The sequence below is a fragment of the Arvicanthis niloticus genome, chromosome 21 (genome assembly GCF_011762505.2).
Source record: "Arvicanthis niloticus isolate mArvNil1 chromosome 21, mArvNil1.pat.X, whole genome shotgun sequence".
Taxonomy (NCBI): Eukaryota; Metazoa; Chordata; class Mammalia; order Rodentia; family Muridae; genus Arvicanthis; species Arvicanthis niloticus.
This window is the reverse complement of record NC_047678.1, coordinates 26056750-26168313: the sequence shown is the minus strand read 5'-3', so window position 1 is coordinate 26168313 and position 111564 is coordinate 26056750. Positions and strand designations below refer to the sequence as shown.

The window sequence follows — 111564 nt, the reverse complement described above, 5'->3', positions numbered from 1 at the left end:
ATAAGGCAAGATTTTATAGTAAGCAGCAATGGAAGTGAGGGTGGGGTGTGGGGTGTGGGGTGTGTGTGTGCTAAGTAAGCAAGTATCTAATTGGGAAGTTACCGTGGCCTTTAACATAATTGGCCGGTGCTGGGAGTCATATTACAAACCTAATTTCTGCTCCCCTCTGCATTGGTGGTTGTTAGGCAGGGGGTGGACTTGTAACCTGGGGGTGCAGGTTTGTTGGGGGAATAACCTGGAGATGCTGGTCTTGTTGGGGATTAGCCTAGAAACTGGAGCTAGGCTCGTGTTTTGTTGTGGGGGGCAAGTTAGATACTGTTAGGTACCGCCCATTAGTTTACCAGAGTTCAAACTTAGGTCAGGTTCTCTAAAATGGGAGTCTGAACTTAAAAGATTTGGCCTCTCAGAACAAACTTGGGCAAGGCCGATCCCTAGACCAAGAACTGTGGCTAATGATGTGGGGCCCCCCACCCCCACTTCCGCCAAATGGCATCTCTTTTTACAGTAATACAGTTAGAAAGACGTTTCCTAAGATAGAGAAAGGAAGATTCAGGAATCCAAAGCAAAACCGAAGCTCAGTATGGAAATGAGAGGAACTTGCTATAATTGTATCCGTGTGTGCTTATGTGAAGATGCATTTTTTCATAGTGTCATGGACAGTTACAATTCTCATGTGTACAATGAGAGTTAAAATAAAGTTATATTATGATGCAATTTGATGTGGTGTAGTGTGTGTGTGGAAGAGAAAGGAGAAGACAGAAAGGAAGAGGGAGAAGGAAAGAGAGAGGGCTGGAAAGAACTGGAGTGACTATTGGCTGAATGGGGGTGATGATGGATACAGAACTCTTAGGGGAACGTTTGAGTGAGTTTTAAAGGCTCGGCATGTTAGCAGGCACACATATGTATACAGCTTTGCGAAAGAGTGAAGGTGCGTGTGAGCGTGGACTGTGAGGGCTATTTCAGTCTAAATTGGGAAAGTAGGCTTGCGTCTACATTTCTTTTCTTTCTTTCTTTTTTTAATCTAAACTACTCCCATTTACTTCCCTGGCTGGAAGTTGAACTCCATCCTATTGTTATTTAGATCTGTGTTTTGGGCTGGTGTGATGGCTGAAAGGGCTTACTGCCATGCCTGAGGTCCTGAGTTCAATCCCCGGGACCCTCACTGTGGAAGGAGAGAACCTACTCCCTCAAATTGTCTTCGGGCCACTACACACATGTGTGGTGGCCCCTGCACACCCACACACATAGCCGCCGTGCCCACACACAACTAAATATGTGAGTTTAAAGTAAAGTCAGACTGCCTTTAGAGGTAGACTGTTGGGCATCTTTAAAGTTCAGCCCTCCATCTGGAAGCTGAAACCGGCCAGCTGCTCTGCACTCACTGTAGCTTAGCACACCCCCTCAAGCTCTCCATTCACCACTGCGCTGCGCTTCTGAAAGGTATGGTCTATACTACAGGAGGGGCACACTTCAGCCTCATGAAGTTTCCCCCCGCCACCCGACCCCTGTCTGACTGTTCCCTGAAGGCCAGCGGGACTTCTCTCTATAGTACTATGGTGGGGACAGGATCATAGTTGACTTTGGGTATCTAGTAAGAAAACACATTTTAAAGATTTAAAATGCTGGTTAAGGCACATCAGTTAGGGGACACTGTGTGCTCCAAAGTCATCACCCTGAGTCCTTCAAGCTGCCTCCTCTTTCCTGTATTGTTTCCCCCTCCAGGGTGGCTTCTCTCATTCACGAGCCAGCAAGTAGGATTCAGAAGGTTTGTGGCCCATGAGCTCTTCTTACAGAAACGGAGACTTGCTGGGGTTTGTCCAGGCTAGCTAAGGAGGCCACCTCGACAGTGAGGATCTGGTTTCTTTACCTTGACAGCAAATTCATACTTCTTTTTGCTTATGATACCATGAGTTTCACAGGCAAAAGGAATGACCACCTGGCCAGTGAAAACAGACGCTCAAACTGAAAGCAGATTCTCCATCTGTGGAGATGGGATATAACCAATTAGCCTCTGAATCTAATTAGTAAGGTGAGCACATTTTTTTTTAATTGAGAGCATGCAAATATTACAACGAAAAATGCCTGGAATTATGGGTAAATGTGAAATTGGTTCTGCTAGCGTATTGTTTAGTTTGAGGCTCAGTTTAGAGATAAAGGGAAACAAAGCTATGAATGAAGAGAGGTAAAAGTTCAACTGTCTAGGAAAAACACCTATGAGCTGATCCGGCTGACGAGTTTCATCTTGCAGCCAGCAGCTTCCAGGAACCTGGGGATTCTGGGCAACATGAGGCTGCGTCCCTGGGACGCCCAGAGGCACTATCAAAGGATGGATGGATATGGGGAAACTAGCCAACATGGCCTCATGGTGACAGGCTGCATACTGCCAGCTGTTCCTCTGCAGAAGACAGAGGGAAGCAAGGATCAGTCTAAAGCAGTGTCACTAAATCATGACACTGAAGGCATTCATCTTGGCTCTCGTCATGTATTGGATACCCAACACACTGATAACTAGTGCTCTGACATTTACACTGTCCTCCTTTCCCCGGCCCAGTGTCCCACAGAGGCTCCATAAGCTTTCCCATCATCCATCAGGCCATGCTCTCCCCCCCAACCCCCGCAACCCCTCTCTGGCAATACTTCGAACAAATTCTTTAATAAGCCCCCACCAAAATTCTTATAAAACCCACATTTTTATTATAATTGGCAAAGCCCCACTGGATGCAGCCCTAATCACTTTTTTTTCTTTCTGTGTGCTGATTTCTCACCCACGCTGTCCCAGTGATCCTGGGCTCTGTCAGTTCCTAGGAAATGCTGAGGTCTGTCCTGTTCCACTGCCTTTGTACTAGGAGATCTGGAGCCCAGCAAAGAGAAGGAAAAGATGGGGCTACTTTAGCCAAACTTCCCAGTTCACTTCTCCTCAGAGGCGCTCTTATCCCCAGAGCTTCTCCTCACCCGGATGCCTCCTGTGTTTGAGAATCCTGTGCTTTTATGGCTTCTTCAGCTGGCACAGGGCTCCAAACTCCTTCAGCTGCTTCTTATCTCAATTCTCCAAGCTCAGGAATCTACTTTGTCACTCAACCCGGTGTCTCTAGTATGTAAAGCAGAGACCGGAACATGGTAGGTTTTTAATAAATATTTTTTTGAATAAATGAACTGGCAGTCAGAGAGAAAAGCATTGGGGGTTTATATAAAAATATAAGGGTATAGAGATATATGGGACTGGTGATGGATTTATTAAAAATTGTACAAGTGATAGGTATGGTGGTGGGTGCCTTTAATCCCCAGCAACTGGGAGGCAGAGGCAGGGGGATCTCTTTGAGTTCTAGGCCTGTCAGGGCTATACAGCGAGACCCTGTCTTAAACAGAAACAAAATAAAAAACAAACCCCTAACCAACCAAACAACAGTAACAACAACAACAACACAAACCCAAAAAATCAAAACCAACCAACGAAGAAACATCCATATCATATAAGGGGTATTTATAAAGCTTGGGCGCTCGCTCCAGGCATTAAGCTGGGGAGTAATCACTAAACACAAGCCACATATGTTTAGCATTGTCCAAGCTTCTGTTCCACTGATTTGCTTCCATGTTATCTCCGCCTTTTTCTGTTCTCTGCACCTTTTTTTTTGAGGTGCTGGTATTGAACCCAGGGTCTTGTGCATGCTAGGGGTGCACTCTAACACTGAGCCACATACTCAGCCCCTGTTCTCTGCATCTTAAAATTACATGCACATATTTTTGGGGGTCGGCCTTTGGCCTTTCTTGATGAAGCTCATTTCCCTGTCTAGAATACGGGGTCCTAATTTCACTGTCACATCTGGTGAACTGTGAAACCTGTGAGACCCAACTCTTGCTGCTCATGTTGGGGTCAGCAGCAGAAATCCAGAATGTAAGTTGTGCCTGGATCTTCTGCATGCTAGTTTCCCCTTTGCTTGCCATATTCTTCCTCCACTGTGGTGCTGAGTGAGACGTATCTAGAACCAATCCTGTTTTCTTGTGTGCCGTTGGGGAATAAAGACCTGTGGTCATGAAGACCCCCATACTCGGGAGACCCTTCCTCAAGCCTCCGGAATCGCGACCACCCAAAAATCACAAGAAACCATACCTGGATGCAATCAGCAGAGGTTTATTAGGGGAGGAGCCGGCGGTCAAAAACGACATGCTCTTTAGCTCCAAGAGCAGGGTTTTTGGCCACGTGTGGTGGGATAAAGGGTCTTTTATAGCATGGGGTGGGGGGAGGAAGGCATTTTCGCGCGCTTACACATGATTGGTTGTTTTACAAATTTTGAACATAGCACTGGGAAGACCAAGGGAGGGGTAACCAAGAACAGTGGAACATTTCAGAGAATCTAGCCCAAACGATCTAGAGTCACTTTTTCCTTCCGGCTATAGGGCTATGGCCCCACCTAGGTGATAACATCTTTATCTGTAGTCAGGAATGCCTTCCTGCCTTGGGTGAGGCTTGGGGAATGTAATCCAGCAAGTGTCCTTCACCTGGAATGTGAAGGCCTGAAATCTTATTTTCAGTTCCGAGTTCTGTAAGGCGGAAAAATCTACACATATTTCATAAAATGGCCTTTATAATTTTTCACTCTACAGTCACAGGTTCTAGGGAGTAACAGGATGGCCTGCCAGTCAGTGGGCACAGCACAAGTGATGGGCTAGCTCTGCCACTGGTGTGCCTTTCCTGTGTTTGGTCACTTGTGGCTCCATCCCTGGATCAGGAAGTGGGACACTTTGCCCTTTCCTTCCTGCAAGGCCACCGTCTCTGCCCTTGCAGTTTGTTTTAGAATAAGCTTTTGGCAAATGTAAACAGAGCCATCCCTGGATTCTGCTATGTCTAAAATATCCCCACATAAGGAATGCTTTTCTAAAATAACAGTGTCTGGTTTTTTGGTGTGAAATCGCTAATTACAGGTTACATCCTGTGCCTTCTGTGAAATGCGCCATCCTAACAGACACGGGGATGTGTGGTTCAGCATCGATTTTAGGACAAGGCATCAGGTGAACAAATGAGAAGAAAGCAGCGTTGGTCACACATTAAATACGTGATGCACACCAGGCTCTCAGAGGTGACAGATCTACATAAGGAACAACAAGATAAATATGTTGTAGACTTAACAATTCGGGGAACTGAAGTCTAGAGGAGAAACAAAATCAAGTAACGTGTTCCAAATTAGACAGCCAGAAAAGTAAGACACATAACAGAAGACACGCTTTACAGGTACATCATTTTGTCTCATTCTGAGGTATTGTGTGGCAAATATTATTACGTTCGTTTTGCCAGCAGAACAGATTGGCTTGCCCAGAGTCATCTTCATCTTGAATCCTCATCTCGCCGTTTGTGAACTGAGAGTTGTTGTCTCCCCAAATTCACATTCTAGTTTGGAAGATGTTGCGTGAATATAATTGTGCATGTGCATCTCCCGACAGCTTAGCAGTATATAACGGAGTTGTTATTCTTATTCTGTAAGAGCTAAAAGAAATATTGTTTTATTAGTTTTAACATCAAAATGAGGACACACACCTGCAATGGGGCTCGAGGTGTTTAGTGAGGCTTGTGGCTGTTATTCTTTCTGGCTGACTCATGGAGACTTGGGGTTTGCAGTCTTAGGGGGGCACTTTTAGTCACCTTCCCCTGCAGGGCAAGACAGGTTCTCTTCAGGTTTCTCACATTTTAGAGATTTTTTTCGGCACCGAGGGAGGTTGGAGTTTGCTGTTCAGTTAGAAATCCATGAACTTTCTATTTCTGACGGTTCTTGGGGGAAGAGGGTTTCTCTTAATGACATAATTTCCAGTCTTGCAGCATTTGGACTCAAGACTCTTGAAGACCTAGCTGGTGTCACCCTTTCATTGAGCTTCTATTGACTGCACTGTGCCAAGTCATCCTCATGGTTGCCTTGTCCCTTCTCTGTGCTTCTCTAACACAGAATAACACACATGGATAACAGTGTGCTGCCAACAGCTAGATTCCCTAGAACACCAACATGTAACCCAGTCCAGCCTCAAATTCTACGCATTCACATTCAGCTGATAGCTGAAGATGATACCAACCTTCTGACTCTTCTGCATTCATTTTCTAGGTGCTGAGATTACAGGGTTGTGTCACTACAATCAATTTGGGCAGTGCCAGGGATCAAACCCATGGCTTTGTGCTTGCTAGGCAAGCACCCTAGCAACTAAGCTAGGCCCTGCTGATTAGACAAAGGTGATTAGTAAAGGTGAAATCTGCAGAGACAGAGCTTTCAGGGTCCTGCTGAAAGGGAGTGGCAGGGGCGGTCTGCAGGAATAAGGCCCTGGACTGGAGGGTGGAGTTTACAAGTTAGAGAAAGGGTTGCATTTGGGTAGAGTTCATGGCATGTTGGCTTTGGGTTGTTGGAAATGGAAAGATGAAGGAGTTGAAGCAAGTCTTTTGGGTAAGCTGGTCACTATTGCTAAGCCAGATGTTTGGGTAGGCTGGTCACTATTGCTAAGCCAGATGTTTTGCCTAGTTACAGCCTTGTCTTCCAGGAGCAAGCATTTCCTGGAGGAAGCAGCTAAGTCACCTATACCTGTTTTCAGTGTACCTTAAACAGAGAGAAAGGAGAGCAAATTATATTCTAATATTATTTAATAATTAGAGGAGAGTGGGTTGGCTCCAGTTATGAGTAAACATATGTTATTATTTCTAAAAGTGTGTGTGTATGTGAGTGTGTGTATGAGTGTGTGTGTATGAGTGTGTGTGTGAGTGTGTGTGTGTGTGTGTGTGTGTGTGAGAGAGAGAGAGAGAGAGAGAGAGAGAGAGAGAGAGAGAGAGAGAGTTTATGTGTGTTGGGGTGGGAAGTCAAAGAATAATCTTGGGTTTGGTCTTTTCCTACCACCATGTTTGAATCTGCGTTCTTTCCTCACTTACTGGAGTCTTTGCCAGAGTAGCTGGCCTGCGAGGTCTGGGAGATTCTTTTGCATTTACTTCTCATCTCTCAATAGGTTTGCTCAGATTAAAGACACATGCAGTCTGTTTTCTTGTGGGTTCCGGGGATCTGAACTCAGGTGGTCAGTTTTATATGACAGATGCTTTACAAATGAAGCCATATTCCTGCCCGTTATTAATTCATCTGATTCATCGCAGGCTTGACCAAGTGACACTAAGAAAGCATTTCCTGTTCTTTTTGTTTTCTTTTAAGAGTTCAGATTGCATCATAGAGAAAGTCAAGCCATCTGCATCCAAAATCATCTTGCATATTTCTGATAATATGGATTTTAAACCTCACCAATGTTTCCCAGTGGGGACCAAGAAGCACAGAGCAGAGTTTAGCACCTAACACTGTGATGTAGTTCTCAATTTAAAACATTTGCAGAAGATAGGCACTATTCAGGCTGGGTTAACGAACAGCAAATATATGTAATGATAATATCTGGGGAAAAAATTTAAAAGCCTTTTTAAACTTGAAGAATTTGTGTTTCTTTCCCTTTATTTAACACCCCTTTCGTTTCCAGAGAAAAGAAAATGTGCAACCCAGTTTGGCAAAGTAACTTAGGTTCATCAGCGTCGCTCCCCTGTGTTAGGAATCCAGGCTGAGCCTTCTTCCAGCCTGGACGCCTTCATTTGCTCAGCTCCAGACTCCACTGTTTTGGTCTGAATTCAGCTAGTACATCTTTACTAGAATGAATACAATTCTCGAGAGGGGATGTGTTTGACATGACAGTTTCTTTGGGGGAAGTTTGTTTCAGTTTTAGAAGAAGAAAAAGGAAGCAGGAAATGTTGATTTCTCCAGAAAAGCCAATCCCCAAAGACACTTGATTTCATACAGTGATTGTAAAACTTAAATCACAATTGTATCGCTTCCATTGCAAATAAACCTCCCATAATAATACTTAGAGAATTTTCTGATCCAGGTGGGCTTCTTTTCTCCCTTGAGTAACTTTTGCTTGGAAAGATGGATCCCAATGAGCAAGTCTTTGCTCCCAGGGAATATGGACACAACAGCGGGAGAGCTTCCATTTGGGCCTGGCGTGAGTGTGAATTAGAAGCTGATTCTGCCCTCCAGCTCTGGCTTCCCAATATTCTCTGTGTTTCACTGTGTGGTCAACAACTGCTAAAGCCTGGACAGAATTTGAGACTCCTCTGGAGAGCAAGCTGTGATATATTCAGGATCCGGGGACACCCTGTGCAGGTCACTTGGAACTCTGTAGTGAGTGGATTCAGAGCAGAGGGGATACATTCTTTAGGGACAAACCATTTTACTCTCACATAATAATTTTTTCTTATTAATGCAAACCAAAACAGGTATTGGTTTACAGAATTTTGTGTTCTCTCTGTAAAAAAGCAAACATAATAAAAGCATAATAAAAGAAAAAAAATCTTAGTCATCCGGTTTCCGATCTCATTTCCCTTCCCCGTCTCATTCTTTGTGGGGACACACATGGAAACTTTGTAACATCAGAAGCAATGGCAATATTGGGCAGCGGTGGGGGTGGGTGTTCTGGAGGCGTTTAGCGAGGGGGAGCCCTAGTCTCTCATGATAGAATTAATCATTGCAAGTAACTCCAGCAGGAGTCTGATATTTGTGAGTGTTAAGGTGAAATCTCAAGCACAAATACATGTCATGAAAGACAAACAAAACCCAATGTTAACTCTAAGTAAGGATAGCCCATGCTTTCAGATCTGCTATGCACATCCTCGCTCCTGCCGCCCCTCGCTCCCTTCCCCTTCCAGAAATCCCAGGATAAAACTGGCTGCTGCTTCTGAGGTTAGCTTTTTTTCTCTTCATCCTGCTCTCCTTAAGGTATGGCCCTCCTAGGTGATTTTCTCTGGTTCCCTGCTGGCTAGCTCTGAGGAATTGCAAACCCGAGGAGGAGTCTTCAGCCTCAGTAGCCAAAGTGACCTCTCAGCCAGCTGAGATGGTTGTGGATTTCTGAGAAACTCTGCCTTGCCAAGTTCAGGCGGCTTCCCTAAGACCCGTGCAGTGGGCCAAGCCAAAAGACAGCTGGAGGCCTCTGACCGCTGGAGTTCAAGTTTGCCAAGCTTTAGAGAGTCCCTGGGGGAGCCGGGCCAAGGGCCGGAGTCAGTGCTGACTTAAAAGAGCTCACTCAGCACCTGCCCCGGAGCAGCCAGAACCCAGCGAGGCACATGCTTCACGGGGGACACACGGCTGCAGTGTGGGCTGCCCCAGGATCCTCTGGGACCCCAAGAAGCCTTGGTGAGTGTGGGGTACAAGGCTTCTAGCCTGAGACCCAGGATGTAAGGAAACTCTCTTCCTCTGCAGATTTTGCTTGGGTTCCAGGATAGAGGCTCAGAGAATATTGCCACTAGAGGAAACGTAGGTCCCTAGAGTAGCAGTTCTCAACCTGTGGGTCGTGACCCCCTGGGGTGGTGTCCAATGACCCTTTCACTGGGGTTGCATATCCGATATCCCGCATATCATCTATTTACATTGCAGTTCATAACAGTAGCAAAATCATTTTATGATTGGGGGGTCTTATCACAACATGACTGTATTAAAGGGTCTCAGAGTCAGGAAAGTTGAGAACCACTGCCCTAGAGGCATTCTCTTAGAACGGAAGAGAAAGAACCTCAATTCAGTGTGGTTTCCAGGTTTTAGAAGCTTCTTTGAAATGCCTGCTCGCCGGTGTGTGTGTGTGTGTGTGTGTGTGTGTGTGTGTGTGTGTGTGTGTGTGTGAGGTGGGTGGGGGCCTACAATCTAGACCTGATGAAGATGAATCCGAGGAACTGCGGAAGGGAAGGTGGGTGTGCCCGACTGCTCTATCATTCAGTCAGCCCGTTTGTGTCTAAGGCCCACGTAGAGAGCCCTCAGATACAGCAGTGGGTGTACTGTGGGTGGGTTTTCCACAACGGTCTGATACTGGTACTGAGGGAATTGGCTTCAAACTCTAAATCGCCTTGTAAGATGTCCTCAGAGCAGCACCCACAGCTTCCACAAACACTGCTGAGTTTCTAGTGTGTGTCGAACTCCAGCGAAGACTCTGAGTTAGCTGCTCTCAGAATCTCCACACTGAGGCCTGCTTCGGCTTCAGTGGTTGGAGCCTGTTAATTAGGAACAGGGTTTCCTAGCCCATGTGGGTGTTGGTTTTCAACACCCAGCTGCACTTCAGAAGTTAATTTTCATTGTTGCTGCTGCTGTTGTCCATCTAGCCAGGTTGGTTAGAAATTTTGGAAGAGATATATTTTATGAATTCTGAACAACATCTCTAAGAAAAACCCACATCTGTAAGATAGACTTTTGGACGTGTATACTTTGGTTTGTTGTGCTACAGTTTATAAGTAGAATAAATGGGTATACTGTTAGTTCTTAATTTGTATGTGTTTGTATGTGTTTGTGTGTGTATGTGTGTGTGTGTCCACACATGCCACTGGTGTACTTTCAGAGGTCAGAGGACAAGTTGTGGGATTTGGTTATCTCTTTCCACTAAGCAGATTCTGTAGCTTGAACTTGAATCTTCAGATTTGGAAGCAAGCCATTTTGTTATCTGAAACATCTTAGTGGTTCCTTAGGGCGTCCTGAGACTTCTAAGGAATTGACTTAAAAACACAATTAGCCAAGGTTCTGAATCATCCCTTCAGATGAGCTGGTTCTCCATCTTTGCCCAGAACCCCCCTCATTAATGTTTGATAATGAAGGCACACATATAGTTTGTGGCCAAATACTGATTTCATACTTTTTCTTTTAGTGGTTTAATTAAATTAAGCCTACATCTTTTGGGTACCAATTTCTTTGCAGGTCTTTCCCAGATTCCCCTCTCTTTGGATGCAGTACATGTGTGGTGTTCTGGTTCAGTACTTGCCAATTTTATTTCAAAATGTCCTTTCCAATATTCCCTACCAGCCACAGGCGTATGACACTGAATGACTATCACTGTCTCCAATAAAACAGAGTTGTACTCAACACAAGATCAGATACTGATCAGGGTTGCTTGAAAAACAGGTTTAGTGATGTCAGTAAAGCCAGGAGGCTTCTCTGAGAGTATTAGAAGCCTGCAAAGATGGTTTGTGTCTTAGTTAGGGTTTTATTGCTGTGAAGAGACACCATGACAACTCTCATAAAAGAAAACATTCAATTGGGGCTGGCTTACAATTTCAGAGGTTTAATCCATTATCATCATAGCAGGAAGCATGGCAGCAGGCAGATAAACATGGTACTGGAGGACACAAAGAGTTCTACATCTTGATCCTCAGGCAGCAGAAGGGGATTATTTCACACTGGGCAGAGCTGGGGCACTAGGAGACCTCAAAGCCCACCCTCATAGTGACCCACTTACTCCAACAAGGCCACACCTCCTGATAGTGTCAGTCCCTGTGGACCAAGCATTCAAACACATGAGTCTATGGGAGCCATTCCTATTCAAACCACCACAGTTTGCAACTTAATTTTCAGACATAGGCTGTACATGGTTTGTTCTGAAGATTTCAACGTGTATGTGCTCATTTGATGGTCCCAGGTAGTACCTCAAGCCCATTCTCTTAGCATGGAATGATGTGTTAGGCTAATGACTATTCTCTTGGAAGGTAGCAGGGTCATGAAGAGAGCAGAATGAGAGAATTTTAGGATGAAGTAGTGTATTGAAAAAATATCTTTGTAGTCAAGAGACTGAAAGTCTTTGGGCAAGCTATAAGTACTTGATCCACTGTCTTGTTGTAAAATGGATGTAATTATAGTTACTTTACACAACTAAGGGAAGAATTGAGCTGAAATAGACAGTACATAAATGTTTTCCATATAGTGGATATATTGAATATGTGCCAATGTTTATTAACATTATGGTTGTATAGCTAATTTTAGGCTAATTTTTTTTAAAAAGATTTATTTTTTCACATATGAGAACACTGTAGCTGTCTTCAGACACACCAGAAGAGGACATTGGATCCCATTACAGATGGTTGTGACCCACCATGTGGTTGTTGGGACTTGAACTCAGGACCTCTGGAAGAGCAGTCAGTGCTCTTAACTGCTGAGCCATCATTTCAGTCCAGGCTAATTGTTTTTAACAACTAGGAAATTAAACATAAGTTGGAGCAAATTGTAATGCATATTGTCAAAGGTCTTGCCAGAATTCTTGATTAATAATCTATCATTTATGTGCCAATTATTTGTATATGAGTATTGCTAAAAGCTTAACTATGTCTTCATGTGCATGCTCACAATATTTTTTTTCACAGAGACCAGAGAACTAAGACACAGAAAAGTTCTACTTTCTTGCTGAATTATAGACCTTCTTCACCTACCTATAAGATAACCGTAGCTTCCAGGGAGTTTGCAATGTGTTTTCATAACATAGCACATTGTTTTGTCTATCTATATAAGGTTTTCTTTCTTTTGCCTTTTTAAAAAAGATTTGTTTATTTATTTATTATGTATACAATATTGTGTCTGTATGTATGCCTGCATGCCAGAAGAGGGCACCAGATCTCATTATAGATGGTTGTGAGCCACCATGTAGTTATTGGGGCTTGAACTCATGACCTCTGGAAGAGCAGTCAGTGCTCTTAACCTCTGAGACATGTCTTCAGTCTTCTTTTTTCCCAAAGATAAATTTATTTATTTATTTATTTATTTATTTATTTATCTATCTACTTATTTGTTTATATTTTATGTGCATGAGCATTTTGTCTATATGTGTGCAAATGCATTGTGTGTGCTCAGTGCTTACTGAGGTTAGAAGAGGGTGTCACATCCCTTGGAGCTGGAGTTACAAATGGGTATGAATAGCCATGTGTGTAGTGACAATTTTGGAGTTTTGATTTCTTTAAAAAACAAGTATTATATGTGTGAGATATGGGGTTGCCTCAGACTGTCCACAGCAGCTGACTATGATTTGCCTCTTGCTTTAGAAAAGATGTGATTTTTGCCAGCTGCAGATAGTTTCTGCAATTGTGATGTTTGGAATTTTTTGGGACTTTTGAGAGGGTATTTAAATGCTAGGTCCCTAACAGGTGGGATTGTTTTTGTTGTTGGGTTGTTAGTTGCTCGCTGTTTATTTGTTGGTTATGGTTTGTCCAGTGGTCATGAGCAAAGAAGAAACAACAAGAAAAAGAAATGAGATATCCTGATGGCGAAGATCAAACTTGACCCAAAGAATTCCACACCACTAATCAGCAGGAAGTAGTCTAATGATGACATCACCCCTTTCCCCTTTATCCTTCTTTCTCTCCTATCTAGTGTTAGGAGGTTGAAAGGGTAGAAAAATGATGGAGAATGGTGGAAGAAAGAAGAACTCACGAAGTGGAAAAGGCTGGCTGTATACGTGGGCATCCTTGCAGGAAGAACAAGGACTCCTAACTGCTCAACCATCACTCTGGCCTCTATAGGTTTTTTCCTAATAGAGAAAAAAAACCTGAGAATGTTGGAATATTGGACAAGTCTGTAATACTAATACAAGATGAGAATAGTTCTTAGTTCTTTGGAGAATATAGCATGTATGTGTGTGCTTGAGGGTGTATGTGTGTGTATACCCACATGCACATGAATATGTATATTAATGAATAGGGGATGTTGGAGAGGATGTCTTCATACCAGCCTTCTAGGTAACTGGGTGGTTTAAGGGCATTCAAGTAAAACAGATGATCCTCCCCCATTTGAAGTACTTCAGGCATGAAATAGAGTAGTAGTGATATTTTTGCCTAGGCCTTGATGGAGGCTTTATAACTTGCTATCTTTAAACCCCATAGTAATTCTGGGAGGTAAAAAAAAGACAGGCACTTGGCTAAGATGACGCGCTCAGTCAGCTGACAGTGGTTCTAAACTTCTGGTCCCTAGTCCATTTCCTTAATGGGTAGACAGGGTTATGCTGTAGAAGAAATGAGAGAGTAAAGATGACTTCACATGTTTAGTTTTGCATTGTGATGAGATTTAAAAAAAGATATTTGCAAAGAGCGAGATATAATCAAATTCAGCAGCCATCATCTGAATTTGATTATCCAGAGATTCATGTCTGTCTACTCAGGTTAACATCACAGATCGTGCTAGCTGTGGGCCATGTGGGTAAGACACCTAACATTAGTTCATTCTTCTGTGGTTTTGGTAAAAAAGTCCACACCTAGGAGGAGCTGTAAAGACAAAGAGTGAAGAGTGTTGATGGCCACACAATAAGAGATGTGTAAGTACTCCTGTCCTGATCTCTCACAACTAAGAAAATCAAAGGGAAGACGAAGCCAAAACTAAGTTAGTCAAGACAGCTGACTAGAAAATAAATCTAGAAAAAATATATATATATATTCATTTGAGTAAAATAGCAACAAGCACTTAAAAGCACAGTGAGGGGAAACCTTTGATTCTCGGTAGTAATGAACTATATAATTTAGCTAACAATTATGAATGCTGAACACGCAGAACCAAATCTTGTTGGATACTTTATTCCTCAGCCTACTACCTCCCACAAGTATATCCAGAGGTTTCACAGAAAACTCAAGGGACCAGAATAAGCCTCATCCAAAAAATGTCCCATAATTTTTTTTCAAAAAAAAAAAAAAAAAAAGTAAAACATTTGTAGGATTCTGGCTCTTTCTTTCTTTCTTTCTTTCTTTCTTTCTTTCTTTCTTTCTTTCTTCCTTCCTTCCTTCCTACAAAGCAGATTCCTTAGTTTGTGGTTTGGCATTTGGGACTCCTGTACTTTATCTCTTTGCGAATTATTCTGACTCCTTAAGTGGCTCATCTGATCTTGGAAGGAGGCTTTTTAATGTACGCTACTCTTTGTGGCTGAGAGCCTATAATAGTTTCATGAATTATCTATACACCATGGGCTAGCTGGCTAGCAAGTGACAGATGGCAGAGTTGTTAACTTACCTATAGCAGAGTTTTTCTTAAGCCTTAATTGTCTTGGCCTTAAAAGACAGCAACATACCCAGAGCTAATCTACTCTGTTCTGATGAGTATATCTTTAGAAAGAAATATCAAATATTGTCTCCTCCTTCTGCAGAGAGGAGAGAAGCTTGTGGGGCAGCTTCCTTGTGCTAACTAATGGGCTGTGTTGTCTCATTCTTGGCTCCTCTCTGACCTCCATCCTTGATCTCCTCCTTTTTGTGCATAAGACGACTTCAGTATTGGAAAGTGAACTCAAAGGCTCCTTTAAGGTCTGTGTGATGCAGAAAGTCATCCTTTCCATGCACCCCATGCATCTGAGTACAACTCTTCTCCCAGACAAAGCCCATCATTGGCTCACAGTTGCCAAGAGGATAAAGTTAAGTTCTTCCAAAGCTCCCTAGGGTATCTAAAGCCTTCCGCTACCTAGTCCTCAACCTCTGCCTTTCCTACATTGTCTTCCAAGTTTCCCCTTCCCCCCAATATCCTGGACACTGTTGATGTAGAAGTCTCTAGTCTCTGATTGATCTCTCTCTCTTTTTTCTCTCTCTCTCTGTTTCTTACAGACACACACACACACACACACACACACACACACGCACGCGTGCGCACGTGCGCGATCATACATGCATGAATGAATATACACACATGCATACATACACACACATGCACATATACACTCAAGTGCACATACACATATTCTAGTGTACACACACATGCACACACATGCATGCACACACTTGAGTGCACATACACATTCAAGTGCACACACATACACACGCATACCTCTACTGCTTATTTCTACCCACAGGACTCACTGTCATTCTGGTCTTGGTCACTTTTGCCTTTTATACTCTAGGAGCCTTTCAAATCCTCTCCAGATGCCACCTCTTCCTTGAAGACTTTCCCAAATTCTATGCTGTTTTTTGAGTGTTTTGCTGATGCCCTCGTTTGAGATGATGCCTCATTCTGTCTTCTTACATAGCTATTCACTGTCTACCTTTCTCATTTACTTCCTTTGTAGCTTAGTGATCTGCACCAAGCACTGGAGTCAGAGAGACTTGGTCTCTGCTCTGGAAAAGTTTGCCACTCAGAGAGTAAACAAAGAGAACAGAAATCTTGCAAGCTTTTAGTCTGTTTTCTCCTGCTAAGTCTAATCCACCTCCAACAGCGGCAAGAGTCTAGTTGATTCTCAGGAAAAGTGTGCTGAGTGAGTAATGTATCAGAAGTATGTGTGTGGTCTGTGTGAGCATATATGTACATATGTGTGTATGCTTGTGTTTATTAATATTTTTGAACTATATAGAGTCCAGTGACACCATGGAGAAGGAAGGATGCCCTCGTCTAAAGCAGGAGTTGAACTTGGCTTGGGAAATACATGGCTCTTGCTTCATATAAAGACTGGGTGGTCATTTTCATTACCCTATGTTGCAGGCAAAACTTCCTTTTTATTTCTCCTACCCTGAGCCAGCCATGGGGTCTCCATTTATTGCAAAGGTGAAGCTAGGACTGTCTCTGTACCCCTGTACCCTGCTGGGGTCACCCTATCCTCCAGGGACATTTCAAGAATGATCCAATACGGTAGAATGATGTATTAGTTATTTATTGGTGTGGCAAGACACCTGACTAGACTCAACTTAAGGAAGGAGGGGGTTATTCTCCTTCACTGTTTTGGGTTGTAGTTCATCATGGTGAGAGATGCATGGTGACAGAAGAGTGAGGCCACTGGTATGTTGCATCATCTGGAGTTAGGCTGGAGAGATGAAGGTTGGTGCTCAGACCACATCGTGGGTTTTTTTTTTTTTTTTTTTTTTTTCATAGCTCTGGTTGTCCTGGGACTCACAATATAGCCCAGGCTGGCCTTGAACACACAGAGATCCACCTGTCTCTTTCCCCCAACTGCTGAGGTTAAAGGCATGCACTGCCATACTTGTCTATATAGTACTATTTTTAAATGTGTGTGTGTGTGTGTGTGTGTGTGTGTGTATTTGTGGAGGCTGGAGGATAACCTCTGGTGTTATCTTCAGCAATATTGCCCACAGCAACATTTCCCACTTCCTTTGAGACTGGATCTCTCATTGGCCTGGAGCTTACCAATGAGGCTAGGCTTCCTGGCCAGTGAATGCCAGGCATCTTCCTGTCTCTGCCTCCCCAGTACTGGGATTACAGGTGCTGGGAATTGAACTCAGGTCCTCACGCTTGCAAAGTTACCACTTTAGCAACTGAGCGGTTCCTCCAGCTGCTTAGTTTTTCCTTTTTATTTAGCCTGAGACCCCAGCCCACAGAGTAGTGCCACCTATATCCAGGTGGTCTTCCCCTCTTATTTAAACCTTTCAGAAACCCCCTCAAAGGCAAGCCCAGAGATGTGTTCTTAGGTGGCTCTAATGCAGTCAGGTTGACAATAAAGATGAAGCACCGCACACAGTCTTGGTGTAGGACATTTAAACTGTAGAGTTGACTTTTCATGTATAGAGCATTCCTTTGTCATCCTCGAGACATTCAAGACATGGCCTTTTGTCTTAGAAGTGCCTGGCTTTGCTGCAATGGGAGGTTTGATAGGCTGTTGAGTGGCAACGGCTGCATAGATGGAGCCTCTTATCGTTTCCCGATTAACCCAGTTCAACAGCTCTTTCTGGAAGATCTGGTTTTGAGCAGACACTGAGCTAGACAGTTAGGGCTTTCAGTGGTGAGACAGGAAGTGTCCAGTCCTGCTATCGGCAGCTGTTCAAACTGGGAAGAAAAGATGGGTTAAGAAAAGCCTGTCCAGAGTTGCAGGACTGGCGAAATACGCTAAGTGTCCAATAGAGGTGCTGGGAAGCTGGGTGTGCTGATAGACTTGGGGATACGGAGGAGAAGCTGGGTGTGCTGATAGACTTGGGGATATGGAGGAGAAGCTGGGTGTGCTGATAGACTTGGGGATACAGAGGAGAAGCTGGGTGTGCTGATAGACTTGGGGATATGCACGAGATCACACATTCTCTGAGGAATGGAGCCAGGAAAGAAACAAGAAAACCATGAAAACCAAAGACCTCGGAACCATGTAGCACAAACAGAAAGACAAGACAATCAGGCTGGGGCCCTCATTGCCCCTACTGATGGGAAAACCAAATATGCATTCCAGATGTCTCCAGAAATGGGCCAAAGCACCAGAGGCCACCTGACTTTGGATCTGCTGTTCAGCTTCAGTAGGACCTCAGCTCTCCAGCTTTCTGGAAAGGCAAGCATGTGTGGTCTGGGGCCTTCACAGCTGGAGCTTGTGGTTCCTAAAGTTGTGACCTTTGACCTTTTGCTTGAGCTCCTTATTCTGGTCCATGCTGGGCCCTGGTTTGTATGTGGGGGTTACTTATCCTGAATGATGGATGACAAACCAGGAGGACAGGAGGGTAGATCCTGGGAGAAAGCAGACAGTGACTGATGTGGGAGGAGTACCCTCACTTTTTTTTCTACTCTCATTCATTTCTTCTTGTTCCTTTAGCTGCAAAAGGAGAGGAAGGAAAAAAAAAAGTAAGCATGGTGGTTCCAAGACGCTATTTAATAAGCTGTTTTAGAGTTGGGGATTTAGCTGTGTAAACTTCCAATAAACGGTTTACGTAAAGCAGTTGCAAGCCAGAGGACTCAAGACCCCAATGCCTCTGTTGTGTTAATAACTTATTAAATAATTTCTGGTTTCTTTTAGTGCCTGACGCTGCCAGAATATCACAAGCCTTACCATGAGCTTAAAACAAAACAAAACAAACACAAAAAAAACTTTGTTAAGATTCTCTTTTTTCCGATTTACCAAATCGACTCAAGACCCCAAACTGCACGTTTCAAAACAGACCATCTAATAGTGTGACAGGAGAATAGGAGTTGGAGAAGGAACCGTCAAGATTAACACATGAACAAGCCAGTTGGTAGGGAATGGGCTGGAGACCTTTTCCTACCCGGGCTTCATGAGTCAAACTGAGCATGCTCAGTCAGTATGCTCCGTGAGGCTGGAAGCCTGTCCTCGCCTGGGTTTCATCTAATGAACAGAGTATGCTTGAAGAATGCCCTCTGAGTACAAACTAGAGAGATGAGTACTGTGTAAAGGTTCTATAAATACAGCCCACCTTGTGATCCAATCTGTTCTGGGCTCCTTCCTCACCTCACCAGCCCACTTCCGTTCTTTCGAGTGTTTTTCCTTTCCCAATCAAGCCATCTCTGTTTCTAATGCTGTGTTCCTGGTGCGGTTCCTGGAACACAAGTTCCCAGAACCTGGTGCCCTCTGAACTTATCTATCTGCCCAGCTCTAAGCACGGTTTTCTTTTTCTTCTCTTTATACCTTTTTCAGACACTGACCACAATTCTAAGCATGCTTTCCTCGGGCTTTCCCGCACTTTGTCCAAAGCTTTCTCACCCTTTGGCCCTTGGTTTTCTCTCTGTCCCTTCTCTATCCTCCAGGAAGCTGCTATGATTTGTGGTTTGCGTCCTGTTGTGTTTCTCCTGAACTTCGGTCGAACTGTCCTTATGCTTCCTTCTGTGTGGTTTCTGAATTCCCTTTTTAATAAGATGGAGAACGCAAAAGGAAACCTTCATTTCCTTGGTAACGATAGGAAGTGCAGTTACCCAGTCAGAATGAGCCCAGTATCAAATATGTGGACAGCTCTCTCCTTATGTGCAGTTTAACTATTCCTCCACAAGTGACGTGAGGTTCCCTCCTCCCAGAGGCCATGCTAGTTTGAATTCCCATCAGGCTCTCAGAATTAGGAAGCACGTGGATTGAGCTGGTTCTCTTGGAAGCTTTTCAAACCCCGAATTTCTTTGAGTCCCTAGTCTGGTTTGGGCCATCTCTACTCCAGACAGACATTAAAATCGCCAAAATAAAATTTGTTTACATTACTAAATTCTTTCTAACCTAGCATTAAAGGATCATAGAATTTTACGGGGAGGGTCTTAGAAATGTATGAGATTGACCCACGCCCTAAGAACTGAGATAACCTATAGCCAACCAGCTGGCTCTACACAGATGCTCACCCCCTTTCATTGCTGGCAAGGGTGATTTGAGTGCTGAGGCTTGATTGGTGACCTAGAGGCTCATATCTCCAAACTCTGAAAGCCAGGGGCCTATAGCTCCATTCTTTAGAAGCCAAAGAGATAGGTCCCCAGACACTCAAAAGTGGTTTAAAGTTGTAGCAGCAGGTAACAGCAAGCATCCCAGGGAGCACCTTCTTATAGCGCTTAAAAGGGCTTGGCTGTTGGGCCCCTTAGTCCCACAATGCCAAGTTTCTTAGGCCTGGAGTATTGGGCTCTTTAGGCCTAGGCAGTGGCTATTGGCAGTGACTAGTCCTTTCAGCTCTCTGGCCTTGTGTGTCTCACACCCTTGGCAGGTCTCTGGGACTTTCCCAGCCTCCCAAGGTCTTCTGCCTAAGCTCGCCACTCTCCCTCACATCCCCATCCCCCAATGCTCCTGGAACCCCCACCCCCACCCTGAGCACTCTCTGGACCATCATAGCTGCTAGTGTTGCTATTACTGCAACTGCTGTCTTCTCCACCGCTGCTGCCTTTGTGGCCACTACTGCTCAACGCCAATTCCACTGCTGTCTCCCCTCCCTGTTTCCAGTTCAGCCTGCTCTACAAACAACAAAGACCCATTAGCTGTGCACACCTCCAGGGAACAGGGCAAACATCCATCAGACACCGGGAAAGAAGCCTTACAGTGTTGCAGTACCAAGAGGCAAAACTCTAGTCTGCTTAGAAGAAAGCATTTGGGATATTCTTCATTACAGTGGAGTGTACCACGATGCATTGGATACTATACTAAATGCTTAAGCAATGAGGCTGGAGAGATGGCTCAGCAGCCTTTTCCAGAGGATCAGGGTTCAAGTCATAGAACCCACATGGCAGCTTGCAACCATCCATAACTCCAGTTCTGGGAAATCTCATCTCCTCTTCTGATCTCTGAGGTTACTGCATACTTGTGGCATACAGACATGTGTCCAGACAAACCACTTATATGCATAAAAAAAACCCTAATTCTTAAAAGCATAAGCAACAAAATAAAACTCAGACAAATTGGGCTTTGTAAAATTTGAAACTGCTTGTCTTAAAGTGTGTCCTAAGAAGGTGAAAATATAATCCACAGAGTGGGAGGAGTCTCTTTGCAAGTCATTTATCTGCTAGATGTCTGGTATCAGGATATATAAGCAATTCCTGCCACACGGTAACAAAAGCCTGCCTAAAAGTAGGCATCGTATAAATGTTTCTGCAAGAAAGATATAAATGCCCAACACGTATGGGAGAAGATATGGTCAGCTTTCATAAGGAAATGCAAATCAGCACCACAACGAGACAGCGTTTGTACTAACTAGAATGGAGGACTTGTGCAGCTGAGGCTGGCTTGGAGTCATGTTGTAGCTGAGACTGAAGGTGAACACTGGGTTCCACTGCCTTCCACTCCTAAATTATGGGATTGCAGGCATTGCCACCATACCCAGCCACATCCAAGACTCAACTCACATCAACATCTATTTTCAGCAAATACTCTACCTGCTTGACTGATGCCTGCCTTTTTTTTTTTTTTTTTTTTTTTTTTTAACTTCTTTTCAGGACACCATCCTGTAAGTAGTTCCTGGTATTCGATATTGCATATAATTCATATTGTATTTTTTTTTTCAGAATAAAAATAAGAAACCCTGCTAACAGAATGAAGCTCCAACTAATTGTGTTTGTCCTAATCCTCTGGACTGAAACCCTGGCTGACCAGAGCCCAGGTACCAGTATATTTTTTGTTCATTATTTTTTGGCAAAAATAAACATTTTTATGCTTTATCAAACTTTAATATAAAGGAATCCTTTATTAACAGATCAAGTATATATCATTTAATAATAATAATAATAATAGCCATAGGACATAACATTCAACAGATGCCATCCCTTAAACGTAGAGAAAGCTATGGGTAAAAACATCATATAGCCCTGGCTAGAAAATCTTTATTCATTGATTTGTATAACTCTCAGTGTCTCATATCTCTGGGAATACAGTAAGCCTACTTGTGACTAGAATAATTTGAGCCTTATCTTTAGAAATGTTGCAGAAATGCTGACCAGCGGACGACTGAGCAGGCATTTGGAGGCAAGCAGAATTCTGCTTTATTTGCACGGCATGCTTTGTAAAGTCCAGCCCTAGCCCACGGTTCTTTATAGCTTTTATAGGTTGAATAAGTGAGTGGAAGTCCCTGCTGATGTGAGCATCCAAGGTGTCCTTGAGTCCCATTTCTATCCAGGGGACTTTCCATCACAGTTAAACATGATCACCGGAACAAACTCTGTAGGTAGAGGCTAAAGCATTCCTTCCTCTGCAGGCTGGGTCGCGGAGTGAGCAGGCAGCTGTGGTAATTACCTCTTACTGCGATTTCCAGCGAGTGTTTGCTTTCTTAAGAGGAAGGGCTTCGTCAAACTTGCAGAGCTCAGCATACTAAAGTATTTCAGAAGCAAAACTTTATTTTTTTGTATTCCTACATTTTCCTATAGTTTCTAGGTGTCTTCACTAGGGTTTCTATCCCTATCATAAAACCCCATTGGCCAACATCATCTTGGAGAGTAAAAGATTTGGCTTATAATTCCATAGCATGGGGCTGGTGAGATGGCTCAGTGGTTAAGAGCACTGACTGCTCTTCCGGAGGTCATGAGTTCAAATCCCAGCAACCACATGGTGGCTCACAACCATCTGTAATGAGATCTGATGCCCTCTTATGGGGTGTCTGAAGACAGCGACAGTGTACTTACATATAATAAATAAATAGTTTAAAAAAAAAATAATTCCACAGCATGGCCTGCCACACAGGGAAATCAGGGAAGAGATGCAGAGTGAGAGCCTGGATATAGGAACTGATGTAGAGTTCATGGAACAGAGCTGCTTAGGGCTTTCCCGTGGCCTGCCCAGCCTGCTTTCTTACAGCACCCAGGACGGCCGGCCCGAGGGTGACATTCGTTGCCTACAGTGAGCTGGGCCCTCCTGCATCAATCATCAATCAAGAGAATGCGTTGCAGGCTTGCCCACGGGCTATTCTGGTGGAGGTATTTCTCAGTTGAGACTCCTTATTCTCAGTTCACTCTGGCTTGGGTGATGTTGACATAAAAGTAGTCAGTTGATCTGTCAATGATTGTTATGAGGCTATCATAGCATAGAGTTGATTTTGTTAGGTGCAAAGTAAAGGTCCAATCTGTCCATCTATCTCTTTTACACACACCACACACACACACACACACACACACACACACACACACACACGCACACACTCTTATCTGTCGGCTAACTTTACTAATGTCCCCTTGACATGTCAGGCAGAAGAAGTGGTTTCTGCTGTTCAACTTCCAGGAAAAACAGTCCTTGGAATTATAATTAAACTGCAATGGTGGAAATAAGATTGTGTGTGTGCTTGTCTTTTTATTGTGCAGGACCAGGCCCCAAGTATGCAGATGTGGTATTTCTGGTGGACAGCTCCGATGACCTGGGAGTCAAGTCCTTCCCATTTGTGAGAACTTTTCTCAACAAGATGATCAGCAGCCTCCCCATAGAGGCCAACAAGTACCGCGTGGCCCTGGCCCAGTACAGTGATGCTCTCCACAATGAGTTCCAGCTGGGCACCTTCAGGAACAGGAACCCCATGCTGAACCACCTGAAGAAGAACTTCCAGTTCATCGGTGGGTCCCTGAAGATAGGGAATGCCCTGCAGGAGGCACACAGGACCTATTTCTCTGCCCCCACAAATGGAAGAGACAAGAAACAGTTCCCCCCAGTCCTGGTGGTGCTGGCTTCAGCAGAGTCTGAGGATGATGTGGAAGAGGCTTCGAAGGCCCTGAGGGAAGATGGGGTGAGAATCATCTCCGTGGGGGTGCAGAAGGCTTCTGAGGAAAACCTGAAGGCCATGGCCACCTCTCAGTTCCATTTCAACCTCAGGACTGCCAGAGACCTCAGCATGTTTGCCCCAGACATGACACAGATCATCAAGGATGTGACTCAGTACAGGGAAGGAACAACTGTGGTCCCAATCACAGAGGTAGCCCCAACCACACCGGCAGCTATAATCACACCTGAAGCTCTAACCACAGCTGCAAACAGTGTTGATCAGACAGGTAGGAAGGCCTACAAAAGGCACCCAATCCCCATGGGCTCCGTATCTATCCACGCTTACCCATGGGCTCCGTATCTATCCACGCTTACCCATGGGCTCCGTATCTATCCACGCTTACCCATGGGCTCCGTATCTATCCACGCTTACCCATGGGCTCCGTATCTACCCACGCTTACCCATGGCAGCTCTCATCTGTGTTGTCTCAGTGTGTTAGCCGTATTGAGCTGTTGGGGGTTTCCACACACCAGCCTTTTCTTTGCCTCTGCCTGTGCCACTTCTCCGTCATCAACCCTGTTGGCTTCCTTTGCCTTCTTTTGGCAGAAGAGAGCCATCATTTAAGTCTCAACCCCACATTCTTCCTCTCTTGGGATGCCTTCATTTTGGGTCCCAGCATTCCTTGGGCACATCTTATGACAGCAACCTCTGTCATGATTTTCCATCTTTCTTGGCGCCTGTCCTGTATCATGAGTGGGCAGTGCTGTAAGGGCAGAATTGGCAGCTTGTGTTTTTCTCTGTCTTCTTTGAGCCTAGACAGTGAGCTGGTGTCCGGTTTCTTGATATGAGTAAGTGAATGCTAGCTGTCAGATTTCAGAAACCCATCTAGATGGTTCCTTTTTCTTCATATTCCTGGTGATTCAAAGAGTGCCAGTCAGCGAGCGTACTGCAGCTCTTGGTTAGGAACAAGGACTGTGGGATGAGAGGCTTGTCTGCGCATGCTCATACTTTGTGTCACACAGGCAGTATAGAGGTGACTTGTCTGCTCAGCAGTGTGCTGGGCTGCAGTCGTGGGCTTGCGTATGCCTAGAGGTGTGGCCCCTCCTGCACCATTTCTTCTAAGCTTGTGTCTAATGAGTACCAACCAGTACCTGTTCCAGAAAGAAGGCACTTGTTACCGCTCCAGCTATGTAGCCAGTCATTCTACAGTGATAGCTTTTACATTTATAACTAGATATTTCACATTTCCATATATTTAACATTAGGATGTATTTTTTTTTTTTTTTGTGATGTGTTACTAGCGTTTTTTAGGGAGACTCGGAAGCACTGCTATTAAGGAACAGTTTCTCCCCCAGCAGAGTTTATCTTTAAACTGAAGAAATACAGGTAATATTTCTCAAAGGCTTATGGATAAAAATGAGAGCAATTGGAAGCATCTCAAATTGAATTGGCTCAGTATCTCCCTCACGTTCATAATTCAAGACCTCAGCTGTTACCTTGCCTATGTGACATTTTCTTTTCTGAGGATCCCCAAGCACATCTCTGGGGACCCCATCATCCATGCTGATGTCTGTGTATTCAGAGCAACTCAGGATCAGCATTGACCCCCAGCTATCAAAGTGTGTCCTTTTAGGGCTTATGACCCCAGCCACTGCAGCATGTGCTTAGGTAAGTTCTGATTCCATTCCAGAAGCCATCTCTGTTACCTTCCAGCTTCCGTCCAGCAGGTGCCTGAACCACCCTCCCTTCAGCTCCCAGGAAACCCTGGCATTTCATGTAGAAACACACAGGGCCTTCTCTTCATTGACTTTGATTCTTGACTCCCTTGGCCCCAAGGAGGAATGTTAATGCTTCATTCACTCACATCTTCTTACTGAAGGATGCTGTAGTTGTGTCTTAAATGGGTTTTCTATGATGACTTCAAAGCAGAATACCCTTGAGTCCAGTAGTCACTGGGGACATGGGCCTAGGAAGCATCAGTAAAAAACAGGGAAAACAAAATAGGAGGTTGCCCACACCGTCCTGGTGATGAAGCAAACAGGCCAGGCCCAGTTTGCAGTAAGACTGCTGCTCTGGTGGGAAGCCCAGCCAAGCCTCTGGAGTACAGCAGGAGAACCCTCAGCTTGGCAGACTTTCCTGACTGCTCTCTGACTCTTTGGGTATCTCTTAGTCTGGTCTCTCTGGGAAAGTGGAGCTCTGTCTCTTTCTTAGAAGACCTCATGTATTGATCACATTTGTCTTACTCCTTGCAGTATGAGACAGGTTACTGCATGGATGGGTACTTGCCTTCTGGAAGCTAAGGCAAGGCTGTGTTGTTATCAGTGATTTTAAATTACGGCCCAGGTGCTTGGGACTGTGGGTGGTTTTCATTTTCTTCTCCTCTTCCTCCTCTTTGTTCCTCTTCTTCCTCCTCATCTTCTTCCTTCTCATCTTCTTCCTCCTTCTCTTCTTCTTCCTCTTTTTCCTCATTGTTTTCCTCTTCTTCCTTTTCTTCTTTTCCTCCTCCTCCTTCTTAACTTTTTATTGATTCTCTGTGAGCCTCGCATCATGCACCCAGTCCTACACATCTTCCCATCTCTTCACATCCTCCTCTCTCCCTTGCAACTTTCCCCCAAAGAAAACAAAAACAAAAACAACAAAAAAATTAAACAAAAGAAAGCATAGAACATATCTCATCCTAGAAGCTGCAGCTTTGGATCTGCAGGACCAGTCCCGTCACGTGTTCCAGCAGTTCCTAGATGAGATAGGTGTTAGGGTGGGTTAACTCAAAGCCCCGGATCTGGACTGGGTGGCAGCTGAGTTGTATACCTGCCAGCTCTCCTGCATTGGGTAGTTTTCTTCTGTTCCCTTCCTTGTCAAGTGAGGGAAAGTGGCAGCCATGATGGTCACATTGCTGGTGAAAGGTGGGTGTGGGGACCGTGGTGGAGGCAGTCATACTGGTGATACTTGTAATGAGGCTGAGTTCCATGCACTGGTAGTGGTGATGACTGTACTGGTGACTGTGGTCACACTGGTAATGACAAGGGTGATTGCAAAGATGACTGTGACAGTGCTGGCTGTAAGCATGTGGCAGGAAGCTTGCTAAACATAGAAAGGTGCACATGAAACCTCTGAATTCAATGGCCTTGCCAGTCTTAATTAGAACTTTGCTGTTTTGTTTATTAAGAGGAAGCAATTCGGGCTGGGTCTGTGGTAACCCCATCCATTCGCATTAGCGTCTCAACCATCCTGGAAGTCCTCTCATCCCAGGCCATCGGTCTCTCCTCACCTCACAACTTTTCTGTCTCCACAGTTCCCTTTCCCACATCCTGCCAGAAAGACTCTCTTGCTGACCTTATATTTTTGGTGGACGAGTCAGTGGGGACCACACAAAATCTGAGGGACCTGCAGAACTTCCTGGAGAACGTCACCAGCTCTGTGGATGTGAGGGACAACTGCATGCGGCTTGGGCTGATGACCTACAGCGACAGGGCTCAGACCATTTCTTCCCTGAGGTCAAGCACCAACCAGTCTGAATTCCAGCAGCAAATCCAGAAGCTCTCCCTCCGGACTGGGGCATCTAATGTTGGGGCTGCCATTGAGCAGATGAGGAAAGAAGGCTTCACAGAGTCCAGTGGCAGCAGAAAGGCACAGGGGGTCCCCCAGATTGCTGTACTGGTCACCCACAGAGCATCGGATGATGCGGTGCGGGAGGCTGCACTGGACCTGCGCTTGGAGGGTGTAACTATGTTTGCACTGAGCATCGAAGGGGCCAACACCACGCAGTTAGAAGACATAGTGTCGTACCCATCCAGGCAGAGCCTTTCCACACACAGCTCCTACGGACACTTGGAATCCTACAGTGGGAACTTCCTGAAGAAGATCCACAATGAAATCTGGACCCAGGTTTCTACCCATGCAGAACAAATGGAGCTGGATAAAACTGGTACGTCTAGAAGACTCTTGTTATTACATGGCTAATGGGGATGGTTGCCTGGGATTGGGGCAGGAATGGGCATTGAGCAAAACTCAGGGGACTTTTAAGGATTGTGAGAATATTAAAAATAAACTGAATTTGGGTAATGGTTACATAGCTATAAATATGCCAACATCCATCGAACAACGTACTTACAATGGATCGATTTTATAATGCACCAATTGTGCCTCAGTAAGATGTGATAAAGCCATACACACTACACATAAAACATTTTTTATAGTATAGATGGATACGGAGAAGAAAAATAATCTATAGTTCCACCTTCAGATAGCATTGTGCTGCGGGAAATATTTAAAAAATGGCCTCACCTGATCTGTCTTGTGATATGGGGCCCCCATGTTCACAACTAGGCTAGTCCCGAGGTCACAAGCAGCTGCATGTTCTCGCTGCTGCTGCTGCTGTGGCTCAGACCGCCGACTCAGGTGGCCAGAGACCACCGGCCCTGCCATTCACAAGATGCCAGTGTGGGAGATGGCTCTGCCAATCTTCCATGCTATCTCCACAAGGCTGGGCTTAGCCCAGAGGGCCTGGTAGGAATGAGACTCTAATGCTTAAAGATTAATCAAAGGCTTTATATGTTTTAATGCTCAATTAACAAGATGCTCACATAATTAGAGATGTTAACCAATTAACTAACCTAGATATAAGTTATTACCCAGGACTGCTCCTGGTACATTCGTGGTTCTCCATTCTCTTCCATCTCTTTCCCTAGCTCCCTCTATTCCTTCTCCTCTTCCTCTCCTTACTCCTCCCACCTTAGCTCCTCCCACCTCAGCTCCTCCCAACTTGTGGGGAAAATTTCTTGCTACATATCACCCTTCCTGTTAAAATAAAAAAAGTTCTCTCAAAATACAATTAGAGCACTATACCAATTTGTATCAGTAAGATACAAGATAGACCTAATACCCAGTCCATCATTTTTCCAACTAAACAGAACCTCTGTCATCTCTCCTAACTAAAAGACTTAGTTGTGAACCAGGCTTATGTCCTGGCTTCAGAATGAATGTCATCTGAAAACCAACCTCTCAAATGTGCTCTCCCACAGTAAATAGCCTGGGATGGCTATGAGACTATAAGTCTTCAACCCCATAAGAAATCCAGAATAACTGAATTAACTGAAATTACAGGAAGCACAAAGTGTGACTTCTAACATTTAGCCAATTTATAGAGACCGCTGATTACCTGGACAGTCCCTTACTTCAAAACGTTGGAGCATCTGGTCTTCAGTCTTCTGGCCCAGGATCATCTGACAGACCTAGTAATGCAGAATTTTTAAGAACTGATCACTCTGTCTTGGCAGATATAATCAGTCGACTATTCTGCAAGTGTGTCCTTTTCTGGACAGTATATTGTCTGTAGATGAAAAGAGGCAATTCTTGCCTAATGGCTATCTCACCACAACTGGAGTAACTCCAAAGATGCTCCATTTCTTCTTAGAATCCAAGACAGGAAAGCTGTCAGGAGCAGACAGGTCTCTAATTAAAATTAACATTAACACAGAAATGTTTGTAAATGTCAAATCTGTGGACTTCTGACATTTTTGAAAACCACCTATCTATGTAAAGTAATCTGGACTGTTGTCTGTTAACTCCTCTCAGCTATTTCTAATTAAAATATAGAAAACACCCTACAATCAACTCAGAGCCATGAATTTGTTATAGGCCCTTAACTCGCAGGCTAACCATTTCAGATCAGTTAAAAAAAAAAATTAAAGAAAGACTGGGTCTAAGCCTTGTATCCACCAATTTTGACTTAATAGAAGAAAATAGACCAATGAAACCTTTGAATTTGTAATTCAAAATACATTTTGTACCATTTAAGAAATATAGCTTCAGCTGTGAGGCCTTATGTCAAGGGACAGATTTTACCTCTTGCCTAGTCAAATGGTGAACTTGTTCTATAGCTGCTGTTCAAGGGCTAGTTACCACCAGTTAATAAGTTGTAAGTGAGATGACTTTTGATTTTATTTAATTAAGGATGTATTTATTGTGTGGGTAGGAGCTGTTTGAGGTACAGGCATGTGTGTGGCCTGGCATGTGCATGGAGTTGAGAGGAGTGTTTGAGCCACTTCTTGCTTTCCACCATGGATTCCGAGGATTGGATTTAGGGTGTCGGGCTTGCATGGCCATCGCTTTATTCACTGAACAATTTTGCTGACTCTAATTTTTAAATAACTTTAAAATATCCTTAATATAATGGATGGGTTTTTTATATGTACCTGTGCTGCTGTGTGTGTACATATTTATGTGTGCCTGCACATAGAGACCAGAGGTCACTGTCTGTGTCTTCTTCAGTTGGTTTCCACCTTACTTTTTGAGGTTGGATTTTTCACTGTACCTGGAGCCCCCAGGTTCAGCTAGACGGGCTGGTCAACAAACCCCAGAGATCTTCCTGACTCTTCTTCCCCAGCACTGGGATTACAGAAATGTGTGGACCCCCTCACCCCTTAATGTAAGTGCTCAGACTTGGGCAGCAAGGGCTTTCCTAGCTGGGCTCTAAGTTGGTGTGGTAAGCGCATCAGTGACTGATGACTAGTGCTGTCTGGTGTCTGTGTGAGAGGGCAGAGGTGCAGGGAAGCCGTAGGCTCTGCTGGGCTCCGCATGCTCTGTAGCATCGCTGGCCACGGCTGCCTTCCCTCTGGTGAGCCCTCAGCTTTTTATTAATTATGCATCAGTTTGCTCTGCTCGCCCTCAAGGTTTGCAAGCCCAGATCAGCCTATGCCTTGCAGAGGATTGTGATCTCGGCCCCAAAGATTTGTGTATTGATTTCACAGTTGTAATTCTCTGGGTTGGACTTCTTTTAAGTATGATTTGTTTTCTAAGGAATGGTTGCTCAAAGCCTACAGCAGTCAGGAATCGTTAATTGCCCCAAAGCTGCCAACAACAAGAATTCTAAAATGTCCCATTGCCCTGTGTTCAGAAGATGGGCTCATTTGCATGAGGAGATAATGGCATGGGGACTCTCAGTTTGAAAATGTGCTCTTCATTCACTGGCTCTGTGATCTTAGATAAATCACTATGCCTTGCTGTGTTTCAGTGTCTTCCCAAGATGGTGATACATTTCAAAGGTTAAAATGAACAGAAAGATCCAGGCTCCATACCAACACAGAGGCCCGGTTTTGTTGTTGTTGTTTTGTTTTTGTTCATTTGTTTTTTTTTTTTTTTTTTTTTTTTTTTTGAGCCAGGGTTTCTCTGTGTAGCCCTTGCTGTCCTAGAACTCACTCTGTAAACCAGGCTGGCCTCCAAATCAGAGCTCCGCCTGCCTCTGCCTCCCAAGTGCTGGGATTAAAGGCGTGTGCCACCACTGCCTGGTTTGGAGGTCCTTTTCTTTAGATCCTGTACAGCCTCATGTTTCCTCACAAAGTTCCCTGGAGAAGCTCCAGGATTGATAGGGCACTCACTGCCCATACTCACACACGTTTGTTTCCTTTATAGGCTGTGTGGATACAAAGGAGGCCGACATCTATTTCCTCATTGATGGGTCATCTAGCATTCGTAAGAAGGAGTTTGAGCAAATCCAGATATTTATGTCATCTGTGATAGACATGTTTCCTATCGGCCCCAACAAAGTCCGGGTTGGAGTTGTGCAGTATTCACATAAGAATGAAGTGGAATTTCCAGTCTCTCGCTACACGGATGGCATTGATTTGAAGAAGGCTGTTTTTAACATCAAGCAACTTCAAGGTCTTACGTTCACTGGGAAAGCCCTGGATTTCATACTGCCAATCATAAAGAAGGGGAAATCAGAGAGGGCTGATGGAGTCCCCTGTTACCTCATTGTACTGACTGATGGGAAGTCAAATGACAGCGTTCTAGAACCTGCCAACAGACTGAGGGCCGAGCACATCACCATTCACGCCATTGGGATTGGCCAAGCGAACAAAACACAGCTGCAGCAGATTGCTGGGAAAGATGAAAGGGTTAATTTCGGGCCAAACTTCGATTCTCTGAAGAACATAAAAAATGAAATTGTTCACCGCATCTGTTCTGAGAAAGGTAAGAAAACCAAGCAGGCAGGCAGGCAGGCAGGCAGGCAGGCAGGCAGGCAGGCAGGCAGGCAGGCAGGCAGGCAAGCAAACAGGCAAGCAAGCAAGCAGGCAGGCAGGCAAGCAAACAAGCAGGCAGGCAGGCAGGCAGGCAGGCAGGCAGGCAGGCAGGCAGGCAGGCAGGCAGGCAGGCAGGCAGGCAGGCAAGCAAACAGGCAGGCAGGCAGGCAGGCAGGCAGGCAGGCAGGCAGGCAGGCAGGCAGGCAGGCAGGCAGGCAGGCAGGCAGGCAAGCAAACAGGCAAGCAAGCACGCATAACAACAGCAGAACCAAAGTTGGGTATTATACATAGGTGGCTGAGGTTTTCACTGGAGAGGACAAAGATGCAAAATATGGGTGTTTTTTTTTTTTTTTTTTTTTTTTTTTTTTCTGAGCCACTGGAAAGAAAGGCAAAGAAGTAAATGTGTAGTACTGTAGACAGAACACCATGTCATGGGATTCATCTTCCTCCTTCCCCCACTCTGACTTTAATATAGTTGCCATATACAGTTGGGGTCTAAGAGCGAGAAGATGAGAAGGAATGGTCCCCAGCGTTTCCTGGGTTGACTCCAGGAAAAGGAGAAGAGCTTCAGGAAGCACGATAAAGAGGGCACCGTAGATTCTTCTTTAGAGGAGAAGGTTCTAGGCTGATGAGAGGCACAGTGTTTGTAGTTCAGGTATCCAGTCATGGACAAGGAAGTGAGTCCTAACTAGTGAGTGGAGCTTAGAATGTCAAGAAGCCTAGGCAGGAGGGACCAGAGAACAGTCCACCCCAGAGCAGATGCCGATGGACCGAGACAGTATATCTGTGTGCTGGACCAGAGTACTCTGACAGCAACACTTCAAGCTCAAGGTTGCAGAATGTTATTGCTCGTTTTTCTCTTCTGCAATAGGCTGGGCAGTTCAGGTCTGCTGGACAGGTAGGGGCTTCCACCTTAGGTTCAAGCTGAAGCTATACTCCTCACCTCCAAACGTGGAAAGCCAGACCTGAAGGGAACATGTGGTACTCAGATGCTTTGATGGTAGCACCCAGAGGAGGCTGGGCCACTGAGCTCAGCTAATGGTTAAAACTTAGACAAGGGGAGAGGGAGGTTATGTCTTGTTGCAAGGAAGGCTGGGACAAGCATTCTTCTGCCGAGAAAACATCTGTCTGGATGAAACTTGATTAGCAGGTAAAAATGGGGAAACATATTAATTAGCATTCTAGAAGCAGACTCTATCACATGTAGAAAGAAGGAGGTAGCTTCCATGGGTGTTAAATGCATATAAAAATGTCTAATCCTTTATATGTGTCACACACAGATGCGTCGCTAACAGTTTACTTTACCTTGGGGCTTTGTTAAAGCCATATTAATATTTTTTTAATTGTAAAGATTTTAAAAAGTTTTATTTTACATGTATGAGAGTTTGGTTTGCATATATATGTGTGTACCATGTAGATGCTGTACTTGCAGAGATCAGAAGAGAGCATCAGAGCCACTGGGACTGCAGTTATGGATGATTATTAGCTACTGTGTGGGTGCTGGGAATTAAAGCTGGGTCCTTTGCAAAGTCAACAAGTGTTCTAAACTGCTGAACTGTCTTATCTCTCCAGTCCCAATAACACTCATTTTCAAAAGTTTATAGAATTTGTACATGCATATATACATATATATGTATGTATGTATGTATGTATGTATGTGTATACATGTGTGTGTGTCTAAGTATGTATGCATACCCAATTCATATAAGGGCTCTGTGTGTGTGTGTATGGTCCTTGGTGAACAAATATATGTGTGTACTATATATTAGCACTAATATCCTAAAAAAAACTTCTTCACTACAATTTCTAGAGTTGACTTATTTATCAAATAATTTAAAATTATTCCAGAAAATAATGCTGCTTTAAGATTACTTAGATTTTACATTTTTCATGACTATTTTACATCAGTTTCATGACTATGTTTAAATGAGACATTAGTCCTAGCAATGTTGACATTGGTTACTTTGGCTCTGTTTAACTTTTAAAATCACCATTACATCTTTTATTTTATTTTTTATTTTTTAATTTTTAACTTTTAATTTTTTTGCCATTACATTTTTAACATTTATTTACCTTGAAGCTTGGTCTTTCTATGTACTTAAGAGTTATGAATGAATGAGTAATGAATAAATGCTGAATGAATGAATGCCGAATGAATGCTGAATGAATGAATGCTGAATGAATGAATGCTGAATGAATGAATGCTGAATGAATGAATGCTGAATGAATGATGAATGAATGATGAATGAATAAAGAATGATGAGTGAATGAAGGATGAGTGAATGAATGTTGAATGGATGTTGAATGGATGCTGAATGAATGCTGAATGAATGTGAATGAATGATGCATGAATGATGCATGAATGATGAATGAATGGGTGGTTGTATGGATGAAGGATTGGCATTTGGTAGTGGCATTTTCTTTATAAAATTTCTTGGGTTGTCCTCGGTGAATTTCTGATGCAGGGTTTTTGTCAGGCTTCTACCAAAATTTCAAGTAAAAATGTCAAACATAACAGACATGCCCTGGATCGATTCTATACTTTTCTCATAAGTGCATTCGTTATTGCTTACTCCTTCCTCATATATAAGAATCATACTGGTTTCTGATTTTTTTCCCATACAGGATGTGAAGACATGAAGGCAGACATCATGTTTTTGGTGGACAGTTCTGGGAGCATAGGGCCGACAAATTTTGAGACAATGAAAACGTTCATGAAAAATCTGGTGGGAAAGATTCAGATTGGCGCCGACAGATCCCAAGTTGGCGTTGTTCAGTTCAGTGATTATAACAAAGAAGAATTCCAGCTTAATAAATACTCCACACATGAGGAAATTTATGCGGCCATAGATGGGATGTCTCCCATCAACAGAAACACTTTGACCGGAAGTGCACTAACCTTCGTGAATGAATACTTTGAGCTTTCCAAGGGGGGCCGTCCCCAGGTCAGAAAGTTTCTCATCCTCCTCACAGATGGAAAAGCCCAGGATGAAGTGGGGGGTCCAGCCATGGCTCTTAGGAGCAAAAGTGTGACCATCTTCTCCGTGGGTGTGTATGGTGCTAACAGGGCTCAGCTGGAGGAGATCAGTGGGGATGGCAGCCTGGTTTTCCATGTTGAGAACTTTGATCATCTGAAGGCCATAGAGAGTAAACTCATCTTTCGCGTGTGTGCGCTGCACGGTACGTGTTCTCCCATCCCCCTTTCCCTTTAAGCTTCCAGGATGTGAGCTGTTGACTTAACTCGTACTAAGAGGGCTGCACTCTGGTCTCAGCCACTTCCTGGACTTCAGTGTCTTAAGTTTTGGGTCACATCCATATTTGTATGTGTATGGCTGTTTAGTCTGCATGTATGCCTGTGTACCACATGCACTCAGTGCCCACAGAGGCCAGAAGAGGGTTTCAGAGCCCCTGGAACTGGCACTACAGATGGGTGTGAGCTGCCATGTGGGTGCTGAAAACTGAACCTGAGTCTCCTGGAAGAACAGTCAATGTTCTTAATTGCTGAGCCACCTTTCCAGCTTCCCTTGGTTTTAAATATATATATATATATATATATATATATTACATTATATATATATAATTTAGCACATTTTCCCATACCCACATACCCTCTCTCCTCTTCCTTTCTGGGCTCCTCCTCCCATGAATTCTTTTGTTTCCATAGATATTTTTACATCTACTTTTTGTCAATTATAATGCTTTCATGTATCTATAAAATCATCCAGGGCAGGAAGTAATTAGAAACATAAGTGCATCTTCCTTTTAGCTATATTTAATGGTAACCTAAACAGCCCTGATCTACCAAGAACATCCCTCATGTTTTAAATGCGAGGTGTGCATTTTTATTGATAGGAATTCTTAACTTCTGGCAGCTAGGCATTTGTCTGTTCATGTACTATCACTTGTGAAATTGTAGTGTGTGCCTCTCTCCCTGATTGCTTAAGGTTACCACATTTCTCTCATAAATCAAAATGCTTTTTAAAAAGTATTGAGCAATCTTCAGTTTGAGCCAAAATCTTTTTTTTTTCCAGCACTGGGAATTGAGCCTCCTGCCTCACAGATGCTAGGCAGAAGCTCCATCCCTGAACTGCATCCCAGCCCAGATGCTATCAGATTTAACCTCTCTTGAACTAGCGCTTGCTATTGACCTGCACAAGGTCTGAAGACTCACATTTTGAAACCTGGCACGTGCTGTCATCTGTTTTGGAGATAGCTAAGGAACAAATGAAAACATCAGAAGTCTGTTGTGTGTTCTCCTGGCAACACAGAAACACTCACTGGGTTTCATCCTTCAAGATTGGGTGCTTAGAATTTTTAGAATGTTAAATGAAACACCTTGTTGCAAACTGAGCTTTAGGTGTTATCTCAGGACTTTTCCAGTAACAACCTGACTGGAGTCTTCTTTTTCTACATGTAGCAGTGATTCTCAGGCCCTTGATAGCATTGAGAGGTATACTAAGGGACCAGTCCTTCAACTTTAGGCTCTTTGTTTTGATAAATACTAACGTTGGAAGAGCCCTGTCTGGAGCATAAGATGAAACTGCCTCATATTGTTACCGATCCATAAATGGTTTTCAAGTCATGCTCAGTCACTGCATCTCAGTGAAGCCATTGCCACAGGCTTTCACAGGGCTAGCTTGAGCTCATCCATAGTGTCTGGGACTTGAATAACTGATAGCCTCACTGGCTGAAATAAAGACTGGAGGTAAAACAGGCTGGTGGGAACTGAAGGATAAAGGGAACTTTGTTGTGCCGAGACCTAGGATATCAGGGAAAGGAAAAAAACGTTACCGTGAGAGTCTAGACTTTGAAGACGACCAGAGTGGTCTGCTGGCTTTGAAAATGGAAGAGAGAGTGGGACCAGGGAAGCAGAGATGGGCACTTTCATTCTCCCATACGTATATCCATCCATTCCTAAGTTTGAATTCTAGAGGCCAGGATAGAGCACACATTGAGTGGAGAGTCCCATGATCCATCTGGGGGGAGGGGGCATTGTGTACTGGGGGCACAGAAGACAGCTGGAGCCAGAGAGAGTGAAACATAATCCCCAGCCTACACAATGAGCTCCCGAACTCTCCAAGACAGCAGGCTGTTTTTGCAAACCCTAGCGTGTCTCCCATTATTATTGTTTTTGAATTGGCTTCTGCCATTGTTTTTATGCTGAAAGCTAATTAGTAAAGGCACCACTGGATCAGAGACTCAGCAGAACAGAAAAGGTGTGGTACAAGGGCCACCCAGCCGTGAAGCCCCATAGCTAAGGGTACAGTATGCCCCTAAAATCCTGCTCTGCAATTTGCCCTTGGCTGAGCTTTGATTTCTTTCTCTGTAAAAATGACAGCAACCACCTTGAAGAACTAAGCGAGACAGGGACTGGGGAGAGTGCTCAGTTGACAGAGTGCTAGCCACAAAAATACGAAGATCAGAGCTTGTTCCCCAGCTTCCATTTGAAAAAGCTAGATTTTTAAAAACATGTGCCTGTAACCCCATTGTTGAGGAGGTAGAGACAGGCAGAGCCTTGGGGCTTGCTGGACAGCCAGCCTAGCCTACTTGGTGAGTTCCAGGCCAGTGAGGGGCATTGCTTCAGAACCAAGGTAGATAACGTTCTGAGGAATGAAACCTGAGGTTGAATTTTGGCCTCCACATGCACACAGCTGTGCACATATGAGAGGCAAGACATGGGTGACGGGGTAGGGGCGCCACGTACCTAGAATGTTCATGGCAAACATTGACCACGTTCTCTCAGTGTACGTAGGTGCCGTGGTGTAGTTTGTGAATGCCTGTTGTTTATTTATTTTTTTCAGATTGCAAGAGGATTGAACTCTTAGACATTGTGTTTGTCCTGGACCACTCAGGCAGCATAGGCTCCCAAGAGCAAGAAAGCATGATTAACCTCACCATCCACTTGGTGAAGAAGGCAGACGTTGGCAGGGACCGAGTTCAGTTTGGAGCTCTCACGTACTCCAACAATCCTGAGATTCTTTTCTATCTTAACACTTACTCCACTGGATCGGCCATCACTGAGCATCTGAGGAGGCCTAGGGACACTGCAGGGGAGACCTACACTGCCAAGGCACTTCAGCACTCCAACATCCTGTTCACAGAAGAGCACGGCAGCCGCCTGAAGCAAAACGTGAGACAACTGATGATTGTCATCACGGATGGCGAGTCCCACGATCGAGATAAGCTCAATGACACAGCACGGGAACTCAGAGACAAAGGCATCACCATCTTTGCAGTAGGTGTAGGAAATGCTAACCAAGATGAACTGGAGACCATGGCAGGGAAGAAGGAAAATACTATCCATGTAGACAATTTTGACAAACTGAGAGATATTTACCTGCCTCTGCAAGAGACTCTGTGCAATAATTCACAAGAGAGTAAGCTACTATAACTGTTGCTTAATATTTTGTTCTTTGAGACTTGATTGTGATATGCATTGATTATATTCACACCCACCCCTTCCCCTAATACCTCCCAGACCCACCTCTCCATACATCTCCACTCCCCCAGCTTCATGCCTTCTTTTCCAGTTTGGGTAGCCCAAATACTTGCAGATGTGGGGTTAGCTGTTGGAGCTACACCCTTAAAGAAAAGAGAGTCTACCTCCCCCAGAAGCTACCCACTGCAAACAACTCCTCAGTTAGGGGTGGAGACTCGTGATCCCCACGACTTCCATGATAGACTGTTGACTGACTGATCTCATGCAAGATTCAGTCACAGCTACTCTCTCAAGTCCTGAAGACATTGTGTTATCTGGTCCTCTTCAACCTCTGGCTCCTACCATCTTTCCACCCCCTGTTCCATGATGGCATCTGAGCTTTTGGGTGTGTGATGTATGCATGTGTACCTATCTGTGTGTGTGTGTGTGTGTGTGTGTGCCCATGCCAGGTGTGTGTATCACCCATCCCTTATCTGTCCTGTTGCCATGCAGGTCATTCTCAAGAATCTATGATGTATCTTATACATACTGGACAATGTCACACCACTGTCTTCAATGTTTTGGAAGCTTTCTAACTCCCTCCAACGGTTAGACCCCTCTCCCATCTCATCTGTTGCCCCTACCCTTTTCATGTCTTCCTTGTTATTTTAAAATTTCTCCGCCTCTTTGTATACTTCATTCTACCCCCTGGGAACATCCAGCTTATCACTTGCCTACAGCCAATCTGCTTAACAAGTTTAAGCTTTGTTTGCTCCATGCTCCCAGGCTCCTGCACTTGTCTTTCTCTTGGTGTTAGCACTTAGTGCGTAGCTTGTCGTGATGAGCTTATCTCATCTGTCCCCATCAAAAGACTGTGGGTTGCTCAGCCTCTTGTTCATTACTGGGTCTTTGCCAAATCTAGTACATCACTAAGACTGGTCTTGTCCTAGGAATGTGCATGCTACATTATTCTTATCTCCCATGTTACCTTTCAGATATGGATGCTGAGATGGAATTTGGGGTACACATGTTTTGAGAGAATCACACTTGTGAAATAAAAAGGAAGGCAGGGTAGGCAGAGGTCAGCCAGTGGTGCATGTCCAATGAAACTGTAAACTTAGTAGCACTGAAGCAAGCACACTTCCTAGGAGGGCTACCTGGTGTCAGGCAAGGACAGGGTGAGAAGGGAGTGCGGACTGCCCTGGGAAAGACATGTCATTTGTAAGACATCTCTATATGGAAATCAGACCTGAAGGAGCTGACAGCTGGCGCCTCCACTAACTGCAGGACGCTTACTCTTTCTTGAAGGCTTGTCTGGGCAGCTTGGCTCTGTGTCTGCCCCTCTACTTTACAGGGATTTGTGCGACACAGGGCAACCAATGGTTACCATTTGTGATTGCCCTTCTGCTGCTCAGAGTCAGGGAGTCTGGCTGGAAGTGGGAGAAAGTTATCCCTTGGTTTTAGAACATTTCACATTGAGCTTCAGGGAGATGGTCCTGTGTACTGTTTACGAACAATACACACTTGTCTCATATGTGTCTAATACTGAGACATAAAAACTGCAGTAGAAAAGAATCTATTTTATGTGCTTTTATGAATTTATCAAACTCTGAATTTCCCTGTCTATATGTACACAATTAGAATAATGTGTCATAAGCTGTTTGGGACTATTTATTTTGTTACTGCATGCCCAAAGAGTTTTGGGAATGACACTATTACACATGCAAACTGGCAGCATCAGCATCAACAGAAGTTTCAACAATACACTGTGGTATTTCTACCTAGCCTGTTCCAATCTGCAGACATTGCAAAGACTTCCAGGCTTGCAAAATATCTCTTCATGGGAGTATTCAATCTGTTCAAATTACCTACTTCCTTTCTGAATAGCCTGCAGTGTCTTTCCCAATAACTCATGCAAATATAATTACACTTTGAAAAACGTCCATTACCCTCCCCTTTCCTGATATTTTTCCTTCTCTTTTCGGCTCAATCATTGAGTCTGTTAATTTATCTCAATTTGCTGCTAATGCAAAACAATTTAAGTAGTTAGCAAAGCAATTTGAGTAGCCCAGTAACGGAACAATTTAGAATGATGCATGAGGAAATAACTTATGCTTCTCCTTTCTGTTCCAGCTTGCAACCTTCCGGAAGCTGATGTGATTTTCCTTTGTGATGGCTCTGACATGGTGTCTGATTCAGAGTTTGTTACCATGACAACTTTCTTGTCAGACTTAATTGATAATTTTGACATTGAGTCTCAAAGAATGAAAATCGGGATGGCTCAATACGGGAGCCGGTATCAGGAGATTATTGAGTTGGAAAGCTCTTTGAACAAGACTCAGTGGAAATCGCAGGTCCACAGTGCGTCCCAGAGCAAGGGGTTTCCACGAATTGACTTTGCTCTCAAGCATGTGAGTGACATGTTTGATCCATCCGTTGGCGGGAGAAGAAACGCTGGTGTACCTCAGACTTTGGTTGTTATAACATCTAGTTATCCACGCTATAATGTGGCAAGTGCGGTAAAGGTCCTAAAAGACCTTGGCATCTGTATCCTGGCTTTGGGCATAGGAGATATTTATGAGGAACAGCTTCTGCCCATCACAGGCAGTTCAGAAAAAATAATTACTTTCCAAGACTTTAATAAACTAAAGAATGTGGATGTGAAGAAGAGAATGGTCCGTGAAATTTGCCAGAGCTGCGGGAAAGCCAGTGAGTGTCTCGCTGTTGTTTGGTTTTATTAGAGACTTCCGGGACCTTTGTTCCCCAAGGTTGTATTATGGGCTAGCCCCTGTAGAATCCATTTAGAACAGTGTATGGTGAGAAGAGACACTGATTGCTGCTTCTCCCTGGAAGCTTGTGATTAGTCAGCCTTCCTCAGTGGCAGGACTGGGTACAGAGCACAAGGGAATAGGGTTGGCTGTGTCCTGTAGACATCCCTGTCCTTTCACTATAGCCAGAGTTTGTGCTCCTTTCATAAGCAGAGCTCTGTGTCCTGTACAAATCCTCTGAACCATGTCCTTCGTCTGGTAGGATGTAAGGAAAATGAATATTCACTATTGAAACTTTGACTGATTCAACATTTTTCAACTAGTAAAGGACTCAGTATATGTGTATATATTTATATGTATAATACAGTGGATTTGTAAAAATTTTATTTTTTATGGCTTTGCTTTTGTATGTGGATCTTTTGCCTGCATGCCTGTGGACCACATGCATGCAGAGACCTTTAGGGTCTAGAAAAGGACATCTGATCCTCTGACCTTTGTCTGCATGCAGCTACTGTGTGGCTGCAGTGGCCCACAAAGGTCAGAAGAGGGTGTCAGATCCCTTGGAACTGGAGTTCCAAGTGGTTGTGAGTCAGCCTGTGGGTGCTGGAGACCGATTCTGGGTCCTCTGGGAGAGCAACAAGTGATCTTAATTACTGGGTCATCTGTCTATCCCTGCTTTGTTTCTTTTTTAAAGATAACATCTTCATGATTGTAACATAGTAAAAGTTTTAGTTGTCTTTACAGATTCCTTAATCCACAAATATAAATAGTTGCAAAGGCTTCTTGGATTTTGTAGTGGAATCAGCTTGGCAGGGTGTGAGGTCAGCAAACTGTAGAACAGTGTTCCACCCCACTGGGATGTCACTCCTCAGTGGCAGCTGGCAGCAGCTAAAGGGTACTCAGGTTCTGTGCATTTGGGGCTGGGAGTTGGAAAGACATCACAGCAGCAGGTGTTTCTCGCTATGTGGAATTTATGCACAGGCAGTAATATCCCCTACTGCTGTCTCTGGAGCCATGATGCTGCTAGCGACTGCCTCCTTTATAGCGTGTGTCAAGCTCTCCAAGTGTTCTGTGTTTTTCGTGTGCTCCTTGGGTACTTGTGTGGAGGGAAAGATGAAGGAAGAGCCCTGGGGCTGGAATTAGAAAGTGAGAGTTCTTACTCTGCAGTAGGCCACAACATCCCCTAGTTTGAGATGGAGCAACTGGCAAGGATCAGAGAGGACCCAAAGTACAAATCGCTCATTCTGTCTAGCTGGGGTAACGATTCAGTTAGTTGACTGTGCTTACAAACTTTGCATTAAATGTATAGCTTTCAGGCTTTACTTTAAAAATGGATCTAATGACGTCGGGCCTCATTTACCACTTGGCCACTGTCACTTGGAGCTGGCAGCAGACAGGCACGTGGCTCCATCTGCTCTCCAGATGATGGTCTTCACTCCCTGGCCATTTGACTTACCTATATTACCCACCTGGCCTTTGCAAAACTTTATATTTATGACTACTAGAAACTGAATAAGCTCCAGGACAGCTCAAAATATTTAATATATTATACTCATGTGAATCAGAGTATGTCATCATTAAAAGCAGGGACATTCATCCACATACATAAAACTACAATTTGCATTGAAACTTGTTACATATGAAAGGGACCAGAGGAAGCATTTGTATTTTATGTTGATAGATGAGCTAGTATCTTCATTTTCTTGAGCATCCACTGGGTACTGCACACCCCCTGGAGCATGACAAAATCATCTCTCCTGTCCCCCAACCTCCTCCGCAGTCCTTGTTCCTGCTTGCTAATTAATCTAACCTCATTTCTTTGGTCTCCAGATTGCTTTGTGGATGTAGTGGTCGGGTTTGACATTTCCAGTCACCGTCAGGGCCAGCCTTTGTTCCAGGGCCATCCCCGCTTAGAATCGTACCTCCCAGGCATCTTGGAAGACATCACCTCTATCAGAGGGGTGAGCTGTGGTGCAGGTGCAGAGGCGCAGGTAAGCCTGGCCTTTAAGGTGAACAGTGACCAAGAGTTTCCAGCCAAGTTCCAAATCTATCAGAAAGCAGTGTTTGACAGCTTGTTGCAAGTCACCGTCCGTGGGCCAACTCACCTGAATGCACAGTTCTTGCAGTCACTTTGGGACATGTTTGAGGAGAGATCTGCATCCAGGGGCCAGGTATACAGCCTACCTTCCATCCTTCGCCCAAGTCTGTTCCTCTGTTCCCAGTCATACCTCTGGCTTATACCATCCCAATTTCTCTTTTTCTGTAGGTTCTGCTCATCTTTTCAGACGGTCTCCAGGGTGAAAGCATCACCTTGCTGGAACAGCAGTCAGACAGGCTCAGAGAAGCAGGTAATGGGTTGAAAATGCACACAGTGGAGCTTGGGATATGTGACCAGGTCTCTGCCCTATGTGTTCTAGATCTTGGGATCTGTGTAGCCATTTGCAGAAGATACTGCTGCTGATGTGTGTGATGTCCTTTGATTGGTCCCCATTTTTCTTCCCTTAGTGATGCAATGTTTACAGCCACCCATTTACAGTTGTAACCTTCCTCAGATCCGTGCCCTTGATGAACCCCAGCTGCTTAGGCTGAGGGTAGTTTGGTGATAGGAAGTAGTTAAGGAAGGAGATGTTTATCTTGGCTCATGTTTGGGGGGGGGGGGTAAAGTCCATCATGGTAGAAGAGGAGGCAGCTTCATGGTGGCAGATGGCTCAGTGGTGGCAGCTACTTGCTCATATCTCAGTGGAACAGGAAGCAAAGAAAGAGGATTTCTGGAGGTGCGCTGGCTTTCTCTTTTTTCCAGGACTCCAGAGGAACTGCCTATATGGATGGCAGGTCTTCTGCTCATCTAGAAACATTCTCACGGATATACCCAAGGCTATGCCTCGTTAACGCCCTTAGTGCTTATTAAGTCAATCAGTTGACAATGAAGAGTAGCCATTACAGGTGGGGTTAGACCAAGTTCCATTTCTATGACTGTGGCTTTCAATGAGGTAGGCATACAGAAGTTTGGTGCTCTTGCTTCGAGTGGGTCAACTCTGGCACAGTTAATACTTTAGCGTCTCTCATGATGCAGCCATGGCTGAGATAAAACACTGCTCATGGCTTTCTCTTTGCTGATTTCCTCTGTCTGTCTGTCTGTCTGTCTGTCTGTCTCTCACTCTCTCTCTTTCTCTCCCTCTCTTCCCCCCTCTCTCTCACCAACCACACATACATACTTGCTCACATTTTCTCCTCTCAGATTGGGCTTCTAGGGTGTCTGACCTAAGATACCTTTCACTGTTTCTGGTTATCCCTGTGAAAGGTAGCAGTGTGGGCTAGCACAAGCACTTCTCACTCTACATCTGTGTCCACCAGCTTTGGCTGAGCCTGGGGTGAGATAGAGAAGCTGAGAGGAATCTACACCAAAAGGAAAAGTCCCTTGGCTGTCAAATATGACTCATCTTCTAAGACTGCCTTGAAGGAGCCCCAGACTGGCTTTGGTGATTCAGTTTTCATACAGCCTCCTTAGAGTCACAACACTTCCTGCCTTATTGCTGGGTGGTGCCATCTTCCTTGCTTAGATCCCTCCAGCACCTTCTCATGGTCCTTGGGCTATGTAACAACTTCGTTAACATGACACCTGAGACTGCAGAATCTTGCCTCTGCTCCTGTTCCTGCTCAAGTGCATTCCTCACACTCGATGCTCCAGCACACAGAGCTTTCGTTCTTCAAGGTGTTTACAGTCTCGTTCCTTCCAGTCTCCATTAGAGCTCTGCACACACACACCCCTCCATTCTTAGTCTTCTATTGTTTCATGTCTGGTTCTTTTCTTTGACCAAATTCTATTCATACTCAGAGTCAGCTTAGCCACCACTTTCTCCAAGAATCCTTCCACAGCCCCTGAGACTGTCCTCCCATATCCCCAGAGACTGTCCTCCCATATCCCCAGAGACTGTCCTCCCATATCCCCTGAGACTGTCCTCCCATATACCCTGAGACTGTCCTCCCATATCCTCTGAGACTGTCCTCCCATATCACCTGAGACTGCCCTCCTATATCCCCTGAGACTGTCCTCTCATATCCCCTGAGACTGTCCTTCCATATCACCTGAGACTGTCCTCTCATATCCCCTGAGACTATCCTCCCATATCACCTGAGACTGTCCTCTCATATCCCCAGAGACTGTCCTCCCATATCCCCAGAGACTATCCTCCCATATCCCCAGTGACTGTCCTCCCATATCCCCAGAGACTGTCCTCCCCTGAGACTGTCCTCCCATATCCCCCGAGACTGTTCTCCCATATCCCTCAAGACTGTCAGGAGTATCATCAGGCAAAGCTTGATTCATTGCTTGATGCTCTCTCCCAGAAAACTCAGAATTTTCTGATTGTGTCCATTTTACCAATTAGTCCATGAATGCTGACACAGGAAGGAATGTGCCTGACCTGCTCATCTTGTCATCCTGGTATAATAATCAGCATACAACAGGCTCCTAAGAAGCAAATGCTTGTTTAATGACAGGATGTCAACAGGTAGTGGAGGAATTAATGAACCACTGAATGAGTGAATGAATTAATACATTCATCTGAGATAGGAAACACACAGAGTCTGGTCCCCTGGGGGATAACTGTTGTTAATACTTATTCCAGAAAGTTCAGAATCCCACCCTAAAGATAAACAATGCACTTCTTAAAAATCACATTTGAATGTCCAAGGGTTGAATCAGAATTGATGTGAGATATTGAACATTACTTTCTGCTAGTGTTTTTCAGTTGATTTATCAATAGTTTCTCTTGGATGTTTTTTCCTTGGGGAGTTTCATGCTAAGTCAGAGATCAGAGTAATGGGATTTCAGAAATGCCGGTGAATCTGCTGTTTGCATGTTGAGAATCCTGCTTCCTCTGATTGTATTTTCTGTTTTCTGCTTCTTTGAATGATGTTTACCGAGTGGATGAGCCCTTGGGGTTCACATGGGGTACCTTTACTAACTAGGACTTGATGCTCTGTTGGTGGTGTCCCTTAACACCTTCGGTCATGATGAGTTTTCCAGCTTTGAATTTGGAAAAGGATTTGACTACAGGACTCAGCTGACCATTGGAACGATAGACCTTCGTAAGAAGCTCTCACAGTATCTGGTGAGTCGTCAGTCAGCTCAAGCGCCACAAGGGCCTGTCTGGAATCTCCGTCTTTCCAGACGGCTGCTGTTTGTGTTATTAAGTTAAATGCATGACATTTAGGATGTTAAAACATGCAAAAGTCTGTAACATTGTATTTTCCCCAGTGTTCTCAAGCATTGTGATTGACATGTCTTTGGTTATTAGTTAAAAAAAAAAGTTTCTTATTAACTGTATTTGGGTTTTGTTATTATGGTAGAAATATAATATTTCTCAGCTCAACAATTCAAAATATATGGTTGTATTAGTTTCTTGTCTTGTAGTTATAAACAAAATAACTGGCAAAGGCAGCTAAGGCAGGAAGGGTTTGTTGGGGCTCACAGCTGAATACAGCTCATCACTGCTGGATACAGCTCATCACGCTGGGAAAAGTCAGGCAGCGGAACCTTAGGCAGCTGCTCACACTGCTTCTACAGTCCGGAAGCAGAGTTGGGTGTTGCTGTAATTAGATTCCTCCTTTTTATCCGGCCTGTGGGATGGTGCTGCAGCAGCCCATGTTTAGTGTGGGTCTTCTCACCTTAATTAACCTAATCTAGAAAAATCTCTCAGTCAGGTCCAGAGGTTTGTTTCCATGGTGATTATAAATGTTATCAAGTTGAGAGTCAAGGCTGACCACTGCGCTAGCTCGTGTGCACATTGCTGTCCAATAGATCTCTAGGAAGTTTCCATTTTACAGAACTGAAACCTGTAAATCCTCAACTAGCAGTATGGCCTCTTTCTGTCCCCTCTCTACAGAGCCCAGCACCCTGACTCTGCTTTCTGTTCCTGAAACTTTCTCTACCAAGATCCCTGATATTGGCCTCAGGCAGCATTTGTCTGCTTGTGAGTGGCTTAGCGTACTATCCTCAAGGCTCGGCCATGTTGTTGCCCATGACAGGATTCTCTCCTTTGCTGCACTGTCTTTATCCATTCTCCTCTCCCCTGACACTTAGGTCACTTCCACAACTTAGCAAAGGTGAATGACGCCGTGACGAACACGCATGAGCGAACATCTCTTCAGGATCCAGTGTTCAGCTCTTTTGTGTGTGTACCCACAGATGGGATTGTGGCATGTGATAACTCTGTTTTTACAGCTTCGAGGAACACATTTACTGCTTTCCATGTTTCACAACTTCTGATCTTTCCACATCTTCCTGATCTAACCATGATGTGGTTAGTTTCTTCCCTTTCTCCTTCCTCTATTTCTTCCCTTCCTCCTCTACTTCCTTCTCTCCTTCCTGTCATTTCCCATTGTCTTCTCCCTCACTGCATCCTTTCTTGGAGTGTAGCCATCCTATTATGTATGAGGTAATGTAACATTAATGGTTGGTTATCTGTCTGTCTGCCTATCTGTCTATCTATCTATCTATCTATCTATCTATCTATCTTGAGACTGAGTCTCACCGTGTATCTCTAACTCTCCTGGAACTCTCCATGTAGACCAGGCTAGCCTGAAGTCACAATACTCTACTTGTCTCTGAAACCTGACCACCCTGGTGCCTTAAGGTTTTGGTTTGCTCAAAACATCATAATTTGTTTTATTTTTTCTACCCTTCCTCCTGTTGTCATATCACTGAATACCTAGGGTATTAACAGATCAACCAGCCCCTAATGTCATTAAACAGCTCCCAATAATTTACACAATAGAAATCCCAAGAGATTGTCAAATAGAAATCAATATGTCTCAAGTTTACTTGGCCTGTGGCCATGCTTATGCTTGGTGCCCTGTCCATTAGCTGAGGTTGTTTCCTTGAGTGGGGACACTGCCCACACCATTTGTTGGCCTGGTGCTCTCTCTAGTTTAAGCCATAAAGCCCCCTTATTGCTTGCATCCCTCCCCCAGAGGCAGAGCCTGGTCTGTAGGTAGCTTATGATATGTTTGAATAGGGTTCTTATGTAAGACGATCCCTGATAATTGTGACCCACTCATCTCACTTTGCTTTCTTTAACGTTTTTCTCTTTCTCCAGGGAAACATCGCAGAAAGGGCTTGCTGCTGTACATTTTGTAAATGTTCGGGAATTCCAGGACCTCATGGAACCCGGGGACTCCAGGCCTCAAAGGTGCCATTTGGTTGTGATTCTTTTTTCTCTAACATGCTTTGCTTTGTTAGAGTGAGCAGGGCTGCAGTACAACAGTTGAATTTGCAACCTTTGCTCCATATAATGTAATTGCCTTGGGCATTTTCTGTAATTTCCACAGTGTAGGAGTGGAATCAGAAGGGCTCACTCTGGACACAGACCCTGAGAATGACTCCTCCGTTCTCTCTTCCACATCTCTAGTGAGGTTGTTTTGGAGATTTGTAATTTATACTTTCTAAATCTGCTTTAGACAGTCTGAAAGTGTTAAGATAGTGGAGAGGGTTGTGGGTTTCCAATGGTAGATGAGACCGAGCTGCAAAGATAAAAGACAGGAGTATAGAAGATCAATTACAGCAATAGCACCGTGGCATTTTCAGTAAAAGACTGTGTCAATGCAGACAAATGAACCACATTCATTAAAAAACATGAATGAATTTTTACCTACATTGTATTGACCACAGAAAGTAGAAAAGATGAAGCAGGAGAATATATAGATAGGGATATATATATATATATATATATATATATATATATATATGTTATTATATATATGTTATTATATATATGTTATTAAAGTGAGGCTGTTCTGTCTGAGAATGCATATTTAAGCAGTTACTTATCTTTAAAGTCCAGGAAGTATTATCCTAAGTGTTAACAGTACATCCCTGAGGTGGGCTAGGGTAGTGAGTTCTGGGTGCTTGTGATGGGGTGGCCCTGGGACTGGCAATGTTTCAATTCTTGGCTGGGTGATGACTGCACAGACGTCACATATAATTATTCCACATAACTCACTGAAACAATGAAACTGCATTTATATTCACTGCATATGCATTTCCAAATGGATTTTAGGTATCACGATAGAGGGACTTTTTGTGATAAAAGTATTTTCATTTTAACAAATTTAGTCTTCATTTCTTCCCCTCAATATTTCAAAAATACTTAAATTATTTATTTTGAAGGGGTGGAGGGGCATGACTATGCAGTGGTGCACCTGTGGAGATCAGGGGACAACTTGCAGTAACAGGGTCTCTCCTTCCACTTGTGAATTCTGAGGATCGAACACGGGTCACCAGGCTTGGCAACAAGCCTCTTTACCCACTGAGCCTTCTCTTCAGTCCAAAACAGATCGATTACAATACTCGCTGAGGATTTCTGCTTTGTCTATCCGTGTGGAAGGAATGCGTACAGAATGTTTGGCTGAATTGTGACACTGTTAATTGAACTCTCTCCTCTTGCATGTCAGTAGAGATGTGCTCCAGGGCACATCTGTCTTAGGGGGTAGGGAAAGCAAATCTCAACAGATCTTTGTTACAGGTAAGCCAAGCCACTAACTGTGGCCCCCAGAGAAGTGACTTAGTTTAAAGACGGCTTTTATCAAAGCAGAAGAGAGTCAGATGAGCCCTTTGTCGGTGTTTTCTGATTTGTCAAGGATGGAGCTGGAGAGGTGTATCTGAGTTTAGTTCCCACACCCACATCAGGATGCTAGTGATCACCTGTAACTCCAGCTCCAGGGCCCTCCTCTGAACTGCACATGCTCCTGCACCCATGTACACATGTGAGAGCACACACACACACACACACACACTCACACACACACACCACACACAAATATGCATATATACACAATACATAATACGCAATACACAATACACACATGCACACAGTCTTATGATTGCTAATTCTGTGAAGAAACACCATGATGAAAAGCATCTTGAGGAGAGAAGCTTTTTTTTTTTTGGCTTATTCTTTCATATTACTGTTTACCACTGAAGGAAGTCAGGACATAAACCCAAACAGGCAGAAACATGGAGGGGTGCTGCTTACTGGCTTGCTTCTCTTGGGTTGCTCAGCCTGCTTTCTTATGAAACCTAGGACCACCAGCCCAGGGTGGCACCACCCACATGGGCTGGGCCCTTCCCTATCAATCACCAATTAAGAAAATGCCCTCCAGGCTTGCCGATAGCCTGATCTTAGAAAAACATTTTCTCAACTGAGGCTCCCTGCTCTTTGACAATTCTAGCTTGTGTCAAGTTGACCTTAAGACCTGCCAGCACATACATAAAATAATAAAAATACATATTAAAAGATGATGACCATGGATACAAGGGTGGCTCCTCATCCATCAGCAGAAGGATCTTTCTGCCGAGGGGCTTCAGAGATGAGGCCAGCTGCAGATGCTGGGTGCTTTGCAACTCATGGCTTTGTTGGCACAAAGGCCGTCCAACATTCACGGGAGAGTCTAGCCTGGACTGCCTAATGACATCCTTCATGAGTTTGAACTGACAGAGGATGGGTAAATGGCCTTCTCTCTTTCCTCCTAGGGCTCTTCAGGTCTGAAAGGCAGCAGAGGACACAGGGGAGAGGATGGAGACCCTGTAAGTCAGCACTGCCCAACCCCCAACCCCCATGAACCAACACTTACTGATTTTCTTTGTTGTGAAAAGCTTTATGGGGTAGAGGAGGTGTGTGCGTGCATGCGTGTGTACATGTGCGTGCGTGTGTGCGTGTGTGCGTGTGTCCCTGTGTCCGTGTGTCCGTGTGTGTGTGTGTGTTTTCTTTTTTAAATAGTGCTGTAGAGGAAAGGGCTGCTTTTCTCCCCCCTCGTTAACTTTAAGCTGTGGACAGGAACAGCTCACATGTCTGGGACTGAATTGTTGTTTTTAAATCAATGTTGGGAGCCTGGAATTCTCCTCTGTGTCTCTAAACAGGATGTAGTAGATTATGGGCTAGGGAGCTCCTTTTAGGCCCAGTGCTGGAGCACATGTCCTTCCATGGATAGGAAGTGGGCAGGCTGTCCCCTAGAGCTTGACTTCGTGACTAAACACTGCCCAGAGGTTTGGAAGCCTCAATATTTGACTCTAAAACCAAAACTCTCACTTGGCCTATCACCCTTGGGTAGAATGTGGAGGGACTGAAGCCCCTTGGGTGGCTTTGCTAGGCATGGGGAGTGCTTATTTCATGTCTATAATGCTTAAAGGCTCAGACTCTGAAATGAGACTTCCAAGGACTGACCCATGAGCAAGACCTTGACCAGGACATTTAGCTTTCTGATAATTTTTCTAGGACTCAAGGCCAGCCTAGCTTACTTTGAAAGGATCACTAAGGTAATCTACTACCTGGCTCACTTTGTACCCCAATGGGGTCTCTCAAACACTGCCAAGCCAGTATAAGCATGCCTTGGTGTGTGGTGAGTCACCTCTCTGCCTTGCTGAGGGCCCCACGGCAGGCTGAAAGTTCAGGCCATGGGGAATAGTGAAGCCCAAGGTCCTCTTAGCCACCTGTGGCTGTGGGCAACAACCTTGAGGTTGTGTAGGTAGGGCCCGCTCAATCTTCAGAGTAAAGGAAGCAAGACAGATAAAAGAGGGCTCACTTGCCCCTTCCCTCATGAGGAAACTGTGTTAGCTAGTTTTCTTGTTCTTCTTTAAAAAAAAAAAAAAAACAACAAAGGCATCTTAAGAAAGGAGAGCTTTATACTGGCTTATGATGTGAGAGGACATTCATCACAGTGGGTAAGTCACGGGGCAGGAGCCTGAGGCATCTGGTTACATTGTATCCACAGTCAGGAAGCAGAGAGGGATGAGAGAGCTCCTGCTCAGGCCCCCTCCTCCAAATAGCCTCTTCTCCAGATAGCCTCCTCTCTCTAGGTAGCCCTTCCTCCAGAGAGCTTTCTTTTTTTATGCAACCCTGGACCCACACCCATGAAGTGTTATCTCATGGTGTGATATCTTAGGGTGGGATTTTTTTTTTGTGTTTTTGTTTTTTAATTTTAACTAATCAAGAATATTCCTTACAGGCATACTCAGAGATGATAACTTAATCTACATAATCTCTCACATGCTGGTCCCAGGTCCCAGAAACAGTAGGTTCCCACACTTAAGTGGCACATGGTTGTTTTCTCCAGATATGTTTAACTCTGGCTCTTGGCTGTTTCTAAATATTTCCTGGGAAAATTAGGGTTAATGAGAAACATATTGACCTTATATATTCTTCCTGTGTGTATAGTCTGACTTTGGATAGACCTATACTGTGAGGAATGGCTGTGTGTGAGTGTGTGTGTGTGTGTGTGTATGTGTGTGTATGTGTGTGTGCATGCCAGAGGTCAACCACAAGTGTTGTTTCTCAGAAGCAATCTACTTTATTTTATTCAGTTTTTTGAGACATGGTTTCTCTGTATAGCCCTGGCGGTCCTTGAATTCACTCTGTAGACCAGGCTGGCCTCGAACTCAGAGATTTCTGCCTCCTGAGTGCTGGAGTTAAACATGTGTACCACGACCACTTGGCCTGCACTTTATTATTATGTTTTTAAGACAGGGTCTCTCATTTGACATGGAGTTTGTGGATTTGGATAGGCCAGCCAGCAAGAACAACTAACTGGGTTCCACTGTCTCTGTGCCCTGTTCCCAGAGCTGGGATTAAACACATACCACTATTCTTGGATTCTTAAAATGTGGGTTCTGAGATTAAACTCAGATGCTTACTCATACAGAGAAAGCACACTCCTGACTGGTGCTTCCCCCCAGCCCCAGGACAGGCTCTTCTGCCTTTGTGCTCTTTTTGCAATAATTTGTCTCCGTCTCTGTTTCTGATCAGCTCTATCCCTGGGCACTGATCTGCTTTCTGTGGCAGCAGCACTGACTTCCCCAGGGTGGCATCAGGGCCCTGGGCATGATATCATGGGATCACTAAGCAATTAGGACTGTGGCCAGGAGGCAAAGTGACTTCTGAGCCTTCGACTGCACTGTCTGATGAGAGAGTAAAGCAGCCGTGCTCACCATTACCCATTTGTGACTCATGAGGGAGGGAAGCCTGAAGGCTGACAGGGAAAGAGCGTGCGGGGCTGGAGGACCAACCGCAGCAGGAATCACTTTGTTTCAAGTTGAAGCAGCCCCTGCTCAACTTGTGTCAGCAAACAGCTGACAACTTGTGGCAAAAGTATAACTTTGGATGTATGTTTGGATTCACTTCTTAGGGAAGACGAGGAGAAATTGGGCTTCAAGGAGACAGAGGAATCATGGGATGCCCAGGGACTCGAGGTCAAAAGGTAAGCCTCTTTCTCACTTCCTCATGACAACTTCCTGGCTCCTCACATTTTCTCAATTGTTATCTCTTTCCCATCTCCTCTTCCTCTCTCCCCGGGTGACATATCAGACATATCAGTTCTTCTGTTTGTAGATGAGTTTCCAACATTCATCTAATTCCACTTGTAACCTTTATCTGGGTGTGTGGGCAGAAGTAATCAGAAAGATAATGCAAGACAACACTCTCAAGGGAGGCATCTGCTTCCTGCTGCAGAGTTAGAATCCCCCCACCCCCATTCTGCCTTTGACCCTGCAGTGACAGATGTTTAATCTTTTGCAGGGAGTCAAAGGATTTTCAGGAGCTCAGGTACTGTATCTCTTTCTCAGGCAAGTTTGACCTCCTACCTCAGATTCATTTCCTAGCAAGCCTGTCAGAGACCTCCTGGCTGCTTCAGTATTGTTGCCAGCTGTACTGACTGCTGACTCTTGTCGTCCCGCAGGGAGAACACGGAGAGGATGGGCTTGATGGACTGGATGGAGAAGAAGTGAGCCACCTGTCTCTCTCTCTCTCTCTCTCTCTCTCTCTCTCTCTCTCTCTCTCTTGAGTTCTAACGAAGCCATTCTGAAGCTGATTGCTCTAAATGAGATTTTTGTCTTATGTTTGTTTAGGGATTTTACGGATTTCGTGGGGGAAAGGGACAAAAAGGTGACCCTGGCTCTCAGGTAACTTTTCAATAATTAAGTAGCCCCTGGTGACAGATCCTGCCTCGTTTGGCTGTGCTGGCAGTTGGGAATAAAATTGACAGTGAACTTCTCCACCATCTTAGTTACCTTTTTTTCTGGCTGTGACCAAATGCCTGGTATCACCCAGAAGCCCCCAGGAAACAGCTTAAGGGGTGAAGTGCATTGTGGCTCACCGTTCAAAGGAATACAGTCTATTTTGGTGGGGAAAGCATGGTGGTTGGAGGGTCCTGGTGCGTGGACTGATTAGGAAACAGAAGTGGGACGACCAATGCTTTGCCCTTTGTTCCTATTCCTATTTTATTTAGCCAAGGATCCAAGCCCATGGGGAGGTGATATCCACAGTCAGGGTGGGTCTTCCCTTCTCAGTTTAAACCTCTTGGGATTGGCCAGCAACCCTCAGAGACCCTCCTAAAGGTATGCCTCATAGGGTCCTGAATGTTTCTTAAACTCAATCACGTTGACAAAATTAGCCATCCCAGTCACATAATGAAAGCCCATTGCCAACAAACAGGATGGCACTCTTCTGTTTGGGGCACGGGGACTACTGTACTAGTTCTTTTTCTGTTGCTGTGATAAAAATTCCTTGGCCAAAAGCAACTTAAGGAAGTTAAAGGCTTTGTTTTGGCTCATGGTTCCAGAAGGACTGGGTCCTCGTGGCAGAGAAGGCCTGCGTGGCAGCCAGCAGGAAAGACAGGGGGATGGGAAACAGGGCAAGACCATAAATGCTCAAAGGCAGCCTCCACTAATGTGCTCCAGCAAGGCTCCACCTCCTAAAGGTTCCAGAACCTCCCCAAACAGTGCCACTAACTGGGGCGGGGCCAAGAGTTCAGGTCTGTGAGCCTCTGGGGGCAGGTTTCCCATTCAAGCTACCATGACTACTATGTGATCTTCAAGAATCTCCAGCTAGGACAGTTCACTATGTGAGGTCTTTCTGTGGTTATGCTTTTCAGAGGTCTGTAAGTGAACATGTGTAGCCATCACTGGCCTTTGTATTCTTCTCTAACTTTAAAACCCAAAGAGAATGGAAACAGTCAATGCGGACATCTTTAGAGTTATAAATCATAGTGGAATACTTTGCTTATTTTAAAATCATCCCCACAGTTGGCTCTATCTTTATGTTCTGACCCATTTATTTATCAAATATCTTTGAGCATCTCAAACAGACTAGATACTGAATGATTTGTCAAGGATCCAGAGATGTGGGTGGACCACATGTCATCCTCACCCTCAAGGAGCCCATAGGACACAGAAGTGGCTGGGACCAGTTAGGTTCCTTCTGACCCCAGTCAGCTTGGAGATGGGGGTGTCAAGGAAGTTTTCTTGAAACCAGGAATGAACTGCAGTTAGCAAGGCATAGATGTGGAGGAGGAACATTCTAGACCAAGGGTAAGCAAGCACTTGAGGCTGGGGGCCACTGCCAGTTGCTCTGCCTGGAAGGAACAGGTGGAGGAAGATGGGTTTCAATAGGTTGTAAGAAGAGACTTGGACAGATCCAGTGAGCCATGAAGCTGTGTGTGTGTGTGTGTGTGTGTGTGTGTGTGTGTGTGTGCATGCTTGCTTGTGTGTGTGTGCACTCATAGAAGGGTTTAAACAGAAAACAATCAAATTTCTGTTTCAGAAATGTTACTTGGAAGTAGTGCAGGGACTGTTGGGGTTGCCATGGATATAAGGAAGGTTTAAGGGTGGGTCTGTAGTGATTGAGGGGGGATGGGATGAAGCTTTGAAGCATAGCAGTCACAAAAAGAGCAGGCACATGATATATTCGGTACATGCAGGGACCAGCCAGATGAGATGAGCAACCAATGTTGGTGCAAGAAGCCACCCTCAGGCTATTCAGACTAAATCCTGCCTTCCTGTGGCTCCTTAGGAACCTCGTTGTCCCATTGTAACCCTGGCTCAGGGACATAGGGCAGCAGAAACCGGGGAATCAGTCAGAATGCTTTCAGGGACCCATGAACCCATGTGTGGGTGAATTTCACTGGAAAGTTGTTTGAGGTGACAGTAGAAACCCCTGGTGAGGTTTCTTGTGGAGAACAGAAGTGCTAAACTTGCTAGACAGTCCAACTAGGACAGCCAGTGTCCATTTGTGACTGCCCACATTCATTGAAAGAAAAAAATTCCACCCTTCTGTCTCCCTAGCCACAGTTCAAGTGCTGCATAGCCAGAGATGGCGAGGGGAACAAGGCGTTTTCCCCAACTGCTGAACGTTCCATTGCACAACCCTGTGCTGCTCAACCATGAGAAGGTTTCCTGTTTCTTAGGCTGGCCATGGCTTAAACTTGAACTTGGGTAGTCTAAGGGCACTTGGGGGTGGCAGGAAAACAGAAATTATTTTACCTGATTGGCTATCTTCTCTATGTGTACTGTTTGGCATTTAATGCCATTATAAAAGCCATTTACAGGATAACACAGAAGCTCATTTTGTTCTGTATGTCTGTCCATCTGTCTGTCCATCCATCCATCCATCCATCCATCCATCTTTTTCAGGGCCACCCAGGTTCCAGAGGTGCTCCTGGGGAAGATGGCGAGAAGGGCTTCCCAGGGGATCCTGTAAGTTACCAGATCCTACTTAGCTCTGAAGTTTATCTTGGCACAATTCAGCTTCTGCTCTTCTTAGTGATTTCCACTGAAGTACAGGCAAGGGCTGGCCTTGGGAGCTGGGCAGGAACTGTTTGTTACCTGAGGATTTCTTATTTGGGGGAAAACCTATCCAAATCTGACATGGACTGATTATTTTAAAGGCTTAGATTGGGGATCTAAAGTTCCATTGCATGAATTCTCACAGTGTGTTGAGACTTCCAACTTACTATAGTGAAAACTTCCTTTGCTTTAGTTGTCAGATAGACATTGCATCCCAGAGCTTGATTATTTGTGTTTTGTTTGTTGGTTGGTTTAACAGCATTGGGACTCACACTCAGGTCCCTGTGCCTACTGGGCAAGCACTGTACCACAGACCTACATTCCTAGCAAGATTATCTCTTGCTGACTCAATTATAGGAGGCTTTCATTCCACATCTGAGGGACTGACTTGGCACTGTTTGGGCCAGTGCCTCAGTGAAGCCACATTGCAGGAAAGTTACTGCACAGCACGTACCCTTAGAACACTGCATCAGTCACCAGATTGCCCTCATCTGGAGCAGATGTTATTTTTTAAGAGTTTCAAGTTGGAGATTTTTCTTATACTTCATCCATTAGCTTGAATTAGCCCAGCAGTTCTCAACCTTCTAATGTTTCTATCCTTTAATACTTGTCCCCATGTTATGGTGACCCCCCCAACCATAAAATTATTTTTGTTGCTACTTAATAACTGTAATTTTGCTACTGTTATGAATTGTAATGTAATTATATTTGGAGATGGAGATTTGCCAAAAGGGGTCATGATCCCCGGGTTGAGACTGCTGAAGCCTACCTAACACTTAAATATTATACCATTAAAAAAAAAAGTGCCTGGTGGCACCGTCCTCGAATTCCAGCTGTGCAGGTCGCTGATACAGGAGCATCTCAAGTCCAAAGCAGCCTGAACAACTTAGTGAGACCCCATCTCAAAAATCTGTCAGTGACAGAAATTTTGCCTGATGTGTTTGTTCTAAGTCCTGGGTTTAATTTCATGTACCACACAAGGGGGAAAAAAAAAAGGAAGAAAGAGAAAAAGAAAGCCTGATGGGGCACACACATGTAATCCTAGAACTCAAAAGGCTGACGCAAGAGGATAGTTGTGAGTTCAAGGCCAGCTGGTCTCTAAAGCCATGAGTTCAAGGCCATTCTGGGCTCTATGGCAAGGCTTTGTGTCTAAACTGTTGCATTAACTCCCTCACTCTGGTGTTTCTGGTCTCTAATCATTTCTGAAATCATCTCCTAGGGTAACCCAGGACGAGACAGCGACATCAAAGGCCGGAAGGGCACCAAGGGAGAACAAGGAAGACAAGTAATTGGATCTATGTTACATAGATAAGTTGACTGATTCTGTTGTTGAGCTAAGTAAGTTTAGTGAGGTGTATGAACAAACACCCACCAAGTCATCTATAGATAGAAGAAAATAAGAAGGTATGTCTGAAGTAGGCTATACATTTGAGGGACAGTATTAATATTCTGGGAAATGATAATATACCTCACTTGTCACTATTTACCTACAGAATGTTGCTACCCCTATCCTGGTCCTTGTTGGACATCTTACTAACACTGTCCTCTACAGACTGGTTCCAGCAGGACTCCCTTATTCTGCTGTCTTGATGGCATTTGATATTTCATGGTGACAGCTTTATAACCTACTCAGGACTTATAACCTGCTTTTGACTTATGGCTTTGGGAAATTATTGTGTTTCTAGGGGAGAACTGGGCAGAAGGGGACAAATGGCAGTCCCAGCTCCAGAGGAAGCAGGGTGAGTACATCCCAGATATTTCTCTCTCTCCTTATCACTTGTGACGGACACAGGGACATGGAGACAGCAGATCTGTGCCTGGAAGGTACATTTGCAGGCATTCTAAAATCTCAATGCTACTCACCTTTTGGGCCTGAGAATTCTTTCTTATGGAGGACTGTCTTGCAATACTCCTGGGCTCTGCTCATCTGCCTACCCATATAACACCCCAAAATGTCTTTTCAGATACTGCCAAATGTCTACAGCTGCTGGTTGTGGGAGGCAAAATCATCTGTGGCTAATAGACTCCATTCTCCAGTCTGCCTTAACCCTTTAGCCTTTAAGATGTTTCTGAATGCCTTTGAAGAGAGCCGATACCATGAACATTCACACTCTCCTCTCCCAACTTAGCATTTGGGAGCTATGCCAGAACATTATGGACTGGGTGGACATAATCTCAAGGTCTTTACACATTGACAGTAGGAAGGGAGAACAGGAGTGGCTTCTTCCTGAATGGACTCTCAAACCCTGGCTATTAGGGCCAACATTGGCAGCCCACTCAATGGAAGCCCTGGGGTAGCTTATGTAGCATCTCGTGATATCAACCCTATCTCCCCCTGTCCCCAAATAGGACATTAGATTTTCCTCAATTTTTAAGAATCAACCAAGAAACCACATTACCTTTTGTGGATTATTGAAGTTAGAGATGATACGAAGAGAAGGGTCCTGGCACATACCCTTGGCTGGCCTGGACGTCACTATGAATAGACAAGGCTGGCCTAGAACTCACCTTGTAGATCGGGCTAGCCTCAAACTGACAGAAAATCCTCCTACCCCTGCCTCCTGTGTGCTGGGATTATAGGTGTCCCCCACCACAACTGGCCCAGGATGACATTTGTGTTGAAAGCTCCTCTGTTTCATAGTCAGCATGGACATGATCACAGTGAAGAATGTTCAGAGTCCTGAATTTGACCCTAATTTGTATGAAGGAAATAAAAATAGTTCGCTTTCTTTTCTTTTCTTTTGGATGGTTCTCAACCCTTGAAGGCCGTAGCCTGCTGCCCTTTTTCCTGGGAACAGAGACTCCATCCTAGCCCGTCTTGCCTTTGTTTATCCTGAACAGCAAAGATCCTAAGCCAGAGGGCCTGGTCTTCCCGAGCTTCTGGGACCATTCCCTAGGATTGTGCCTTCCAGACTCAAGTGAATTAAGATGTCATTGTGGGAAGGCAGCAGAGCCATGGGATGAGCTAAGTGTTATAAATTTTAGAGATAAATATATCTGTTGGCTGAAGAGAAAAAGGATTTTAGTTTAAATAGGTTTATAGCTGACACATAAATCATGCACTTTAAAAACAGATTCTTGGGGAGTAGGAAGGGATGAATCCGTGGACATAGTCTGTGCCTTTTAAATCACTGTAAGGACAGAAGGACCTCAGCTTCATCTCTATCCTTTACAAACGATTTCCCTGCTTTGTAATTTCTTTTCTTTGGAATTAAATAAGGCAACATTCATATTCATGGTCATTACCAAGCAACCCGGGGTTTCCAATGTGGGCCAGAATTCTGTTGTGAGATTCAGAGCCTCTTGAGTGGAAAATGAATTGTAAACAACACACCCCAACCCCAGGCATGGGTTCCCTGTGCGACCGAACTTCAACCTACATAAATTAATCATCACAACAGCTGTTACTAAAACAATGGCTCAACATACTGACAACCATACAGGAAGCCACATTTCAGACCCAGGGCCACGTGCAAAGGTGGCCACATGCGTAGAGTCTTTCTGACATTTGTACTTCTAATGTATCATCTGTTTTGTAGCAGATCCCCATCTAATCACTTTTAAATACTCATTTAGATAAAACCCATAAGACCCCTGCCAGGGTGGATTATATCATCATACCCGCATTAGACCCGAACAAATCAAGACTTGAGCAGCCTGCCCTAGGTCACAATATCTAGTAAGTGACTGAGCTGGGCTTTGAGCTCAGATGCTCCCACTTTAGAGTCTATGCTCCTGAGGACTATGTGAGGCTTACTGTACATTTTCTTTGAGCTACCTAGGCTTTAAATAGTGGGGCCGAAGGCAAGAGAGTGTGATATTTCTAAGGCTGTGCCTCTAAGGACAATGTTGTACAAAAACAATTTTACAAAATAAACATTCTTCCTTTCAGCCTTTCTTCTCTACAACCCCATCTTTTTTTTTTTTTTTTTTTTTAGAGGAAGAGTCTCTTTCATCCTGTAGCTCAGGCTGGCATTGAACTTACTATGTAAACCAGGCTTGTCTTGAACTCAAGGTCTTTGTGCCTTGGCCTGTCAAGTGATACGATTGTAGTCATGTACCACTGTGACCAGCTTATCCTTACTTTTATTTTTCACGTGTGTGCATGTGTGTGTATATGTGCACTTGCATCCAGGTGCCCATGGAGGCCAGAAGAGGATGCTGAGTTACCCCCTGGAGTGGGTCCTCTGCAAGAGCAGCAAACACATTTACCTGGGAAGAGACCACACTAGCCCTTAACCTTGCTTTGTGATGGAGACAGGATGGGAAGTTATGTGGAATGTGAGCAGTATCCACCTTCAATGGCTTTTCAATCTTTTCCATTTTCCTACGTCAAGAGCATTAACTAGTCAGATCCAGAGACAAGACGGCTCTGATGAGTTACAAGGGTAACTTCTCCCCAAAGGCTATTTTAAAAATTTAATACCTGATGGAGAAGATAGTTGGGCGATTTAATCTAAGGAATTGTAGGAGGTGGGCAACTCAGAGAAAATGGCAGTTCTGAAATAACTCATAATAATTAAATAAATGCAATTGTTTAACATAATTGTGGTTGGTTATCACAATGCAAGTTGGTGGTGGGGAGTGTGCCACAGCTTCTTCAATTAGATTAATGCCAGCAGATTTTTATCTCTGTAGATTGGGGAAAATAAGTTAGGATTTGGGGCCCAAGGCATAGTCCCTCTTGGCCTGGAGGGACTATGTCTTAACATAGTCTCCTCTGTTTCTGGAGTTTGCACTGGTGACATGAACTGACTCTCAGATAAGTGCAGGTAGAGCTGAGGGACCAACCTGGCTTTACTGTGGTAAACTTGATCAGTAGCATCTAGATCACACCAAGGAGCAGCTGCACCCCCAGGGATTCTCCAGAGCCAAACTTCTCAGGGCTCACGTGATGCACTGAGTGACGTACCGCAGTGTCTAGAAATTTTACTTTTCCCTCTGCTCAGCACACAGTGCTTCATAGGTTTGCAGGGAAGAAAACAGTTCTTCAGGGTGATCTGGACCTCTAGATAGCCCATTCGGTAACCATCAGAGAGTATCAGACTGGGGCGGAGGCTGTAGTGACTTTTACATTGGGTTGCCATCAGTCCCCTAAATGTTAATGTGATTAAAATATCCAATGGGAAACCTGCCCTGCCAAGGCTCCCAGAGAATGATCTATGAGCAAGGAATAGGAGAGACTGGTTTGCCTTAGGGACTGTCCTTTTGTCTTGGCATACTGACTGATGCTTTGCCTTTGGTGTTTCAGGGAACAGAAGGCCGGAGGGGGGCCCAGGGTCCTTCAGTAAGTATTCTTTTTATATTCTGTTCTTTGTGGCAGGGGACTATGAACGTTTCTTCTATGTAGATGGTGCTGGGTAAATAACATTTGACAGGATGTTGTAAGGATGCCCAGCCCTGGACACGAACCCCACTGTCTAGTGGGAAACACAAGCAGCTATCCAGTCAGTTTCTAGAAATAGGACACACTCATCTATGGCAAAATCTCCCTCAGAAACACCTCCCAACAAACAAACAGAACAGGAGCAACCCCAGCTATCACACCCTTGATTGACTCTCACATGCATTGGGAACCAGCATGAAAGAAGGTGAAATTCTTGCTGCTTCTTAGCTTTTATTCAAGTTATTATTATTGGTTACATATTCCAGGTATCCCTTTCATGTTTTATTTTTCCTTTCCTTTTAAACCTGATTTTAATTAGCATGCTAAATATTTGATATCATTATGGCATTTTCAAACAAATTTTTTTTGTCTTACTGTTTTATTGCTGTGAAGAGACACTCTAACAAAAGCAGCTTATAAAGGAAATCATTTATTTGGAGACTTGCTTGTAGTTTCAGAAGCTTCGTCCATAACCATTATGGTAGGGAGCGTGGCGCTAGAACAGTAGCTAAGAGCTTCTTCCTGATCCTAAGGCAGCAGGCAGAGAGAGGGTGAGACTGGGTCTGGTGTGGGTTTTAGAAACCTCAAAGCCCATCCCCAGTGACACACTTCCTTCAACAAGGCCACACCTCCTAATCCTTCCCAAACAGTTCTCTCACGTGGGAAGCAAACATTCAAATGTATGAGTCTCTGTGGCCATTCTCATTCAAACCACCACAGTTTGTTTGAGTCTATTCTCCTATGCACCCCCATCTTTATGATTATTAGAAACATACTTGAGTTCATTCCTGACATTAGGAACAATAAGACCCCAGGCTGTATAAGGGGAGAGCCTGGCAGACAAAACAAATGATCTATGGGAACCATGCAGAGAAAATCTTAATACTGAAAACTCCTGTTCATTAGGGGCAAGCAGGAAGCCCGGGGTCTCAAGGTGCAGAGGGACCTGAAGGACTACAAGGCCCACAGGTATGCTGGGTATTTCATAAATGTGGGCAAATAGTGTGGAGACATTCTGTTTGTAAGAAGGCAGGTAGCTCAGTACAAAAGCACACAACCAAGGGGCTGGAAAGATGGCTCTGTGGTTAAGAGCACAAACACTTTGCCATGGACCAGAGTTTGACATCTAGCACCCAGGTTGGGTGACTCACAACAGCCTATGACTGCAGCTCCAGAGGATCTGATACCCTCTTCTGGCCTCCCTGAATACCTGCACTTAAGTGTATAGACACAGACACACAGACACACAGACATACATACATACACACACACACACACACACACACACACACACACACACACACACACACACACAATTAAAATAAATAATAACAATTTAAAAATATATATAACTGGTAAAATATCAATCTGCAGACATCCATCACCATGTGCATTTCCCATTGTGGGAGATAATTCTGAATTTTGATTCTGTTCCATCAAAGCTGTTCCAATATTTGCAGCTCATATAATGACCCTTGAGAGGGGAAGAGCGCACTCTGTGCTCACACTGCATTGTGCCTAGGTACTGGTAAGAGTGAAAAAGTAACAGCTCAATAATATATTATTATTATTTTACATTGGGCTGCCAGCAGTCTCCAAATGCCATTGGTGGCACAGGTGTCAGAGGTGAGGGCATCTGCTCTGTCTTCTCTACCTAGAAGAAGCCACGACTACTTCTTGAGGCTGGCTTTGTCCCACCTGGGTGTTGTCACTGTGTGAATATCACTATGTGTTGAGCTCACTCTAAACCTGGGCTTCTTGAAAGAGTCTATGTAGAAAAGACCATTTTAAGGCATTTCAAAGACCTCATTTTTCTTCTAGAAAATTCCAGATTATTAACTCTAAATGAATTTGGATATTCTTGATTATTTCTGAGATCTAGTACATTTGCCAGGTTGAGTAACCATGGGATCAGTCTAGACCTGCCCAGGTCCTTATGGGACCGAGTGTGAGATGGCAGTCACTTCAGATGTTTTGAGATCCTTTGACACTAGTGGCCTTGAGGCTCTCTTGGTGATTTTCTGCTAGGCAGGGTCCATTTTAATTCTAGTCTCCCCAGCTATGCAAGAGAACTCTGTGAGACCCACACATAAAACATGGTTGAGAGATAAACTTTCATTCAGCCAACAGGCATCTGCCACTGTGTTCTTTAGCACCAACTTGAAACAACCATTTCCTGTATTCTGCACATTGAGAAAGCACCTTGGGCCAGTGAACCATCAATGAACTACATTTAACAGTTGTTTGTGTGTCTCTTTCTTCATGGGTTTATTTTTTCCCCCTTTGATCTATTTTTATGTCTCTCTGTAGAAGAAGGATGAGACTCTTTTGCCAAGGCAGAGAATCCCTTAATAAGATCTGTGCCACTGTGTCTGGGCTTGTCCGCAATTATTCTTCTAAAAAGGACTTAATCTCACAGCAGTAAGGTTGCTTGAAGGTGTAGACCATCCTCTGTCTCCATGGGGATGTTTCAAAAGCATCTACTAAGAGAGTGGGTTTCATTGACATCACAGCACATCAGTTTTTGTTGTTGTCTTGTTTTTTGTTTTCCCAACAAAAAGGGGTCAAGTGGAAATCGTGGCGGAAAAGGAGACAAAGGAAGTCAAGGGTATCAGGGACCTCAGGTGAGTGACCCGAAGACATTAGGGCCAATGACTTGCAACCTTTAGTTTGTTTTTATTCCAAAATGCCTGAGTGTGTAGTGTATTTTATGCTCTCTGTGGGACATTTATTTCATCTTTTTTTTGGTCACTATGGATACATTTTTTTTATCATTATTTTAGCTCAGCTCAGATCCTTTATACCTTGCTGACCCATTCGTCTTTCTCCTTTGGTGATCTTTTACTCTGAAAGCACAGACTCACTCCCTCAGCCCAAGGAAGTATTTGAAAACCTAAAATGCCACCAAATGATGGACAGGTCTCATACAAATGAATCATTCTTCCTGCACTTTTAAATTTTCTCTGTGCTGTGTGTCTGCCTCTCCACTGACCACAGACATTTGACAGTGCAAAGATCCATGCTTACATAGTTCTGTTTGTTTTCTAAGCCTGGTTTTCTAGTTCAGCATTTGAATGAGTTTCCCAAGTGAGGAATGAGAGTTTGGATGGTGAGAGGTTTATACGAAGCTCTTGATGCTATTGAGTTCTTCCGTTCTGCCAGTGAGAGCTCAGAAGGCAAGGGATGCCTGAATGTGCTCAGTTATATCTTCCTAGAAGGTTGGTGAGGGATGCTTATGCCCAGATTTAGATTGAGAAATTGAAATATGCCTTGCACACCATAACGGATGTATCTGTAGTTTTCTGGGACTTGCATGTGGCAGTGGTGTGTTGTTTTCTAACTTTGTAACGAGCTTCCCCTCACTTGTGCTGGCTGAGTCAAGCCTTTTGCCTCCCCCCTGACCCTCAAGGTCCCCTATGGACCAGTGAATTTCTGGTGGAGGCAGAGCCATGGTCCATTACCTAGTTTACCTTCTTCCCTGGCTCACTGCATCTTCCCATTAAGCCTTCTGGGATCTGGGACTGCTGGAAAAGATGTGAGTTGGTAACTTGTTCCTGGTGGGTTTCCAGGAATTGCTGTAACAGTGCTTTTTCATCTTCTTCTCTTTATTTTCAGGGTTCTCCTGGGCCAGTAGGACCCAGAGGCAGCATCGGAAGACCTGGGTTTGGGGGGAGAAAGGTAAACGTTATTTCTTGTTGGCTTCAAATACTGGGAACAAAAGCAGCAACGTTTTCTCCTGAGCTCTGTGAAAATTCCTCACATGCTCAACCCACCTGCATCCCACCAGTGTGTTCTTTCCATCCCCTGAGCAGAGAATTCCCTGCAGCTTCTTTTTAGGAGGCTGTCCTGATGACAAAGAGAGGCAGTTACCTGGCCATCACAAAACACTGCTGAGAAATCTCTTCAGCTCCTATATTCCCTGAGCAGGAATGAATTTGTTCGCTGAGATTAGTGGAATGGACACTTTTTGAACTCATCTTTGTACACCTTTTGGTCTCACCCAGGCCTGCTCTGGCTAAGGTAGCTGTGGTAGAGATAGCCAGGGACTCAACGATTGGTCTCAGGCCCACCTAACCGCTTTGCTTTCATCTTTTCAGGGGCTGAGGTTTGTATGGCCACAGCAGTGCCTTGCAGGGTTTTCTGCTCTCCTGTCAAGGCCTTGACTCTTTCATTGTTGAGCCAGGGACCTAAGGTTTCTTTTTTTACTGAGTCCAGAAGACTAGGCTGTCAGTTTTCTACTGGGAAAGTCGTCAAGCTTTAATGGTAATAAGATTGGGCTTGGGAGATGGCTCAGCTGGTAAAGGACTTGCTATACAATATGGGGACCTGAGTTTGATCCAGAGGTGTTGTCCAGCCCACTTAGCTGAATTAATCATCCCCAGGTTTCCTGAGAGAGCCTGTCTCACAAAATAAAATGAGAGTGACTGGGGAAGGCACCTGATGTTGACCTCTGACCTCCACATTGTGTGTACATGTGCGCGCACGCGCACACACACACACACATACACACACACACATCTGAACATACACACACTCACATATCAACAAGAAAAATACAACTCAAGTGGAACAATATTACCAAGCAGTGGTAAGAGATGTGTTAATACGATTGTGGCAATCATTGCAAAATTCATATGCACACATGTTATCATACTGTCTACCTTCAACTTGCAGTATTATTTGACCATCAACCCTGGGCCTGTGCAGGGGGGAGAAGATCACACAGTCTTCTGCATTTTCCCCTATTTAATTCCAAGGTTTCTCAGCTCAGCTTTTTCCTGACCCCAGACCCCAACCCCACGTCTCCAGAGTCAACCTTTCCCCTCTACCAGAGCCACTCTTAGTCTCCCTTGCTCCTTCCTCAGTGCACACAAAGTTCTCTGGGCTCCAGCTTCTTTGTCTCTCACTGGGAAGCCTCGTTGGACCCTTGAGTCTTTTCTCTGCTTTCACAAGAGGCCGAGGCTCAACACACAGGGCTGTGATTGTCCACCTCATTCTTTCTCTTTCTAACCACACTGTGCTCAGCAAGGGAAGGACTACATTTATCACACTGAGCCATTCATTTTTCAGGTCAATAAGTAAATATTGTGTGAGTAAATACACTAGCAAGTGAGCCAGTTTCCCCTGGAGTAAGCATTCTATTCTACCCTTTTCTCTAGTCCGTTGACACTAGGGAAGCAGGAAACATTGTGTGTACACACACACACACACACACACACACACACACACACACACACACACTGGAATACTATGCAGCCTTAAAAAGTCCTTAGAGCTCAGCCCAGCGCTGTGCTATGTGTATCCTGCTATCTTCTGGATAGACTGTATTGTGTCTTTAACCCTAGCCCTACCCAGGGCTGGCTGCTCAGTGAGGACCTTGTGTCCCCTCACTCAACAGACAGAACTGCCTGGGGCAGGTTTGACTTTGCTGACCTCTTTTACTCTTTGACTAGGGGGAACCAGGAGTTCCTGGAGGCCCAGGACCAGTGGGGCCCCCTGGACAACGAGGGAGACAGGTATGAGGCTTTGAGTACTTGGTTCTGAGGCAAGGGGAAATGGGGACAGCTTGGGCCCAGCACTTGGGGTAGAAAGATGTGGGCCAGTTCTCCAACTGTTGCTAATTTCCTGTGCACCTAACCTTTTGGTTGTGTGTTTGGGGGTGTGCATATGGAGGAGATGAGGTAAAGGTGGCAAAAGTAGCAGGTGAATGAGAATGGGGCGTTTCAATATTTTAACAACCAGCATGGGCATGTACATTCATTTTGGTTGAACCACAAAATAGTGCTTCTTTCTCTCCTTGCAAAACCCTAGGATGACAAGAAGCAGAGGAGGGTCAAGGAACAGGCTCCTGCCTTTCATGGCTTCCATGGCCTAATTGCTCCTACTGAGCCAAGATCCCAGCGTAGAGACAGCCCATAGGAGAGTCATTTTATGTTAATTATCAAATTATATGTGGATATTTAATAGTAGAAAAATTATCAAGTATAGCAAAGATATGCCATCAACTCAAGTGTCCATTCATGGACAGACAGCATAAAACCACTGTGATATATCCATGTGATGGGATACTATTCAGGCTTAAAAAAATATGGAATTCCTGCCACATATGGCAACATGATTGAACCTGTAGGCTGTTACATAAACTAAGGGAAGACAGGCACAGCATAAAAAAAAAAAAAGAAAAAAGAAAAATACAACTAAAATTATTAAAAGAAGGCAGGCACCAAAAGGCAAAAACCAGGCCATAGAATCTTACATATAAAATGTAAAAAAGGCTGAACTCAGAAACAGAAAGTGAAATCCTGAACTACAAGAGAGCCCAACTCAAATTAAACAAACAGAAACTTGCCTGTCTTTTTGTGATCCAGTTTGAAAATATGAATATTCAAAAGACAAGAGAGAAAGAAAAGGGGTGTGATTTAAGTTTCCTAGGCTTGAACATGGGAAGCAATGAAAAGAAACATTCCCGTCTTCTGGCCATCTTGAGGTATTTACCCTTAATATCCTAGACAGAGTCAAGATAAAAATGTGTCAACCAGGGTCCCTTTCCGCCAGCAGCTAGCTCTTTCCTAAGTCATTGTGACTCCACAGTCATTTCAGTAGTTTCAAAATACTCCCCTGAGGGCTTTACTGAGTCTCTCTCCTCCTCTTCCCAGTGTGGCCTCAGTGAGTAAGTCTCCTGAGCTTCCCACTATTAATCTGGCTTTTTAAATTGGCTTGTTTAGGACGAGCAGCAGAACTTGGCTCGGGCACAGGCTGTGTTTTTGACTGATCTCTTACCATTAGATATTTAATTTGTTTCAGTTTCTCACTGTCCTAAACAACACACCAGTGAATTCTTTTGAAGGAGTTAAAAGTTGAGGATAGAATCCCAGGGTTCCTGTGTGCCAGGCAAGAGCTCTACCACTGAGCTACACCTCTAATGCTCCAAGTAATTTCTGTGTGGAAAGCTCAAGAATTTTTCATAGCTAAGTCAGATAAGTATATATTGAATTAGGTGCTTGAGATATAGTTTCAAGCACTCTTAGAGAGATCTAAACACTACATGGGTCAAGTGTTATATGCGGGAGCCTGATTGTCTTAAGGCTACAGTTCTCAACCTATAGGTCACAACCCCTATAGAGGTCACGTATCAGATATTCTGCATATCAGATAGTTACATTATGATTTGTAACAGCAGCAAAATTACAGTTATGAAGTAGCAACGAAATAACTTTATGGTTGTGGGTCACCATGTTATGGAGAACTATATTAAAGGGTCACAGCATTAGGAAGGTTGAGAAACTACCTTTTTAGGCTTTCCATACCAACAATGGATATTGTAACTTCTTCTTTTTCCTCTTTACTATAGGCAAAAATGCTAACTCATTAATTGTTTTGATAACCAATGAGGATGAACATATTTCCCCACTAACATCTGTTCACCATTTATAATTCATTTTTAAAAAGATTTATTTATTTTAGTTTATATGTCAGTGTAACAAATGGCTAGTTGTATGTATGTGCACCATGTACTGGCCATTATGTATCAGATCACTTGGAACTGGAGCTAAAAATGGTTGTGAGCCACCATGTGGGTACTGGGAATTGAACCCAGGTCCTCTGCAAGATCAGCCAGTGCTTTTAACCACTGAGCTGTCTCTCCAGCCCTATTTGTCTTTGGTTGAATTCCTCAGTCATATTTTTTAGATCAACTCCTAATTTTCCAGGTAAGAAACTGGTGAGTGCAGAAATCTAGAGCAGTTATCCCTCTGCCTCCTGCAGGGGTTGTGGAGTGGAGCTAGCCAGGGAAGGAGGGTACACGCTAGGAATGAGAGGCTGGGATTGTAGCTCAGTGGTAGAACATTTGCCTAGCATACAAGAGGCTCTGGGTTCAATCCCTAGTACAGTAGAAAAGAGATAATAGGAACTGAGAAGCCCCCACCATCCATAGCTCATTCTTAACCCCACAGTCTCCCCATCTAGATAGCTTTTGAAAAACTGAAATGAACTGATGTGTCTGCAGGGAGATTATGGCATCCCAGGCTATGGTCAGACAGGACGAAAAGGAGTTAAGGTAAATATGCAAAATAATTATTTTTCTCAATTGATAAATCAAAATGATGGTGTGGGGAAAATAGTCTGTTGACTTACATATGTTCTCTGCTGAAAATTTCAGGGCCCGACAGGATTCCCTGGGGACCCAGGGCAGAAGGTGAGGCACATACGAATTTCTTCTCTTGCCATGACCAAGGCCTTCTTGAGAAATGAGATGAGCCGTTGGTCTGGGTAGGATGGGGAGTGGGGAGGAGCAGGGACGCAGGTCGATTGCTTCCCCTGCGCTTCACTAGGAAAGGCTATCGTAACCCTGTGATTCTTTATATCAGAATTCATCACATCCCGCCCTTGGTTGCCCGATGTCCTGCCTACCTCACCCCATATCCCTACCTTGAACCCTAACCTCCAGGCAGCCATCTGGATTAGTTCTCCAGCCTGGTGGTCTCATTTACCACCTTAGTTTCTGTTACTAATCCAGCATCATTGGACTTTGCTTCCTCTTTCCTGAAAATCCCATCTTTCTTCTTAGTGGTCTCCTATTTCCACCTCCTCTCTGTCAACTGGCCACAAATATCATGTTCTCTAGATTTTTGTCCCCAAAGTCTGACCTAATTATACTGTCGTCTTGATCCAACATCTCGCAGAGCTCTCATTGTTTATTAGATAATCTGTCTGCATGCCTACAGCCTGTGATTTCAGCAGGAGCTGGCCTCACTGCATCAGTGTATGCTAGGGTTCTGTACTATGATTTCCCAAAGCCCAGCCCGGTAATATCTCAATCAAGAAGAGACGACTGGGTCTAAGGTAGAATAATTAATGATTCAACCGCAGGAGAACAGCCGAGCTTCAGAACAAAAGTGTTCTTCACTGATGGATTACCTGAGGCTGACAAGAGGTTGGGAAGAAGCTACATAAATAACTCCCAGAAAAGAGTTCTCATTACAGAGGATCAATTTTCTGATTTACTGATAAAGGGAGAAATGTAACAACTTATTGATCGATGTGGTATTAATAAATAACTACTACCAAAGTCAGGTTGAATTTCTTTAAATAAACCTCTATGTTTTTTTTATTTATTTTTACATCTTAGGCTCTTTTCTTTTTTTTGTTGGTTTTTGAGAATTTTGTATAGCGTATCTTGATAAAATTAACCCCTCCCCTATTTTCTCATTGCTCTACTCCTTTTTTATACCCGCAAAACCCCGCCTCCCGCTTAAAAACAAACCACCAGATACAGCCTGCACTGCCCTATACTCTTAGATGTGTGGCCTTCCACTGGAGCAGGGGCCAACATACCTAGGGTGGCACCTTTAGAGAAAATTGACTCTCCATCCCCAAAATGCCATCAATTGTCAATAACTCCTTAGGTAGTAGTAGAACGTCCCATCTAGGGCCCCCAACCCCCACCATGCTGGGGTTTTGTCCTGGCTTGAATTTGAGCAGGTCTTGTGCATGCCTCCACGACTTTTAAATACACTCTTAAAGTTTAGAAATTTAGTGTGTGTGGAGGGAGAGGGATGCTAACACAGGAGTGCTAGCATTCCAGATGTAGGCCTCTACATCTGGCTTTTTACATGGATTCTAGGGAATTGAACTCAGGACCTCAGTCTGGAGCCACTAGCACTTTTAGCAGCTTCAGTTTTTCCAGAAATAACTCCTAGAACTAGGCAGTCCTGCTTTAATACCTTAGGTAGTCAGTACTCCATGTTTTCTAGCACAGTCTCTGGTTGCTTTTAGCAACTGGATGATCTCTGAATTGATATTTCTGTATAAATATTTGGATTATTCGAGTACTGGAAGTAGATTTGAGGATACCTAGCTGTGCCAATAGTTTAGTTCCGAATGTATGTCAAGATGTATTTATCGTTGTATTAGCCTTCATTACATAATGGTGACAAGATCAGTTTAAGTGTTGATTACAGAGAATTTTTAATCCTTTCATAGCAAAGATTTTAATATCTTGATATATGTGATCAGGGTGATGCTGGCGATCCTGGAATTCCTGGGGGGCCTGGACCAAAAGGATTCAAGGGACTGACTGTAAGTATCCAATGATTCCAGAAAAAAAAAAAAAAAAAGCACTTCTTTTGTAGAACTCAGCTTTTTCACTGTGATGATAAATGTGTACAATTTTGATTCATCCCAAGGGGATCTTGGAAGCCACCAACTAGTCATGTGACCTTGGGCACACCTACTTAGGACCTATATTTCCTGACTATCAGAACTGAACCTAGTGACACACTTGGTTACTTCAGGTCACTCTTGGAACTGAAGCATATACCTTCCCTGTGTCCCGGGGCTGTCTGATGATTCCACTGGGTGGTGAAATGGAGTGTTGGTTTAAGGGAGGATGCTGAAGTGTTCTAATTAGCAAAGCACAGAGTAAAAAACTATCCTTTCTAAGTACAACTGGCTGAGACAAACATCTATTTACTTTGAAGTCTGAGTGCAATGTCTCTGTTACCCTGGATGTGGAAGGGATGCAGTTGAACAGGTCCTTCACCCTAGGCTGCAAATAATTTGTCAGTATCTCTCCATCACTTTGAGTCTGGGGAATAAACATAGTCCACTCATGTACCATCTTGTATGTGAGAAGTTATTTTTATTATTTGATTTTAAAACATTTATTTTTAAAATTTGACTGAAAATAGATTTTTTTTTCATATAACATATCCTGATTATTGTTTCCTCTCCCTCTCCTCCTCTCAGTTCCTCCCCACTTTCCCTCCCATGCAGATCCAGCCTCTTTCTGTCTCTCACTAGAAAACAATCAGGTTTTTAAGGGAATAGAATATAATGAAGCAAACACATTGAAATAAGGCAAAACAAACACATGTATTTATTTATATTTTATATGTATGAATGTTTGCTTGCATGTGTGCACATGTACCAAGTATGTGCCCTTGGGGGTCCATAAAGGGCATTGGGTTCTTTGGAGTTACAAATAGTTGTAAGAGACCATGTTGGTGTCAGGAACTAAACCTGGCTCCTCTGTAAGAACAATGAGTGTTCTTACCCTCTGAGTCATCTGTCCAGCCCTTATTATTTGATCTTTATAGACTAAGAGGTTTTTACACAATCTTTGTGTGCCCTGTTTTTTTCCCTTAGCACCAATCCCAGCTTATGACTAATTTAGATTTAAATTTACAGCCAGTGTCAGAGTCATGTATGCCACTAAATAAAGGGGACAAGAGGGAGATGGATGTTTGTCAATGATTAAGGGTCAGTGGCTTGTATTATAGGCAAGGAATTTAATGCATATGAATAAGTTGCTATCTTTTATTTTTAATTAAACTGTTATTCATTATCATCATTATTATTTATGATTCTAAGAATGGGATCCATACATTCTAGGTAAGCACCCTGACACAGAGATATATGCCTCAGTCCAGATATTCTTTTAAAATTTTTGAGAACTATAACACCTTATTTAAACTAAGATAACTGTAGGGCCGGAGAGATGGCTTAGTGGTTAAGAGCATTTGCAGCTCTTGTAGAGGTTCCGGGCACTGTATATACGTAGTCTATATCCGCAGGTATGGGCAAAACACTGGCACATATAAAATACGAAGTTAAGACCTGAGATCGTCTCCATAGTTAGAAAATGTAGAAGCTACATTTGTGTGTTCCTCTTTTCAGCTCTCTCAAGGCTTGAAAGGCGGGAGTGGACTTCGGGGGTCTCAAGGCCCTCCTGGTCGGAGAGTGAGTATACTATACATGGGAACTGACCGGCATGTGGTGGTTTCTGGTATACCCAATGAAACGGATGCAGAACTTCAAGACAGAAGCACTGTGTTGAAGCCAGTCACTGTGTCTCTCAGTCTATTATTAAGATGAGTATGACACGTCCCTGTCCTAGCTGAAAAGGTAGCTGTGGGATCAGATGACCAAGAGGAGATGCTGTAAACTGCAAAGCAGTGCAGATACTCTGTTGTTGTGACTGATCACTGAAGCCTTTGTAATAGGCATAGGCCTGCCTGCTTTTCATAGAGGTCTCCTGACAGTTCCAGCATGCAAAGCAGGTTGACAGACAGAGTTTGCCAGAATCACCTTTGTTGCCTTTTTAGCCTTTATTTGGACTCTAGAGAGATTTGGAAATGTAACTACAACTTCCACTCTGGTTCCATTACAAGAGAAATGTCATCCCTGAAAGCACTTCCAGGCAGAGCCAGGTATGCCTCTGCAGGCAGACCTGCATCTGTTTCACCTCTTCTCAAGTGGTTGGTGATTCAGTGTCTGTCTTCTCCCAGGCAGCGTCAGGGAAGAACTAAATATGGCTGACACCTACTGTATGCAGGAGACCCAGGCAACATTGTGAAGAGTGCATGAAATAATGTTTATCTTGCTTTAGGCATTAAAGCATTCTTGAACCTTGGATCTAGCAAAGCAAAACTTGCCTATGGTTTCCTGGCCAAGTGACTCCATAGTAAAATAAAATAATAATTTGTAAAGGATGCTCTGCTATATGCATTTGAGGAATGGGAGAGCAGCTAATCTTGGGCCAGTCTTCTCTATCTGGGTTCATGTTTTCTCTAAGTTCTAGGGCTGTAATTACAGTGTCCTACACCTCAGTCTTGTGGTTGGCACAACTGGTCTGAATTGGTGTGGCCTTTGTCTCCAGTTCTTGGTTCTTAGCCTTTGTTAAGACCTTGCTTGGAGTTACTGTACTATTTATCTTGTGTATCTGCATGTATGTGCATGCTTGTGTGTTTGTCTATGCATTATGTGCATGCAGAAGCCAGTGGAAGTTGAAGGGCCTTGGATACCCCATAACTGGAGTTACATATGGTTGTGAGCTGCCAGTGGGTGCTGTGAACTGAATTTGGGTCCTCTGCAAGTGCTCTTAGCCTCTGAGCCATCTCTCCAGCCTGTAGAGTTACTCCTAAGTTCTTTCTTTTGGGACAAACTTTTCCTACTTTTGACCTCCTGCAAAATGTAGCTACTACTCTATGTGTTACCCAGAAACTGTTTCTCTGTGTGAGTAGTCTTACATTCTTTCCTGTTTTCTGTCCTAACTTGAAAGGAGGTTAAGCTTTCAAGACTCTTAGTGACTTCTCCACTGGGCAGAACCATGGACAGCGCATAGTTCTAGTTAAATCGGAAGCACACCACGGGCTATCCTAGCATTTAGCAGACCTTTAACCATTGTTGCATGGCTAGATGGATGGGTGGTTGATGAATTTATGGAGGGGTTGATGGATGAATGATGGATGGATTGATGAATGCATTGATGGATAGATAGATTGATAGATAGGTGATAGATGAATTGATGGATGGATAATGGATGGATTGATGGATGGGTGATGGATGGTCAGACAGGTAACTCAGTTGTCATTTAGAATAGAGGTTGGCTTTGCTGACATTTATGCTTAAGCATCTTGGAGAGGCAAGTGCTCAAGGGAATGCTTGAGTTTGAGTATATAAAGCATCTTTTCCCTGAAACGAACATGCTAGTAAACACATTAAAAGCCTCTGCTAATGAGAAGCCTGATCCTGGGGAAAAGAGGAGGAGGAGGAGGAGGAGGAGGAGGAGGAGGAGGAGGAGGAGGAGGAGGAGGAGGAGGAGGAGGAGGAAGAAGAGGAAGGAGGAGGGGGGAGAAGGGGGAAAGGGGAAGGGGAAGGAGAGGTAAAAGCAGACTCCAATGGAAGAGAACCAGGGCTGATGTCTCTCCAGAAGTCATCTCTGCTTGATTTCACCCAGCTATTTCTTTCTTTATTTTTGTTTCTGAGATTCTAATATAATTACAACATTTCTCTTTCCTTTTATTCCTTTTATACCCTCGCATATACTTCTCATTCACTTCCAAATTTATGACCTTTATTTCCTTAATTGTTATCGCATATATATATATAAATATTTTCCTAATATATATTACTAAATACATATATGTATACACCATATATACATATATTCATATATATGATATTCCTAAATATATATGTATGTATTTCTAAATATAGCCTGTTCAGTTTCAGTCTGTATTGTGCTATCTGTATGCATGTTTTTGGAGCTGACTATTTAGCATTGAACATCCAAGTGATGTTTTTGGCCCCTAGGGAGGACCACCTCCCCAACTTCCAGCTTCTCTCAGTTGCCTATAATTCTCTGTGGGTTGAGGCTCAGGGCCTTTCCCCTATTCACTTTGGTGTTCTATTGGTTTCGTCCTTGTTCAGTCATGTTAATGAAACTTTATGGGTGGCGCTTCTGACATTACATGGAGACACAGCCTCACAGCAAACTCTCTCCCTGGCTGTTTATATTCCTTTGTTCCTCAGCCTTGTGTCATTTATGAGCTTAGCATGTATGCCCTGCTTTTGTGTAAATCTTATTGCTATGCAATTGTCTTTGGTTCTTTTATATATACCAAGGCAATAAGCCTCTTGCGTTTTAAGCACTTTGGTTTTTTTTATATATACTGAGGCTTACTGCATTTTGATTTGTAAGATAATCTACCTCTGTCTGTTCAGTACATCTCCTTTGTTCTGCCCTGTGGAAAAAGTCTGCTACTTACAATTAGAAAAAAAAAAAGAAAAAATAATTTTAAAATACTCCTTTAGAGAAATTTCTTCTAAGGGTTGCATCTTTGATACAAACAAAAAATAATATACAACCTTGCTGTGCCTAGGAACAGCATTGTAACTGGCCCACCAGGCTCCATAGTGCTTGATATGAATGGGTAGTGCAATATAACTGACCTACCAGGCCCCACAGTACTTTAAGCACCTTCTGTCACTTCTATGTCCAAGAAAGGAAGAGGGGTTTAAATTTTTATTACTAAAGACTATAGTTCACAAATCAATAACTTGCTCTTTTTCCCCCCTTAGGGTCCTAAAGGCACAGCAGGGCAACCCATCTATTCCGTATGTATCTCTTTATTCATGAAAACAAAACCACTTCCAGTTCCTTGGGAACTAAACGCATCCACCAGAAGGTCTCTATACTCACGTTTATTCTTTCTCTTTCAAACTTTCCAGCCCTGTGAGCTGATCCAGTTCCTGAGGAACCATAGTCGTGAGTATCTGGGTGTTATAAGCAAGAACGTCGGTGGTTAGTGAGAACTTGGGTCTGGGTGTAGAATGGGTCTGTGGAATCAGAAGACTGAAGTCTTTGATGAGGAACCTCTGTAATAGTTTTGCCTTGAGACTGGAGGGACATCTCATACCCAAGGTAAAAGGAAAGGCATAAAAGCCCAAGGACACATGAATTAGCTTTATTGTGATGGCATTTTATATATATATATATATATATATATATATATATATGAATTATCATTATTAATATAACAATTATGAGCAAAATGATGGATGGCAAAGTACTCAAGGGATGGACCCAGGGATATAGATTTAGTTGGTTAATTATTTAACTATTTAGATATTGAAGTCATTTGTGTGGGTCATTCTTGACATCATAGAGATCATGATGTTCCCAAGGCTGTGAAACTAGAGAGATAGAAACTGAAGGGATGAACACATGAATGTGAGAAAGAAGGGTCAAGTTGCACAGAATGGAATCCCAAATCTTCAAAGAAGAGAGTTGACAGATCTGAGGGGTTGGGGGGGAGATGGCTCAGTATCTGGAAGCACTTGAGTATTGAGTTTGAGTCCCTAGCATCCACATAAAAAATAGCTAGGCACTTCCTTGTGTACATAGTATGCACATAGAAGGGGACACTACAGTGTGTACATCTGTAGTTCCAGCACTGGGGAGTTTAGAGAAAGAAGATCATAGAGCTAGCTGCTGGCTATTGAGCTATGCAAAAAAAAAAAAAAAAAAAAAAAAAAAAAAAAAAAAAAAAAAGGTGAGCTCTAGGTTCAACAGAGACTTATTCCCAAGGAAGAAGGGATGCTTCCATTTCTGACTTCTTCATGCACATGGGTTAGTGTACCTGCACAAATGCATGCATGGTGGGAGGGACAGTATGAAAGACTTTGAGAGTTAGAAGTCAAGACAGCACAGGAGAGGAGGCCAAGAGGAGTGGTAACAGGGGAAATGAGTGATTGAGTTTTCTAGGCATTGCCAGCCTTCTCATGGAGACCAAATGTCTTCCTTGGGAAGACCCAGGGTCAGTGAAGGGTAGTCCCTGGAGAGTTTGATATTTGGAAGGATTTGTTTTCTAGCATTGAATGAAATGATTCAGCCAGTATTACCTGGAGAACGGGTAGGTGGGTTGTATAATCTGATAGAGTGTTGAGTGGGTTAGCACTCAGCTCCTGCTTGTAAAGATAAAAGTTGGGTGGCAGACCTTCATGGGTTGGTAAAAGGCATCACCAAGGCTAGCTTGAAGTTGAACCCTGATCTCACATGTGTGGATCCCCTGTCCTGCACCAGCTCTCTTTCACCCAGGGACTAGAGACAAGTTCTAAACTGGTAGTTGGGACCCTCCACTGAGAACAAAATTAATCTAGGAGTGTAAGGGGCAGGCAGAAGGTGACTAATAATAGAACTGGAGGCTCAAAGTGTTTTGAGCAATGGCATATAAAAAGAATTTTAGGAAAATAAGCTCACTAAATAATATGAAGTGATTTCTCCCAGAGTCACCTCATGGATTCAAAATCAATACATAGAGAGATATTTTCAGCTCTGAGATTCGGAGAAGGTTGTAGGTTATGTGTCTGATGTCATCAGCTGTCTGATGGTTGGGGGCATCTTAGTGACCACAGTATTAAGACAAATAAAAGATGTTAGCATGACTGCTACAAGGGCTCACACGCCAGGATGGAAGGCGGCTTGTTACCAGTGCTAATGAACTTAAAAAAAAAGATTGGAATGATTCATTTGCTTCCTAGGAATTGAGTCAACTGAACATGGAAACTGTCAAGCCTGTGGTTTGTTTATTAAAGATTTTTCAGCACTTTCCTTGATGTACCTGAGATTTATAGTGAGGCCAGATGCTACCCTGCTCACAGAAATTCTTGGGAAAACTGCTGGAAGTTAAAAAACAAAACAAAACAAAACAAAAACCAGTTGTATTTTAAATCAGAGACAAAGGTTCATTTGAAAATCCCTGCCCTCTGTGGTTCTACAAATAGAGAATCCCAAGGCATTCATCAGGAAAAAAAAATCAGACCCCATATTTTAGCCTTGTGCAGTAGAATGAGTCTCTGAAGGCTCTAAGACAAGAGACAAAGCAAATTGGATTTCAGCTCTCTGGCCATTTAATCAGAGCCAGATCTATTCTGCTTCTTCAAGTCACCAGCATTTCAACTTCAGCTATAATTCTGCTGAAGCTGGCTGGCTCTGGTTCACAAGGGGAAATGGGCAGAGATGCTCGCATATGAATGCAGTTGTGTGGACAGCTTCTGGTCTTCTTAACCATGTCTCCCTGTAACTTAGAAATTAGCTTCATTTTAACTGAGAATTCAAATCATCATTTGGTTAGGATTCTATTATTTAGATTATTTTTGGGGTCCATGTTTCAAAAATTATAATGTACTCATCTCTCTCTCTCTCTCTCTCTCTCTCTCTCTCAGCCTGTTGGAAAGGTGAGTCTTCTGGCTATACTGTTCTTGAAGAAATAGCTATTGTAGTTTGTTAAGACCAATTTGAAGAGAGCCCTCCTCCCCCAGGAAAAAGGGACTTCCATCCTCTATGCAGACATTCCTCTTTTGATGGTGGCTGTACCTATCAGTGTCATGTTTTCTACCTGAGCATCTGCAGTGACCACACAGTCCCTCACACTGTTGTCCTGCCTAGGACCAAGGACCAATCACAGTTTCCTCCTCATTATTGTACAGAGTAGTTCCTGTCTTTCTTGGGTGGGGGCAGGAAGAGCTGAAGGTTCAGGGAGCAGGGCTCTAATTCCTCTTTACTGTTCCTGTCATCATTGGCTTCTTGAATGTGATCAATATCCTGCCACCCTCTGACCTACATCTCTGCCTGTCATTTTACCAAGTAAAATGCATAAACCCTATTTATAACCATATATGTATGATATATGTATATTATTTATGTATATATAGGTTTATGTATATGTGTATCTCATACATATATGGTTTATACATATATTCATATATGGTTTACACATACACATTATAAACCTCTATATATTATATATATGTGTGTATGTTTAGACATTATATATATACCTATATCATACACACACACACACACACACACACACACACACACACACACACACGACACAGCCACTGAGGCCTGGGCTTTACCTTGTCTGAACCAACTTCACTGGTGTAAAGGGTATGGGAATAACTGATCCAGTGAAATCTTTTTAATAATTTTGCTTTTCATTTTCATAGAAAAGTGTCCCGTGTATCCAACAGAGCTGGTATTTGCTCTGGACCAGTCCTCTGGTACCACAGAAAGGAGATTTAATGAAACAAGAGACACCATCACTTCAATTGTCAACGACCTCAACGTCAGGGAAAACAACTGTCCTGTGGGAGCGCGGGTTGTCGTGGTTTCCTATGACTCAGACACTAGCTATCTCATACGTGGGTCTGACTACCATAGCAAAAAGCATCTCCTTCAGCTTCTTTCCCAGATAAAATATCAAGTGCCCCGGAAGGCCAGGGACATTGGCAATGCAATGAGGTTTGTGGCCCGCAATGTTTTCAAGCGGACGTTTCCGGGAACCAGCACCAGGAGAGTTGCTGTGTTTTTCAGCAATGGCCAGGCAGCCAGTAGAACACCCATCCTCACGGCCACCATGGAGTTCAGTGCCCTGGATATCAGCCTTGCAGTCTTTGCTTATAATGAAAGAGTTTTCCTTGATGAGGCGTTTGAGGTAAGAATTTCCCTTGTTTATTTTTAAGCTAGTTATGTTGGGTAAGGCAACATGAGAGTTGTGTGGAGTCGGGGGAGCAGAGGTGGATCTTTGTTACAGTTCTTAATGAGTCAGCAGAGCCAGTTTGTTTGACTCTGTTATATGCCAGGCCCTGGAGCTAGAGCTTTATGTATGTTCATGTATTCACAAAACACTGACTTGAATGCATGCGCCATCTCCATGTTAGGAGAGCTGGGGTGTTCTAGGAACAGATTCACTTCTACATAGCTACTAAATGCCTAGGCAAGGTATTAACTCAGGTCCATCTGAAATAAAGGTATGTGAGTGGGTGTTCTGCTGGCCCTGAGGGCACTCTGATGACCCTGAGGGCACTCTGCTGGCCCTGAGGGCACTCTGCTGGCCCTGTGGGCACTCTGCTGTTCCTGTGGGTGTTCTGCTGACCCTGTGGGTGCTCTGCTGGCCCTGTGGGCACTCTGCTGTTCCTGTGGGTGCTCTGCTGGCCCTGTGAACACTCTGATGACCCTGAGGGCACTCAGCTGGCCCTGTGGGCACTCTGCTGGCCCTGTGAGCACTCTGCTGGCCCTGTGAGCACTCTGATGACCCTGTGGGCACTCTGCTGGCCCTGTGGGCACTCTGCTGGCCCTGTGAGCATGCTGCTGGCCCTGTGGGTACTCGATGGCCCTGTGGGCACTCTAATGGCCCCGTGAATGCTCTGCTGATCCTCTGTTGTCTAGCACTTTTCGGAATAGCTACCTGCTTGCTCTTGTCATTGCTCAGTCAATGAGTCTTAACCTGTAGTAGAAAAAGCTCTGGGGAGCTGTGAGCCCCTAAAGTGATATGGGAATATATATATATATATATATATATATATATATATATATATATATAATTGTTCCTTCATCTTTCTTTCTTATCTAAAACAAAACAACCTACAAAAAAACGAATTTTCAAAAACTGCAGACCCTTTTTGTCTACTGTCCAGTGACTTTCAGTATACTGACTACTTGGGAAACGTGTGTGTGTGTGTGTGTGTGTGTGTGTTTGTGGGTGTGCATGTGTGTGTGTGTGTGTGTGTGTTTGTGGGTGTGCATGTGGGTGTGCGTGTGTGTTTGTGTGTGTGCATCTTTTCTCGTTTCTGATAAGAAGCAACTTAAAAAAGGAAGGGTTTATTTTGACTTACAGGCCAGTAAGAATTCAGTTTGTGTGGTGGGGAGGGTATGGTGGGAAAGCCTGAGGCAGCTGCAGTAGGGAAGAAGAGAGATGACAGAAAGTGATGATCAGCCTGCAAGCATCAAGGCTGGGCTCCAGTGACTCTTATCTTCCAGGAAGGCTCCACCTCTTAAAGATTCAACAGCTTTACAAAACAGCACTGCCAGCTGTGGGCCAAGTGTTCAAATACAGGAGCCAGTGGGGAATATCTCACATTCAAACCACAGCAGGTTCTGGAGCTGGGCGGAGTCATCTCATTGCTCAGGAGGCTATGGAGATCTCTTCATATGCATGCATTTCTATAATAAAGGGGTGCAGGTCTGCTTGCTCCTGAATCACACACACACACACACACACACACACACACACACACACACACAGAGACAGACATGGACAGACACAGATACACACACACACACACACACAGACACACATACACACACAGACAGACAAACATACATACAAGAAACACACACAGACAGACACAGACGCACATAGACATACTCAGACACAGGCACAGATACACACACAGACACAGACACAAACACAAACACATAGACACACACACACACATTTTATGGAAGTAGGAAGCACAAAGGTTTCTGATAAGAAAGATCTTAGAAGTCAAGCTCTCCTGGTTCCTGGTTTCTCTTTCCAACTTCCCTGCCTTCTGCAAAAACAAACAAACAAACAAACACAAAAAACAACAACAACAAAAAATAAGTAGCACCTCTGCTCTGAGCGCCACATCTAGTTCTAGGATAGGAGAAATCTGAAGGATGTCAAATTCAGTTTATAGTCTCTGCCGGGACCACTTCCAAACTCCATGAAGGCCTCGGCACAGAAGCACTCCCAGCTGCTCTGTGCAGAGCACTAACCCAGGCAGCTATTCCTTATCGCTCTTCTCTCACCACATAGAGCCCTTCCTACTAACTCTAGTCACATGACATGCTGGAACAATGTTTCCAGCAGTCATTGCATCTATGCCCCTGCCTCCATGCTCTTCCCTACTCAGGAGACCTCTTTCCTCTTCCCTAAGTCCTCTATGTACTTTTCAACTTTGGATTTTTTATGTGTGTTTGAAAACATTTGCTGCCATGAGAGGCTGGAGAGATGGCTCAGCAGTCAAGAGCATGCAATGCTCTTGCAGAGGACCTGAGTTTAATCCACAGCACCTGTGTTAGGAAGCTCCCAACTGTTACTCCAGTGTCACGATTGTCAGGAGCCTCTGGCTCCCGAAGGCACTTGTCATCAAGTACCCACACACAGATACACACCTACACACATAATTAACACAAAAAATATTACTCATTTCACTGATGATAAAGAGCATCCCTCGGATATAACCACTATCTCTGTGTGAAGATAAATATACGTGGGTTTGGCTACTTTTTACCCTTCTGAGCCACCTCAGACTCCTCACACAATTTTGAAATAGCTTCTTTTGACAAATCGATTTGAAAATATTGTCTCATCTTTTTCATCTCTGTGATCTGCCTCAATTGGAAACCAAATTTGCAGCATATACCCCCTGATGTCCCAGAAATGTTGCAAGCTTTGGATTGAGTCTCTAGACAGCTTCTCTGCTCTGTGGAGTTCCCTCCCATGAGCTGAACAGAGTGGACAGCTATTAAGTATTCAGGCATTCCCCTAAAATGCTGCAGTTTTACTCTTGCTAGAGACTCTCTGTCCATGATAGATTATTTACCCCCTTCTGTCAAATCGTTCTAATCAAGAAAGGAAGAATGCGGTTTCCCTGACCAACTTCTTACTTTAGTTACGACACCATTTCTTGGCTCCCCATACAGTGATTTCTCAGGGAAAAATGTCTGTTTGCTGCCTGCAGCTCCTCTTCTTGCATATTCTCCCTCTGCCGTCTCCTCCCTCTCCCTTCTTCTCACCTGTCTTTCCTTCTTTCTCTCTCCCTCTCTCTCCTCCTCTTTCTGTCTCCTCCTCTCTACCTCCCCCATTTCTTCCTCTTTCCTTCCTTTTGCCCCTCCCCCTTCTTTTCTCCTTTGGTTCTGTTTCTCTCCCATCTTGATATGCTGTTTAAATTGAATTCATGGACTCAAGAAATTATCTTGCTTCACCATCCTGGAAGCTGGGAGCTGAGAGCAGGCCCAGACAACAACCTGGCTCTTACATTCTCTCTTGAACAAATCCTAGTCACGGATTATTCCTGCCATTGCCCTAAAAGTGCTCTTTTTCAGTCCACAGTATTCTTACTTTCTGTGGTTCTTACACTCGGCTCACACCACTATTAGCAAAGTAAGACAGCTGTGAACCCTGCAAGTTCGTGGCAACATTTCCCTCCACTGATTCAGTGCATGTTACATGAACAAACGTCTCAGACACCAGCGACAAAGCAAAGTTGTAACTCCACCCAAGTGTAGCTTAGCAAACCAATGGGATCATCGGGCTTACAATACAGGTGCACAGATGAGTGAGGGCTGTGGTGATTTAAATTAAAATGTCTACCGTAGGCTCAGTATTTAAATCCTTGGTTGCAGCTGATGGTCCTGTTTGGTGGCCATGAAGCCTTTAGGAAGCTGTAGCCTTGCTGGAAGGAAGCTTGTCAGTGGGAACAGCTTTGAGAGACTATAGCCCTACCCACCTGTAGTTTGCTGTTTGCTGTGCATTATCTCAACATAGAGATGATTTACTTATTTTTATGTGTATGATGGCTCTACCTCACTAGAGCATAATGCAGAGACATTTTTATTTGTTCTGCTCATTTCAGTACCCCTAACAACAAAACTGTACCTATAACATTGTTGGCATCCAATACATATTTGTTGAATTCAATCCATATTTGTTGGATGCATGAATAAATGATCATAAAGCATGTGATTCAATCCTGTGAATCGATTCCTTGGTTCACAGAGTAAGTTTGTAGTCTTTAGATGTGGGGTCAAAAATGGTCAGCTGTAGAGCGATACCCAAAGTGACCAGTTTTATAAGAGTTAGAGGAGTAACATATAACTCTCATTCTAAGGCTGAAATGATTACAAGTATATTCAGACACTCAGCACTTTCCAGAAAGGCAGAGGGTGTGGCTTTCCTCATCCCTCTGTGATCTGAGGGAGGGAGAAAAACAACCCTGAACTAAGCTATGGGTTGAGGGGTTGCCTGTCACCATCTGGAAATGATATGCTCCTTTCATTGTAATAAAGGCATCTGCTTTGCATAGGACCATAAAAATAAAGGACCCCAAATTAGGTATTGACTCAAAGGATTGGCTCAACGGATTAATGAATGAACATTGCATGTTGCCCATTTTGGTGAACATTAGAGCAAAACAGTAATCAAGAAACAGATGGAATGAGAATGAGGGGTAGTCATAGGAGAGGCAATGGAGGACAGAGGTCACAAGCCCTCGTAAATTCGATGTGAGTAAATTCAACGACTCCAGTCTATTGCTATTTGAAAGAGACTTTATTGTTTGGAATTGAAAAGGTCCAGGAGACGTCAGGAAGACGAACCTTTCTGATGGAGTGCAGCAGGAATGTTCTGGTGCCACCACCTAAAGTGGCTGGTGGAAACCTATGAATAAACAGCCTCTGAAGGGCCCAGCTTTAGAAGCTGGTGATATGTGTATTCCATTGTTAAACTCAGCCCAGCTTTGCACTTATGGGAAGGGGATGTTAAGACTGGATTGAGAAACGGTTTGGCAGTTAAGAGTGCTCTCTACTCTTTCAGAGGACCTGTGTTTGCTATCCAGCATCCATGTGATGACTTGTAACCATTTGTGATTCTAATCCCAGAGGCTCTAACACCTTCTTCTGGCCCCAGGGACACCTGGCATGCATTCAGTGCATGGACAGACATGCATGCAAAGCATCCACACTCATTTTAAAAATCCTTTTCATGAAATAGGGATGCTGGTGGTGTGTGTGTGTGTGTGTGTGTGTGTGTGTGTGTGTGTGTGTGTGATACACATGGGGGAGGGGAGAATAAACCAAAGGATTACAATACAAAGTTAAAGTGACAGTGAGCATTTTTTCAAGCTTTTCCTCATGACTAGCACATAATTTCCTAATAAAGGTTTAAATTGCACGAACAACATTTGCTTCTGCTTTTCAATGCAGTTTGATGACACCGGGGCATTTCAGGTGATTCCAGTTCCTCCAGTTGGAGGGTATGAGCCACTGGAAAAGCTTCGGCGCTGCACACTTTGCTATGGTAAGATCCATGGGAAGGGCTGACTGTGCAGGAGGCCTACCTGATGCCTTCCAAGTAAGCTATTGGATTGGGCTTCAGAGAGAGAGAGTTCTGTTTATGACGGCAGGTTCTATTTTCAACTTTCCAGTTTTGGAAAGTGCACTGTCAGGACTCCAATCTTTAGTGTTTATACAGTTTCTGTAGAATGTGAAAACTGGTTTTGAATATTACCTGACTGGTGTAGTCTCTCCTGGGACAGTGCTATAGTTTGTATTGAGAGTCTCTAAACTACTGAAAATACTTTCTATGGGAGTTTGGGCGTGATTGTGGATTTCAGAGACACTCGCCACCTAAATCTGTTTTCAACATAGATCACCAATCATTAGTTGCTAGCTGCCACAACAGTCCTGGGCCATTGGCCACTTCTTGTTATTTTAAATGTGAAATAGAAGTATTGATAAGCTTATTAATTCTTGGAAGCGCTCCATGTTTTGTGCTGCTACTGAACTCACGATGCATCTCTCTGTGTTTTCAGACAAGTGTTTTCCAAATACCTGTGCAGAAGAGCCTTTCTTTCCTGAGAACTCCTACATGGATGTAGCATTCCTCTTAGACAATTCCCGTAACATTGCCAGCGATGACTTCCAAGCCGTGAAAGAGATGGTCAGCTCAGTGATTGACAGCTTCCACATCACTTCAAACCCGTCAGCCTCTGGGTCTGGTGACAGGGTTGCTTTGTTGAGCTATTCTCCATCAGAGAATTCCAGAAGGAAGGGCGGGGTGAAGACAGAGTTTGCATTTACAACCTATGACAACCGATCAGTTATGAAGAACTACATCCATACTTCCCTCCATCAGCTGAATGGAGATGCTACCATTGGTCTCGCCCTACAGTGGGCCATGGAGGGTCTCTTCCTTGGAACCCCCAATCCAAGAAAACACAAGGTCATCGTTGTGATTTCAGCTGGAGAAAACCACGAGGAGAAGGAATTTGTGAAGACGGTGGCTTTGAGGGCCAAATGTCAAGGCTATGTCATATTTGTGATTTCTCTGGGCTCCACGCAGAGAGATGAGATCGAAGAATTAGCCAGCTACCCACTTGATCACCATCTGATACAACTTGGACGAATGTACAAGCCAGATCTGAATTATATTGTAAGATTTCTGAAGCCCTTTGTATACTCAGTCAGACGTAAGTCATTGTTCAGTTATTTTCCTGTGTTTTAATGGAGCGGTATTTGGTAGTAGTATTGATAACCTAAGATCAATATCATGAGATCTATAACTAGTCCAAATATACAAATTAGGTAGTGACTGGGGGCAAAAGTGAGTACATTTCCTGAGTGGCTCCTGCCTATGCCTTGGGTATAAGATGGTGAGGCTTTGCGGTGGTAGAACAGTTCTTGCCCAAATCACAGAGTGACTGGTGGTCTCCTGCGCTGTGTTTTCTCACCCAGAAGAAGTCCTGGCAGCTCTTTGGAAAATATGCTTTGAGCATTTAAATGAGTTCGTTTCCAAATCTTGGCATCGAGTGGAGAGTGGTGGGAGGGTGTGGTGATGACCAGTCATGTGTCATGGGGATTCTAAAAACCTGGAGGCAGCTCCTGTTCAGAAGGGCTAGGGTAGAGCCGGAGACCATTGGTCGCAGGCTCTTGAGTGATGCCAGTGTTGTGGTTCACAGACCATACTTTAAGGACTCTGGCTCCAGCCCAGCATGCTGTAACGTGTTACCCTTGGGATACAAGCCAGCCCACAAAGTGACCCATGAGGTGCTAAGTTCAAAGAGAGTAAGCACTAGAAAGCTTCTTAAGAACTTGACAATGATTGCTGGAACATAAAAGTGCAGGGTCGGGCTGGAGAGATGGCTCAGCAGTTAAGAGCACCGACTGCTCTTCCGGAGGTCCTGAGTTCAATTCCCAGCAACCACATGGTGGCTCACAACCATCTGTAATGGGATCTGATGTCCTCTTCTGGTGTGTCTGAAGACAGCAATGGTGTACTCATATACATTAACTAACTAACTAACTAACTAACTAACTAAATAAATAAATGAAACAAAAAAAAGTGCAGGGTCGGTGGACCCTGTCTCATCAGAAATGAGAAAGAGTAACAGTGTCAGCCTGCCAAGGTTTAGAAACAGCACCCCATCCTGTCTGGAAATGTCTGGAACAGTTTTCTGACTCTTACTACTTGCAAGAGCTGTTAATGTAAAGTAAGTAAAAGCCAGGGATGCTATCTATAACCACTCCACTGTTTACAGGGTGGACATCCAGCCCTCTGAACAAACATAACCTAAGACTGAAATGCCAAGAAGTTTGTCGAGGAATCCTTGTGTTAGTCTGCCTAATACAGAATTAAATACTCAAGGCAATTAACTGATAAAAAGGCAAGGTTTATTTTTGGTCATGACTGTGGAGTTTACTGTCCAGAGTCAGGTAGCTGTGCTTTGTGCCTTTGGCATATCATGGCCGCAGTGTGAGGAAAACAAATTTGCCTCCATCAGAAGCCAGGAAACAGGGCAGACCAGAAGCGAAGGGGTCCCAAGGCTCTTCTAAGGGTGCACCCCAATGACCTAGGGACCTCACATTAGGCCCCACCTCCTAAAGAGTAGGGTGTCTCCCAGTAACCCGGCCCATGAATCCGAGTCTAAACTCATGGACTTCTGGGGGACATTTATCCAAACCATGGCACTGTCTTCTGGAAGATTCTGGAAAACGGAGCCGAGCTTGTTCTTTCTGGAATTCTGGTGGGTTTAGAATGAGGTTCGGCACCTTTTGTTTCCCTAGTGTTGAAAAACTGTCCCCACAGCACAGCAGGAAGTGTCTCCTATGACTCATTCAGTGGTTGAACTCTTCCCATTTTCCTGGGAATGCTACATTATTGCTTTTAAGCCTAACATGGTCTCATTTGAATGCCATAAAAAGAAATTTTAAAAAGTGCCTTCAAATACATTTTGATGCCAACATTTCAATTAAAGAATTTTATTTTATTTTATTTTTATTTTTATTTTATAGTAATTCTTTTAGCTATACATCGCCATATGTCATTCTGGTGTGTGCATACAAGGAACACCTGTGCGGTAGACTGCCAGGTCATTCCCAAACAACTTCTCATCTGAAAGAGACTCTTGCAAACACTCAAAATTTAGAATTTTGATTTCTTGACCCAGAGGCAGGGCTGTCTGTTGATTCCACATGGTATTGTCTTTTGTGCCTTCCGGATGGCTAACAATGTCAAACGTTTAAAGACTCAGAGTAACTCAGGTCTGGTCCTACAGGGCTGGGGAAGTGGCTCTGCAACAGAACCACGCTCCCTGCCTTCCTGAATAAGGAACGCACTTCATCTGTTGGTGTTAACTGGCTGCTTTTGCATTTTCTGGTCCTTTAAGAACATTTTCCCCCTGAAGTGCCAGCCCCAGTTCTGGGCATTTTGGCTTTTCTGTATACAGAAGTAACAGCTGTGACATGATTTTTCCTTCCGCCCATAGCTACTGTCAAAGGAACTAATCAGAGACACAGTCTCATTTTAGACAAATAGAAAATAAAAGTGTATCCTAGAACCAGAGAAATGAAACTACAGAGATTCTTTGAGATGCTTTTATGCTTGAGTCTTAGATCTTCAATAACCAAGGGACTTGTTTCATCAAAATTTGTTTTCCTGCATGAGAGGAAAAATTATAGTCCTTGGGACACTATACAGCTTATAGACAGTACAGAAAGAGTTTAAAGAGATATATTATGTTGGCAGTAAGTTAAAATCCTTTCTGCAGCCCCTTTTCTTGTTTATTGATGCAGAAGCAAAGAAATAATATCATGTAATAAGACATCAAGTTTTCTATGTTTGAGCTGGTAGTTTAAGTCTGGGAGAAAAAGCCAATGAGAATCAGAATAGACTGTCTTTCAGATTTTGTTAGCTTGGGCATGCAGCACTCCTCATGTATTCCTGCATTACAATTAACCCACCCCTCAAGGGTTAACCTTGAGCATATTCCCATGATCCTTGTCACTCTTTGGCTCCTGAAATCCTCAGAAACTGAAGTTTCTAGTTATCAGTATTTTCACCCGTGGCCAAATGCTTTTGAAATGTGTTACTAATGTTTTATTGCCTTGAGAGGATTCCTGTTGGGCTTCTCTTTGCCTAGAAAACCCAATTTCTAGTTTGGAAATCAAACTATAACTTTGTTCCCTCCGTAGGTGGATTTAATCAGTACCCGCCACCAATGCTGAAGGATGACTGTGGGCGTGTTGATTTAGAGAGGGGAGATGCACTGAGCCATGGCCTCCGGTGGGTAGCCTAGCCTAGCTAAGCGTTTATGTTTACAAGTGCTTGTTAATTAACTGATGGGTGTGTGACTGGCTGATGGCAGGTTTTTAGGCAAAGGAATCTAACAAGGTCTCTGAGGTAAAGGCTCTTCATGGATTCTACTTTCCACAGCATCGGCCACACACCAGTATGCTTTCCAGTTTGAAGTCTTTTTTTTTTTTTTTTTTTTTTTTTTTTTTTTTTTTTTAATGAAACTGTGAATTTCATTAAATCTTCCCTTTAGAGGCATAAGTGTCTGATAAACTTTAACCCTAAAAAACAAACAAACAAAAGTTCACAGTTAATCTTAAACTTCAGCTGCCCAGAGCCGGAGGCTCTGAGTTCTTGTTGCACTGGACTGACCTTGTGTGGGCCACACCCTTTCACCTGCCTGGTTTCTGATCAGCTGCCTGGACTCCCATTCCTTCCCATAAGTCCCATTTATACTTAATGGTCCTGACTAAAGCGGCCTCCTCTGTGAAACTGATTCTTACCCCACACCATGTTCACAACCCACAGCCTGAGCATGGGGATGTACTCCCATAACCCTAGTTCCCTGGAGGTGGAGGCAGGAGAATTGTGAGTTCAAGGCCAATCTGGGCTACTTAGAAAGACCATGTCTTAAACAACAAAAACAAAAAACCCAATAGACAGTGCTCTTTCTGAACCCGTTGTACCTCTTCTAAGGTACTGTGGCAGCTTACTCCAGTGTCTCATCTCACTAAATCTAGATCTGCATCTGAGTTTTTATTTTGACCTCAGAGCATCCCACAGAAGATCTTACAGTACAATTGCACATGCAAACAATTTTCATTCATGTTGTATCTTGAGTACAAATATAACAATTGGTTGAATCTGGTCCCTCAAATACTGTGAGCATAGCCCTTATCGGTTGCTTTTAGCTGGAGCCTCACTGAGCTTGGATCCCTGGCCAAAACTGGTCTGGGTGCAGCATAGTTACTCCCTTATCTGAATACATTAAGCAAGATAGCTTCTCAGAAGAAGATATGGCTTCTTCCAGGTATCTGGAAGCATGTGCATACTCCTTTAATGCTGGATTCCATTTATTTGATAGTTTAGCAAGGACATGTCTGGCAGCAAACCCCTTGGAAAGACAGGGAAACTTTAATGACCAGTTGAATAGCTTCCCTCGAATAACCCACAGACTCTTTTAAGAGGAGCTGCAGACAAGATACATTGTTACTTACACATGTACAAACACAAGCCCAGCTGTAAATATAATGCTTGCAATTCTTTTTCTTTTGCAACTACTAAACCCAAACAACTTTACACATCAAATCTAAACAATCAAACAAAACAATGCCATGCTGACTTCATGCAGTGAGTGCTTTTGGTTTTCTAAAACTGGACATTTGAAGACCAAAAATGTATACATGCTGCAGATGCACTTGGGCTCGCTGGCTTCGGTTGTTGCCTGATAGCCTGGCTTCTCACCACAGACTCACACACACACACACACACACACACACACACACACACAAATACAAGATATCTATGCAGTGTGTCATTTGGCCTTTGTGTGTTGTGACAGTATTACTTCATAGGTTGCATCTATCTGTTCTGCCTCACAGCTAAATAATAATAATAATAATAATAATAATAATAAAAATAAATAAATAAATAAATAATACTTCTGGGTCCCAATACTAGTATTAAATGCAACTGCCAATACTAAATTAAAAGTGACATTGTCAAGAACATGCTTGTGTTTATTTTCTGTTATCATCTAAATAAAAACTTACTTCTAAAACATCACAAAGAACCCTAAACCTGCCCATCTAAATGCTAGCCCCATTCCAAGGGTCTCGTTTGTAGCCTCCTTCCTCTCAGAACAGGGCTTTGTCTATTAAATGACTATTTTCTATGGTAACTGGTATCAGTCTGAGGTATAATAAGGTTTTCCCAGGGGCTGCTTGATGGATGACTTCCGCATAATTTATTGACAATTCTATGCAAATCAGTCTTGGCTTAGCCCAAGGGGATATAAGGTTATATAAGTGAGCTCGAGGAAATTAATTTAGAATTTTCCAGCACCCAGTTTTTTCTTTCTCCGTGTATGTATGTGTATGCACATGGATATTCATGCGTGTGGGTGCTGTGTATATGTGTGTATGGGGAGGCTAGAAGACAACCTTGGCTGTTTTCTTCAGGTATCATCCTCCTTTATTTGGGGTTTGTTTTTGAGTCAGGGTCTCTCACTGGCTTGAGCTCACTAAGTAGGCTGTGCTGGCTGACTGGAGAACCCCAGGAGTCCACTCAGCTTTTTCTCCTAGTTCCTGGATTCCAAGCAAATGCTACTATGGGGCTTCGTGGGGACCAAACTCAGGTCTTAATGCTTGCAAACCAAGTCCTTTACCAAGTGAGCTATCGCCACGTATTCTTTTAATAAATAACTAAAGAACCATATTACAATGTTTGGATAATTTATCTGCATCTTTCCAACTTATTTGGACTCAGCTGAAACTTACCTTTTCCTCCTCTAGATTGACTGCTAAGCTGCGTGAGATCTCTGCAAGCAAGAACAGTCTGGCTGGCCAAGAGCTGAATGCTGGGAAAGACTTGTCTTTTGTGTTGGAGGATCATGGAGGTGGCAGTTTGGTTTACATTCCAAACCAAATGCTAGAGCCACATACGTTAGTGAGCCACCATGGAAGTGACCAGGAATCTGTAGCAATGGCAAGTCTCACTTCTGGTAAGAACACGAACCAATGATAGAATATTTCCAGTCATCCAGAGCCTTGTCTTTTAATGCTAGCATAGAATTAAATAAATTGAGGCTGGCCTCTGAAGCAATTTGGGATGACGGGTTCAGTGACAATTATCACAACAGAAGTAGTAGCGGGTGATGGGTAGTGGGTGATGGGTACAGCCATGGGAATCACTGTGCAAGGTCTCAGAAAAGCAGAGGACAGGAAAGGGGAGGGGATGGGGAGAGGGGAAGGGGGAGAGGGAGAGACAGAGAGACAGAGAGACAGAGAGAGACAGACAGGGAGAGAGAGACCTGACCAGTTTTACCAATGCATCCTGTGTGGTTGGTAATGGCTCCAGGATCACTTACAAATGATGAAGTGCATTCATTTACCAAACCTGAAAACACCATAAACTGCATCATTATTTTGGAGAGTTGTTTTCAAATAATTTTGGTGATACAGTTCTGGTATTTAAATTTTCTTTCAATTTAATTTTTAAAGCTTGCTTATAATAAACCCACCTAGAAACATAAAGCACAGAATAACTTTATTAAAACCAAAGGGCAAGATTGCAGGAGCTTTGGGTGTAGTGACTATCAAAGGAGGCAGGGCTTTTCTTCAGGAAGCAGGCCTTTCCTGCTGACTCTTGTTTCTGAGCACAAAATCTAAGAACCACCTAGAAAAATCAAGGCCAGGAGGAACATTTGTCCTATCTTCAGGGGAAAGGAAGGAATCTGTTTTAAAGTTATTTCTCCTTAACCGAGAAGAGGTTCTTACACCAAAAAATAAGAGGATTATAAGGGTTTCTGTTTCCCCTTGGCTCATTAATGGCATGCAGTAGTGTGCACCAACTGTGCCTGCCTCCCCTGCTTTCCTGGCCCTGGAACCCTTTAGCCAATGACCTCACCAGACAGAGGGGAGGACAGGCCTTGGCTACTGGTGTGAGATGGAAAGGTTCATAAAGTTCTGCCAAGTTCTCTGCAGATAAGCATGCTCGAACACAGTGGAATTGTCATTTCTGGGGCCGTCTGTAAGTTAGGCCAACAGGCTGCATTTTCTTTTCTTATCGAAATTCTGCAGAATTCACCATTGCAGGAAGGACTTTTTGTAGCCCCGGGAGTTTTTCTTCTTGTTTACTTATAAAGATTAAATTTGTATAGCGCTTTAATTTGTTGTGAACCATGCAAACTATTCCATTTTTTTTTCAAAAACCTTGTGAGATTGTCATATATTAGCATGATACTTTGTAGAGAGGAACTGAGACATGGAGAAGAGCCGGGGTCACTGAATTAACAGCAGGCAGAAATGAGACTCAGACCCCTCAGACCTGTCTGTAACCACGGCTCTGCAATGCCCACTGGAGGAAAAGGAAGACCAGTTTTATTAATGTCATGCCATACTTCTGTCAGAAGGAATACCAATAGATTGAAAACAACTTTCTTTAATCTAAGGTCCCTGAGCCTTTCTCGACCTGGTTAGTATATACTTTATGATTTCTGTTTGATGACTCCTTCTTCTGAAGGAGTCAGCCATGGTGACACATTTGGGATTAGATTCTGTCTCTACTCCTAGGCTTTCATTTTTTTTGGCAAAATCACTGGACATCTCCAAGCTTGGGTCTGCTCAGGTGTGAGGTGGGAGCAGTGGTAATCCAAGTCTCTTGCTAAAAGGAAGATTTGATGAGAGAAGGTTCCTGGAGACCAAAAATGGATGGAATACTCAGTTTAGTACCAGGAAGCAGAAACAAAAGAAAGCATTGCTAATGTTTTAGAATGCTGAGAAAATGTGGAACTTTAACACTACCAGCTATAGGGGGCTCTAGGGGCTGCTCAGTAGTTAAGAGCTTGCTGTGTGACGGGTCAGAGGACCTGGGCTTTGTTCTCAGCATCACATGGTGGTTCATAATCATCCAGTTCCAGGGGATCCTATACCTTCTTTTGGCCTCTTTGAGCACCAGGCATGCAGATGATACATAAGCATGCATGCAGGAACACATACACACACACACACACACACACACACACACACAAAGATAACACACACACCATTTTTTTATTTTTTATTTTTTGGGGGGTTTTTGGTTTATTTTATTTATTTATTTATTTATTTATTTATTTTTGAGACAGGGTTTCTCTGTGTAGCCCTGCCTGTCCTGGAACTCACTCTGTAGACCAGGCTAACCTCGAACTCAGAAATCCGCCTGCCTCTGCCTCCCAAGTGCTGGGAACACACCATTTTTTAAAAAAGAAAAATATCAGGTATTGTTCACATGAAAAGAACTCAATACATAAATTAGCTTCATAGCTTATTAAAAAAAAAGACTAAGATGTGAAGTGATGGCACTTGCCTTTAATCCCAACACTCGGGAGGCAGAGGTAGGCAGATCTCTGAGTTTAAGGCCAGCCTGGTCTATATATCAAGTTCTAAGACAGCCAGGGCTATACAGAAAAAACCTGTCTTGAAAAGCAAGCAAGCAAGCAAACAAACAAACAAAAAAGCAAAACAATACAAAGCAACAATAACAATAAGCCCCAAAGAAGATAAAAGGAAATGAAAAACCCATGGCTAATTTTGTCATTGGTTTAATTCCAAAATAACCCACTAGATAACTAGATAAATAACTCACAAGTGTCTATGAGATTTCCCACAAGTGTCATGACACACAACCGTACTGATTCGGCACACACATCTGGTCCAGGGGGCTCATGCTCAGTAGATGCTCCCTGCTCCCCAAATTTCCCTTCCACCCCACCCCCATCCCCACTTGGCTCTACGCTGTACATCTTTGGTTAAAGTTGGGCTTATCTCTGGGGTGTACTTCCTGGGAACCCTGACCACATCATTCATCCCATCCAAGTCTTGTGTGTCATAGTAAGCCAGATATCAGCCTCTGCCCTTTTAACTCAGTTCTTCCATGGAACTGAAGGCAAGAATTTAGTTACGTTGACATTTTTGAGAGAACGTTGAGCATTGCTGCAAGCTGTGTGAGTGGGTTTTTCTTTTTAGGCTCCTGCCAGGTTTCTTAAAGGAGAAATATTTCTGAAGCCCGAATCTTCCCAAATTACATGAATTTAGACTCAAAATAGAACAATCCTACCTTAGGGTTGGACTAAATTTTAGAGTTTTCAAAGCACGGTCATCTATATTTAGTTTCTTTGATTTTTTTTTTTTTCATGAGAATCTAAGTACAGAGGGAACTTATTTTTAAGGTTTCTTGTAGGTGGTTTGTGCCTCTTTAGAAAAGGATTTGTTGCCAGGTACTTGGAGGGGAGAAATGAGATTTTAGTTTATTTATAAAAAGAAAACTGAAGATGAGATCATGATATTTCTAGGCATGCATAGAATGGCGTTTTACTGCTCTGGTCCGTCGGTCCTTCCTCCTCCTACTGTAGCATCTGTGCAATCATGGCTTCTATGTTTATGGAAGTCTGCTGGTTGGCTCCTGAAAAGACTGATAATCAATAGCTGGAAACCAGAGCTCTTGCTGGCACCACAGATAATGGTCAGTCAGGTCCAGAACGTCGAACTCCCAAAAGGCAGAAACGCCCATTCTATTCTCTGTACAGTCTTTCACATGCTGTGGCTGTGAATCTCGGAGACTGTTTGATGGTGCTGGGCGTTATGTAGCCCTGGCAGCAAAGAACACTACAGGACACACTTTTTGTCCACTGATCAACAGTCTAATCAGGATTTCCATCTGGACTATGCATTCAGTAAGAACTTCAAACTGGGTTTCTGGTGGAAAATGGGAGAACTGTACATTTCAAGCGAGCTTATGAGGTGCCAAATCCTGTTGGTGTCTATAAATATACTAAGAACCTAGTACATGTGTGAGCAGTTCTTTATGCTTTGAGAGAAGGAAGCAGTCACCCCACCCCCACCCCCACCCCAGTGATTAGTATTTCATAACAGAACCTCCTCAGGACCAAATCCAGCATAACCAACAGGGAAAGAAATCCCACACAGCTGAGACAACAGTTAGACAATGGGCTGGAGAGATGGCTCAGCAGTTAAGAGCACGGACTGCTCTTCCAGAGGTCCTAAGTTCAATTCCCAGCAACCACATGGTGACTCACAACCATCTGGAATGGGATCTGATGCCCTCTACTGGTGTGTCTGAAGACAGTGACAGCGTACTCACATACATAAATAAATGAGACTTTAGGAAGATCCTGGGAGATAGAGACGAAGGAAGTGAGCAGCACAGAGTCTCCGCTTTCCTGACCTAAGATTCTATGTGAAGTGAGTGAATTTTAGGTGAGCCTCGTGAGTTCTCAGAGATGAAGAAAGAGATCTGAGAATTCAGGGAGACCAACATCTAAGGTCACAGGACAGAGAAGAAAGCTGTACAGAGAGAACTCCAGAGTTCTGTAGAAGCTCTCCCGATGCTCTCCTGGCACTACTCACAGAGGCAGCATTAGTGTGTGTGTGCATGCATGCATCTGTGCATGTGTACATGAGTGCACTCTCACAGAGGAGGGCACTTGGTGCCCTGCTCAACCACTCTTTGCCTTATTCTTTTCAGGGTCTCACGGATGGAGCCAGGGTGGCAGCCAGTGAGCCCCAGAAACTTCCTGTCTCTGCACCCCGCAGTGCAGTTACAGGTTCAGTCATAGCCAACCTCTTACCCGGGTGCTGGGATTCAAACTCAGATCCTTGTGCCAGCACAGCAGGAGCCTTTATCCACTGAGCCATTTTTTTCTAGTGCTCAAGTAGTATCTGTAGAGAAGAAACCCATAGTGTTAGGAGGAGTATACCAGCGAGGAGGTTAACGGCAGGCAGCTTCGGCCTGACAAAAGAAAAAAAAATAGCAGGCCACTTGAAAATATAGCAATGGAAATTACTCAAATGAAAAAAAAGTTCAATAATTAGAATAAAAAATAGTGAGTTTCCATATTCTTTCCAAATATGTGATAGAAAAAAAAAACAACCAGAGAACATGATAACATTATCAGCTAATGTAAGCTACTTGGCACTCCAGAACATTCCACCCAAGAGCAGAGTGTACATTTTTTTGAAATGCCCATGAAATACTTGCCAAAATAGACCATGTTGTGTCCATGTGTTAGAACAATGCTTAAGAATGTTAAAGGATTTAAGTCATAGCAAGTATATTTTCTGACCCAAATAGAACTAAAGTCAAAATAATTTGTGGAAAGATCTTTGAAAAATCCCCAAGCCTTTAGAAAATAAATAAAACACTTTAAAATAATCTATGGCTGAAACAGAGATTGATAAAGAAATCGGAAAGCATTTTGGGAGAAATACAAATGAAACAGACATTCCAGATCTTCAAGACCCCAATAGAGCATAATTAGAAGAGACTTTTAATATTAAATGCTTATGCTGGTTAAAAAAAAAATACAAATAGCTTCAAATCAGTCACCTTAATTTCTATCTTAAAAAGCCAGAAACAGAAAGAGAAGCAATCCCAGAGTGGGCAGAAAAAAGCAATAACATTTAAGGACCTGATGAATAAAAAAATGATAAAAATCAGTAAAGCCAAGAGTCAGATCACTGAAATCAATGAAATTGATAAAACTATAGAATCAGACTCACTAGAAAAAGTAGACACAAATGACCAATGTTAGCAAAGGGAGAAGAGGCATCTTCTGTGTTCTACAGCTTTCAAAAGGGTAACGGGACTATAATGAGACACTTTTGTGTATACATTAGACACAATGTCTTACAATATGAAAATCACCACAGCTCATTCAAGAAGAAATAAGCTAACTAGCTTGTCAAAATGATTGAATGTGTACTTGAAGTTTTCCCATGATTTTACCACAAATTCAACAAATCTTCTAAGACATGATAAATATTAATTCTTTTTAAAAATATTTCTTTGAGTCAGGGTTTCTTTTTTTTTTTTTAACCCTTGTCTCCAAATATTTTAATTGCCATAAATTTGTTTAAAAATACACATTAAATGCATGTTTGACACTCTAAACTTTCTATACTCTCAATACCACAAAATACATGTAATATACTCTACAGATGTGGAAAATCTAGTTAGTAATATAATACTTTGCTCACCATTAACAGCTTATTATGTGAAATGTACACACTGACTTGAAATCCTAGCTTTTGAGCCCCAAAGTAATTCTGAAATTTAATATATTGCAACAAATAAAAATCACAGTATATAATTAAAAGTTTGGTTAAAAATGGAGTCAAGGTTTCTTTGTGTAGCTCTGGATGTCTGGAACTTACTCTGTAGACCAGGCTGGCCTCCAACTGTAGATCTGCCTGCCTCTGCCTCTCTGCCTCTCTCTCTGCCTCTCTCTCTGCCTCTCTCTCTGCCTCTCTCTCTGCCTCTCTGCCTCTCTGCCTCTCTGCCTCTCTGCCTCTCTGCCTCTCTGCCTCTCTGCCTCTCTGCCTCTCTGCCTCTCTGCCTCTCTGCCTCTCTGCCTCTCTGCCTCTCTGCCTCTCTGCCTCTCTGCCTCTCTGCCTCTCTGCCTCTCTGCCTCTGCCTCTCTGCCTCTGCCTCCTCAGCTCAGCCTCTTAATGCTAGTATAAAAGGCATGAACCATTCATTACTACCTGGCCATGAATATCAATTCTATACAAACATTTCTAGGGAACTTAAGAGGAAAGACTATTTACCAACCCATTCTTTGAAGTCATGTCACTTTAAAACCAAAAATCAGACAAAGAAATTCCATGAAAGGAAAACTATATATACAACCACTGTATTTTTTTAAAAATTAGATTTATTTACTTGTGTGTCTGGATATTTTATCTGCATTTCAATGTCCAGCCTCTCCACATGCATGTGCAAAGCAAGTACAGTTGTACACACACACACACACACACACACACACACACACTCACACACTTGTACTCACACATACAAACACACATACACACAGAGAAATAGACAAGTGTGTAAATTTCAGTATTAATTTCTTCACTAAGAATACTTTGTAGAAAGAAATTCATGTTAACTGATTAGCCAGTGCTTACTGATACCATTCGACCTCCCTTATAAAGTGAGTTCCTTATCTAGTCATGGGCTAATAACCACCCCTCAGAGTACGCAAGTCTTAGAGATTGCCATATCTTACATAGCAGCAAGGTTCCAAAGTCAGTACTGAGTTCCAATAGTCAGTAGATGTGAATGTGTGTTGCAGGCTTTGTAACCATGAGGAAAAGCTAAAACTAGGCGTATATTTCTCTTCCTGCATTGATATATTTTGGAGTCAAATCAGCCATTTCAGAAAAACCTGAAGTTAGTAGCAATTAGGTTTTTTATGTGATACCATGTGTCAGATAAGAATAACTCTGAACCAAGTGAAGGCAGATTTGAAGAATGTATTTCAGGACAAATACTGAGATTGATTAGTGATATCTGCTGTTATATTGATTAGTACTGTCTGTCATGGTGTGGGAAGGAAGATTAGTAGCATTCCTTGGCATGTGTTTACAGTCATGTCTTAGAGTTTCAGGTTAACCCTGTCACCATTAATGACTAAAGTTATTCTATTGCAGAACATGAAAATCATGGCAGAAAAGAATTGGGTCTTGCTCATGAGTCCGGGGATGTTTCTCTTCAAGAATATTACATGGATGTGGCTTTCCTCATAGATGCTTCTCAGCAAGCAGGAGGACATAAAGAGTTTAAGGAAGTGAAAGCTTTTATAACTTCAGTGCTGGATTACTTTCACATCGCCCCAGCTCCACTGACCTCTGTCTTAGGAGACAGAGTGGCTGTCCTGACCTACTCTCCCCCAGGCTATCTGCCAAATACCGAAGAATGCCCAGTCTACCTGGAATTTGATTTGGTCACTTACAACACTGTACACCAAATGAAGCATCATCTCCAAGAGTCTCTTCATCAGCTCAATGGAGATGTTTTTATTGGGCATGCCCTTCAGTGGACAATTGACAATGTCTTTGTAGGAACACCCAATCTGAGGAAAAACAAAGTTATCTTTATAGTAACTGCAGGTGAAACCAACCCTTTAGACAAAGAAGTTTTAAGGAATGCATCTCTGAGAGCCAAGTGCCAAGGCTACTCCATATTTGTATTTTCCTTTGGTCCTATACACAATGACATGGAGTTAGAAGAATTAGCAAGCCGCCCTCTGGATCATCACTTAGTCCGGCTTGGCCGGGTACACAAGCCAGATTTGGACTATATCATCAAGTTCATCAAGCCATTTGTTCACTCAATCAGACGTAAGTCACTCAAGTTTCTCTCCTTTGTTGTTTTATCAATGTCTCTGCATGCAGTCAATCAGCCAACTTAGTTGAATGCATCTCATTTTAGTAGAGAGTTCTAGGCAGGAGAGCCTTCAATAGTTGAAAGGTTTCCTTTAAGCCTAACTTCTGAACATTTGCTAAGTGTTTGGTTCTCTGACTGGCTACATCAGTTAATCTTCAGCATAGCTCTCAAAGGGAAGAATTTAGATCCCCTTTTTTTATAAAGGAAAAACTAAGTTTTGGATACATTAAATAAATTGCTCAAAAGCTCATAATTAATGCCTGGTAAATTCTAGACTCAACCCCACATACTCTGACCCTAGGACTATGTTCTTTTCTATTAAGCTGCACTTTAGTTACTAAACCCTTAACCAAGTGTACTGCAATAATAAATAACACTCCTACTGACATTACCCTCTACTTTTTCCAAGGACATCTGGTCTACCTTGCCATTATTCACCAGCCTTCATTCTGACTTGAAGTCTTATGATTTATAGATACAGATATTTTCTAGAGCCTCTCTTCAAGATCTAGCTTAAATGCAATCACATAGAGATTTGAAATGTGCCTTTCCACCATGGTACTCTGAGAGTAGTTGCTTTGGCTTCTGTCCTTGGTATTATATATAATTTCAGACAGGGGTATGGAATGGGCTAAGTTTTTAAGAGTATCAAACAAGTCCTAGCCTGTGCTAGGAATCAGGGACAGAGCAAAAGCCACACTGTGTGGTTATCTGCAGTGGCTGGGAGCTTGCTAGGGTTACCCAGGATTTTAGGAGTTCTGGCACACACACAATCCCAGGACTCAGCTTAGAGTTTAGAATCATGGAATTCAGGCAATATATTTACTACCGAGTCAAAAACAGTGCCTTCTTTCAACTGCAAGGTAGAAATAGGGAAGACAACTTCAATAGCCAACAGAGCCTATTAGGAAGAGCCTCCATTTCTGGGATTTGGGGATGAGGGGAGAATAGATAACAGGAGGAATTCAGAGATGTCCTTGAATTGTATCACCAGGCATGGGAACTTTTAACTCAATTATTGCTGTATCTCATTGACTTGGCAAGAACAAGGTCTTTCAATGCCAGCATGCTGACTTTGCAAAGTCCATCACAAGATTAATTTGGTTTTGAAGAGACTTCCATCTCCAGGATAAGATGAACTGACTTTTTGGATGACAGGCATTATGTGGGAAGGTAAAAACTAGACTAAGAATCCCACTCTATCTCCAGGTGCTATCAACAAATATCCTGGCAAAGACCTGCAAGCCAAGTGCGATGATCTCACCTTCCCTGGCCCAGAGAATGCTGGCACAGAAGACAGTGTATTGTGAGTTAAGAAATCTCAGATGTGGCATGTTCAGCCTAGGAAACAATCCTTAAGAATGCAAAGCAATATCTGGTCTAGTGTTAGTGGGTCATAATCTAAGTATGTGAAGTAAATGGGCATTTTCATTTCAGGATACAGGATTTGGGCTGGGCAAGGGTTTTTTAAACGTTGTGTTGGTGATGACATCACTGGCTAGCAGAAGACAGAACACTATCTTTATTATGCAGGACCACATTTTATATTACAAACAACCATATATGTTGCTTTTATTAAAGCTATCTCATATTGATAACTACATAATGCAACTCAGATTGGCTAGTGCCCAAGCAAAGCTTACAGTATCAGTGGTTGGAAGGAAAACATGGCAGAGAAAACATCCTGCCTTTCAGAAAAAGCACGTGTCAGAGCTGTAGGAATGATTCTGACTTTGCAAAGCAAAACCCCAAGTCTCCAATAAAACTTTAGCGATGAAAACATTCGTGTGGAATCCTAAACCCCTGAGACAAATATGGGTTTAATTCTCCTTCTGAATATTAGAAAACTTCCCCTGCATGCATAAACCCCACTAGGACTATTTCTATCACGTGCCTAAGATGGATTTCTGTTCGGTATGTGGCTAGATTTGCACTTAATCTTACAAGGGACTTGGCTAACCTTAATTACTTGTCTCCTTCATCCCCAGACTCATCCCTGAGGTGTACAAAATCGAGGCAGGCGAGAGTGAGCTGTCTGGAGATGCCGGTTCTCAGGAGCAGCATTTCTTCCTCCTGGGGAACAGTCATGGCAACCATTCGGAGAGCGCTGCTGATCTGATCCAGAAGTTGTACCTGCTCCTCGCCTCTGGGGAACTGATGGTGAATGATAAGGAAGAGTCGTGTTCCGAAGAGACCCCAGCTCCAGTGACGAGCAAACAAGGTAATTTGCAGTGTCCTTGTTGGAGACCCGGAAGGGCTCTTGTCTGGCTGGTCTTTTCCCATGAAAAGCATGGGGCCAAGGAGAGGTGCTAGCGAAGCTTATCCGGGAACACAAAGAGAGGAAATCTCAGGAAGGCAGGAAGGAAGCTGATTGTGTTCAGAACAACCAGAGAAGAAAGTAGCTCTGAGGATCTGAAGTGGAGTCAGGGAGCTGAGAAGCAGGGGGTGTAAATGAGAACCAAAAGTGTTCTAGGAAGGCAGGAGCTGCATCCTCAGGCAGGTGGGGAGCATCCTGACTCCGAACAGATCGTTCTACTGGCTAGTTTTTACTTTCAACTTGGCACAGGCTAGATTCATTCAGAAAGAGAGAACTTTAATGAAGAAAATGCCACCACCAGATTGGCCTGTAGGTAAACCTATGGAGGCATTTTCTTAAGCAGTGATTGATGTGGGGAGGGCCCAGCCCATTGTGGGCGGGGCCAACCCTGGGCAGTTGGTGCTGGGTGCTATGAGAAAGCAGACTGAGGAAGCCATGAGGAACAGGCCTGTAAGCAGCCTCCGCTTGAGTTCCTGCCCTGCTTTTCCTTCCTGACGTTTTCTGGAAATTTAAGGTGAAAACCCTTTTCCTCCCCAGGTTGTTTTTGGCAATGGTATATTATTACAGCAATAGAAACCTTAACTAATACTCATACGTATCTGTATGTACGTGTGTGTGTGTGTGTGTGTTTGTAAAACAATCTATACATATTCATACATACTAGGGTACTATTTGTAGTAGCTTCTAAGTGAGAACAAAACCACACTCCACACAAATGAGATCATCGTTCTAAGGGTGAGATACATACAGAGTTAGTATTATTCACAAAGCTCCCTGTGTGCTTCAGGTATACGGTCACGTTTTGAAAACACTGCCGTGAATCCTGCCTGGATCATTCCTGCTGCATGTCTCAAGGCAGTTCACTGTTGAAAATGCTCAGATCGGTAGAACCTAACCCCAGCAATATCAGCATCACCTAGCACTCACTGGATATGCAGATTCTCAGATCCTCCCTTAGATCTACTGAACTAAAGCTCTGTCAGTGAGAGCATGTGACAGCGTCACACAGGCTGATGCTTGAGACCCACCAGCCTAGTGTTGTAGATCCTGAGTATGAATCAGCTTCTTAAATAGGAGTCCTTCAACTAGATATTACAACGTGTAAGACCTCATACTTCTGGGAAACCACTGACCAGTAGTCTGTGTTTGCAAGAGATTTCATTGTCTTTCATGAGTTGGTAGTCACTAAGTCTGAGAGAGCAGCTATAGTCAAATCAGTTCAACCACTGTCTGAGGAGCCAGCTTACAGAGGTAGTGTTTTGTGCCCACTTTGGAAACAGTAGTTGAAGGTTTCTTCAGTCACTGAAGCATCTGACGTTGGGCGTGCTGCTGCCCTGCCTCTCTTGAGACCCCACCCTCACCCCCCGTTTCCTTGACTGCAAAGTGAAGACTTTAACAGAGCTTGCATCATAGCCTAATTCGAGCACTAAATGTATGTGACGAGCTTCAAAAGGCATGTGGCCTAGACTGAAAATTCAGTGAGTGCTAGCTTTTTGCTGTTGCGATGAGTTTCAGAGCTGACGGATGGCTGTGTGGACAGCTCACCAGACTGGGCACGAGGAGTCCCCAGTGCCAGCTTGGGTTCCGTTGTTAACCTAGTTCACAATCTCTAAAGCTTCTGTGGTCCTCCACCACGGCTAATGAGGAGCTTGGGTAAGGTGGGTCTTTTCCCTTCTGGAGCACATGCATCATCTCTAATGGGGAAACATAGAGATGTGCCAGAGTGTGTCTAAAAGGCCAGTCTTAAAGAGTATGTTTTATGTGTGAGATCTTAGAGGCCTTCTTTCATCTCTTACAAATGCCCTGCCCCTGCCACCCTCCATGACTATGGTATGTCTCTTAGCCATCCTGTATCTGATTAAGGTGCTGTGGCCCAGATATAAGATCTTCCTAAGAAGCTTTGGAGATTGGGTAGAAATGGTCAGGACAGAAATATAAATACTATTAAAATTATCCATGTAACTAATACATTTCCAATAAAAAGCCTACTTTCCCTTGCTAAAATGATCAAAGTTTACATATATAGGCTTGTGGTAAATTCTAATAATATCCTATCTTGACAAAAATTTTATACCTATACTTATAGACATAGGAAATTAAAATACAAACACATACACACACACACACACACACACACACACACACACACACACACACACACACACACAGAGTTCCCCAACAGAAAGGTATAATCAGGCAAATAATTTAAAGTTTAAAGCATACAAATCTTTTACAGTTGGGATGAATCCTATGCTGGAAGTGGGATGGAAGTAGAGGTTTGAGGAGAGACATGATGTAAACATCTTTTAGACAGTGGATAGCTGATATCAAACCACTATGGAACTTAGATCTTGTTGGATAAGATAAAAGAGAAATGTGGCTATGAATGGTGGCATCAGTTTGTGATTCAAGCCCCCTGGGAGGTCTAGGAAGCAGGATCAGGAGTTCATGGCCAGCCTGGGCTACATGAAACCCCATCTGATAAAAGAAAAGAAATATGGACGTGTCATTGAAAAACATGTTAAACTTTGTTATTGTATGTCTGGGTGTGTATGATGTATATGAGTGTGTTATGTGGGGCTGGGGTAGAGGTCAGAGGACCCAGTCTTTTCTCTCGTTTTTGCCTTGTTTGAAGGAAGAGGTGGAGGAGGAGGAGGAGAAGGAGGAAAAGGAGGAGAAGGGGGAGAAGGGGGAGAAGGGGGAGAAGGAGGAGAAATGCATACCCTAGGTTGGTTTTACCTGCAAGCTTCCCTCTGGGTTATTCTCCTGTCTCTGCCTCTCACTCCACTGTAGGAATGCTGAGATTCTAAATGCATGCTTTCACATTGGACTTTTGAACATGGAGTCCAGGGATTGACCTCAAGTCAGCAGGCTTGGCTTTTCCCTTCTGAGTCATCTCTCTGGCCCCCACAGGAGCTTTATTTTAAATGTCAGCCTTTACAGGATGTTGCGGTTGCATACTTTTAATGACTTTTAAATTGTTAAGAAAATTTAGATTTAGAAATTTAGAAGCTTTCCAAGGTGCAGGGGGAGGAAAAACAAAACCAACGTGACATTTCCCGTGGAGACAGGCACTTAGCCATCTTCCCCTGAAGCTCCCCCTGAGCTGACAACCTACGTTCATGAGATCCATTGGTGGAACAGTCACAAGAGAGTCCATCAAGCAATGGAGGAAGAAGCATCCTAGGAAAGGGGTAGACACCAAATGAGGTGCTATTTCAGAACTGTCCCATAGAGGGCAGCCAAAGCCTGGGTCTGGCCGGGAGTTAGGCTTCTGAGTTAGGAGGCAGAGCTATCCTCATCAGAGGCTGGAAGTTGGGTCTTCCTCCCTCCCAGATCCCTGATGGATGGACTGAGAGCTGCTTTAGGGCAAGGGCACACATCCTAGGTACTCACTGAGCCACTCTCTTGCTCAACAGCAGCCTCTGAGGAGAGTAGGTGCTGGGATTGGCAATCAAAAGCTTACCTTGGGGGAAGTCAGGAGCAGGTGGCTTGGGGTAGGGGAGGAATGTTGTCCTGTATATGAATGCTATAAAAAGGCCACAGGAATTCTTAGTAGAGCCAGATGTTGCAAACAGTCATTACCCCTTTCAAATGATTATATAATAATTGCATCTACTAAAGCCACTAAGCAGGGAATTTCAAATCATGGGTAGACCAGAGAGACGTGTGTTCACAGTCCTATGCATTGCACAGTTTTACCAGTGTTCATATTTTTCTCCATGGACCTCCTAGATCACTCTTTTGGACTTTTAGTGTGACTGTTGAAGGTAGCAAGGATTATCGTTGTTTCTTGTGTTTGAATCCTATCTGGCACCTACAGGAGTAGGCTTGGGAAGAAACACTGTTATCCAATGTTGTGATGCTAAGAGCAAGGTGTCGTTCATGCTTTCCAGATGTCGAAGATGCAAGATGAGCTTTCAGGAGAGAAGAGTGCTCACTGGCAGATGGGACTCCCTGCGGCAGTGGCTCCATCCAGAAAGTGTCAATCACTTATTAGAAGGGTAGGGGCAGGAACTAGGACTAAATTTACTTCCCAGTCCCAAACCTGAGGGAAAGACTCTTCAGGATAGAGATGTCAAGGAACAGACCTTCAAAACTAGGACTGAGTTTCACTCTCAGGAGGAATGGGGACACTGAACAAGAAGAAGCAACAGGCTTCCCCGTGACAGCTTGGCTCACTCACTTTGATCAGTTTGGATGATTTTCTGCCAAAAGAAGACTTTTGTCATGATTGTCATCACGTCTCCATCTCAAATTAGACCCTTGAGTAAAAGCAATTTGTAATTGGAATGTCCCAATTGTCTTTTTTAGCCATTTATACAACCCTAAACTCAGTGGCTTTGGTTCTCATAGGACCCCGAGTTTACATTTAGCAATGATTACCAGGACATTTATAAAGTAACAAATTCCCATAACAAAGAAAAGGGGAGGAGAGGCTGCTTAATGGACTGCTCACTTGTGTTAGGGAAACTTGTTTTCTATTTTAGTGTGTTTTGCATTGTGTGTACTTGAGTTTTGCTACAAAAGAAATCATGTCAACATATGAATATGGAAACAGGACTATTCTTAATGTATCAAAAAGTCTCTAAAACAAAAAAGAACAAAACAACAACATCAACAAAACCCAAATCTGACCCATAAACTTATTCTGTGCATTCTTATTAACTGTAGTCTAACTTAGATGCTTTCGAATACAAGCCTAGGAAAGCACATAAGACCTACTTAGAAAACACATATACAGGATAAGACAAAGCAGTAGTGAATTAGTTACACACTCATTCAGTTTAACAAGGCATACACAGGCAGTGGAGTGCTATTCAGACATGAAGAACAAAGTCATGTGACTTGTGGGAAAATGGAGAGAACCATAAGCTTTCATGTTAAGTGACATAAGCCAGCCTCACAAAGACGAGTATCATGTGTCTTCTCCCATATGTGGAATTTCAGGACTTGGGGGTGGGGGGGTTGGAAGATGAGAAGTAAAAGGGATTTGGAAGGGAGAGGGGAATAAAAGAAGATTCAGAGGAGGTGAATGTTATCAGAGTCTTTTGTATGCTTTCTGGAAGTGGCAATAATAAAACCCATTATTTTGTACAATTATTATATACTAATAAAATCATTCAATTTGGTTAAGGCAACAAGTAATTGCCAAACCAATGAGCATGCATTGTGCGAAAATGAAATGAGTATGCTGGTGGAATACCACATGGACAATTTCATATTTGTTCCACATAATTTTCCTTACTGTGACTGTTGTCGTTCACATAATTTAAAAATAACACAGCCGGTTAATTTTAAGTAGCCAGTTATTGCTTTGGAAATCTCTAAAACAAAGTCTATTTATTTAATAGTTTTGTTTGTCCCTAAGAACTTTTGTCAGTGTGTCTTAATAGAAGTGTGAAGACTACATCAGACCCTTAAACCTGAAAGTGATAGTGGTGTCGAAGAGTATGAACCAATAGACACCACACGGCTGGTGGAAGATCGTTATAGCACTGGACAACACTGAAGCAATATCCGTTCCATATCTAACCATATCCTTCAACTCAGCAACAGTCCTATCAATAGGTGGATATATAAAGCTTTCACACATATACACAGGAACCATAGGAAACTATGTGTTGCATCAGAGTTAAAAGCAACTATGTATCCTAATGTGTCATATGCACCTAACAGTATTTCAGGGCAGTCTAACCAATAAACGTGAGCTGCATTCATAAACATGTGTGAGTCTCAAAGAGAACATCAAGCCAGAAAAAGTTGCAGAAAGATACACTGTGGCATCACTTATGTATTTAAAAGCCAGAGAAGCAAAGGCCCCTGTCTTTTACTGAGGACTTTAGTAAAAGACAACAGTCAACAACAGGAGAGCCCAGGAATTCAGTGACAGGAAAATAGACACTTTGCAACATCTGAAGAATGTCCATAAAGAAACAAGATAATCAGAATATCCTGTCATCCCTCTCCTCATTCCACAGCCTGGGGTAGACTCTCCCCTTTGCAGGGGTGAAGGTGGCACTCCAGGGAAGTGGATCAACACAGGTACCAGTAATGGGTTTTCTAGCCCTGCAGGCCTATGGCCTAAATAGACAAGAAAGCTGAAACCTGCCCGGGAGCTGGGCATTGGAAAGGAATCTGTTCTATCTCCCCTAAGCCAAACTCCAGGCTCCACAGTGGAAAGAGGTGAGGTGGGGCATCTAATAGGCACCATGATATCTTATTTCTTCTAACGGGTTTAATAGAAATTCTTTATATGTTTAGATGATTGGTCATACATGGTTTAAGAGAATAACCGAAGTCATGGGAGAAAAAAAGCATATACAAAATTTAAGTAAATCCTTACATACATTTAAGATCATGTCAGGAATTAGAAAGGAAATTTAAAAAAATAGCTATCAAATCTCATTCACCTTGAGGAATTGAGTTAGTACCATTTAAGGGACAGTTGGGTGGTCACATGTCAGATGTTACATGTGAAGTCATAGAGTGGTCACAGACACTTGAGTAGTCAGTTGAGGTTGTATAGAGCACAGCACAACTTGTGTATAAGAAGCAAGAGGGACTGGCTGGAGAGACAGCTCAGTCATGCTCAGCTTGCTTTGCAAGTATGAGGATCTGAGTTCAAGCCCTAGATCCCCGTAAAAGAGCCAGCTATTACTGCAGATGCTTGTGACCCCTGCGCTGGGGAGGCAACAGGTGTATTTCTAGAGCTCACTGGCCATCCAGCCTAGACTATTTGGTGAGCTCCAGGCCAAGTTTCTCTCTCTCTCTCTCTCTCTCTCTCTCTCTCTCTCTCTCTCTCTCTCTCTCACACACACACACACACACACACACACACACCACACAGGTTGGGGGGGGGGAGGGAGGGAAGTAGATAACACGTAAGGAATGACATCTGAGGTATCCTCTGGCTGTCACACGTACAGCTCACATGTGCATATACACTTACATGCACACAGGCAAGAGGAAGATAATGGGCAAGCATTTCACTGTAATTGTGAAGAGCTTCCTGAAGGAAATATATATATGCCATTTAAACCCAAAATAATATATTTTAAATTTATTTATTTATTTATTTATTTATTTATTTATTTATTTAATGTGTGTACTCCCTTGAGTGTGGGGGAAGGATTATTGTGGATTACACCTTGAGGGTACCATTTATCATGAAGGGGTACACACAGTGGGAAGAGCTGAGGAAGCTGGTCACCGCCGCTCCCCCCACCCCATCTGTAGTCACAAAGCAGAGAGAGGTCAGTGCTGATGCTCATTCTTCTTTTTAGTCAGTCCAGGAGCCCAGCCCATACAATGGCGCCACTGGCCTTCAGGGTGAGTCTTCCCACCTCAGTTATGCCTCTCTGGAAACACAGACACACCTGCAGATGGGTTACTGTGATTCTAAACCCAGTGAAGCTGACAATGAAGATTAGCCATCACAGCAGAGTAACCCACCTACTGTATATTTCATGGTCCCCGGGGCCACACCCTCTGTGCTCTCACTGTGTTATAAGGACCCATGCACTTGTCGAGGCTGCCAGCATCTCTGCTTGGCCCATACATTCCCAGGACAGTCCCTGACACTTAGCGATGACAATCCAAATGAAGGGGTGGTAGAACAGAGTCATAGAAGATAAACACGATTTAGGGACAAGGAGGAGAGTGGCATGAGTGATGACAAACCCCGAAAAAATCAGAGCTGTGCATGTGTGCTCTGGAGAGGGCGACATGTTGACAGTCCCTGAGCAGAGCCTGTGCGTTGGCCAGTGTGACTGGCCTGGGAGGTCAGTGCTGCAGAAAGCAAGGTGAATGGTTGAGAAAACAATTTGTTGTTTTGCCTTTTTTTTTTTTTAAAAAAAGAGCAAACTGTTTTTAAAATTCTCGAACATTCCACAATATAGAGTCAATTTGAATTTCCTCAAAAGGAACCATGGTGTGTGTATTAAGAACCCATTTTGCCAGAAAGGTTTTTTTTCCCCAGAAATGACCTGTTAAGCCCCTGCAACCTTACATAACATGAGAGGATGCATTTAGAACAGCTGGT

General features: G+C 43.5%; 1 protein-coding gene across 1 annotated transcript; it reads left to right on the top strand.

Moving 5' to 3' along the window:
• The first annotated feature begins 9063 nt into the window (after window positions 1-9063).
• On the top strand, window positions 9064-109203 carry Col6a5 (collagen type VI alpha 5 chain). Its single transcript, XM_034484273.2, has 41 exons — window positions 9064-9182; window positions 21432-21526; window positions 23214-23891; window positions 26898-27530; window positions 31016-31576; window positions 34252-34806; window positions 37428-38003; window positions 40178-40753; window positions 42643-42983; window positions 43079-43160; window positions 45784-45926; window positions 47913-48005; window positions 50345-50398; window positions 52993-53064; window positions 53382-53408; window positions 53542-53586; window positions 53711-53764; window positions 56273-56335; window positions 57645-57710; window positions 58111-58164; window positions 61677-61712; window positions 62718-62780; window positions 64373-64435; window positions 65427-65489; window positions 67265-67327; window positions 69817-69867; window positions 69970-70005; window positions 71826-71888; window positions 73488-73550; window positions 76674-76709; window positions 76824-76860; window positions 79320-79331; window positions 80106-80593; window positions 85891-85984; window positions 86499-87155; window positions 90157-90247; window positions 92770-92978; window positions 100468-101157; window positions 102413-102509; window positions 103192-103424; window positions 107417-109203. Exons 2-41 carry the CDS (start codon window positions 21460-21462, stop codon window positions 107434-107436), a joined length of 7905 nt encoding a protein of 2634 aa, XP_034340164.1. The 5' UTR covers window positions 9064-9182; window positions 21432-21459; the 3' UTR covers window positions 107437-109203.
• The last annotated feature ends 2361 nt before the right edge of the window (window positions 109204-111564 follow it).

Bases quoted from the DNA above. Each gene is read 5' to 3' on its own strand.
- Col6a5 (XM_034484273.2), top strand. From the start codon at position 21,460: ATGAAGCTCCAACTAATTGTGTTTGTCCTAATCCTCTGGACTGAAACC. The intron at 62,781-64,372 runs GTATGCTGGGTA...CCCAACAAAAAG, and splicing joins AAGGACTACAAGGCCCACAG to GGGTCAAGTGGAAATCGTGG. The intron at 65,490-67,264 runs GTAAACGTTATT...CTCTTTGACTAG, and splicing joins CTGGGTTTGGGGGGAGAAAG to GGGGAACCAGGAGTTCCTGG.